The following is a 144,179-nucleotide window of genomic DNA, read 5'->3' on the forward strand; positions in this document are numbered from 1 at the left end:
CCATTGAGGTCGCAACCATCTATTCATGTTTATTAGGTCAAGACATTGACACCTCCCCAAATTCCATCTACAAGTTACTTTCTTCTTCCTCTTCTTTCCTATCTTCATCTTTCTCTTCCCTCCCTATCCATCTCCATCTTTTTCCCTTATCTCCAATCTTCCTCTCTTTCCGTCTTCCTCTCCTCGTCCTTCCCCCACTACATGTGTACTGGAAAACACCTTGCCCTCCTATCACATCGACCACCTTTCTAGCCTCCAAGTATTGGCCCAAATAAGATCAAACCAAGAAAAACATATAAACACTATACTTACAACTACCATTGCGCTACAAAATCATCCCCATTTTTATTTTCATTATATTTCTACTCTCTCTCTCTCTCTCTCTATATATATATATATATATATGTGTGTGTGTGTGTGTGTGTGTGTGTGTGTGTGTGTGTGTGTGATGTTGTGATTATAACATAAAAGTTATTTTGATATAGTTTCATCTCTTTCCCTTAAAGTAGCTTTATTTAGCCGATAGGCTATTAACTGGGTGATTTAGTGCCAACTAATGAAAGGTACATCACCACCTTAGCTCAAACTTCAAATTCAGTGACCCAATTTTGAACCACTGAAATAAATATAGAAAATTGAATGTTCATTACATTTTTTTGGCTTCAACATACTCACTAGACTCAATTGCAAATTTAGGGTGTATGAAATCCATATGATTCATTTTGAATAGAAATTCAAAAATGTTGTTCTAGACACCAGACTAGAAGTATTGAAAAATAATCAGAATGTGTTGAGGCATTGATGGGCTTGGGAAATTGTATTTGAAACCTCTGGCTGAAGATTGGCCTTTTGAAGTACTGAAATCTTTTCAATTGGGGCTGAAATTGAAATTCCAACAACTCTCTTTGAAATTGAAATTGAATTTTCTGACTGAACAAGCACTAAATTTGGATCATTAAGCTGAAAATCAATCCATCAATAATATTTTTCATTATGTCCTTTACCTTCCTCACATTGGTGGTTAATTGAACACAGTGTGATCATTCCAATGCAAATTTCTGCCTCAAATTAACAAAGTAGCTATCAAAAATACAATGTGTCATTAAAAAATCTAAGATTTGCTTGTTGGACATTGCAAGAAATACAATGTGTCATTAAATATTCTAAACTTTGCTTATTGGACCACACAAGCAAAAATGTGTATATAATGAGCATAACATAAGTCAATATATAGTAGGAAATAACATATCAACACCCAAATAGGATATGCTTCTTAAATACCAAAAGTCCAATAAGATATCCTTGCATGTTTCATGCATAGATCATGATCACCATAAGAAAAATTTTCAACGACAAATAGATCCGACCATGAATGAAAAATATTCAATGTTTATACACTCTACTTTTGATTATGAAAAAAATATTAACACATTAAACATATGAATATATTTTTAAAGTTTCTTTCAAATTGAAATGATTACAAAATTATTGTGTATAAATGGATTTGTTGTCTTATATAAATTGGGATTTTTAAAATTTGAATTTCAAAACTTAATTTACTACAAATTAAGGCCTACATTTTAAGGTAAAGAAAAAATGGTTAACTTTTTAGAATTTGTAACTCTTTTTTTAAGATTATAATTTAATAGTAAATCTATGTTAGTAATATTTCATAATAACTTTAAAAAAGTCACAATTGTTTAAATAAAATGTATAGCTATACATATAATTGTTCACACTCTATATAATAGAGTTTAGTTAGTACATATAGTTTTTTAATGGAGAGAAATGTGAAATTAAAATAGAGTCACTCAAAAGCAAACTAATATATTGTAATGAATTCCTAAACTTTATAAATGACATTACGAGAGACAATGTTGATGTACCAAATTAATCTAATGATATTTCTTGTATTGTATATTTGTCATATAAAATTATTATATGAAATGTAAAGTTAACAAGATCAATATTAAAATGCATTAATATACTTTTTAGGTTAAACTAGATTGTATTTTTTATTTATCAAATATCACCTTATTATTTTCGAAAATAGCAATTGAATCAGATTATTCAGATAAGAATGTTAGCGATTGAAATTTATAATTCTTCTAATGTTTTATTATGGGGAAGATCATTTAAAATTTACTAAAACATAGAAAATTATTAAAGGTGAAGAAGTCAAAATCATATCAACGAATGCATACAATGTCTAAGGAGAAGGAGAAGGAGAACAAGGAGGAGGAGGAGAAGAAAGAGGAGGATGAGGAGTAGGAGGAGGAGGAGAAGGAGAAGTAGGAGAAATAGAAGAAAGGGGAGAAAGAAATGAACGAGAACAATGAGAAAAAGAAGGAGAAGATGCAAGATGAGGAGGGGAAGAGGAAGAAGGAGAAGGGGAGTGAGGAGGAGGAGGAGAAGTAGTAGAAGGAGAATGATAAGAAGAGGAGGAGGAGGAGTGACACAAGGAAAAAGATAAGGAGGAAAAAACACACAAAAGGAGAAGTAGAAGGGGGAGGGGGTAGGGACAAGGAGGAGGAGGAGCAAAAGAAGAATGCAAAGAAGTAGGAAAAAAAAGAAAAATGAGCAGAAAGAGGAAGAGGTAGAGGATCATATGAGGATGAGGCGATAAAGAAGGAGAAGACCAAGAAGGAAAAAGACAAGAAAACTAAGAAAAGAAGAAAAATTCAAAGGAGACAACAAAGGAGATTGCAAAGAATAATTAGTGTAACCATTTTACCTATGTAGTAGAGGTACATATACAAGTATAGACAAGGAACAACTCGATAGTCAAGTATTTATTTGCCAAGTTCAAAGGATCATGCTTACAACAAACATCTGGACAAGCATGACTTGCAAATGGATCACTGGATGAGGTAATATAAACTATTTACAATATTGGATCAAAGCTATCAAATGTATCGATGTATGTTGTAACTTAGATAACTACATGGGAGCACCATGGAATGACAAAGACTCCACAAATAGTACCAATAATACCGACATCCTTAGACACTAAAAGACATTTATACTAATTGTAATGGCTTGAGTAATCACCATACACAAATCTCAGGGGATGACTCTCAAGAAAGCAATGATTGAGATTGGCAACACTAAGAGGCAGAGATTAACATTCACAACTTTTTCTAGAGTGAAGATTGCAGGTGGATTATGTCTCTAGAAAACAATTCCTTTGAAAGGTTCACAAAATTGTGAAGCCACTAATATACGATCCTACAAAAAAAATGAGGAAACAAGAATGGAAAAAGTGTCTCTAGAAATGTATGAGGAAGATGTGGAACTTCATTGTTATTATCATGAGTTCAAATGATTCTTTTTAACTATAGATATCTGAAAAATTAGAATATTTCTCTACTTCACTTTAATAAGTATGCAGAGTGTGAACAACCACAACTTATAATGTAAATCAACCACAACTTATAATGTAAATCAACCAAAACCTTGGAGTGATTGGTGCAACTGCTAGTAATTATTTCCCGTCCCCATTTTTTGTTTTCCTAATTGACCTTCCATTTTATCCAGTTAATAATTTATTTATTTCATGAGGGCGCTCTTTCTTCTTCTCTTACCTTTCCTCCGCTGTTTTTCATCTCTAGGGAATAATGAAGTTTCAGTCCAACTCGTTTTCTCCTGCACACCAGAGATATATAGAAAGAGGTCGGGGCAAAAGTGATTGAATGGAGGAATTGGGCGAAAAGTTTGAGAAAATGCTAACCTGCAGTTCAATGGAAGTTGCCGAGGAGGTTTTAAAACCTGTGGCTGTGGTTGATCTGCTTCGTCGATTTCTCTCCGTGCAGGAGAACAGAGCCGAAATTTATGCACGGTTAAAAAGGTGCAACCCTGTTAGCATTTCATCTCTATTGCTACTGTCAACTCTATAACATTGAATTCTATCAGCTCGGTAACAAATTGCTGAATTTTAGGTAACAGCACATTAGATGTGGCTTCGCTGTCCATGTATTTACTTAGGGCAGGGCTTAATGCTCAGTTTGTCAATTTTCAATTGCAATGCGAATGTTTTCTTTTTGGGGTTTTTTCCTTCCTAATCTTATATTGCGATCTTGCAATCCATGTGATCATCTTGCTCTTAGTTTGATGATGAAATGCCTGGTGAACTGAAACGTTGATAAAAATTAAACGCACAATCCTCCGAAAGCTCTTCATCATCTTATATCTTATTTCAGAAACCAGCAGTTCACGCTTTCCTTTGTCATTGGCTAACCGGGGTTTAAATATTTGTCCCAATGTTTTTTTCCCTTCCTGACCGCAATAAACAATTTTACGGACGGAATTACAAACCTTGGTTGAAATTTCTCTTAAAAGGTTATCAAATCCTAGTTGAATATCGACATGTGTTTTTGGAGTTTAAATTCCTTGTAAAAACTTTTTGGCGCTTAAAGCCTACGAAGGTTTGAAATCAGAATTTTATTAGAATTCTTTGTTTAAAAGTCAGGGACTGTGGAAACTTGGACTCGTCTATAAGATGTCTTATATTGGAGGGGAAAGTTTGCAGATTATTTTCCCAACATTGATTCTAACTAAAGCCTGATTGTTAATTCAAAACCACCAGTAGAACTGCAATCACTACCAGCAGCTTGCGCTGCAGACAGTTGTCAATGGCATCATTTGTGAGATGTTCAGTCTTCACGAATCAGAACAGCTGAAAAAATGCTCGAGCCTATATTTTTTTGTGTTTATGTCGATACATCTTGAATGGTCGCTGGCCCAATAACTGATCACAAGATTTACAATGTGCTACAGAACACGTCATGGCAAATTATGGCAATAACACGCTCAGAAAAGTTCATAGACTGACCATTAAGCAGTCTCTGTTAACCATAGAAAAACATTAGCGCCTACTTTTCAGTTGACTACTTTAACCACCGTAGCAGGTTGACCCCTTTAATTATCGTAGCAGGCTGTCCATTATACTTTCTGTAATATTTGTAGCAAGAGGTTTTGAATATTTATGAAGTCCCCAGTTCTAGAGATTATGTATTTTGAAGAGATAATTATGAGTATTCAATAAAGTATGTTTGCTGTATTCATTAGTGGAGAGGCAAAATTGTGTAGCCTTCCTTGATGTTTTCAGTAATCAGTATAATTGGCACTGTTGGATCATTACATTGGTATCAGAGAAGGCAATCTTGCCAGGCTACCTGGAAGACCTTGTGTATGCAACTGAGCCAAAAGGATCAGAGTGCTTTGGAGAGATAAATGAAGAAATGAGAAGATGAATCACCACAATTCGGGTGTGGAGGTGAAGACAAGGGTAAAACGATGTCAGCAGGACAAGAACCGGGACGCCTCCATGCTAATACGGCAGCAAATGGTACAGATGCAAGGAGAAATGGCAGAACCAAAGGAGCATACAACAGATACTCCTTCAAATGTTGCTTAATATGAACAATTCAATTAATTATATCAGATCTGCACAAAATTACACACAAAGGGTAGCAATTTAAATCAGAATGGATATAAAAATTATAACAGAAGGGTTTGTAGGCTTACAAAACCTTATTTCTTGGTAGAGCCGAGTCAACACAAGAAGAGGAAGAAATGAATCCAATAGCAAAGGATGTTAATGTCAATATGGATGTCTATTCAATACTTGATCTGGACATTGGATGTCAAATCCTTTTTTAACAATTTAATAATGTGAGGGGTGGAGAGGGAGACGACCTGTGCTACAATTCAACAATTATCTCTAGCATAGACTAAGTTGACTCTCTTAACTTTTAATGGATTGAACAAGGTGACTACACGGGCTTGGGTCCAAAAACTAGATACATCTTTGACTCCACCTATGATAGAAGATGAAGCTGTCAAGTTTGCTATATTTCACTTGGATGGCACAACATACAAGTGGTGGCATCATGGGCTAATCACACTAGGACACACCACAATGTTGTGATGTATGCTGATTTGATGTAGACGCTTATAATTAGGTTTGATAGGAAGGATCCTAAGAATCACTTATAGGAGTTGACATGCTTGAGGCAATAGGGTTCTCATTGGAGAACTATATAACAGAGTTTCAATGAGTTTCAGTCATGGTACCAAATATTATGGAGAAGGGGCTTATGTTCTTGTTGATCGAGAGACTATTAGGGTCAATTCTATGCTTGGTTAGGGTTTTTGAGCCTACTTCTATGTAGGATGCAATTCTGAGGGCCTTGAATTTTGAGGATATCACAATCAAGAACAAGCCCTACCCTAGGAAGGCATCATCAAGATCACATGCGAGACCTTTTTGCAACAATGTTTTGCTACTAAAGGCACTTCCTTTTAAGCCAAGCAAAATGGAAGAACCTAAGAACGAGCTTTGAAGGAAGAAGTTGTGCCTCACATGTAGAGAGCCATGCGAGCAAGGACATAGATGCTTGGAAAGGGACAAGTACATTACATTGAGATAGCACCTAATGATGATAGTTTTGATTGATAGTGGGGCAGCTCATAATTTCACTGATGAGGGTTTGGTAGCTAAGTTGGGCTTAAGAATCGAAGGTTTTGAAGGGTTTAATATGATAGTAGCTAATGAGCTCACCACTCCATGCAATTGAAGGATTCAATGGAGTTGAGTCTGGGAGGGCATAAAATGAGAAATAACTTCTATGTAACTAACATTGACTCTCACTTGGCGAGTACATAGAATTAATAAAATTTGGAGATGAAATTTAAATCTGATGGGAAGGAAGTAGTTATTCTTGACCTATCCAGTGGATGACCCATGGTTGCTTTTTCCAAAAGTATAGATAGGGCTTTTCCCAAATACCAAGTAGGCTGGGTAGGTGAATGCTTGATTATTGATACAAGTCCATCCAAAGAAGAGAGGTCCCATCCAAAGTGGATAATCATAGGATTCATAGCAAGGTGTATAACGGAATTCCTTGTAGCCTACCATGTGGTAGAGGCTTTGAACATGTGATTGAGGTTTAGGAAGAAGCAAAAATTGTCATCATCACTATTGCCATCTAAGGTCATGAACACATAAAAAAGCCACATTCTTTTTATTTCCATGCATGCAAATGTAGAGTATCACCAGATTCACTCATAAAATCAGATTGTCTTAAATAACTACCAATCTCTGTAAACCTTTTGCCTCAAATACTTTTGGTTGTAACTTACAGATTACTTCCTAGAAATCACCATAAGGAAAGTACTTGTTTATCCAGTTGATACACCTTCCACTTTTCGTGTGCTGCAATGGATAAGCCATTCTCACTATGCCCCACTTAGTTCTAGGAGCAAAAATCTTCCTACAATCTATGCCATCTTTTTGTGCATACCTTTTGGTTACAAATCATGCTTTGTACTTATTTATGAATCCATTTGCCTTTGCTTCACCCTATTAACCCATGTTCTCCCAATGGGTTTTGCTTTTATGTGGGCATTCTAAAAGATTCTAGGTCTTGTTTTTTATGGTGATACAAACCCACTCCTTGTAGCATCTCTTCATTCTGCTATCTTAGTTGCTTCTGCAAAAGTTGATGGTTTACAAAAATTGTTGACCAAGCATAATTTACTTGTTTTATTTACTTTTACAATCTGGTCTAAAAGTCAATATTGTCATGCTGAATTGTTTCTCAACTAGGTTTATTAACGCAATAACTCTAGAAAACAGATTTGATTTACCCATGTCATATAAGAGTAGTACAAAATATCTATTCCCCCTTTGTGTATAAGGACATCTAAAAAATTCAAAAATATCATAATGAATCAAGTGCAAAATCTGATTAGCCATCCAACTTGATTGATGTGGAAACCTTTGATGATTTTGCTTCCCCATTATCCATGCTTTACAAAGTCATTCTCCTTTCCAAATGTTGGTTGTTTGTGTACATACCTTTCATTCACAAGACCACCTTATCAAAATCATGTTTCATTAATGGTCATCCTAGTTAGTCTTCAGTTTATTAGTTAGTTTCTATTTCCGTCTTTAGTTCACGATTGTTTCTTTTAGAAACATCGCCTTTGTAAATCTATATAAGGAGCTTTCATCTCCTTTGTTTAATACAACTATGACAACATTGATTTACCGTCACATGGTATCAGAGCAGGTTGATGGGATTTCATACAATTTGGTAGATTTTTGAGGAAAATTTGAGCCTCTTTTGTTTTGGAAATTTTTCTAGAAATTTGCTTTTCAATTTTTGGAAATAAAAGTCGTTAGAGGTATTTTATGAAACTTTTGTTGTTTGTCTTCGAGGATTTTTGCTAAAAATCACAAGCTTGGCTAAGGGTTTTTGATCTCATGATTTCTTGGTTGCAACAAAAGTCTTTATTTTTTAGGGTTGCATGTACTCGCATGTACTTGCATGTGCTGGTTTACCATGTGAGTCTCGTGTTTTTTGCCATTAAAAAAATTCTGATGGGTTTTTATAAATTTTCCCTCGAAAATTATCTAATTTTGTAATTCACAAAGTTGCGTGGGATCCCTTGGTGGGTTTATAATTTTTTCTTCAAAAATTATTTGTTGGGTTTTACTGTTTTTCCTCAAAAAAGAAGCTTTGTATTGTTTGGTTTTGATTGATTTTTCACCTCAAAAATCGTGTTCGGTTTTCTCAAATTTTCTCCTAAAAAATTGTCTTTTTGCAATTTGTTTTGGGGCACCATGCTTATTTGCAAAGTTTGGAGAGTTTGCCAACTTTTCCCCAAAACTGCACTAGTTGTTCTTAGTGTTTGTTTCTGTCTCCAAGGAAGGACAACTTCATTATACAACATCAGGTTGGAGTTTTGTGATGATTTTTGTGTTATGCTGATTCTGGGAGGGTTAGTGGCAGACTTACTCATCTCAATGCTAGAGTCAGTGGCACCCTCTTGTCTCATTTTGCAGAGCATTCCAAAGAAGGGGGCATTCTTCAGTATTATTTTTTAGATAATTTTTGGCTTGTTCTTCATTTACATTTTGCAGATCTAGGGAGGGTCTTGACAGTAGCAAAATGTTTTGATGAATTTGTGACCAAAAGATAGTAGTAAGACAATGACCATTAAGGGAGGGTATTAGAATATTATAATGTTTTATTAATGGCCATCTTAGTTAGTCTTTAGTTTATTAGGTAGTTTCTATTTTCATTGTTAGTTCACGATTGTTTATTTTCAAAACATCGTCTTTGTAAATCTATATAAGGAGCTTTCATCTTCGTTTTTTGATACAACTACAACAACATCGATTTACCACAACATACCTAACTATGGAAATCCAAATGCCCATACTAGAGATTACATAACTTTTGAAGATCTACATTCATCATTTTTATGACTACTAAATGTTCCTTACATCTTGATATGTTTTTGAAATGCATTTAAACCAATTTATCATCCTCATAATCCTATGTACTCAGTTTTATATCTGTTTTTAACTGAATTTACTTTCATTACACTATTCTTAATCAGAACTGATAGTCTGATTTCATTGTAGTTGCTAAAGACAACAAATTCTTTTTCTTCATAGGATGACATTGTTAAAACTAGAGCTCAGAAAACAATGAAGATAACCAGCAATAAGAAATGAAGGGAAAGACCCAACCACACAACAAAACTTATAATTTTATTGATAATAGAATTCAAGTGTACAATGCCTATTGCCTAATGCGATATAAATAACTTAAGGAGAGACTCTTCACATTCCAATCAAAGGTCTCTCCATATTCCCAAAATGAGACTTTTTATTACAATTTCAATAACAACTCTTTGAGTTTTCATGCCTTAATGCATGTCGAATGACACATGTCATTACATTTAATATTACAATTTAAACATAAGTGTCTTTTTCAGTTGAATGTAGCAAAAACAGTAATAGCGTTCATATTTCTAGAGAGAGATCTCTATTGTAGCTACCATCTTCAACACTCCCTCTTAGCTAGAGAGAGATCTTTAGTTGAACAATCACACAAGACTGCAATCAAAATGTTGATGATAAAATCTCATCCCATATATCCTATAAGATTCATAAAAACCTGTAATAATCAATCATATTCATGGAATCACTCAACATGAGACCCTGTAACAATTACTCATATTCATAGAATCACTTAACATGAAAACCTGTAACAATTACTTATATTCATGGAATCACTCAACATGAAACCCTATAACAATTACTCTATTCATGGAATCACTCAACGTGAAAACCTGTAACAATTACTCATATTAATGGAATCACTCAACATGAAACTCCGTAACAATTACTCATATTCATGGAATCACTCAACATGAAAAGATTTGCAAGACTTGCAGCTAAGTCTTTATTCATGGACCCTCTCAATGTGAACTATCATGGAATCTCTTAACATGACATCCAACTCCCATCACGGAATCTCTCAACGTGATGACATCATGACTCTCTCAACACGATGTTCAGTATCGCATAGTGAAAGAGTTATCATAGCTGATTCTTACAATTTTATTGTTGATTTCACATGAATAGAAATAGACATAAAAAAACAAGACTTAGTTCCATTTAAGCGTCAAATTCCACAAATATTGCAAGCATTAAAAGCATATATGAAAATGAAGGGGATTCCATAAGCATTCCCTCTTAATTATGAAGCCTCCCTCTGAAGAAAAAGCTCCTTATGAACTTCATATCTGAATGAAGTAATGTATTTTTAATTCAATTCAGTAAACCACATATCCATTTCATGATTCTTGTTGCATCCTACAACCAATAGGGATTAAATTGATCTTTCATAAAGAGATATATAGAGATAAAATTCTGAAAATAAACACTATAAAATACTTATATCTTTCACATGGCCTAAGACCATAATCTCTCCATATTTGCCCTTCGATCCTTCGATGATAATCCATCATCAACACTTCTCCTTACCATAACAACTTCTAAATTGTGAAGACCAAACACTGCTAATATCTGATAAAATCAGACTGATGAATTCAAAGACGACACATAAGAATCTTCGATACTGAAGACAAATGACACCTCCCACTGAAAAATTTGAGAGGTAACAAGAAAGGGTCAGAAAAATGCTAAGTGTGACAGAAAGAAAATAATTAACAAGAGCCTTAAACTTATGCCAACAAAATCTCTGAGCTGTGGTAGTATTGGCTTGACTATAAATCTGCACGCCAATACTGATTAAGTCTGAAAAACTTGACACTAAACACAAAAGCCGTTAAGAGAATAAAAAGAAAATCTGCGATATCTTAACACAAAAAAAATAATGCCACACACATCCTACATTATTCTTTAAGCCGTTATGAAGTTACATGATCTCATGAACAATTGCCATGTAAAACATGAGAGCATAAAAAAATGACGAATAGAAAATGAGCTCTGATAGATGACTCAACAATACTCAACAATATTATGCCACCCAAAAAAAATAGAATCTCAATATGACGTACAAGGAAACGATACTGCTCTACACATGTCCAAGAAAAATTCAAAGGAAGCTTCGATGATACCAAGAGATGGAGAATTTTGTCAAGTAAAAAAAAAACGTTATGGTGAAGATCTAACAATAGCTGGTCAGATTAGAAGCAAGGGAAAACTATGTATATATATACACACACACATACACACACACACACATATATATATATATATATATATATATATATGTTTATGTATATATCTATATATACACATAATACACACACACACACACACACACACACACACACATATATATATGTACACACACACACACACATATATATGTACACACACACACACACACACATATATAAACTGCTCAGAAATACACCACCGAAATTGATCATTAAAACACAAGATTTTTTTTCCAACTATACACACACATACTTATGCTGGTTGAATACACACACATATCACACTAGACAAATACCATGATTCTTGAGTATTAGAAGATTTCCATTAAAAAATAATGAAACTATTGACATAGATATCGTACAACCTCTCAATATTATGAAAACTGAATGGTCGATCAACATAAGACTTTCCATGAGATTGGTTGTTGTATATACAAATGTTCTCTCTGAAGATAAAGCAATACCACCATATGAAAATCAACCAATCATCATAAAAATCGAGGAGACGTGATGGGAAATGGTAGATGGAAATACGGATAACACCATAAACGCAAAACATAAAAGAGTGGATCTCATACAACACCAAATAAAAATAAGTTCTTCAAGCATTGTTAGAGAAAAAACAGAACCAGCAAAATCAAGCCAAATAACTATAGATACAAGGAACTCAAAGAGACTATTTATTCCAGTTATGGAACTTGGCTTTGATACCATGTTAGAACTAGAGCTTAAAAAACAATGAAGATAACTAGCAATAAGAAAAAGATAAAACTGAAATGAAGACACCAAAAATATCCTTGGAAAACCCTTCTAGAATGAAGGGAAAAACCCAGCCACACAATAAAACTTATTAGTTTATTGATAATAGAATTCAAGTGTACAATGCCTATTGCTTAATGCGATATAAATAACTTAAGGAGAGACTCTTCATATTCCAACCGAAGGTCTCTCCAAATTCCCAAAATGAGACTCTTTATTGCAAATACTCTAACAACTCTTTGAGTTTCCATGCCTCTGTATGTCGAATTACACGTCATTACATTTAATATTACAATTTAAACATAAGTGTCTTTTTCAGCTGAACGTAACAATAACGGTAATAGCATTCATATTTCTAGAGATAAAGATTTCTATCGTAGCTACCATCTTCATCAGACATCATACATCATGCATAAAATTCTTAGTATGATTAGAAAGTTCTACTTTCATACTTGATTTACCATTAAGATGTGACTCAGAGGTCATGTGACAATTGTTTTAAAGGGACCGTAGGTTGTAGATAAAATGAACTTCTAGTTAGTTGGTTTAGACTTACATCAACAACTTAGTGCTTTCTTTATGAATATTTACACTTAAATGGTTATAGTTTGTAAGAAAGGAAAATATAGAAGATATGTCATTAAAGCTCATAAAATAAAATTTAATGATATATAATTAAATGCAAAGCTTATTCATGTAGTTATTGATGATTTTGTGTTTAAATTCAAAAACATTAAAAAACATTTTAACTCTAACTTATGCTAAACTGTTTGATGATTTTAGAAGGACCAAAAGAGAACTGCATATTACGATAATAGATAGCTTCTATTATTAGCTATTACTATCTAATGGTTATTTGTTTGTAATCTATTGTAAATATTAAAATGTTTCTAATATTTCGTTAGTTGTTAGTTAACTGTTAGCTAGAACAGAATGTTTTTATTCTTTACGATTGTTCCTAAGGAAATATCGTTTATTCATTTGTATATGTTGATCTATTGATCACTGTTAATGATAAGCAAGTATTTTACCAATTGCTTTGTGATATGGTATCAGAGCCAATACTCAAAAAATCTTTGGTTTGTTTGAAAATTTTCGAATGAAAATTTTTCCTTTTTTTTCTTTCTTTTCTGTGTATCCTTTTTAAGGTTGTGATATGGAAAACCCAAATAAGGTTTTTTCTGGGTGTTGTTCTCTTCATTGCTGGTCGTTTTTTTCCTGTCTGGTTTGTGTGTCTACTATTTCGTTTGAGCATGTGGCATTCTGCTCCTCCATTTTTGTGGCCTCATCTCTGCCAACATGTGTCTATATTGATGACATTCTTGGGCCATGATCTGTAATTTTTTGGGCGGTTCTTTTTTTTGATCTTCGACCCTCTTCATGGTCGTTTTTTGCTCTATTACAGGTGCCTAGGTTTTTTACCAACCTCTATTGTTAATTGGCACCCAGTAATTGCAATATTTTCCTGCAAATTCTGCCATTTTTGAAGCTTTTTTCAGCCCAGGCTGTTTGTTCTAAACCCGAAATTTCTGCATTGGGTCAAATTTGTTTTATAGATTCTTGGTGGATTTTTTGAGAGCTCAATTGGGTCATCGTGCGTTTTTCTGGGTGCCTCAATTTTCAAGCCAACGGATTCAAAATCAAATATTATATTCTTTTGGGTTTTTTGAGCTCTATTCTGGGTACCTCTTCATTTTTTCTGGGTCTTCCAAAATTTTGCCTTGAAGTATGCGTCTTCACAAATTTTCACACTTTTCATTGGAAGACGTGCTATGAAATCTTTGACTAATATTCTGCTCGAGGTAAATAAAAAATTCAATGGTCGGAATTATGACACATGGGAGCAACGAATGCTAACAATCTTTAAATATCAGAATACTGTTCAGATTGTTTTGGGTGTTACACAGTGTTTGATTGCAACCGATCCTGATTAGGATAAATGGGATCAGAATAATCAGGAGGCAGTGATGATTCTCAAATTAACAATAGCCGATGATTAGCTCCCCTAGATTCCATTAGACAATACAACTGTCAAGATATGGGAGCATCTCAAGGAACTTCATGAGACTTTAGACAAAAGCATGGCCTTCTTTCTCAAGAACTCTGTTTGGTATTGTCATGGATGAGCGAAAATCGCTTGAGGAACACTTGAATAAAACTCAGGATATCTATGATCAGTTGCTCGCCATTGGTCACAAGATGGAGGAAGAAGACATTGTGGTAATAACCCTCAAAAGTTTACCCAAGTCCTACGAGCATTTCATCGAGACCCTCAACATCACTTCTACTGGTGTTGATTTGAAGTTCACAAATCTTTGCACACTTTTGCTTCAACAAGATTGGTGGAAACAACAGTTCGGTAGCAGTCCCAACTCCACCTCCATAGAGAAAGCCCTTGCTTCTAAATTCTTTCTGAAGGATAAAGGCAAGTCTCATTCACAACAGTCTTCTGAGTAAAAGTCTTCTGCTCCAACATCAGAAGGCTCCAAGAAAAAAAACATTTAATGCAACTACTGCCACAAATATGGTCACATGAAGGTTGAATGTCGAAAATGTTTAGTTGTCCAAGCTAAGCAATCTGGTTTGCAACCCAAAGTGAACAGGGCAGAGCACACTAAGCAGACATAATCTGCCTTTTAGACCTTCATGGCTAAAAGACCTGTAGATCATGTGAACTCTTCTGCTTGATACGTTGAATCAGGTGCTTCTCGTCATTTCAGCTAGTGCAAAGACTGGTTCACTGACTACCAACCTTTCTCAGATTTAGTTAGTTTTGGTGGAGGGAAAGAGTACACTGTTGTCGGCAAAGGCAAAATTCAAATTCAATTTGTTGGGAGGAATCTCATTTTCTTCAATGTGTACTATCCTCCAAGGATGGAACTCAATCTACTCCTAGTTAGTCAGATGCTGCAACACTCTCCACGGTTGGATATCACCTTTAGTTCACATTAGTGCACCATTACTAATAGGGATACTCAGTGTGCTGTTGCAGTTTTCCTTGAGGATCATGGTCTTTTCAGACTTTTTGATTCTTGTGATTCTCAAGACCTAGCTATGGCTGCTCGACAGTCTTCTGTTAGGTCACTTGGTCATCAATAGTATGGGCACTTAAATGTGCATTATCTCTCAGCTTGCTCGATAGAGCTTGTCCTTGGTTCGCTAGAGATTCAAATTTAGCTTGGAGTTTGTGATGCATGTCAGGCTAGGGAACAACATTGCACACCTTTTCCTGTTGGTGATTCATGACACGCTTCTTAGGTACTTCAGCTTGTTCATGCCGATATTTGTGACCCTATGGCTACTCCTTCTGTTTTGGGTCCAAGTACTTTTTGTTGTTTGTTGATGATTTTAGTAGAAAGATGTGAGTGTATTTCTTTAAAAAGAAATCAGATGTGTTTACTATATTTTAGAAGTTTAAAAAGTAATCTATTATTGTTTCTTTAAAAAGAGTCTGGGAAATCTATTATTGCTTTTAGGACAGATAATGGGGGGTAATTTTGTTCAACTCAATTCTCTAGCGTCTGTGGCTTCATGGTTGCTGGTAAAGAACATTAGGTTCTTAGGTTTGTGAAAGCTCTCTATGGATTGAAGCAAGCCCCTAGGGCATATTACTTGAAAATTGATAAGTACCTCAGTGATCAAGGTTTCTCGAGGAGTTCTTCAGACTCAAATTTGTACATCAAGACTACTGACAATGACTTCATCCTTTTGGTCATTTACATGGATGATTTGATCATCACTGGCAGTTCGACATTTTTGATTCACGAAATCAAACAAAGTTTATGCCAATCTTTGATATGACTGATCGTAGGCTCATTTTGATCTTCTGGTATATTCATTTCTCAGTTCAAATATGCCAAGGCTTTGTTAGACAAATTTTGTATTTGGGATTGCAAACCTGCATCCATATTTGGAAAACTCGTCAAAGCCGAAAACTCTCCAAGGCATGTAAATTAAATTCAGGAAAAATTAGGCCAATTTTTGGCCAAAACTTAGGAACTTAAAAAATTGCTCTAATTTAATAAGAAATGCATTTCTTTTGTAAAATTAAATGAGAAGATGCATCCAATGAGCCAATAAATGAGAACAAAAAAGGAACAAGCTTAGTCTAGATATATTTAAACACAAAGTGGGTACAAACCGGCATTCACGTGAGGAATGTTGATGATAGGAAGCAAAATAGTAAATAATTTGTGTAAAACTAAAAGTAAATACATCATTCCAATTACATCTTCCTCTTCTCAGCTCTTGTAAAAACTAAGGGAGAGGTATCACTATAGAGTCTAGTCCTAGAAGTTTGCACTAGGGATGAGTGTGCCTCCTTGCTCGGTATGTCTGACTTAGTCTATGGCTTGTCCTCCATTTTGGATGTAACTTCGCCTCTAGCTTCTCCCGACACTAGCAATGACTACTCATTCAACTCAACATCATCCAGTATGAGATTAAATCAACCCTCTCTTCAACCCGCCTCTCCAAATCATTGATGTCATCCACCTCAAAAACTCTGCTCAAATCAATAGAAATCAGTTTTCAAGTGTTTGGAAGACTTTCTCCCCTCAACAAAACACACGTGAAGAAATGAGAAATGAAATTAATTTGGGTTGTTATTTGCTTTCAAGAGTTGTTATAAAACTATGATTGAGTTTTTAACAATAACTTGCAGAGTTTTTGACAAAAACTTAGGGAGTACTCAACGAGATTTTGCCAAAAATTTGGCGATTTTTTGGCACGAGTAAAAGTTGTAAAAACTTGCCAAGCTATAAAACTTGGCCAGTTTTTGCAACTCGGAGAGTACTCTACCAGTAGTACATCTATGCTTGCATCTACATCCATGGAGAAAGGTCTGAAGTTATCAACCAAGTCTGATTCTCCTCTAGTTGATGATACGACATACATAAAACTAGTAGGCAACCTCATTTATCTCTCTGCTACTAGACTTGAGATCAACCTCATAGTCAACTACATCTCATGTTTTATGACAGCTCATCATCATTGGATGACAATGAAGTGTGTGCTTTATTATGTGGAGGGCACTGCAAATTATGGACTTATTTACTTTTGGAGTTATAATCCTAAACTTAGTGGGTTCACAGATTCAGATTGGATAGGCTTTGTTGACAATAAAAAGTCAACTTCTGGATATGTGTTCAGTTTGGGCGCTGATGCCGTCACATGGACCAGTAAGAAGTAGCTGACAATTTCTCTCTCCTCTATAGAGGTTGGATACAAAGGGAGAGTTAAGGCATGTTGTAAAGATGTCAGGCTTCGTCAGATGCTTGGGGATGTGCAGATGTCACTAGCATAACCAACCACTTTGTTTGTTGATAACGAAGGCATTACCAAGTTAGCACGGAATCTAGTCTTCCATGAATGAACCGAGCATATGGATGTTCACTGTGACTACTTATGATAGCTGGTTGAAGACGAAACAATAGACTTGTAGTATATTCCTACAACAGATTAGAGTGCACACATTCTCACCAAACCTCTTGGTCTAGATAAGTTTGTCAATTTCAGAGCACAACTTGTAGTGGATATACTAACCATTAAGGGAGGGTATTGCGATAATAGATAGCTTCTTTTATTATCTATTATTATTTAATGGTTATCTATTTGTAATCTATTGCAAATAATAAAATGTTTCTAATATTTAGTTAGTCATTAGTTAACTGTTCACTAGAATAAAAAGTTTCTATTCTTTACGATCGTTTCCTAAGGAAACATTGTTTATCCATTTGTATGTATTAATCTATTGATCACTGTTAATAATAAGCAAGTATTTTACCAATTACTTTGTAATAGTGCAAAAAGGGGTTGTGTAACATCCTCTTTTTCGGTCCTTAGCTAACAACTAGCAAATCAATAAAATGTAGTTACTAATTCACATTCATGGAGAGGCATTTGTAGTAGTTATTAAACATGTCCATATGAAAGAGATTAATGATTACATAACTAATGATTGATGGCATAATCAGATAAAACTAAATTGGGAATTTTTAGTATGCAATACCTTGAATTTTCGAAACTGAAATCCATTTAGGAAAACATTTGCAAAACCCTCGGTTAGCCCACATATACCGCTTAGGGTACAATAGTTATGCCATTGTATCTTACTAACCAGTGCCATTTAGGGCAACAAAACCACTATAACAACCTTCTTTTTCCCATTTTAAATTATGATCATTAATTGTAAATAAAAGATACTTCCATATTTATATTCACATGAAGGAAGGTCAATTATAACCATCATCAAGTAAGCCTATCTCATGCATGCAGTTACATTTCATGTTCAATTGAAAAGTCAACTGATTTCTAAGCATTGAAGGAAATAATTGATTAAACAATATTAACAATATCTTCAATTTGAATTTACAATATCATAAAAATAAAATACTCGTTAGTGGAAGATATTTGAATGTAGATCCTATCTTTGTCTTGTTCAAGCATTGGCATTTCGTGAAGAGGAGACGCATTGCCAAGGGCTTACCTCCCAACCGTGGACCCTTAAGTATCCCCACACAATCTCTATCGAGAAAGACCCTCCCTATATTGAGATTTGGCCTGGGACACCACTGTTCAGCCACTGAGCATCTTGGTGTTAGAATGTTACCCCACCGCTCGACTCGACACCATGACCTATTACAATGAACTACCACGAGTTGACTTAGTTACTGAATCTTGAATGTTATTACTTATCATATTTTCCTTTCATTGTAGGATTCTTCCCACTCTTTCCTCCCTTTAGCTCGACCATAAAGGTCATTACTCGGGAGATTCATATTAAATTTTTTGGATTCATGAATACTTATTCCTTTGCCATGCTTCATGCTGTTTTTGGCCTATGGCATCATAGGATATTATAATTTTCTTTCTGTATTGATTTCATTCATAAAGACATTCCATCTCAGAGATATATTGATTATATCCCTGTATGGTACTCCTTCAATCGGATTATATGTATATGCAACACAACATTATTTCCAAACAAAGCATATTGGTGAAACAATAAAGTCACTATGGACATTTATCACATTTGACTCTGTACTTGCAAAAAGATAAAAACAAGAGGTTGAGCTGATAAGAATCGGCATGTACAGGAAAGAAAGGAAAATTAAATGTGATGGAATACATAAAACATGACCTGATCTAACTTGGGCGGTCTATTCTATATGGAATTTGCAATAATGCCGACACCCGAGATCTCAAGGTATTCGATGTGTAACACAACTTCGACTCAATCAACTATACCACTGTCGAGCACTCTTGTATGAGCTCGATTATGAAATGTGGTGGTGTAATATTGAGAGAAATCTGGAATGCTAAAACCATAGTTTGCAAACTCTCCGAGTACTCTTAGAGTTGCTGAGTACTCTCAAGTTTAACTCTCACGTATTTATAGATGTTAAAAAACACAGGTAAAAATGTTGATGTAGGGAAAATATTGGATTATATGCATTTTTCACATCATTTTAGTGCTATAAAACTATACATTTTCTCTATTGAAATGTCAATTACTAATTTAATACATTTTATAAATGCTTTTCTACAAAAAAAAAAAAGTTTCTTGAAGAGATTTTAAATTTTAGTACTTTTTGAGTTGCCGAGTTTTCCTCGAGTATATGCCGAGTTGAAAATGTTGGGCTTGCCGAGTACTCTCCGAGTTCGAGTCTACAAACTATGGCTAGAACAATGAGCAAAAATATGTGTGTACCTCAGTAGTAAGATCAAAGAGTATAAATGAAAGTAAGGCATCGGCCAAGATGAGCACATATCACCTACGATGTGCTTAGTTATGCCAAGACTGAGGTGGCAAGAAACTTTGCAAAGACTTTTAAATTCAAAACTATCAAAAGAATGCTATAGTCCAATGCCATAAGGTGGCAGATACAGATACAGGTGGTCGTTCAAGCAATTAAAAAATGACCATAGACAAGATCGAAAAATATGAAAAAGATAAAGGTGGCAACATCCTCCACACCCATCCCTTAGTATATTAATGCCATTCTTTTATATTCATGCTTGCTTGAGTAACTTAATATGTATATATATGCGCGCGCGCACGCACACACACATCCACATATGTGTGCACGCACACACATCCACATATGTGTGCACGCACACACACATATATGTATGTATGTATGTATATGCCAAATATTGAGATTCACATACACACACATATGTGTTTGTGTGTGTATGTACGTACACATTTTATACCCACACAAGTATGAGTATAGACACAATATTATTATATTAAGACATGATAGAATTCCAAGGTACACTGAGATCATCCACAATATGAAGGTAATCTTTCTTAATTGAGTTTTCTTATAATGTTCTAATTTAACTTGTTAGCTTATGGTTGTCCAAGGTATGCTTTTGCTTGCCTAGCCATTTACTCTTAACCATGGTGGTTTAGGATTCATACCTAGTTGCTCAATGGTAGGTGGTGCCCCCGTGCCCAAATCCTTTCCCGGCAATGCTTCCCCTCCTTCACTATGTTACTGCAATAAGGAAATTTCCCCAAAAATATTATATTCCTCAAATCGTAATTTCTATAACAAGTTATTGTTCATAAACCATCAGAACGGCTATTCCACTTCCTATGAATGAGTAATCGAACCTTCTTTGTTTTTCAAGATAATGATATAATAACATCATAACGATTAACCTTCTTACCATTTTACATGATCATAACTAATTTTACTTGTCAATTGACTTTCCGTGAAACCCAACGGCTATATGAGAAATTTTTAAATTAGGCAAAAATGGGGATGTAACAGGTTGAGAATGAGCAAAGTAACTGGAAAATGAAAGCAAGAATATATTCTGCGAAACCTGAAAGTCTGGAATGGTGCCTCAGAATAAATCCTGTGAATGACCCTAGCTGGCTTATTAAGCAATTAGTCTCTGCTCATTTTTCTGGTGTAACTGTTGCATATATTCAATGGAAATATAAAGTGAAAGAAGAATTCCTGTGCTTGCTTGGCCACACATGCACACGCAAACAGTTTTAGAATTTCACCTCAAAAACAAACTTTTATCCTGTAATGTTCAGGTTTGCGAAAAATAGAACTCATAATGATAAGTATCTACTCATTTACAGAATTATAAAATCTTGAGAACTTCAAAATACTTTCTGCCACTCTTTCTTATTTAAGATTCTCTGATTTAATTCTCTTCTGTTTTGTTTGTTTACATCAGGCATATATGTAGAATTTTGGAATGACATCCACTTTGGGATCAGTTACAATGCGTAAGATGCCACTTGATGCATAGAGGTTTTACCTAAATTGGTGGTGGTTTCCACTTGTTTATTGGTGGTATTACCTAACTCTTTAGTGGTTTCCACTTGACGTTTGACTGTTTTGTCTAAATGTGTACTGGTTTCCATTTTGGGATTTTAACCTTTTGCGACTGCCTAACCTACTAGTGGTTTCCATTTGGTGTATGGCGGTTTTGCCTAAGTAATGGTTTCCACCTCAAGATTTCAACCAAAATTCAAGACCAACTCTCATCGAAATTATTATGGGGCTATAGTAATGATGCAATCTGCATGGTTAGAGAAGTGGATTGAATTAGTCAAGGGGCCCATCATTTTATGTGAGGTAAGCACTACTTAAGTACCAATGGCATTGATTTTAACATTGCATGGAGGCATTGGCTTGGGTCCTTTAAACAGATAGGCCTCAAATTAAATGTAAGGCCCTAAATCCCAAATGCATGGCCTTTATTCCAAGCGTGTAGCGTCATTTCCATAAGCATGAGCCATAATCCTTAAACATGTGGCTCTTAAATTCAAATCTAGGGCCGTAAATTTGATTGTATGGCATCAAATCCCAAGCATATGGCACCTAAATTGCTAATGTACGGGCCTTAATATCTAATGTGTAGCCCTAAGTCTGAGTGTGTGGGCCTTGAATTCAAATGAATGGCCCCAAATTTGGTTGTGTGCTCGCCAATTTAGCAACTATGGGCCTTAATATCTAATGCATGGCCCTAAATCTGCCTCTATATGCCTGAAATTCAAATGCATGGAAATCCTAGTGCGTAGGCCCAAATCTCTAGTTTGTGGACCTAAACCAAACCTATGGGCTGAAATTTGATGACTATGGCTCTAAATTTGAGCATATGGTCTCAAGATCTAAGCGTACGGGCCTTAAAACCAAGGGTTGAATGGCCCCACAATTTAATGATCTAGGCCTCATTTCCAAACGTACGGCTTTATAAATCAAGTGTATGGCTCCTTAATTTAAATGTGTGTGATCGCTTTTGATTGAGAAGTGAACTATTGATGCATACAGGTCTGGATATTTAAACTTATGGCCTTGATTTCTCTCCACAAGCCTCAAACTTAACCATGAAAAGGCTTAAATTTAATAAGTAGTTGCACTCACCTAGGCCTCAAAAGGGGTTCAATCCAAACATAAGGAAAAATTTGAAATTTGAGATCATATAGAGGATCGAAATTAATGGAGGGAGCTCAATCTTAATGCAAAATTATAAATTTTAGTGTGCAAGAAGAGGATGAATTGAACGAGGCAATATGCGAATTAAATTTTGATTATTTGAATTCAATCACATGAAGACAAGCTGGCCTAAAGAGGAAGATCATTTGGAGAGCAAAATTATTTACTTTGGGTGTCGGTCAGCACCCAAACTCACTCAAAATCATTTCTTAGAAACAAATTAGAATGCTGTTGCAGAAAATTCGATCCATAAGGATGATGAAGGAAGAAGATTTTCATCAATTTTCATGGGAAGTAGATATAGAGATAATTGATTGCAGAGATTATTAGTCATAGACTTGTAACAAGCTTAGATCCACCAAGTATTTTGAATAGCATCCTTTTGGTAGTGCTGATACACTAAGATGGTATCAATTTGAGCACATATCGGACCCTTGCAAGCTCATAAAGTTGCAGTTATGTAGTCTACAGTCCTTAGTCTCTCATCACAGCAAGGTGAAATTGTCTTGGAGAGGTTGGCATAATGTTTTATACTATCAATTGACGATGGTGTATGAATTTGCAAGGATTTTCTAAGTAACCAATAGTCTGAAGTCCCTGTCATTTAAGCTCATTACCAGGTTTTTTGAGTTCATACTCACTGCATTATTGAAGCTTATTTAGTTTAGAACTAAGAATTGATGTTACCTTCAGTTGTGTGGCAAGCTCAAGAAGTCAATTGAAAATCAAATACATGGCATTGTATGACATGATAAAAGTGGCAGGAGGTGAGGATGGAAGCTAAGCATGAAGGGGTGAGGTTCGAGTTTGAAATCCAAGCAAGGATGACAAGGTTGTCTCAAGTTAAAGTGTAAGCCTAAGGTGATCACCTAGCGGACAAGGTGTTGTCAAGTCAAAGATTAAGCCAAAGGCATCAAGGTGGGAAACTCATGCAAACTTGAATTTCTTTTGGAAATCCAAGCTCAATCAAAATATCAAAAACTACATGCCACACACGACTTCTACAAGTGCATGGTCAAGTATGAGTTCGGAAGCATGTCTATTAGGAGATTTCAAGATGAGGACATCATGATCATATCAAGGTTTCAAGTTCAAGTGTGTGATTTAAACAAATGCAATGAGAAGATTTTCAAAGGTAGAGAAGACAACATGAGGATAAAACAACTGGTGAATATGAGCTGTCACAATTAAGGGTTTGATAATGTTGAAATATTTTCTCATCATCAAGAGGTATCTATTAAGCCTATAGGATAAACATGTTGAGGTGGCACCTATTTCTTCAACCATTCAAATCATGCCAAGTGTCCATGTAGGGGAGCTCAATAATATCATGTCTAGATTTATTGAACTTACAAAAGGATGAAAAGTCAAAGAAAATTATCTTCTTAAAGAAGACTTGTTGTAAGTCTATGTGACATTTTATCATTGGCCCACTGATTGGCACCTTCTTCGACAAGTTTATACCTAACCTCTTTTCTCATTTGCCCACAAGAGCATTGCAATTTTCTTATTGGCTGAGATGGTGGTGCTCACTTGTAATTGAATGAGCATGTAATATTTGTTAGTGGTAATTTTGAATCCTAATTAGGGCTTTGATGAATTAACCTGGGCCATTGATTTTGGTTCAATCTTGGCCATTCATTCTAATAGAGCTCCCTATATAAAGATTTGCTCTCTTCATTTGTAGAGGAGTTATGTTGGAGAATTGTCGTCAAGATACTACTAAAATTGCTCTCTATTCATTGTTGAGTTTGATGTTGGATATTTGTGATCACTTGGAGTATTGCATGGTTCGTTGCATTTCTCACTTAGAATAAAATTTGTTTTCAAGTATTTAGTGTGAGAATTTTCTACAAGTAGTTTAGATTTGATGTGGACGCCTCTTTGATCGAACTCACTTAGACCAAACCACTAGCTGCTTGCGGATTGTGAGTATGCCTTTAGTGGTCGAATGACATAATCATAAGCTTAACTTCAATTAGTACTTTCTCATTGATTTGCAACTATAGATGGAGGTGATGAAATAGTAGTGATTGGAACATCTTTCAAGCATACCTTAGAAGATTACACCAGGTTAGTGGAGATGATTACAAGACTATATCTAGTAGAGTCTCAAAGATATTCACATGTTCTTACATCCTGGCATAGAACTAGTAGTTTAGAGCTGCAAGTTTAAGTTCATTGCAAGGTGGAAGTCGTAAAATTTTCATGGCACATTGCGAGACCATATCATTTGCAAGTCAAGTTGATGCATCTTAGTGAACTAGTGTAAGTCGCATCGTAAAACCAGCATATCACATCATTATAATTAAGTCCACAATTTGAATGAACCTTAGAGTCATCTCGATGATTTTTTCTTGCAATCTTTAGCATATGTGATGTCTTTGTTTAAGAGAGTTGGAAATTTGATAGTCCACTTTGGAATATTGTTTCTTTGATTCTGCATGTTGTAGTGGCATAAGACACATCAAGAATTCCATACTTCTTAGTTTTACTAAAGACAAAAACAATGCAGACCTTTCAACTTCCATTCTTGCGGACACGTAAACAAATGAAAACTGTTTAATGTACAAACTAAATAGTCTAACAGACCAACCTGTTATATTTTGGATAAATATTTGAAGATGCCACATCCATGCATGAGGGTGGAATTTTGCTGCTAGAGATGAGTCCGTGGGTGGTTTCATGGGGTTCAAGTGATGATCTCATGGGGATCAAGTGATGTCCTTGCCTACTGATTTCAACAATCCAAATGTGGTTAGCACTAAGTTCTTTGGAGCTTGCGGGGCATCCTCCAGAGACTCAACACTTGTTATATCCACAGACAGACATCATTAGTTTATTCAAATAACTGACAGTCGCCTTAGCGTAGAAATGGTAAGAGTTTGCAGAGTTGAAAGATGAATCCCAGAAGATTTGTAAAAGGTATTCCTTTTTCTTGTATATACAGAGCTTCTGGGATATCCCAAGGCAAATCCTTGTCGTTTGATTGCTCTTTATTTGCCTTTTAGCCTGCTTGACTTTTGCTTCATTTCCCTAATTTTGCAACAAACATCATTGAGCACTTCCAAAACAAGCATTTTTCTGTTGGTGATATATTAGGTTTTAGCGAAAGCATTTTTAATTTACTCAATCTTCATGCAGAAATCTATGTTGTAGTTTTGTTTTGCAGCCTGATACTGTGTGGAACACATAGTGGACCTGAAGTATTGTCTGAATAGTCTTCTTGGATTCTAGGTAAACCTATAATATTATCAGGGGAGTGTTCTGATCACTTACTCTTTTTTATTTATAATCTTTGGAAGAGTAACAGGCTGAATTATTAAATGCACCATATGGAGGTCAATGGAGAACTACTCAAAATGTAATAAAATGAATTATCTACTTTGACATTAACTTGTGGCTCGAGTAAAATTGTCTTTGATGTGGGATTTTGGTGTAGAATTTTTTGTAGGGTGTTGAATCTTGATATGTACTTTATCTCCATGTAACAAGATGGATCTTGTTATATTCAATTTGAATGAATACTCCTGATATTTTTTAACCGAATGCTGTAAATGATTTCTTTACTGTTGTTAAATTTGACTTGGTTTTCTAATCCATCTACAAAATTGGAAAGTGGATGCAAGCGAATTATATTGTACAGTGAAGAGTTTTTAATGTCTATGCTCCAACTGATTGCTTAACTTTGGTGGATTTTGCGAAGCTGACTATTAGTAGTGTCTATGCAATGAAAGACAAATCTTATTTTATTCATTTTCTCATGCAGGGGTTTTACCGAATATTTGAGTACAGGGTCTGATCGAGCATACCAGCAACTTTGCAGCGAGATCACGACAGATTTCAATGATTGTTCAAAGCAAGTGAGTTGGTTGATTGATTTTATTTATCGTTTGTGATTTCCACATGTATATTTATACATTATTTCTTTATGCCTAAGTATTTTTAATGTATTGGTCTAATAGCTCCAAAATATTTAATGTGTGCCATGTCTGCCACATAAACATAAGTAGTAGTAAATTAAGCCTCATGTGCACTGCCACTACTCGAACTTTGTATTATATGAATATAATCTCAGTTGGTAGTTTACAAATTGGAAGCATTTAAAATAATTTTTCTCCACTTCAGAGATAACTTTATTTTCGCTGCTAGAATTTAATTTTTAATCTTTGAAATATTTGGTGATACCATCAAATATTATTTCTTGTTAAAGTCTTTTGCTTTCTGGTTCTTCCCTTTTAAAATGATTGCTTTGTGCTTGACTTTAATTTGTGAGCATTATTTTTAGTCTTTACATTTTAAATTTCAATCTTTTTGTAGCATCGTGACTAACAATTTCTTTGTTAAATATATTTTTTCCTCATATAATCTTGGATTCGATATTTTTCATTGCAATGGTTTGTATATTCAAATGCTCAGAGGGATTGATTTTTTTTCAAAAACATTAGTAAAAATCAAGTCATGTAAGTGCAAGTTAGGCACTACTTTCTTTTCTTACGGCAGATTTGATTTTGGAATAGTAGTGGTACCCTTGATTAGTCCCTTGATAGCATTTGATCTAGAAGTATATTTTGATTTCTCTTGCTTTGAGATTATGAAAGAATGTATATTCTTTTCTGAAGGTCACCGTACCTTGGAACTTCACCTCATGAATATTAACTTTCCTTGTTTGAATTTTAGAGTGTGACTTTTTATTTGACTATGTGGGAATGCACTAGCATAATGCCAAACTTCTAGAGGTTATAAAGTTTTCAGATCCAATCCACATGCAGCTATGCTGTAGTTTGTTGGGTTTATTTTTTCCATGGAATAGCTGGCTTGAGAGCTCTCCCATTTCAACATATAAGAGTTTTAAACCTAATAATATTGAAATTGATGTTGTGAAAAAAGCATAAAATCTTGGATGTTTTGTTGATGCAAGTTTTATGACCACTTCAACATGTAGAATTGAATACTTAGCATTTACTATTCCAAATGAAACACCAAATTTCCAACTCTTACTTGAACAAGGAAGCTCATATGCAAAAATAATGTATACAGATTGTGGGATCAAATGGGACAACCCTAAGGTTCCTTCTTTTGGGAGGTTGGTGCCTCCTCCCCTCTCGGTGACGTATTGTTCAACATAGACCAATGGATTTGTGATATGTGCTTAACCGCCTCGCTTGGATCCTTGTCAAGCCTTGGTTAAACATTATGCTAATTCAATAGAGTACCATATCATTTAATTGATGAAGAGGATTTGAAAAAAGTATGATGATGATAGAGTTGATAAGCATTGGTATTCAATGGGTACTTGAATGATTTGGACTATGACAGTATAATTTTGGTTTGATTGTTTTCCAATCATGTTATGTTGTGATTAAGTTCATAACTGGTGAGTTGGTGAAATGACTACAGCATTAATCGAGTGATTATAGTTGTCACCAAGTGTCTGGCAAAGCAAAGTTAAAAATCAGTGTTAACTGAGTAATTCTAGTGTTAACTGAGTGATGTATTGCGCGAGTGAAGTTGCAATGTTCACCGAGTGAAGAACAAAATAAAAGATTAATTTGAGGCCAACAAATGATGAGAATAGAGAATGTTCGAGAAGCATAAATGATAAGGACAAAGTTTGTAATAAGATCTAGGGTTGGAACAATTCAAAGATAATTGTATGGCAAAAATTTGCTATTTTTCAAAATGTGCACAAACTTTGAGGTGAACCAATATTGACCGAATGGCTAGATGCAATGAATCTGAGATCTAAGATTGTAATTAAGTGGCAAATTTCTGGAAGGATCTGTAAGGTAGAAGTTAACTATTTAAGGAGATGAGCGAGACCATTTTGGTTGCTGATTGTTTGCTGATATTGCTGAAAAAGTACAAACTATTGAAGGTGAAAAAGAAGAAGAAAGGAGAACAAGGTGAATTGAGCAGAACAAATGTAGAAAGATCAAGTAGAGGAAGTGCAAGGTGAAAGAGAAAGAGTGTGAATCAGCTAGAAAGATATTAGAAAGAAGAAGACAAAGAAAAGCAGAGATCTGAACAAACAAGGTAGTGCTAAACCAAGTAGATCATTTGACGGTTACTTTCTTACCATTATAGTAGATATAATTTCTTAACCACATGGACTTAATAAGTCTGTGAAATCCTATATGGTAACATTGATTAGTGATGTTTGTAAGTCCTTTAGAGCAGGCCACTCTTTATCAATGACAAGGTGTGATAAGGTGTAGATGATCTTTGTTTAAAATCCTCTAACTGGGTCACACTAGAAATGTGTATATAAACCTTTAACAAGGTTGGCTCCTAACAGAGCTCACTTCAAAAGAGTGATTTTTTTTGGGTTGCCGGTTCCTAGGTGTTTTTTCCCTTTATAGAGTTTCCACGTTAAAATATCTGTATCAAAATGTGTGATTGCTTATGTGTTGCAAGTTGATTTTCATGTTATTTACATATTGCTGCGACTAGGTATAAGCTAAGATAATACTTTGATACTTGGTAAAATAAAGAACAATAAGATAATAGTTTGAAGTAAAAAAATTATAAGTTTGATATGAGATGTTAAATATGGTTACCGAGTTATTGCTGTGAAAGTTTATGAAGTCTGAATTGGTACTGAATTGTTGGAAAGGCTTGTAGGATAACTAGATATAACTGATTCACCGCCCCCCCCCCTCTCAGTTATCTAACATCCTCAGCTGTTCTGGAAAGAACGATATTCAAGATGCATATGCGTGTATGTGGACTATGAATGAAGAGATGTTGATATGCGTTTGGTTAGTAGAACATGTGAGTGTATACTCGTGTGAATCTGCTTGCACATGATATTATTGTCGATGCCATGATTTCATATACTATCATAACAATAGTTATATGCACAAACATATATGTGTAACTAACGGGAATATGAAAGGAAGTCAAGTGTATATGAATGAACACATATATATGATTATCGAGAATGTAAAAGGCTGATTGTACATGCATGTACAAATAGTTGAATTAAAAGAAATGAAAGGAAGTCGGCTGTATATGAATTTAATGTGGTCCAGGATTTATGCTAGCAGGCTGGATATCAGGAGCTCTCTCTCATTGGTTTTGATTTACTCCAATACTATCTATTCTGAACTGTATTAGATTGATTACTATGTTTCTCATATATCTGTATTTCAGTGCTGCATAGTTTTGTATCAGTGAGGCATGCATTTACATCTTTAAATTTTGGAGTGCATTTCAAGATTCATGTGTGAATCTTCGTCAATCAGTGATGAATGTTGAAAGAAACTTTGTTCAAGAGATTTGTAATTACGATTTGTTTCAATAATATTCATAGTTTTTTGTAGGCTGGGTTGTTTCCCTTTGTGAAGAGGGTATTTCCTAGGTTAAATCTTGTCATTATTTGTATTTTTCTTATTCTGGTTCTATTTCTAACATGGTATTAGAGCTAGGTTCCTGATTTCGAACTTGAACCAAAACTTCTCTCCTATTAATAGTCTGTTAGTTCGTTATTTTCAATATGGCACTCGGTCTTAAGGTCGAAGATCATCTGGAGGGAGCCTCAAACTTTGTATCCTGGAAATCTAGGATTTTATTAATTCTTGAAGAAAATGATCTTGACTATGTGCAATTTGAAGTTACAGAGCCAATTGATGATGTAGCAAAGGCATCTTGGAAGAAGAATAAAATCACGGTGAAAAGAATCATCATCGGTTATATGAAAGATCCTCTTGTACTTGGAATCTCTAAGCTGAAATCTGCTAAGGAAATGTTTGACTACCTTCACACCATGTATGAGGTTAATAACACTAGCAGGGCCTTGGCTCTCCACATGCAACTTCTCCATATCAAAATGGGCAGAGGAGAATCCATTATTCCTTCTTTTTGAAAATTTCAGAGTTAAAAGGATCAATTGGATACTATTGGAGAATCTATTAATGGCAAAGAACTTGTCATGTTGGCCATGAATGGTCTTGTACATTCTTGGGAATCATTCATTCAAGGTATTAGTGGTCGAACTGAGCTTCCAAATTTTGATAGACTGAGTTTTGATTATATTGAAGAAGAATGCAAGTTGGAGGCCAAAGGAAATTTTAGAAAATCTCATAATGAGGAGGATCAAGTCCTTGCTACTCATACTTCTAAGAAAAGAGGAAAGAAAAGGATTTTTAGGAGCTTTGATGATAAGAAACCGTCCTCTTCTGATTTTGAAAGGAAAAGAGACATGTCCAAAGTAAAACGTTTCAGATGTAATAAATTTGGTCATCATGCTAGAAAGTGTACTATGAATCTTAATCATCAAGTGGCTGTCTCAGATGTGAAAGATTCATCTTCTTTCAAGGACTCCAACAATTATCCATAAGGATTTCTTTTCATTTCAGCCTTGTCCAGTAATGTTCCAGCAGATTGCAATACTTGGTTGATAGATAGTGGTGCTTTGCGTCACATTTCAGGCTATAAACAACACCTCTCAAATTTGGAAGAAGATTCTCACCTGCAAGTAATTATTGGAGATGTTGCTTCCAACTCTGTTAAAGGGGCTGGTAATACTTTTTTCAAATTAAGCTATGGTATACCTCTTCACCTCAGCAATGTTTTTATTTGTCCTTGGAATCAAGAGGAATTTAAGTTCTATTACAGCTTTAGAGGTTAAAGGTTTTAATGTTGCTTTCATTGATGGAAAAGTGGTAGCCTGGAAGAAAAATTCTGATTTTAGCCTAGCTCAAGTGGTTGGAGTTCACCATGAAAGTCTTTACAAACTTTCAGCGAATCAAGTTCAAGTTTTAAATCATGATGCTCCTGATAATAATTTGTTATGGCATAAAAGGTTTGGACATCTCAACTTCAAATTTCTCTCCATTGTGGATAAGCTGGTTGTAGGTCTTCCTAAACAAAATGCTGCCAATGATGGTATATGCAAAGGATGTGCTTTGCGTAAATTCACTAAGAGTCGTTTTCATTCAAATGAAAGTAGAGCTAAACATCTGTTAGAGTTGATTCATTCTGATTTGTGTAAGCCTATGTCTTCAGCCTCCTTAAGTGGTTTTTGGTATTATGTCACTTTTATTGATGATTTGTCTTGGAAGTCATGGATTCTCTTTCTTAAATCCAAGGAATCTGATGAAGTGTTATCCAAGTTTAAGATGTTTAAAGCTCTTGTTGAAAACATTACAGAGAGGAAAATCAAGACTCCCAGATTTGACAATGGGGGTGAATTTATTTCTTGTGCATTTCAATCCTTTTGTGTTGAAGCAGAAATTAAGAGGGAGTTTTGCGTTCCTTACAATCCTCAATTGAACGGTGTTGTTGGAAGGAAAAAGAGAGTCATAGTTGAGGCTGCTAAAGCCATGCTTCATGATCAAGATTTGTAGATTTTCTTTGGGCTGAAGCCTGCAGAACAACAATATATGCTCAAATAGGAGTCCTCACAAGGTTCTAAATAACATGACTTTGGAAGAAGCCTTTTTTGGTTCTAAACCTAATGTAAGTTATCTTAAAGTCTTTGGTTGTTTAGTTTACATTCATGTTCCTAAAGATAAAAGATCAAAATTAGAACCCTCAGGAAAGAAGGGATCTTTTGTTGGTGATAGTGAATCAACGAAAGCTTATAGGATTTACAGTTTGGGTCAAAAGATGATTGAGCTTAGTAGAGATGTTTCATTTGAAGAAAATCTTGAATGTAGAAGATCTGCTGATCTTCCTCTTGATACCGAATTGGAAGTTCCATCAATTTCTAAAAATCTTGTTAGAAATAGGAAATACAGAGGGGGTGATTTAGTATTTCACAAACTTTTGCCCAACTATGGATATCATTCACAATCTTATAACTTGCATAAATAAGTAAATTGATTAAGCTGAACAGTAAACACAACCATAAAGCAATGCAACACATAACACCATATTTTGTTAACTAGGGAAATCTTGGCCAAGGGAAAACCTCGATGGGAATGGTACCCACAAAAAAATTCACTAATAAAAAATATATTGTGAAAGATATTGACCTTGCTAGGAGTCTGTTACATTCGTATAGTGTCTCAGTCCTTATTAGAAGCCTCAACTTTGTTAGGAGTTGCTATTGTAATTACAAAATGTATGAAGATGAGCCCATTGCCCAAACATGCCATATACAGTGGTATTCTATATACAAAAGGAACAGATACAAAAACCTCTTTACAACTGCTGATATTTTAGTATTTCACAAACTTTTGCCCAACTGTGGATATCATTCAGAATCATATAACTTGCAAATAAATAAACTGATTAAGCTGAACAATAAACACAACCATAAAGCAATGCAACACATAACACCATATTTTGTTAACTAGGGAAACCTTGGCCAAGGGAAAACCTCGATGGGGATGGTACTCGCAAAAAGATTCACTAATCAAAAGTATATTGTGAAAGATATTGGCCTTGTTAGGAGTTTGTTACATTCTTAGCGTCTGAGTCCTTGTTAGAAGTTTCAACCCTGTTAGGAGTCTATTATATTCGTATAGTGTCTAAGTCCTTGTTAGAAGCCTCAATCCTATTAGGAGTTGCTAATGCAATTACAAAATGTATGCAAGATGAGCCCATTGCCCAAACATGCAATATACAATGGTATTCTATATACAAAAGAGATAGATACAAAAACCTCTTTACAACTCTTGATATCTTCAATATTTGATATGATCTTGTAACTCGTTGTGCCAACTTTGCATACTCTACCTTTATACTGCTATAATCATCAGCTTCACATTTCCAAAGTTGTTCTTTATACCATATTATTTCATAATATTTTGTCTTGTCAGCCTTCATGCTTTCACACGTGTCCCAAAATGTAGAATTATACTTTGCCCACTTGGGGTTAATATCTAGTATGTCGTCTCTAATTGGTCAAGTAATTCCTTAACATAAAATATCACATTCCTTAACTTTGTCCTGTTTTGTCTATCCAATATTGCAACTGGTGAAACTGTCATAACTCTGTCTATATTGATCGTACTCCTTCATGCACTTAGGTACGATATTTTGACATACTGTTCTATCACCAGATAATTGAGCACATGCCAATAATGTCTCTGTGAAGCTCGCCAATTAAAACTGTGCCTGTGTTGATAGATAACCTTCACGATACTTAGACAAATTTCTAAGTCTTTTATACCAAAACTTCATCTTCGTGATCTGCTCACTCAATACTGAATATATGTTGCATTAAATGACAACCTCATATCATCCACCCTAGCCAAATTGCCAACAATCTCCCCCTTTGGCATTGATGGCAACATATTGGAAAATTGGCTAAGTCCCAAAAAACAAAAATTGCAAAAAGTGTGAAGTTCTTCACTTGGCCATTACAAACATTCAAAATGTGGATCATTTTCTATTTATACCATCTTTACATCCTTATATCTTCTTTACATGTTACGTATACAATTTTCATACTGCACTCCCCTTTACATATACATACAATTTTCCATATACTCTCTCTCCCCCTTTGACATAAATGACAAAGGTGAGCCAAAAAGCCTATACAAAGAAAAATTGTACTGCTACCTCCCTTTTCTTCATACTGATGGATTATTCAGCAATGCAATGCATTCAGCAAAATTGCTCTTTAAGCTAGTTAGACCTTCATTCCATGTGGCTTTCATTGAATCTGAAACTGTTAAAAGCGCACACAATCCATAAGATGCTAACTCAGTGGCTTGAAAATCTGGGCAGCTGAATTGTTCATAAGATGTCTTCGCTTTCAGACAATCTTCCAGCTGCCTTCGAACTGTATCAATCTTCAAAGATAAATGTTCTCTCAACAAAGAGAACCTTTGCAATGTTTGCTCTTTACTGTTCCCCAGTATCCTCCTCTCATCATAGAGCTTGCTGATCCTTTGTTCCAAGTGGATTACTTGAAGATCTGTCCTCATTAGCTCACTGGTTACTTTCTTCATCTCATCTTCTTTTATTGTAATGTCCCTATTTTAACAGTTGACCAAGTGTGTGTGCGTTAGCCTTGTTCTACATGGTCCCGAGGGCTAACGAAGGGTTTAATGGGATCCTGGAGTGTTTTGGCTTAGTCATTTCCAGTTTGGGCCAAAACGAAGTTGATTTACTTAGTTTCAGGCATACTTACTATTTTTAGTAAGTCGGCAGGACACAGTGCAGGTCAATTTTGGTGATTGGATTTGATACTCCTCGGTGAGAGCTTTCCGATGAGCTATCACTCGCATTATTCGGAGTCCGATTGCTAATACATTTTAATGCCTGAAATTTTATTAAAGTAACGTCTAATTTAATTGTAAAATATTAAAGTGTTACTTTAATATTTATTTTATGGGGATGTGTACCCAAGGGAGACATAAGGGGTATTTTAATATGTGTTTTATATACTACACATCTTTTATCCCACATTGCCCATATGAGTTGAGCGGACCCTTGGAAATAGAATAAAAGGAATCATTTGTGGCTTCATTAGCCAGGTTGAATATGAGAAGAAATTGGTGTGTGAGTTGCAGCTCCGTTCTTGGCATTTGAGGACGTTTATCCTCTCTTGTAACATTCTAGACGTCATTCCCTTGGGGTTTGGCCGTTGGAATTCTTTGTTATCGGCTTCATTATTAGGTAGTTTAGTTGCATTTCCAGCTACAGGCAGATTTGGTATTTTGCTCATATCTTCTTCACTACTTGTTCGACGCTTATGCCGCTTTGAGGGAATGATATTACGAAGGTAGTGGACTGATTGAAGGACAAAGCGCTGTAGCAGCAAGTTCGAAAGCATGGGCTGGATTATTATGTCAATAATGCTGAAGTAATTAGTGAGTTGATAAAGCTGCCATGTATTTGGTTTTATGAATTCTGAAAATAACATTTTATTGGTAGCAATTCATTTCCACTTTGCATATTATTGTAGTTTCTTTCTTGTTTATGTTGTATGATACCAATTCCATGCACAAAACACAACAAACAAATAAGTGTTTGATTTCCGGAGTTATAAGGGGTTTAAAACATTAAACGGAGAAATAAGAGGTTGAATGCAAACTGTTTGACATAATGTCTTTCAGCAATTTGGTTTAGTTTTTTGAGACATTCAGGGGTGCCCATTACAGTGGTATCAAAGCTATAAGTCCTGCCATCCTGTGGAGGTCTTATAGGGAATTTGGAACAGCCGGATAGAGGGAAAAGTGTTTGACGAAATGTCAAACACTAAAATCAGAAATAAATAAAAAACACAAGCTAAGCATTTATGTTTGAGCATGCGACAGGGGCCTTATAATTTCCGCGATACCGGAGCAAGACAAAATAGGATTTCAGATTTGCAAAGCAAACAGTCTAGTACATCCGTACAGGTGAACATTGAATCCAGCCATACAGACACAGAGGAGATATTCTTTGATTAGGACAACAATATGGGTGATCGAGATGACAGGAATACAGTGTTAGGCGGAGGCAAGAATGCCGGTCCAGATCAAGAGGAGGTAATGTTCAGACAATTTCTAGATACATTAGAGCAGGGGCAGCGTATGCAGCAGGAGCAGAATAGGCGAATGGACATGATGTTGCAGCTCATGGCTAGACAGATGGGTGTCAATATTAATCCAGGTGATGCCAACAACAGAAACAATAACAATGAGGGAAACAATAACAATGGGGGAAACAATAACCATGGAGGCCAAGGCAACAACAATGGTCCTGAGAATAACATTAATGGTAATAATGGACACGGCAACAATGGGAATGAGGCTGATAACTTTAGACATGTTGCACGCCCAGCGCGAACTGCGAGCTCGAGACCTCTTCTACCCACTTTCCCATCTAGAGATCCGGTTCAACTAGTAAACGAACCGCAGATTACCGAGTTACAGGATCAGTTCAGGAGGGACTGGGAGGCTAGTGGACCGGAGTTTCAGGTGGATATTTCCCTCAGAGATTATATGGACTTGAGGATGAGACACATGCCTAGAGCAGGAGGTAGGAATCAAAACTTTGAGCTGAGAAAGAAAGTTGGAAAACTTTCTTTACCTTATTATGATGCTTCAGGGAAGATGACTACAGGAGCTTGGGTGCAGAAGGTAGATACATACTTGCAGCTAAATCCTATGCCTGAGGAGGAGGCTATCAAGTATGCAGCTATGCACTTGGATGGCGTTGCACATGAATGGTGGCATCATGGCATGGTGACTTTGGGGCATAATCAGATTACATCCTATGAGGAATTCATCGAAACACTGATTGAGAGATTTGACACTAGGGATCCCGAGTTACATTTTAAGGAGCTAGCACAGTTAAAACAGTCAAGTACTGTGGATGCTTACATTGCCGAGTTTCATCGCTTGTCTGTACTTGTTACCGATATCTCTCCTAGGAGATTGGTGGTGTTATTTTGTGATGGTCTTGCTGATCCATTACGAGGTTGGGTGAAGGGACATGATCCACTCACCTTAGTTGAAGCAACTAAAAAGGCACGAGATTTAGCCCCTTCAGTATACAAAGGAAAAAACCATTCAACAGATTCTTCCTACCGCAAGGACAAAGACAAAAAACCGTTTCAGAAAGAGTATAGCAAACCCAAAGAAGGATCAAAAGGACTAGACAATGAAACCTTGAATGAACTTCGAAAGAAGAAGCTGTGCTTCCATTGTAGAGAGCTTTGGGACTTATCTCATAAATGTTCTCTCAAGGCTAAGGCAAATCAAATGGAGTATTTTTCAACAGAAGATTCAGAGTCAGAGGGGGAGGATCAGCACTCCGATTCAGATGAGGGTAACACTATAGAGGAGAGCAGCATTCCTAAGGATGATAGATCGTTGGCACGCTTGACAGGGGCCCAAAAGGCAATCACATTTAAGGTCAGGGGTACTATCCAGGGGCAGAAAGTGATATCTCTTATTGACACTGGGGCTACACATAACTTCATAGATGCATAGTTGGTAGCCAGGAGAGGGTTACAAACAGAGGAGCATGATGGGTTTAAAGTCATGGTGGCTAATGGTGATAAATTATTATGCACTTAGAAAATATCTAATCTTCACATCAGGTTTGGAGATGGCTACGAGTTGAAGGATGAGTTCTATGTTGTGGACATGGGAGATTATGATGTCATCCTCGGCATGACATGGATGGCTTCACTAGTGGAGTTCACACTCAACCTAGCGAAATTGGAGATGAGATTCCAGCATGAGGGCAGAACTGTGGTACTTAGAGGTCTTTCAGATGGAGGTTGCAGAGTAGTGTCCTTGAGGAGAATGCAGAGACTTTTTCGTCATGATGACATAGAGTGGGCGGCAGAGTGCTACATTATGCCAACTTCACCAGAGCCACAAGAAAAGAGTCATCCACTAGATATCCAGAAGATACTTGATAGACACGCTAAAGTATTTAGCGATATTCCTCATGGGGTTCCTCTTGACAGAGGGATGGAACATGTTATTGAGCTCGAGGAGGGAGCCAAACTAGTTATGATTACTCCCTGTTGTCATCCTAAGAAACACAAGGATGAGATAGAGAAGGCGATTAAGGATTTGTCGGAGATGGGGCATATCAGGCCCAGTAAGAGCCCCTTTGCTTCAGCAGTAGTATTGGTAAAGAAGAAGGATGGGACGATGCGCATGTGCATCGATTACAGGGCACTGAATAAGAAAACAATTAAAAACAGGTATCCCATTCCTAGGATTGATGAGCTTATTGATGAGTTGCATGGGGCATGCTTCTTCACCAAAATTGATTTGCGATCTGGATACCATCAGATCAGGATGAGAGCAAAGGACATTGAGAAAACAGCCTTCCGATGTCACTATGGCCACTTTGAGTTCATGGTTATGCCATTTGGTCTAACCAATGCACCCGCTACATTTCAAAGTTGTATGAACCAGGTATTTAGGAAGCAGCTGAGGAGATTTGTCTTGATCTTCTTTGATGACATCTTGGTCTTCAGTAAGACCTGGGAGGACACTTACATCATCTGGAGGAGGTGTTATCTATTCTGGAGAGAGAGTCGTTGTATGCCAAGGAATCTAAATGTGAGTTTGGCATGACTGAGCTCCTTTACCTTGGGCATATCATTAGTGCAGATGGCGTTCGGGTTGATCCCGAAAAGATTAGAGCTATTGTAGAGTGGCCTACTCTCACAAACCTTACAAAGCTTAAGGGATTCTTTGGTTTATGTGGTTTTTATAGGAGGTTTGTTAAGGGATTCTCACAGATTGCTACACTCTTGACAAATCTTACCAAGAAAGGAGCCTTCGTGTGGACAGGGGCAGCACAAAGGTGTTTTGAGCATTTCAAGCAGGTAATGTCTTCATGTCCAGTTCTAGCTCTACCGGATTTCACGAAGCCTTCTGAGCTTCATTGTGATGCATCAAGTGATGGGATTGGAGCAGTATTGATGCAGGAGAAGCATCCCATTGCATTCTAAAGTAGGAAGCTCCGGGGAGTTGAGAAGAGTTATTCTGTCTATGACCGGGAGATGTTGGCCATAATGCATGCATTGGCCAAATTTCGATCATATTTGGTAGGTGGACGTTTTGTGATCAAGACTGATCACAACAGTATTAAATACTTCATGAGCCAGCGTGATCTTAATGACCGGCAACAAAAATGGGTGACTAAATTGCAGGCTTATGACTTTGACATAGAGTTTGTCAAAGGTAAGAAAAATGTGGTGGCTGATGCCTTATCTCGGAGACCTCACTTATGTGCTTTGGCAGAGATTTCAGGAGATTGGAGAGATCGGATTATAGCAGAGTATGTCGGAGATGCTTGGGCTTTCGGATTGATTTCAGGTACCATACAGGATGATCACTATGAGGTGATGGATTGATCAGAGTTCAGGACAGGGTTTATTTGATTCCGTCATCACATTTGAGAGAGGCGATGCTGAAAGCATTTCATGGTGCATCCACAGCTGGACATCCGGGGGTCTTCAAGACCTATAGGCAGATTCGAGAGCGGTTTTCATGGAAAGGGCTCAAGGATGATGTTCAGAGGTATGTCAGGGAGTGTGTGGTTTGTCAATAGAATAAGGGAGAGCACACATTTCCTGTAGGTTTATTACAACCCTTGCCCATTCCTGATAGGAAATGGGAAAGTATTTCGATGGACTTCATCATTGGTTTACCACGAGTGCAGGGAAGAGATTGCATCTATGTGGTGGTGGACCGCTTGACGAAGTTTGCTCACTTCTTTGCTATTTCGTCCACTTACACAGCAACACAGGTGGCAGATCTTTTCTTTAGAGAGATATTCAGGTTACATGGGCTGCCCAGATTCATTGTCAGCGACCGGGATAGTAAGTTTATGAGTGTTTTTTGGCAAGAGTTGTTTAGGTTGTGTGGTACAGATCTTACACCTAGCACTAGTTATCAGCCACAAATAGATGGGCAAAGAGAGATTGTGAATAAATGGGTGGAAGGATATTTGAGGAACTATGTAACTGCACAACAAAAGGCTTGGATCAGATGGTTGCATATGGGAGAGTATTGTTATAACACCACTTATCATATGTCTATCAAGATGACTCCTTTCATGGCACTCTATGGTTATGAAGCACCTAGCTTCATGGATTTAGTTTTGGGGGACAGTAGAGTGCCCAAAGCCAAAAACTTATTGCAGGATTGTCAGGACATCCTGAAAGTGCTCAAAGAGAATATACAACAGGCCCAGAACCAACATAAATTGTACGCTGATCAGCACCGAATAGAGCGTAGCTTCGAGGTAGGGGATATGGTTTACTTGAGGCTACAACCATATAGACAGTCATCGCTCAAGAAGAGTGGAGCTGGAAAGTTGAAACCTAAATTTTATGGTCCCTACAGGGTGATTCGCAAAGTGGGCAAAGTCGCCTATGAGCTTGAGCTTCCAGAGGGCAATCGAGTGCACAATGTGTTTCATGTGTCTAGGCTTAAGAAAGCCATTGGTCAGAATGTAGTGCCTTCTGCAGATTTACCCCCTTTGGATGAGGAGGGGAAGCTTGTGTTAGTACCCAAGGCTATTCTGGACACCAGAGAGAGGAAGCTTAGAAACAGGATAGTGAAGGAGTATTTGGTCAGATGGAGAGACCTGCCGGAGGAAGATTCTACATGGGAGAGTGAGCAGGTTGGACTGAGATTGCTTGAGGACAAGCAATTTCAAGGGGGGCGGACTGTAATGTCCCCATTTTAGCAGTTGACCAAGTGTGTGTGCATTAGCCTTGTTCTACATGGTCCCGAGGGCTAACGAAGGGTTTAATGGGATCTTGGAGTGTTTTGGCCTAGTCATTTCCAGTTTGGGCCAAAGCGAAGTTGATTTACTCAGTTTCAAACATACTTACTATTTTTAGTAAGTCAGCAGGACACAGTGCAGGTCAATTTTGGTGATTGGATTTGATACTCCTCGGTGAGAGCTTTCCGATGAGCTATCACTTGCATTATTCGGAGTCCGATTGCTAATACATTTTAATGCCTGAAGTTTTATTAAAGTAACGTCTAATTTAATTGTAAAATATTAAAGTGTTACTTTAATATTTATTTTATGGGGATGTGTACCCAAAGGAGACATAAGGGGTATTTTAATATGTGTTTTATATACTACACATCTTTTATCCCACATTGCCCATATGAGTTGAGCGGACCCTTGGAAATAGAATAAAAGGAAGCATTTGTGGCTTCATTAGCTAGGTTGAATATGAGAAGAAATTGGTGTGTGAGTTGCAGCTCCGATCTTGGCATTTGAGGACGTTTATCCTCTCTTGTAACATTCTAGACGTCATTCCCTTGGGGTTTGGCCTTTGGAATTCTTTGTTGTCGGCTTCATTATCAGGTAGTTTAGTTGCATTTCCAGCTACAGGCAGATTTGGTATTTTGCTCATATCTTCTTCACTACTTGTCCGACGCTTATGCCACTTTGAGGGAATGATATTATGAAGGTAGTGGACTGATTGAAGGACAAAGCGTTGTAGCAGCAAGTTCGAAAGCATGGGCTGGAGTATTATGTCAATAATGCTGAAGTAATTAGTGAGTTGATAAATCTGCCATGGATTTGGTTTTATGAATTCTGAAAATAACATTTTATTGGTAGCAATTCATTTCCACTTTGCATATTATTGTAGTTTCTTTCTTGTTTATGTTGTATGATACCAATTCCATGCACAAAACACAACAAACAAATAAATGTTTGATTTCCGGAGTTATAAGGGGTTTAAAACATTAAACGGAGAAATAAGAGGTTGAATGCAAACTGTTGACATAATTCCTTTCAGCAATTTGGTTTAGTTTTTTGGGACATTCAGGGGTGCCCATTACATTTATCTTAATTTGTGCAGTGAAGGTGTTTATGTACTCATGTGCTAGTGCCGCACGTTTCTCATTTTTCCTTCATGTACACATTTCCTCAATTCTTTAATGCAAATATCTAGATTAACCAGGTCATTGTTCATATTCTGGCATACCTTACTGAATAAGTTTGCGTCATGCTTTGCTTGTGCCTTCTTTAACTGTAGCAACTTCAGTCATAGACTTGCAATGACTATCATATTCCTCTAATGCTTTAGTGGCTTTCTTTTGGGGATTTGCTTCATTAATTTGAATATTCATTAAACTTTCCATTTTACCAATCATCTTCTCAAGAATTTCCAAGGTCTCCTTTATCCCTTTGCTTTTCTTTACCATCCTGCTGGTGGCCAATGCAGAAATCTTACTGAGCATTTCCGTTTTGGGATCCTCTGCAGGGGTCTGTGGTGTAGAGCTCATTATGTTTGCAATCAAAGTCTCAAAGGGTGACTTTGAGGAACTTGCTGCTTCTTTGCTCATGTCTCTGACAGGGGTGACTAGCTGCAACCGTAATTTCTGACCATTCTCTTGCTTATTTCCTTCTTCCTCATCTTTCTTCTCTTCTTCCACTTCATCATTTTTCTTTGAGGCTGAGATTAAAGCCCTTAGGAAGTAAAATGAGGCCTTAAAGGAGTTTGTTTCCCTCATCCTTCCTTTCCTCTTCTAGCTCTCCTTTATCTCCTTTATCTTCTTCATTTTTCAGAGCTGGCATACCCTACCAAATTGTCAACAATAGGGCCATAGTTGAAGGGATCTTCTGCTGTATCAATGGTTATACTTGTGTTGTCAACATTTATTGTATCTGTACTAATTATAATTTGAGGGCCTGCTTGTAATATCCCCCCTTGATTTGAACTTTGACTTGTAGAAATTTAACTTAAGGAATATTGTCAAACACTTTGTATGCAAACTCGTAAAGCTGATTTCCTCAATAAATTGCTTTCCAATGAGTAGATTTACGAACAACTATGAAGTGACATTAAATGCATAATACACATCATAACATTTTCACAAACACTTGGCACACATTCAACAATATATGAAAAATCTGGAAACTCTTTCAATCTGCTGATAAAGGGTGATTTTTAAATGTAGATGTGCACTTACAGCTGCCTTAAAGGCTGCAACAACTATTCAGACTTGTATTCAACAATTATTATGCAAAGTATCAAAATTTGACAGAAGAAACCTGGAATTAGTTGCCGTAGTATTTTGCAGATGTAGTCGGCAGCCTTCCAAACTTCTAATCAGCCGGAAAAACAAGTAAACTTGATACCAACACTGTTCACGCCGTACTGTAGCAAAATACTGTTCATGCCGACTGTAGCAAAATATTGTTCATGCAGCACTATAGCAATAACTAACTTCAGATCTGCACCTCAAACCCTTGTAAATTTCTTTATGCGAACGCCCCAAATGAAACCCAGTGTGTTTCTTGAAGTGAAAACACCATTGATCCTCCTCACTGTGTCTTCCAACAGCGAAGAGAATGCTAGCAAAGAGGGATTCCGTCCTCCAAGCCCGATAATCAGATATCCAGCAACGTAACATTAATCTTCATCCAAGCATACAAAAAAAAAAAAGCTCTTCCATTTCTTTTATAGTGTTCTCACAAGAGCTCAATCCTTCGTTTTCTCAATGTGGGATAAAACATAACTCCTTTTATGTACCTTATGTCTCCAATGTGTTATAAAAATAAAGGGAACTCTTTTAATTTAAATATTTCCCACAAACTATAGTCTATGCATTAATAAAGTTAAATATTTAAATTTAACTTTATAAAATGGCTTTATCAATGCATAACAAATCTTATCAATGATAAATAAGTTTTCCTGTCGATTTTAAACAATTACCATCGACATACCACTGTGACTGAATGTCCGGCCATGTCCAAGATGACTTACTATAAATAGTAAGTATGCCCAAAGTTGCCTCAGAACCCCTCAGAAAGACCTGCAACTGAAACTGTCTAGGCCAAATGGCCTCTAAGCCCCTTTAATGTCCTAGTTAGCCTACGGGACTGTGGGGAAATAGGCTAACGACAACATCATGCTATGAATGCTAGAAAGGGGACATTACACTGCTGATGTTGGTGCTTCTGTTGTTCTGCTGCCCTCTGCCTCCTTCATTTTTGTATCCTCTGTGACTGTTGCTATTGGTGAAGGAACTGCTTCATCCTTCTTTTCTGTTGGTACTGGTGCTGTGACATGAGTAGGGGCTGCTCCCCCTAACATTGTGCTTGCTTCTTTATTAGGTTAAGATGAAAACATTATATTGTCTTCTAAAGTCTTCTGCACTTTAGTCATAACCTGTACAATAGCTTGCTTAGTCTCTGTGTTAACTTCTTTGTAGTTGCCTCCCATTATAAGGATATCTCTTGTTTTATTCTGCAACAATGACTCAATGCACTTCATTATCCTCTCAAGATGATCATCACTTTTCTACTTTACATAATTTTCTGATTAACCTCTCTTATAGCCTTGTCCTCTTCTGCTACTCCTCTTCCTATTCACTACTTTCATATAAGTCCTTCGATATTTGATCTTGAATATCTACAGATTTCTTATTAGATAGGATCAGGTGTGTTGCATCCCAAAATTTTGACCTAATTAAAAATAAATTATAGCCGTTGAGATGATTGGTTAAAAACTATTGTTTTCCTTGATCATGTGAAAAGGGTAGTTATAATTAATTTTTGTTTCATATGAACTTGCTTGTTATCAATTATTATGTATAATTGCTTAGTGATGATGGTAGTTAGCCATTACTTGTCATATGTTTGATGATGGTAGTTAGTAGTTGCTTGTTTATTGGATGATGGTATTTAAATATTTTTACAATTATTTGTGTTATATGCTGGTATTGATTTATTATGGGAGAACTTGTTATTATTGTGGAAATGTTGCATGGGTGGTTGCAAAAGTAGACAAAAGGGAGAAAGCATTGCTAAACAGGATCTACGGAATGGGGCATTATTTTAGTCCATTGATCCGATCGATAGTTATGGCCTCTAGCTACCTTGTTAAGGACCTAGTGACTGCATAACAGGGTATATACATTGGACACGTATGAGCTACATACATTGGACATGCATGAGCTACTTGGGCAACATATAAAACATTTATATATTTAAACATAATCAAGATTCGTACCTTTGTTGTTCTATGTTGGCATCTTCATCATATATATATATATATATATATATATATATATATTTATGCACATATGTATAAAGGTATGATGCCACCATGATATTAAATATCCAAGCTTGTCTCTATTAACATATGTATAAATATATACATGCATATATATACATCACAAGGATATGAAGTTAAGATAATCATAATTCTTTGAATTATGCATGTATATAGATATGTGTATTCTAATAGGTATGACCTTGGGACATAATAATAGTATGATGACATCATTTTGAAAATTATATATATATATATATGTATGTATGTATGTATGTATAATTATATATTTCTTCTTTTTAATAAGGAGCCTTTCGATATTTGTTTTTAAATTATAAGTCTCTATGAGAGACGTTGAGTACACTTGGCGCCCCTTTTCTTATTTTTGAATCGGTGAACCAAGAAACCGATGATCTTGTTTTACCTACCATCTTGGGCCGCGGCTTAAGTTTATGTCTTCTTTCTTTGCCAAGAAATATATCTGACAACATTCTTCTTCTATTCAACTTTTTCTTTCTATCTGGCTCCCTCTTTCTATTCATTTTTATTTCTCTAGCTCCCATCACTGGATGTGAAACCGAGGATTGCTGTCATATGGGAACTCTGTATTAGACATCCGCTTTGGCCTTCTACTGTTCAGAACATTGTGAGCCGGCCAGTCGGGACTACCCGATTCATATTATCATTGATCAGGTTATGTAGATACCTTTTCTCTTGTCTTATATATATGTCCGAAAATCGATGCAAGTATTGGTTTAAATATGCCAGTGTTCTTCATCAAAGAATATCTATGATACAAATTGATAAATAATGTTCAACTCAGTATGGCTAAACTTTCTCATTTTATTCAATATCTATGGTGTACTGTTTCGTATCAGAATTAGATTGAATATGCAATGTGTGTCTCTTATAGTTGAACAGTTTGTCCTTTACTTCTGATGATACAAATTTTTGATTAAACAAGATTGAGGTGTGACTTAACGCAAGTAATGAATTATCATTGTTGCATGAGTATCAACAATGAACTGCTAATGGAAGGATTCCATTAATGATCAAACACCAAGGCCTCACCCTGGCTGTGGATGGCCAATGAAAGGGGGTGAAGAGGTGAAAGGGATTCCTGCAAAAAGAAAGAACAAAAATCAGAATTATCATGATAACTTATTTACTTAAAGAACTTTCCAGTAAGCTCATGTTTGTCCAATTCATATACCTTGTTGTCAAGTTGAGTGGTGGTGATCGGGTATCATAAACCCATCAAAAACCTTAGCCAAGGTCGTTAAAGTCATGCGTGCCTTCTATAAATCACATGATGTCGGTGGCGCCAATTAATTAGGCATGCTCGTCTATTACTGAGCAGACATTCTAAACATTGGTATTGCTCAGATGGCTAGACTAATAGTGCCCCAAGTCTAGTCTCGGGGTAGGGAGGGCCTTTCTTGTTAATAGATTGTGTGGGGATTGATAAGGTCCGTGGTTGGGAGGTTAAGCCTAAGCTAATGCCTCTCCTCTTATCCGAAAGCCGAGGCTTGCACAACATTATGAGACCTCTTAGTTAGATCATATATGTTCCTCTTCAATTCTTTACTATGCATTACTTTTTCTTGTAATTATTAAATATCATAGAATTGATGGTAATGATTTAAGTTCTTTTGTAATTACTATAGAAATCAGTTATTTAGTTGGTTGTTATTTTAGTTAATTTCACATGAAATGGAATAAAGATGTTCACTTCAGTACTTTGGTTTGAAGTATTGCTTTCATATCTGCTTTATTTTAGAATATAGTTTTTCTTTTCTAGACTAAAAATTCATTTGTTACAAGGTGTCTAATAAGTCCATTCTCCGAGTGTTATTTGTCAATGTTCTCATACTAGTGATAAAATTAGTTCAACTGTACAAAATTTCCACCATCAATAATCTTACAATTTAGCTTCTCAATCTTAGGCTTCCATTGTTTCCTCCCTTTGCTTGTAGTCTTTGTTTTGCTCTCGTCCTTTTCTTAGGAGTGTCAACCTGCCCTCTCATTTTCTTGCCTTCATAGGTGACCATAACTTTTTGTTTCTTTCTTGGTCTAGTAGCCATTTGCTTAACTCTCTTAGGTCTAGGGGCCTCTACTGGTTATTGCTTATCTTTTGTTAATCTTGCTGATCTCCTTGTGCCTTCAAGAGATTTAACTTCTATTTATACTTCAATTTACTCTTGAATTCGCCTTCAATTGCTTCTTAACTTTTTACACGATCAAATGGTACACATAAATCCAATTTCAGTCCTTAAATCCTTTCAAATTAACTTCTACATTAATTGCACAAGTACGCAGGTGCAAAAAAGATGTTTACATTATCCAGAGAACTTCTTTCTCTTCATGCGATCACATATGAACTCAAAAACTTATGTGCACTTAACCATAGCTTTCTTACATCCATGTCTACCTCATTAATTGCGCAAGTCTCAAGTTTTTGCCTAAGTGTTCAAATAATTTTTTGATGCTAATTCCTTTGGTTTATTATGAAATAAGTTGCTCAAATAGATAGGGGTTGGTTAGGCACTATTACTGACTTCATTTTGTTTTTAGGTGTTACACTTGACTGCCTTTCTACCAAAACTTGTGAACTTGTTGGATTCTTAGCCTTAACAAATGTCTCATTAACATCTTCTACACGTTATTTCACATTTTCTTTTTGACTGTTGTTATTCTCATTCTTTCTGCATTGTTCACATTCCTTCTAAAGTTTGGGTTTCTCATGTTGTTTGGCATTCTTACATTGTTCATCCTACAAAATCTTGTTGAATGTCCCAAATTGTTGCAAATGTGACATGCTAATACATTGTTTCCATATCTAGGTCCTGACTGATTGATTTGTTATCTGCAATCTTGAGCAGTATGTCCAAAGTTGTTGCACTTATAATACATGATACCATTTCTTACAACATTGGTTCCTCCAATAGGTCTACTAGCTACAGGGTTAGTACCTTGATGCATATTATTATTAAATCTAGGTTTCCTACACTCACTAGCTTCATGTTTAAAACTATAACAATTATAACAATAACGAGAAATAGGGTTAGTGTACTTGTGCAGTCCTTTCTGTGACCAACTTCATTTCATGTGTAACATTTTTCAGTAAATTGCTTCCTTACTTCTTTATGTGGTTCAACTTGTTTAGGTACATCTTTAGATTGATTTGACTCAACCTTGTTCAGATCTACTTGCTGTGGTTTAGGCTGTTGGATCACAAGATCTGGTTCCTTAGTAGCTTCAGATTTTGTAGATGATTCTCCTCCAAAGTATCCAAGACCAGTCTTATCATAAGGATGTCTCTGTACCAAAATCTGCTCATCAAGTTTTTCATTGCTTGAATACAACCTTTCAAGATGTTGCTTAGACTGTGTAAGTTCTCCTTTCACAATTGCATTGTACTTCTCAAGTTCTGCATATTATAACTTTGATGATTCAAGTTCAGATGTCACTTTTGCAAGTTTTGATCTCAGATCTGCATTCTTTGATTTTAGATCTGATTCAGTTTCTTTGTCATCATCCTTCAGACTCAACTTCAGATTTGTAATCTCTAGCTCATGCTTCAGGATCTCATTCTCTTTCTTAAGCCTTGAAACTTCATTGCAATCCTTGTTCTGATCTTTAGGCTCTTTCTTGAATTTGATGGTTCTATCTTGTCTTTTAGCTTCTCAATGTAGTCCATTGCATTTTCATACTTGTCCTTCAGAATGTCTCTTTCTTCTGTGTGTACATCAATGTACATCAAGTTGTTTAAGAGCTTCATCCAAGTTCTTCTGTAACTGATCCATATCCATAGAGATTTTACTCAAGTTGTTAGGCCTTCTCTGAGTAATTGGCCTCTAATACCAATTGTTAGAAATAGGAAATATTGAGGGGGGGGGGGGGGGGGGGGGGGGTGAATTATTATTTCACAAACTTTTGCCGAATTATGGATATCATTCACAATCTTATAACTTGCATAAATAAATAAACTGATTAAGCTGAACAATAAACACAAACATAAAACCATGTAACACATAACACCATATTTTGTTAATTAAGGAAACCCTGGCCAAGGGAAAACCCCGGTGGGAATGTCACCCACAAAAAAAAAATCCACTAATCAAAAGTATCTTGTGGAAAATATTTACCTTGTTAGGAGTCCGTTACATCCATTTGTGTCTCAATCCTTGTTAGAGGACCAGGCTTTGTTAGAAGCCTCAACCTTGTTAGGAGTTGTTATTACAATTATAAAACATATGCAAGATGAGCCCACTACCCAAACAGGCAATATACAATGATATTCTGCATACAAAAGGAATAGATATGAAACTCTTTACAACTGCTGATATCTTCAATATCTGATATGATCTTGTAGCTCGTTGTGCCAACTTTGCATACTCTGCCTTTATATTGCTTTAATCATCAAGTTCAAATTACAAAACAATAGCATAGTTATCATAATAACCACACACAACTTCGCATTTCCAAGGCTGTTCTTTATACCATATTATTTCATAATGTTTTGTCCTGCCAGCCTTCATGCTTTCACATGTGTCCCAAATTGTAGAATTATACTTTGCCCACTTAGGGTTAATATCTAGAATGTTGTCCCTAATTGGTTAAGTAATTATTTTGATAAACAAAATAATTTCTTAACTTTGTCCTGTTCTTTTTGTCCAGTACTGCAACTGGTGAAATTGTCACATCTCTTTCCGTATTGATCGTACTTCCTCGCGCACTTAGGTATAATATTTTCACATACTATACTATCACCAGGTATCTGCGCACGTGCCAATAATGTCTCTGTGAAGCTCGCCAATCAAAACTGTGCTTGTGCTAATAGATAACCTTCATGACACATAGACAATTTTCTAAGTCTTTATACCAAAACTTCATCTTCATGATCTGCTCACTCAATACTGAATATATATTGCCATAAATGACAACTTCATATCATTTACCCTAGCCCAATTGCCATCAAATCCTTTCCCTGTTGCTCCTTCTCCCAGCCTCTCTAAGAGAGAAAATTCTCCTACAAGTTACCCTTTTAAAATTCAGCCTGATTCAGCTGCAAATCCTAATGTTCAGTTGAATGCTAAGAAAAGACCCTGTGGACAAGGAACACTGTGCAAGATGCTGAAAATTATTCAGCTCCTAGAGGAACCTTTCGGGAAAGTAAGAGACCTTAAAAACTTGATGGTTATGTTGCATTAATGTGTAATATCATTGACTCTGAACCTTCATGTTTTTTTGGAAAGATGCCATGTTGGGAGAATAAGAGTCTATCATGAAAAATGAGGTTTCGGAAATTGTTTCTTGTCCAAAAGAGAAATTTGTTATTTCTTCTAAGTGGTTATTGTTAGTTTGTTGTGATTGATTAGGAAAGTACTGTACATACTTCATAAATTCTTTGGGGAAATTTTTTTGGGCTATAGCCGATGTTGTGGCCGACATATGGCCGACATGTTGTAACCCTAAAGCGGCATAAAATTACTTGTATAAAAGGCTTTAGGGTTAGGTATTTTCATTAAGTTGTGATGCGAAATTGGTTCTTGCGGCGGTATTGAGCTATAAGGGATTACAAATTGTAATCAAGTTGTAATCACTGGATTGTAATAATATCGGACTTGCTGTTTGGTGGATGTAGCCCAGGGATTGGGTGAACCACGTTAAATCTTGGCGCCTTGTGTTCTTTTTTGTGTGATCTATTATTTTCTGTTACTGGTTATATTTGCATGTAATTGTTATTTTTTGTCTGTGGTTTAATCCTAATAGTTATACAAGATTAAATATACGGCTGATGGGAGTGTGGATAAATACAAAGCTAGATTTGTATTAAGAGTCTTTAATCAAAAGGAAGGAATAGATTATGATGAGGCTTTCACTCCTGTAGCTAGATACACTTCTATTATAACCATCATTGCAATAGTAGCAGTTAAAAGATGGAAGTTACATCAAATGGATGTCAAGACAACCTTCCTTAATAGTGTCATTGATGAAGAAGTTTATGTTGAGCAGCCTGATGGATTCATCATCAATGACAAAGAAACTCATGTATGTAAGCTGAAAAAGGCATTGTATGGCCTTAAACAAGCTCCGTGAGCATTGTATGATCATATTGATGGTTATCTTTTGAGCTTGGGGTTTATGAAGAACGAAGCTGATCCAAATATCTATCTCAAAAGTTACAATGATCTTATGCTGATCTTAGTTCTTTATGTTGATGATCTCTTTATTATTGGTGGTGATGAGCAGATTGTCAAATGTAAGACTTTACTTCTGAATTTGAGATGAAAGATCTTGGTTTAATGCATTACTTTCTTGGATTGGAAATTTGGCAAAAGTCTGATGAGATTATTCTTGGCCAAGGTAAGTATGCTGTAGATATTCTTAAAAGATTTGGTATGGTTGATTGCAAATCAAATGTGACTCCTATGGAGGCAAATTTGAAGAAGCTCCAAGAAGTTGCTGCTGCTTCAGATTTGATAGATTGCACTCCTTATAGGCAACTGATTGGTTCTCTCATGTATCTTGTCAACACAGGGCTTGACATCTGCTATGCACTTAACACTTTGAGTTTGTTTATGTGTGAGCCAATAAAGTTTTATTTCATAGCTGCTAATCACACTCTTAGATATGTTCGGGGCACTCTAAAGTATGGATTGAAGCGTTCTTGCTCTAATGATCTTCAGCTTCATGGGTTTTCTGATTTTGATTGGGCTGGATGCATTCTGAACAGAAAGAGTGCCATTGGTTATTGTTTCAGCCTCTACTATGATTTCTTGGTGCAGCAGGAAGCAAAAATATGTTGCTCAAAGCACAACTGAAGCTGAATATGTTGCAGCTTGTACAACAGATCGAGAGGTTGTATGACTTCATAAGCTTCTCGGAGGATTATTTGGGGAATCTTTGAATTCTACTATAACTTTTTTGTGATAATCAGAGCTGCATAAAAATTTCTATCAATCCTTTTTTCCATGACAAGTTTAAACACATAGAAATCAAATTTCATTACTTGAGAGACATGGTGCGTTGAAAGGTTGTGGAGCTGAAATACATCAGCACAAATGAGCAAACTCCTGATATTCTCACCAAGCCTTTGTCCAAGGTGAAATTTTCTTATTTTAGACAAACTAGGTATGATTAACTTTGAGACTTAAATGGAACCAAGTCTTGTTTTTGTTATGCCTATTTCTATTCTTGTGTGAATAAATAAGGTTGTAAGAATTGACTATGATAACACTTTCACTCTGGTAGTGATCATTATGTGGAGTTAATCCATAATGACATCACGTGGAGAGCATCCATGATGGGAGTGGGATGTCATGTTGAGTTGCTCTATGACAGTTCACCTGGAGAGTATCCGTGATTAAAGGCTTAGCTGAGATTCTTGCAAAGTTTACCATGTTGAGTGATTTCATAATTATTAGTTGTGAATAAACTATTCTATTTATCATGTTGAGTAATTCCATGATTATGAGTAAAGTGCTTCTTGTGTTATCATGTTGAATGCATTCATGATTACGTAGTTGATTTCATATTTGTTAAGAGGGAGTGTTAAATTTTATAGCATCATATGAAATTCTAAATAGTTCTAGTATTTTTCATTCATTATTTCTGAGATATCTACTCATGTATTTGTGATTTCCAGATATTTGAATATTTTATCCTAATAGTTCTATTGGCCTAGAACTCTGTATATGTAACATCATATTCAATCACTCTTAGGCAGGTGTTAGCTTGCTCTTACAAAGTGTTGTATGCTCTTACATTTTGCAGCTACGATTACTAGCTTGGAAGTTTTGGCCTTTACATATAACCGTCACTGCTAAGGAAATGCCTCTGCTAGGTCATCGGTGTTAAGACAAGTCATCACTTGAAATGCTGGCTGAGTTGTGCTCCCGCTGCTGTTGGGTGTCCTCAATGCTCATGTTTTGGAAAGAATGATATTCAAGATGCATATGCACACATGTGGACTATGAATGAAGAGACGACGTTGATGTGCGTTTGGTTAGCGAAACATGTGAGAGTGTATGCTCGCCTGAATTTGCTTGCACATGATATTATTGTCGATGCCATGATCTCATATGCTATCATAACAATAGTTATATGCACTAACGCATATGTGTAACTAATGGGAATATGAAAGGAAGTCAAGTGTATATGCATGAATGTATATGTATGATTATCGGGAATGTAAGAGGCTGAGTGTATATGCATGTACATATAGGTGAGTTAATGTAAATGAAAGGAACTTAGGTGTATATGAATTTAGTGTGGTTCAAGATTTATGCTAGTGGGTTGGATATCAAGAGCTCTCTCTCATTGGTTTTGATTTACTCCAGTACTGTCTATTTTGGGTTGTTTACATTGATTATTATGTTTCTTATATATCTATATTTCAGTGCTGCATAGTTTTGTATCAGTGAGGCATGTATATTTACATTGCTCAATTCTGGAGTCCATCTCAAGATTCATATGTGAATCTTTGGCAATGAGTGATGAATGTTGAGAAACTCTGTTCAAGAGATTTGTAATTACTATTTGTTTCAATAATATTCACAATTTTTTTGGGATGGGTTGTTTCCCTCTCTGAAGGGGGGTTTTCCCAGGATGAATCTTGTCAATCTTCGTATTTTGCTTAACAACATAGCCTACATGATTTTCGTTGGATTTTTGCTATTTTCTTGATGGACCAAAGTTTGTAGCAAAAGCAATCTATTATGAGGAAAGCAAGTCTTGAAGAAATGACATTAAAATGATATGTTGGCATTGCAAAGTGTGAGGCTCAGGACTTGTTTGATATGTTTGATGGGAGGAAAATCATTAGTTGAAAGTGAATGTTAAAGAAGTTGATGCAAATGTTACATTTGAAAGGTCATTTGTCCTACTTTGCAAGTGAGAAACATCGAAAGAGCACAATTGTAACATTTTAAAGTATGAGGCTTTAGCCATGGTTTATTTCTTGTAGATGTTTTGAGAATACTTGTTGGGCACTCCCTTTGTATTCTTCACAAATCATTGAGCACTTAAGTGTCTAGATTTTATTTTAGGAGTTTGATTTTAAGATTGTTGTGTGCCCAAGAAAGTATAATGTTGGGCCAATACATTTTGTCAAAAAATAAGACAAGTGAGAAGAGCACAACTCATTGAGAATGGATTGCTTAACACACTATTTATTCGTATTGATGTAGTGCCAAATAGAATGAAGATATTGTAGCATTTCGACATTAGGTCAAGTACCATCAAAATACACAATTTTGCAATGAAAGTAGTTAGTGGTGCGTGTGATGCCTTGTTAGCTTATTGATGACAATTGTATAAGACGAGTATGGACAAAGTACTACACTTATATCCCAATTAATGAATGTGATGTAATATTTTGGGAGTGAGATAAAGTCAAGTGGAAGACAATTAGTAGGGGTGCATAGTCGCACAGATAGTGCTATAGGTAGGTCTTTGGCGGCCTAATTAGGTGCATGATTTTGTGCAAAGTAGTGATATTAAACCTAATTTCTAGGACGAGATACCATTGACACCAGACATAGCCGTTCGAGAAGTGGGCTATATATTTTGTTGGGTTGATACACCCACTTGCGTATTGCAATGGTTGTGCTATATCATCATTGCAACAAATTATCATACAAGTTGTGTAGAACTAACATTAAGGGATTTAACATAAAAAATAATGACACACTTCATTCTTGAGAATACCATCACTAAGTTTGGTATGCCTTCAACTCTAACCAATGATTAAGGCACACACTTTGACTTACGAGTAGTTCATTTTCATTATGTAAGTTTATGGTACAACATCAAAAAGTCTTTCTTATCATTCCCAAGTCAATGAGACAAACAAGGGAATATGCTAGTTAATGTATGTGATACTGGGCTTAGTGATTGTGACGACTTTGTGCCTTTAATATTGTGGGCGGACTACATTTAAGAGATTGATGGGATATATTCTATTCTAGTTGTGTATGGGAAGGAACCAATGGTTTCCATTGAATTTTTTGTAACTAGTTTGTGGATTACATAGGTTGTTTATTTAACAAAAGTGTCTTTTGCATGCCTTTATAGATGTTTTGAGTCACCTAGAAGAGAAATGCTTACTTGTGTAATGAAGTCAATTAGTGGTGAAAAGCCAATGAAAGATTTGGCATGATTATGTATTATGCACATGGGATATTAGATTGATAATATGGTTTTCACGTATGATAGTCACTACAAGCAAGTTTAAGGTCCATTGGTTGGGACATACATTATTAGCGAAGTCACAACTCATGTCCTAGCTAGATTAGACACTTAGAGGGTGCATGCTTACATGAATGGTTAATGGTAGTTAGCTAATAATCTAAGTTGCTAGTTCAACTCAGGTACAAATACGGGTTGAAGGAACTGGTTGCTTGGTATGGTGAAATTTTGAAATGGGGGTTGAGTTCATTGGGTTTGATAGTACAACAACAATTTTATATATATATATATATATATATATATATATATATATCTATGTATGTATGTATAATAGAAATTAATCTATGTAATACATAATATCACAATAAAATTATAAAAGACAATAAATATATAATATAATAATAAAATAGAAAAAGTAATAATAATATTTATAATATTATAATACCAAAACTTGTTAAAAATAAAATAAAAATCATAATGAAACTATTAAAGGAAGTTCATAATAATAAATAATAAAGAATATATTAGAGATGAATAAGGATGAGGTTGTCACTATAACAAGAGATGCAATGCGTCCAAGTTCCTGCCCAAATGTTTGAACTTTTTGTAGAGGTGGAAGAAGCAGCTGGTTTTAAGAATTATTACAAGAATGGGATTTATACTTGGCAATTTGTTAAAGTCAAGTAGTTAGCCTAAAGATATGAAGTACTTCGTAAAATTACTTGCATGCTAGAATATATGTCTAGACATCCAAGGAGAAACCATTAGACCCTATTGTATAAAGGACGTTAGAAATAATGATATATTTAGTACAGAGTTTTTGTATTCAAGCTCTACTATTATTTGCAGTGGATTTTAGAAAGTACCATCTTGTAGATAATGAAGAATGTGGGAATTCCATTAATTTGAATTGACATCAAAGAAAGAAATAACATGACTAGATCTATTAGAAATAGCATGACTCAAGAAGTTATGCATAGCAAATTGATAAGAGGGAGAGATATAAAGAGAAAATAGGTAGAGATTTAAAATCAGAGAACAAAGGAGAGATATGGTAATTTATTTCATTGAAATAATTATAACTATTATATAATTAAAACCATTTTTTAATTAAGATCAATCATAATATAATTCATTAAAATAGTTTTTGGTATTTTATAATTATTTTACATATTTAAACATAAATAACTTTGAATATATATTGAACTCATTAAAAAACTCTACAATATCAATTTTTGTAATTGTAACATAATTTAAACTCTATTTTATAGAACATAATTCTTTCTTAAATTAATTACATGTATTCTAATTAATGATAATTCTTAATCTAGTCTAATAAAAAATGATATAACTTAACCTACATAATAAGAAATTTAGTAATAAATATAATAATACACATAATTTTAAATCAAATTAAATGACCATGTGAAAAGGTTTCACTTAATATCTAAATAGATAAATGTATTAAATATGTATATTTTTACAACCGAAAAGTATTATACAATTTATAATAAATTTTAATTAAGATCACAACCCTAATATAATTTGATTAAAATATTTTTAGATATTTATTAATTATTAAATATTAAAAAAATAAATCTAATTAGATGAGTGAGGACTTTAAGAGCACAATGGCTTTGTGTGGGCAAGCACAAATGCTTGGCATCGGCTCATTGATACATTTATCTGAATAACCCCCCAAAAATAAACGATTTCGTAATCCTGAACTTCAAATGTACAATTGTGAAGGTGTAGTATCCCTAATCGGATATTTACTAAATTTCTCTTTCAACAATATATTCAGAACTAAAACTTTGTAGATGTATTCGAGCACAATCGAATCCAGTACAAAATCCAATAGATGTTTAATTGGCTTCTTCTTAATTATAATATTCAAACTCAAATTTAAGCAAATGGAATACAATACGATGATTAAACCAGAAGATTCTCTACTAGTTAATAACCAGTTCCTTTTAGAATAATATTCATGATTTCAAGCATATAGAAATGCATTATAGACTCACAATGATAAAACAAGAAAACTTCCATATAACTTCGTAAACATGTTATTGCATTATACAACAGCAACACGATAACCAGCACAAAAACCCAATCTTAAATATAGATTATTGTCATATTGGAATACTAGAGTAAGAACCTATAAGTGCGAATGAAACACTTGAACTGATGTCTCCTGGGACAATGGGTTTGCATCCACTATTTGCCAGCATGAGGGGCTACGTCCTCAAACTAGCTGAAAGCTCAAGCTTTCTGAAAACTCTCACAAGAGAGAAAACTGAATTGAATCACAAATCAAGCATACCTTGGAATGAGCCTCTTCCCCTTTTAATAGACAAACTAAGACTCTTCGACTTCCCTTTGGCTTTTGTCCTATTCCCTTGTGACTCTTCAACTTCCCTCTGACATTTCATCTTATTCCTCCTCGAGCTTTTGCCCTCTTTATAACATTAATTGACATTTTAATAATTTGAGTCTATGCTCTCATAGTCAAATTTAACATTATATAAAATAAGACTCCAATATTTCTAATGTCCCAAAAAGGGTACATTACAAATCTTCCCTCCGTAAAATTGCTTGTCCTCAAACAATCTGTACCGGGATCCCATATGAGTCTATAGGTAGCCCTGTAGTCCAAGTGGAAAACAATTCAGAACACATTGCGAAGCCAAATGTTGCTCTGCAATCTGTCTCTCAACTGGGTCCCTGGATCCCATATAACTCTTTGAAGAAACTTTGCACCTGTAAACTGAACAACTTTGATCATCACTGATACCACTGAAACCAACCTTAAGCTAAGAAGAATTACGACAAGGTCCTCAACAAGCCATAAATACTTATGATCAACACTTGGATCCCAAACCCTGTTGTCGTAACCAGTCGATATGATAAGATAGAAATGTATCAGTGAACTATGCATAACCTAGTAGATGATGACAACCCGACCACGATAGGTGATGTAATAAACAAATCGCTCAAAAACTGAATGTAACATCTTGGGCGCAACAAATACGAAACTGTCATCTTCAATTTGGAGAATCTTCGAGTACATAGGTACTATAGATAAGAATGGAACTGAAAGAGCATTTCCTATGATCAACACATAACTCTCTTCAAAACTACACCAAAAACTATCCAAAGGCTGATATAAATAATCCAACCAACTCCTATATGGTGTGAAATCAAGAACCCAATGTGGACTGATCCTATGATGCACAACCGTAGTCAAATCACCACTTCCATCCCGTGACCCATATTCCTTTCTAGGAATCTTATCAGGATTCCATATCTTGAAATCAGAATCATCTTCATCATGATAATGAAAAGGAGAGTCCTCGTTTATCTCAAAAAGAGGATTATCGGAAATCCAATCAGCATCTACTTCAAACACGGGGTTATCGATAAGCTGAATGTGATCTGAAATTTTGGTACTTGGTCTTTTAAGGCAACTATCCAAAGCATACATCTGCTGAATGCTATCAAGTTCATCAATTACCTCTAGGAAAAATTCTTGCCTCTCTTTATCCTCCTACTCCTGAGAGTGATTCGTGATCCTATTCTGATTTTTTGTTTCCTGAAGGGAGATCCGAACATCATTCAATGCCTCCTGTGTTTCCTTAAGCTCTCTATTGAGCTCCTTAATCTCATGCCTCTCTTTATTCAACCGATCAACGTGTGTTTCAGCAATCTTAAGAATGTTATCCTTGTCAGAAAGCAAATACAAATATTCTGATTTCATAGTTTCAAGGCCTATTTTGATCACTTGCAAATCAGAAACAAGCCATTCTGCTTCCACTTCCTTTTGAACCGTCCTGTAGAGATCCTCAGTCACCTTGTGAGTGCTGTTGTAACATACCAAAGATGCCACAACCATTTATTCATTAACCTTCAGCCAGTTTCTAAATGCATGCATTTCATTATCGTGTTGATATAGCTCATCGTCTTGTAGTGTCATCTTGGATTGTTCCCCTGAATTTCTGTCATGGGCGTAGGAATTATATGGTTCATCACACAAAAATTCCAATCTGTTATTACCTCGTGTGCAACCGTCCTCATTCGCCTGTTTGTCAACACTAATCTCCAATTCACCAATATAAAAACTTGTACCCTGGGTAACATCTTCTACATGGCCATTGGAAGGTTGTAGAACAATGGTAGTTGACTGCTCTTTTTTTTCAAGAACCTCTATTCATTGATCATGATGTTCTAGAAACTCCTCATCCATATTTTTGCCTTGGCCCCTTGCAAGAAGATTTTGAACCAATTCCAAATACTCTCTTTTTGCCCTATCCATCCTATTTTGCTGCTCTAGATGAAAATCCATGTAATCACTGAATGATAAATTATTTTGAATTCGGATAGGAAGTTCTTTATACTCTCTATACATGTCGACTATTTCTGCTCTCATATCGGATTCAGAATGCTGGGCTATTTGCACTTGTGGCTTCATGTTATTTTTCATGATTTAATCTTAGCCTTGTATTTTTCCCTTAGGTAAATTACTTGCTTGTGCAAATGAAAGTTCAAAAGTGCTCACTTATGACACCAAATGTAATCATTGAAGTTATCCGTTGCTTAGGAGATCTTTATTTCCTACACGAGAACCTTTCCAAGATCTTTGGTTTGCAAATCAGATTTTGACATTGCTGGTCAATCCAATTCCCAATGACTATTTTCTGGAAGAAGCAGTTTGAATCAATTGATCAAACATAGTTGTCCTTTCCGCTTCAAATGTATGCCAATGAAGAAGGCACTTATAAATAACATAGGCAGTAATAGGTTTATGATGGCAAAAACCCAAATTTTCAGAAACACACTTCAGAAGAACTTCTTGATTTTCCTGTTGTCTTTCTTCTAGTAATCTAGAGCGTCTAGATTCCATTGGCGTGCGACTGATGTAATGATCTAGCCTTAATATGATCAAAAGAATTAAATTTTGACTTGAGGTATTTTGTCAAGCAATTGGCATGTAACCCTGATATTAAGTTCTACTGCTGCTATAAATGGTTCAACTCCAAATTATATAACCATATGATTACGACATTTGCATACAATGTGACAAGTACAAAAAATATCGATACTGTATTTATATTAGTCTTCAAACATAGTAGGCACAAACATTGCTTTGACTACCTTGGATTATCAAGAAATGAGTACTAAATGAATTAACAAACTTCATTTATGTTTTGAAACACTAACACTTGGTATTATAAAACACAGACTTAAAAATGGAGGAACCTGTATACAACAACTGCTTAGTGAATTGGTGTCCTCCTTAAGATGTACTCCGTCCTGGAACTGTCATTGTTTAATCACACCCCTACCTGCCACTGACTGGAGTGGAGGTATCCGTAAATGGTAATCATTGTGGAGGGAGTATAATCTACCGTCCCATTGTTCTCAGCTTTGACAAGATTTGTTACTACTATGGAAACTAAAATGAATATCGACAAGTCCTAGCTGTAACCCTGTAACAACTCCTCAGACTCCTGCCGTAAACTGTATTATCTTGTTTGATATGGCTTTGCAAGTATGTAGCGTACTACTTTTGCTACACATGTCTTCATGCCTCCTTGTCTATATTGGATTGCGGGCCACTTGTCTCATCCTGACTGCAACGTATCTGTTATACAATTGATTGGGCATATTTCTGTTTCTATGTGCTCCTCCTTCAGTTACACACTTGGTTGTCACATGTACTCACAACTATTGTTACACTTCTGATAGGAGACACTAGTCAAGAAAAAGGGAGTTACATATTCCCTCTCCCAAAGATACGCTAAGAGATATTAAGTGGAAGTTTGAAGCCCCGAAACTCATTCAAAAATTGCCTTCACCCCACGACAAAGGCTCCTATGATAACCTCCCTCCAGAACTGGTGTCGTTTGGCTTCCCTTAGTTCAAACTTGTTCTTCCGCTAATCATGCCTTGTCATAGAATTGTATTTCAAAATTAACACTCTCGGGAATAACTCCAAAACAATTCTGTTTGCTCTGCCTTGATGTTTCACCTCCTTTAGAATTTTCCCAGTCCCTCTTAACAAGAACCATTATTCAGCTTTTTGAAGCGAAGTTCTCGTTCTTGAACGGAGCAAGGTAAGAGTTTCAACTATAACAATACCATATTAAACTTGGTCTCATGAAGACACGAGTCGAAAATCCTAATTAGTTGGGCCAAATAGTATTCCTCCACTGTTGTTGGTGACCAAGATTTCACATAGTAATGTAATCTCCGAATACAGAGTGAAATTTGTTGCTTCTGTCCTATCAGCCCAATTACTCCTGTTATTCCTCTTGATCAACATAACATTCTTACAGAGGCGTTACATCCTACATTCATGTGAAGAGTTTCCCGTGCTCGTTCGCAATCAAGCACTTTTGTGTAGCAATGCACGACAGAAAACTCATCATCACAGGTGTATCTTGGTCTCGAACTTAGGTTCTGCATAAAACACGACAAGTAATTACAACAAATCCCTTGCGGAGGTGAAAGATGTTTTGTCTCAAGAAAACTTCGCCAAGATATTTAGTTGCTGCTTATTCAGAGCAATTCTGTAGACAAGACCAATACATCAATACTGATTCTGGTGTAATCATGTGAGGCAAATGTTCACACCAAAATATTAAGATAATAATGGTCGCTTTAGCTAGTTCATGTGATCACTGCAAGGAAAAAGAATGGCCGTTAGTTTAGTCAGACACATGAAATTGAGGCTATCAACCTCTATTCTCGGCACTCCAATGTTTTCCTCAAAGTATTTTGAAATGCACATGCGTTGCCTCTCAATAGACCTGGCTTTGCAAAGACTTGTGAGAATATAGTATGGATCGTGATAATAATCTGTTGTATCTCAGTATAATTGTTTTGAATGTTACATAACTTATCTTTTTCCCAATGTTTAGAGCATGTATGTATTTGATACAATCACCATTTGTACTATAACCTTTATCACTCGATAAATCTGGTCCCATAGAGGTGCCTAGAATATTTCTAGATCCGCAGTGTAGAATTTGAATTGCTTCCTCAAACGATCACTACTGATGCAAATATAAAGCCCAAGACTACATATGCTCCCTAGTACTGTTCCTTCTGAATCAAACTTAGATATGCAAATTTGACCCTTCATAAATTTGTCTTTGTTATAATTTCACAGGCTAGCAGGAAAACTTGCTTTGATACCACTGTAGTATCCCTAATTGGATATTTACTAAATTTCTCTTTCAACAATATATTTAGAACTAAAACTTTGTAGATGTATTCCAGCACAATCGAATCCAATACAAAATCCAACAGATGTTTAACCGGCTTCTTAATTATAATATTCAAACTCAGATTTAGGCAAATGGAATACAATACGATGATTAAACCAAAAGATTCTCCATAAGTTAATAACCAGTTCCTTTCAGAATAATATTCAGGATTTCAAGCATATAGAAATGTATTACAAACCCACAATGATAAAACCAGAAGACTTCCATACAACTCCGTAAACACGTTACTGCATTATACAACAGCAACACAATAACCAGCACAAAAACCCAATCTTAAATATAGAGGAACAGTCAGATTGGAATACTAGAGTAAGAACCTGTAAGCGCGAATGAAACACCTGAACTGATGTCTCCTGGGACAATAGGTTTGCGTCCACTGTCTGCCAGCACAAGGGGCTATATTCTCAAATTAGCTGAAAGCTAAAGCTTTCTGAAAACTCTAACAAGAGAGAAAACTGAACGGAATCACAAATCAAGCATACCCAGGAATGAGCCTCTTCCCCGTTTAATACACAAACTAAGACTCTTCGTCTCCCCTCTGGCTCTCATCCTATTTCCTTGTGACTCTTCAACTTCCCTCTGGCATTTCGTCTTATTCCTCCTCGATCTTTTGCCCTTCTTATAACATTAATTGACCTTTTAATAATTTGAGTCTACGCTCTCAGTTAAATTTAACATTATATAAGATAAGACTCCAATATTTCTAATGTCCCAAAAAGGGTACATTATAGAAGGGGAATGTTTGAATGGTGGCCTTAGGTGCTGTATATTTAAGTGGACTGAATGTCCAAATTTCAAACAAAGTGAAGCCAAGACTATTATACTTTATTTCATCAAGGTAGCTGATCCGAGACCATAGGATAGTTTTTGGGTGTTTTTATAACCTTGTCCGTCTTCTATGATAATTTCAAATCTCCTTTACTCTAATTATCAATTAATGGATTAAATATCAAACTTCAGAATTTTTTGTAATGGAGCAGTTTATGGTAGGCAACAAATATTTAGTTTCACAAACCGGAACTATATTAATTAAAGATGGTTATAATGGTTCTCTTGATTAGATTGTGCATTCAGTAGAGATTGAGGTGGAATGTATTGTTTATTGAATTGGTTAAACTTTTGTTATTATTCTTAATTGAAATATTGAAAATTGTGATTATTAGATTGTAAGCGGTCAATTTTCTTATTGGATTGTGAAATTTTCCCTTAATTCCTTTCCAATTACATACTTTAGAATCAAATTTTCTGGCCAATCAGAAATAAGCATGGAATTAATTTTTAAAAGATTTTTAATGTTTGTGGGCTTTTGATGCATCTCCGAAATGGGTTGGGTATCTGTTTTCTTAGATAGCTAGAGGACACATATGGTTGCATGTGTTAATTATGATACTGAGATGCAGTGGCAAGTGTCTTCCGCAGGCCCATTATAGACAGATGGTTTTAGGCCCCTCTTGAACTATCATTGTTTGGCTATCATTTTTATTTTTGTTCATTTGGTTGCTCATTTCTTTGTTTTCACTGTAAACGGTCTTGGATTAGATTCTTCCTCTGCTGGAATGCTTAAATGTTTTTGAGTCAAAATGCAAAGACTTGGTATAATCATTTGATACAAGCAAGCGATTAGAGAGCATTATGAATTCATTTAGAGTTGTTGGATTTCTATTGACCTTGGATACAAAGGGTCTTCGGATCACCTGAAGGCACAATGAGCTTTCTTGCTTGACGTCGGGTGTTCAGGTGAAAGGCCATGTTGAAACCAGTTATTGACGAGTTTAGAGTTAAAGAAGTTCAAATAGCATATAATGCATTAAGCTGTTTATTTTAGGTTTCTAAAAAAGGAAGAGTTAGATCAGAATTAGAAGAGTTTAAGTTTATTGTTCTATAGTGAGATTTTCTAATATTGAATTGTAATTATGGAGTTTCTATGGATTTTGCAATATTATAGAAAATAACAGAGCTTGTTGAGAGAAAAGACCACTTCCTCCAATGCTCACTTTGCAGAATCCAATCCTCACAACCTTAATGCCCGCACACTGAGCCTCCGCGCAAGCACACTGATATGTGATTCGATTAGTCCTACACACTGGATCTACCCTGAAACAGTTGCACGCCTCATTTTTTTCACTTTTTCTGAATTGGGTGAGGTGATAACAGTGTTGTCATTTTCAATTGCCAAGACAGTTGTTAAAATGTAGAAAGAAAAAAAGATTACAACTAGGCAGGTATGCAGAAAATTGCCCATGGTTATTAAACTGTATTCTGTGATTGCAAGTATTCATTGTTTGAGATCAATTCATTGGGCTTCGCTAATATTAGTAATCTTTCAAATGTTGTTGTATTTGTCTCCGAGTTGTCCTTCCCCTATTTTAGTCTGTGATTTCTGCTACCTGTGTTGTTATATTTTACAGGTAGTTTCAGTTGATTGGTAGCTAGAGAGCAGGGCCATGGATAATACAACCATTAAATTTTAATAATCACTATTGTTCTGTCGAATTTCAGGCAGTAAAAGAAGTCATGAATTTGGTTAGAATGTTAATGTATTGGCTTTATATCCTGCTTTGCTGCCTAGAACAACATAAATTGAGATTCTGCACCATTTATCCCACTGCAGTAATGAATGCACCCTTTGCTCAAAACAAATTTATAAATTTCAAACCCCTTAGCTCACAACAATTGATTCTATTTTTTTCATATGATGAAATGTAACAGATAGTGTGGGGAAGATTCCAGGCACCAGGACAAACGCTTAGGCTCCAATTTCACTTTTGAGGTCTGTGTTGATGGACATTTCATTCTATTTGATCATTTGGTTGGGGCACCGACTTAGACTACCAATACCAGCTCAATATGGGTGTTTTGGCTGCTTGTTTCCATGACAATGACAATTTCAATTGAACTAATAATGAAGACAGGATAGTGTGGGGAAGATTCCATGCACCAGGACAAATGCTTGCGATGGGTCAAAATCTAAGTGCTGCTTCTGCAGGCATCTGGTGACTACTGGATGCTTCTGGAAAACTCGAAGGATTTTAGAGATTTTATAGGCTGAATGTTTAAAGGATACAAAATTTATTATTTTATTTAGAATAAAAGTAATTAAATTTGATTTTTCTGCCTACCATTTCCCCTCTCAACCAATGAAATGACAGATAAATAGTTTTGGTTAAATCAAATAAATATATTTATATTTCAGAACTATAGAAAACTTGGAGAGTTAAAAAAAATTTCTTAATGCTGATTGGACAGTTATAAAAGATAAATGGCATCAAACCGATGCATAAGTATCCTACCCATGGGCAGGAACTAGTAAAGATGATTATCGATAAGAGTGACAACCTCTTCACAGATAAAGATGATAAACTTTTTTATATGGAACCCCATAAATCTAAATGTTTTTATAATAAATAATGTGACTTTGTGTGGAATTTACATTGAGAAATGGAAACTGAAATTGTGTTGGCTCGACTTGAGAGTAGACAATCTATGGAATTTTTAGAAACAAAGTTGAAATAGAATGAAATATTGCTAGGGTTAATTGCAACAGCACATAAAAGCAGTGAAATTCGTTCCGGGTTCAACCTAGGTTCACTTGGGACGAACCAAATGTTGATTTTTTACAATTAGATTATTTAAATTATTACTTATGTAAATATCCTTGCAATATATTTTCACTTTATATTATACAAAGAACCTTTGACACCTTTAATAATACTTAATTCTCCTGCCACCATAATATACTAGACTTTATATATATTGAGCCCGATATGAATTTCTTTACACGATGGTGGCAATTGTTATATGTCCCATGAATTCGGGCTACTTGTTCGAATATATATACCACCCACGGTGAGTGGACATGACCCTACATGAAAAATTGCACCCAAACATCACAACGACCTATGATAGTTTGGAAGGATAGACGGTGTGACCAAACAATGAGGAATATGAAAGAAGACACTCAACTACTTGTCAGCAAGGATATTAACTCCTGACGCAACCAATAGGATATCCTGACATCACGAGAAGAACAAGTCCTGATTTGCACGAGCCATAAGACGGGTACATGCTCGATTACCTAGGGGATAATCAATGGGCATGTCTAATGTATGATAATTATAAGAAGGTAAACATATAAGTAAGGAACCCTTGAATTATAATAATAGGAAATATATACATATAGATACCATAGAGAATTATATATATATATATATATATTAACACCACATTCATTTTTCTGGCACCCAATCCATACCCATGACCGAACTGGACCTGGATCTAAACCAGGTTGAAACCAGACCAGGACCAGGAGTCTGGACCAGTGAACCAGACAACACAACTAATAATAATACATGGATGGTCAATGGTAGTTAGCTGGTAAGGTAATTATGGCCTTTAGATTGTATAAGGAGCTCCTTTTCAATAGTTCTAGTTTTGTGAAATATCCCAAATCAGATATTTACTCAATTTCCTTTTCAACAGTATATTTGGGACTGAACATTGCTGATGTCTTACAAACACAATCGAAACCCGTAGAAATTCCAACAGATATTTATCCAGCTTCTTCTTGAATATAGTATTTAGAAAACTCGAACATAGGCAGATATAATACGATACAATAATAAAACCAGAAGATTCCCCACAAGATAATAATCCGTTCTTGTCAAAATAATATTCAGGAATTCAAGCATATAAAATGCGTTACAAACCAACAACATAAAACCAGTAAACTCTCGTAAAACTCCTTAAAATAATGTTATTGCATCATACAACAACAATACAATAACCGGCTTCCAAAATCCAATCCTAAATACAGCTTCACAGTCAGATTGGAAAACTTAAGAAAAAAACCTATAAGCACATGCGAGACACTTGATGTGACGTCTCCGAGGACGATGGGTTTGCATCCACCGTCTACCGGCACGAGGGGCTACGTCCTCATACTAGCTGAAAGCTGAAGTTTTTCGATTACTTTCCCAAGAGAGAACTGAAATCTGAATAAGAATCCAAGCGTGCCCAGATGAAAGAGTCTCTTCTCTTTTTATACCCACAGCTGTGACTCTTCGACTTCCCTCTTGGCTTTTCGTCTTATCTCCCTTGTCCTTTTTGGCCCGTTTATAATTTAAATTGACCTTTTATATTTCGAGTCCCCGCTTTCCAAGTCAATTTTAATATTATACATAATATGCCTTCAATATTTCGAATGTTCCAAAAAGGGGACATTACAAATCTCCCCTCTTTAAAATTGATTGTCCTTAAGCAATCAGTACCAAGATCCCATACGAGTCTACAGGTAGCCCTGTAGCCCAATCTAAAAACACATCTAACCATATTGTGAAGCAAGGTGTCGAACTGCAATCCATCCATCAACTAGATCCTTGGGTCCCATGTTAAGCCAATTAATGTCACTGCACCTGAGGTCTGTAAAACTCTGAATGTCATCATATCCAATCTCAAACTAAGTATAACTGTGACCCAACTCTCAACAAGCCATTGATACAAACGGCCAACACTTGGATCTCAAACATTGATGGCATAACTAGCGAATATGATGAGATAAAAATGTATTAAGAAGTAATATATATCCCCATAGGCGGTGATGACCTATCCTAAATAGATGATGTAGGAGACGAGCTGCCCAAAAGCTGAAATTAACACCAAGGGCGCATAAAAGATAATATTGCCATCATCACTCTGAAGAGTCCTTACATACAAAGGGATCATGAGAAAGAACAAAGCTGAAAAAGCATCCCCTATGATCAACACATAACTCTCCTCAATCCTCCTCCAGGACCTATTTAACTGCTGAAATAAGAAATTCATCCAACTTATACATAAGTTAGAATTCAGAACCACGTAAAGGCTGTATGAAAGAGGAGCAATAGTAGTCACTTCACCACAACAATCTTGTGACCAAGGTTTGCTGTTAAAAACTATAGCTTGATCTGAATCTTTGAAGTCAAGGTCATCCTCTTCCTGGAAATCAAGAGGAACTCTCTCCTCTACCTCAAAAAGTGGATAATCAGAAATCCAACCAACATTAACCTCAAACAACGGGTTGTCTATAAGCTGAATGTGATTTGAATTTTTGGAACTTGGTCGCTTGGGGCAACTATCCAAATCATACGTCTTTTGAATGCTATCAAGTTCATCAATTACCTCTAGGAAAAATTCTCGTCTCTTTATGTCCTCATGTTCCCTAAAATGGTTTGTGCTTTGAATCTGATTTTCTGCTTCCTGAAGGGAAGACTGAGTATCAACCAATGCCTCACCAACATACTTAAGCTCCTTGTTGAGCTCCATAATCTCATTCCGTTCTTTATTCAATTGGTTGTTCAAGGATCCAACAACCTTAAGAGTAATCCTTGTCAGAAAGCAAACATAAGTAATCAGATTTCATAGTTTCAAGAGTTGTTTTGATCACTTGCAAATCAGCAACAAGTCAATCTCCTTCCACTCCCTTTTGAGCCTTCTTGTAGAGATCTTCAATCTTTTCGTGAGTGTTGTCATAACGTACCAATGAGGCCACAACCATGTCTTCATTAACCTTCAGCTGATTCTTTAAGGTATGCATTTCATTGTTGTCATGTTGACGTGGTTCATCGTCTTGCAGTGTTGTCTCAGTTTGTTTTTCCAATTTCATGCCTATTACAATAATAGATAAGACATCTATTATTAGTTAATGGTTGTCTTGTAAATATCTTTAGCTTTAGTTTGCTTTCGTTTTTTGCTTTCTTTGGAATAGAATGTTTCCATTCTTTACGATCGTTTCCTAAGGAAACATCGTCTCATTCTTTTGTATAAATTGACCTTTTGGTCTCTGTTATTAACAAGCAAGTATTTACCAATTACCTCGTAATATGGTATCAGAGCCAATACTTGAATTTTTTTGAAAAAATTATAATTTCATTCGAAATTATTTGCTAAATTTTTTTGAAATAATTCCTAAGGTTTTTCTCAGACAAGCCCGTCTAGGGTTTCTGATTTTTGAGAAATTCATCCGTGCAGCTAGGTTTCTTTTTTGGAGTTTTTTCCTACATCCGCCACCGTTTGGAGGTCACACTCTGTGTCTAGCGTCGTCTCAGCTTGAAGTCACGATCTAGGAAACAGATCTGTCTTTTTTTTTTCACAAAAATCAACATTTCTTTCTGCAAATCCGACCTCCCTAGCTGCCGACCGTTTTTTTCGAAATCCTAATTTTTGGGGTCGAAATTTTTTTTTGTTTGGAGATTCTTGGTGGGTTTTTCGAGAGCTCAACTGGGTTGTCGTCCGTTTTTTCTAGGTGCCTCGATTTTCGAGCCAGCGGATTCAAAAAATGACAGCAAATTCCTTTTGGGTTTTTCGAGCTCTCTTCTGGGTCATTCTCTGATTCTTCTGGGTCTTCCGTATTTTTGCCTCGAAGAACGTGCCTTCACAGATTTTCACAGTTTTTCATTGAAAAACGTGCCATGGCATCTCTGACAAATATTCTGCTCGAGCATAATTCCAAATTCAATGGTCGCAATTATGGAACATGGAAGCAGCGCATCATCGCAATCTTCGAATATCGAAACACCGATCAACTTGTTTTGGGTGTTAAGCAGTGTCCGACTTCTCCGGGTCCTGATCAAGATACATGGGATCTGAACAATCGAGAGGCAGTAATGCTTCTCAAACTATCCGTAGCTGATGACCAGCTTTCTCAGATTCCATCCGGCAAGACAGCGGCCGAAATTTGGACACATCTCAAAGGTCTTCATGAGACTTGCGACAAGAGCAGAGCCTTCTTTCTGAAAAACACTCTGTTTTCTATTGTCATGGATGAGCGCACTTCGCTCCAGGCACACTTGAATTGGATTCAGGAAATCCGTGATCAGTTACTTGCCATCAGTCGCAAGATGGAGGAAGAGGATATTGTGGTAATCACTCTTCGGAGTTTACCAAATTCCTATGAGCATTTTATCGAGACTCTCAACATCACATCTACTAGTGTTGATCTAAAGTTCACTGATCTCTACACCCTGCTGCTTTAGCAAGATCGGTGGAAACAACAGTTTGGTAGCAGCTCCAGTTCCACCTCCACTGAGCAAGCCTTTGCTGCGAAATCCTTTCAGAAGGATAAGGGCAAGTTTCAGCAACCATCTTAGCAGAAGTCTTCTGCTCCAACATCCGATGGTACCAAAAAGAAGAACATTCAATGCAACTACTGCCACAAGTATGGTCACATGAAGGTTGCATGTCAGAAACACTTAGCTGCCCAGTCTAAGCAATCAGGTTCGCAACCCAAAGCAAACAGTGCAGAGCACACTGAGCAGGCAGAATCTGCCTTTTACGCCTTCATGGCTAAAAGACCCGCAGATCATGTGCAGTCATCTGCCTGGTACATTGATTCAGGTGCCTCTCGACATTTCACTCACCGCAGAGACTGGTTTACTGACTACCAGCCTTATTCAGATTCTGTTATCTTTGGTGGTGGAGAAGAGTACACGGTTGTTGGTAAAGGCAATATTCAAATTCAGTCTGTTGGGAGGAAGCTCATATTCCTTGATGTGTACTACGTTCCAGGGATGGAACTAAATCTACTTTCGGTCAGTCAGTTGCTGCGACATTCTCCACACTTGGTAGTCACCTTCAATTCACATCAGTGCACCATCACTGATCGGGCGACTAAGTCTACTGTTGCAGTTGGTCTTGAGGATCATGGTCTTTTCAGACTTACTGATTCTAGTAATTCTCAGGACTTAGCTATGTCTGCTCGGCGATCTTCCATCAGCACACTTTGGCATTAGCGATATGGGCATTTAAATGTGCATTATCTCTCACAACTTGCTCAGGATGAGCTTGTTCTTGGTTTGCCAAAGATTCAAACCCAACACCTTGGAGTTTGTGACGCATGTCAGGCTGGGAAGCAACATCGCACACCTTTCCCCAGTGGCGATTCTTGGCGAGCTTCTCAAGTACTTCAGCTTGTTCATGCTGATATCTGCGGCCCTATGGCCACTCCTTCTGTTCTTGGTTACAGGTATTTTCTGCTGTTTATAGATGATTTCAGTAGAAAAATGTGGGTGTATTTCCTTAAAAAGAAATCCGATGCATTTACTGTATTTCAGAAGTTTAAACCCTTAGTTGAAAAAGAGTCTGGGAAATCTATTATTACTCTTAGATCAGACAATGGGTGGGAATTTTGTTCTAATGTTTTCTCCAGCTTCTTGGATACACATGGCATCCAACACTAGTTCACCACACCCCACACGCCACAACAGAACAGTGTAGTTGAACGTCGGAACAGGACAATCACCGAGATGGCTCGTTCCATGCTCGAACACAGACATGTTCCGAAGCGTTTTTGGGCAGAAGCAGTTAACACTGCAGTTTATCTGTTGAACTGGTCACCCACAGTGGTGGTCAAAGGTAAAACTCCGGAAGAGGCCTGGTCAGGTCGCAAGCCCAAAATCAGTCACCTGAAGGTTTTTGGCTCTCTTGCTTTTGTTTGGATCCCTGATGCTTCACGCACCAAGTTGGATGCCAAGAGTCAGAAACTGATGCTTGCTGGATATAGCAGTCTTCACAAAGCCTACTGACTTATTGACGTTGAGACATCTCGTCTCATATACAGCTGCGATGTAGTCTTTGATGAGCAGCGAGGACCATTCATGCCTGTTTCTCTTGTTCCTGATCCAGCAGACCAGCCTATGCAGGTTCATGATTTGGGAGTTCGGCTTCCATTAGGTCCACCTGATGGGAGGGCTCTAGTAGCTCCTACAGCTCCAGTCCTGCCAGTGGTACTTGTACAGACACCTCCGGCTTCTCTTCCAGGATCACCTCGTTTTGAAGATGCTTCACCTGAGTTTGATCCAGATTCTTCTGATGAGGATCCTGCTGATCAAGCATCTCCTAGTACTACTGTTGGTCATTCTCCTCTCCGGCCTAAGTGGTGGGCTAAGACACTTGCTGATCTTCATGATGACGAGCTCATTGATGGGAGAACTGCTCGAAAAAAGAGCAAAACTACTGATTCTCTTAACTTTGCTCTTATGGCCAACATTCACAGTGTGTTTGAACCTCAAACATATTCCGAGGCTAAAGGAATTTCAGAGTGGGAACAGGCCATGCAATCTGAACACCAGAGCCTGCTAAAGAACAACACTTGGGTCCTTTCTGATCTTCCCCCAGGGAAGAAACCCATTAGCTGCAAATGGGTCTACAAAATCAAATACAAATCAGATGGTACTTTGGATAAGTACAAAGCTCGTTTAGTGGCAAAGGGCTTTTCTCAGCGTCAGGGCATTGATTATGAGGAGACCTTTGCTCCTACTGCAAAGATGAGCACCATCAGATTAGTCCTAGCCATGGTAGCACAGTTTGGCTGGAAGGTCCATCAGATGGACGTAAAGAGTGCTTTCCTGAATGGTGATCTCCATGAAGAGGTCTACATGACGCAGCCTCCTGGTTTCAAGGTTGCTAGTAAAGACCATCAGGTTCTCAGATTGGTAAAAGCTCTCTATGGTTTGAAGCAAGCCCCTCGGGCATGGTACATCAAGATTGATACGTACCTCAGTGATCAAGGCTTCAAGAGGAGTTCTTCAGACTCAAATTTGTACATCAAGACTACTGACAGTGACATCATCCTTCTGGTTATCCATGTGGATGATCTGATCATCACTAGCAGTTCGGCATCTTTGATTCAGGGAATCAAACAACACTTATGCCAGTCTTTTGATATGACTGACCTTGGGCTCATGCATTATTGCTTAGGTGTTGAAGTTTGGCAACAGTCTTCTGGTATATTCATCTCTCAGTCCAAATATGCCAGGGCCTTGTTAGACAAATTCCGAATGTAGGATTGCAAACCTGCATCTACACCTATGGAGAAAGGTCTCAAGTTATCAGCCAAGTCTGATTCTCCTTCCGTTGATGATACTACGTATAGGCAACTAGTAGGCAGCTTCATCTACCTATCTGCTACTAGGCCTGATATCAGCTTCGCAGTCAGCTATATTTCACGCTTTATGACAGCTCTTAAGGCTGATCATTGGATGGCAGCAAAGCGTGTGCTTCGTTATGTGAAGGGCACTTCTGATTATGGACTTCTGTATTCTCGGAGTTCTAATCCTAAACTCAGTGGGTTCACAGATTCAGATTGGGCAGGCTCTGTTGATGATAAAAAGTCAACATCTGGATATGTGTTCAGTTTGGGATCCGGTGCAGTCACATGGACCAGCAAGAAGCAGCAGGCAGTTTCTCTCTCTTCTACAGAGGCTGAATACAGAGGGACTGTTAAGGCAGGATGTGAAGCTGTCTAGCTTCGTCGGATGCTTGGGGACATGCAGATGTCATCAGCAGGACCGACTACTCTGTTTGTTGATAACGAAGGCGTTATCAAGTTAGCACGGAATCCAGTCTTCCATGAACGAACCAAGCATGTGGATGTTCATTGTCATTACATACGACAGCTGGTTGAAGACGGGACTATAGATCTGCAGTATGTTCCTACCACAGATCAGACTGCAGACATTCTCACCAAGCCTCTTGGTTCTGATAAGTTTGTCAAATTCCGAGGACAGCTTGGTGTGTTAGATAGATTAACCATTAAGGGAGGGTATTACAATAATAGATAAGACGTCTATTATTAGTTAATGGTTATCTTGTAAATATCTTTAGCTTTAGTTTGCTTTCGTTTTTTGCTTTCTCTGCAATAGAATGTTTCTATTCTTTACGATCGTTTCCTAAGGAAACATCGTCTCATTCTTTTATATAAATTGACCTTTCGGTCTCTGTTATTAACAAGCAAGTATTTACCAATTACCTCGTAATAATGCCATGGATATTAGAAATATATGGTTCATCACCTTCTCAAAATCATAGGTATTCTCTTGTTCTCTTGATTTGTATGCAAAGGCCAAAGTTTTGCTATGTTATCATTTGCATATAAGGGCTCATCATACAAGGACCCCGACCTGCTATTATTTCGTGTGCAACCTATCTCATCAATAAGCCTATCAAAGCTAACCTCCAATTCTCCCATGAAGAAACTCACACCCTATGTAACAACTTTTGTGTGATCACGAGAAGGCTGCAAACCAATGGTGGTTGTCTGTTCTTTTTCAAGATCCTCTATTAAATGATTTTGGCTTGCTGGAAATTCTTTATACAAATTTTTGCACTGGTCTTTTTCAAGGGGATCCTGAATCAATTCAAAGTACTTTCTTTTTGCCACATCTGTCTTATTTTGTTGCTCTAGATGAAGCTCCAAGTAATCGCTGAATGGTAAATCATTCTGAACTTGAGTAGGAAGTTTTTGATACTCTTTATAAATGTTGAGTATTTCTGTTCTTATATCTGCTGATTGGGGCACCCATGGTCGAAAATATTCAACTCTTTCTTTAGGATTGCTACAACTCATGAAGGGTTGCCTATTGATTTCTCTTGTTTTAGGCTGTGTAGAGATAACAAAAGAGGTTGCCACTACAACAGAATCATGCTTCTCGAGTGTTCCATCTGCACCTTCATTATGTTGATGATTCAACATGCTTCTTGAAATGGGTAATATCTCAATCACGTTCCTTAGATGTGTTTCTCCAACTATATCAAGCACCTCTAATAGAAAGCTGCAGTTCAAACACCAATAATCAAATACTCGAATTCTTCACAGTAGGACCGCAATTGCTATCAAAAGATGCCTGTGGATAGTATTTATTATAGTGTGGGACTATTGAGGCCTTAGGAAGTTCATACCAATAGTCAGTCCCCACATTATCTTTTGCACTTTTGTCACCCCCACCATTCAATGATGAATATTTAATAGTATAAGAATCTATCCCACCTTCAGCTGGGTAATGTATACATAAATGTGGGAATTTGTGACTGAAACCAAGCTGTTTAGCTGTTTGAAGGCAACAAGGATCACATTGTAGATATAAACTGTTGTCGCTTAACAATGATATCTTCAAACTCAACTCTCACAAATTGCAACTTCGAGAGAATAAATATCTCATTGAGCAATATTCAGCTCTTCTATAACTATCTAAAACTTTTTTGTTGACTTCCAAGTCTTTACCAATCTGCAATCAATATCAGTAACTTCTGCCCCACCGGGTACGTAATACTGAATGTGTTGATGATAAAACCAATGCCACCCAAAACAACATAGCTCATGTACATGTATGTGATAAATGTACTCAAATTAATATATTTGCTCTCCAAATGCATACAATAACTACAAGAGCATAATATATTTGTTTTTGTAGTTATTGTCTTCACCATCCAGGAACACAATTGACATTTCAGGTGTTGTCACATTCTTGTGAATGGACATATCTAATCACAACATAATTTAGAAGTCTCTTATATTAAAACTAGCATGTATTGTCGTCCACGTGTCATCTTCTGAAAAGCTTAATCACTTGGAACATTAGGATTGGGAGGAATGCCTCCTGGGAAGTCTTTTGTAGCCAAATTTTTCCCAATTGCGCTTCCGTCTGTTATAACAACCGATCGAAGTTCATAGTTTGAAAATTGCAATCCTTCCCACAGTATTCCAATGTGTGTTAGAAATCCATCGTGTGAGACTATTGCAATTTCCTTCTCCTTTCGTGCCAGTATCTAGTTAAGAAACGCTTTCCCACTAATTAAAAATTCTTCTATTTTTTCTTTAACATCTAGCTTCCACAAAACATCTTCATCTATTTCTACCATAGAAAAATCAATGGCAGGGAAGAGATTCAGGTACTCGCTGATACTTTTCCTCTTCCAATATTCTGCATGAACTTCATTCACGGGAATGTTAATTGCAACCTAATAAAATATTTGTCACCTTCTATAATCCTGTGAACAACTGGACACTCGATATAACAATTCCCTCAGTGGTTACACTTATAGGTTATAGGCACGTGGATTACCAAAACTATCCAAACTCGGCGACCTCCACGCTGATATGTAACACACTAACAATATAAGGTATCGCCTGGGTGGCGTATTTGAAGAGTCACCAATTCCACACTGAAGAGTCGGGAGTGTTGATATTGCCATGTATACCTATTTGCATTACTTGTCCTCTGCAAATTCTATAATGGGAAAGGTGTTACAATAGTGTCGTTTGGAATACCTGCCACGTATCTCCTTATGAGCTTCAAAGTATATTTTTTTAAAAATACGGCTTCGACAGTTTTCTCGTCACAACCTTCGCCAAAATACTCAAACGGCGGCCACAAATACATTGAAACACTTCTGATTATTTCCGATAATGTGGAAGAAAGAAAAACTAACTAACAGAGGTGTTGTTCGTGTAATTTGCTTAAATCTAGAATTTATTGTTTGTGCCTGTTGGAACAAAATACTCAACCTGACAACATTAATAAGTCTTTACGCCAAATCCAAATATACGTTACACCAACTTTTGCTCACTTGTAATGGTTTCTTTGCTTCTTTATTCTAGCACTCGCATATACCGGAAATGGCTAGGTGTGAATGTCAAGTACTCGGAAGCACACCAAGTGTAATAAAGCGACTTTATTTTCTTGACTCAAGATGTTGATTGATCTTCTCAATTTGATTTGATCAGTGCAACTTAAAAAGGAATTGCACGGTAGAACAATCTCCACCTTCGACCAATGTTAGAAGCCCGACATAGGAAATACCAATTTACCATCACTCCATTCACAAAGAATTATCAAAACATTAATAGTAGACTATTGGGGATGCTTGCCAAGAAACAAAGAAATATCCTTCATTAACCGATAGAATCCAAGTGAGTTGAAAGCTTTGCACAAAATCCTCCTTAAAAGCTTCACGTACTGCAGAGTACTATATTGGTAATATTTGGAACAGTGTGTAGGTCATTAAAGAATAATGTTTTGGAGCCCACCACAGAATAATTGACAGTGTGAATATTTGACTTCCTCGACCTTGGCTTCTACTCACAAATTGTGCCCTAGAATGTACTTAGGGCTTAGTATTGCTCCATTTTATGTTAGAATATTAAGAGTTTATAACATACTTTCAGACTATCCAAAATTTCTCCAGTCAGAATAATGCTTGCAGGGGCAAAGACTTCAAAGCTGAAAAATAGGTCTTGCTTGTCAAACCCAGATAAGGCTAAGAGAACTGTAAAACCTTTGTGTTTTTACTTTGAAACTCAGAGGGAACCAAACTTGTTCTGATAAGCCTTTCAGAAAATCTACCTCTGCTAAAACTTTGGTATGCAAATCTGATCCTTCAGGATGGCAGCATACATGGCTCTGTTATAATTTCACAGGCTGGTAGGAAGATCAGCTTTGATACCACTGAAATATCCCAAACCGGATATTTACTCAATTTCCTTTTCAACAGTATATTCGGGACTGAACATTGCTGATGTATTACGAACACAATTGAAACCCATAGAAATTCCAACAGATATTTATCCAGCTTCTTCTTGAATATAGTATTCAAAAAGCTCGAACATAGGCAGATATAATACGATACAATAATAAAACTAGAAGATTCTCCACAAGATAATAATCCGTTCTTGTCAAAATAATATTCAGGAATTCAAGCATATAAAATGCGTTACAAACCAACAGCATAAAACCAGTAAACTCTCATAAAGCTCTTTAAAATAATGTTATTGCATTATACAACAACAATACAATAACTAGCTTTTAAAATCCAATCCTAAATACAGCTTCATAGTCAGATAGGAAAACTTATTAAAAGAACCTATAAGCACATGTGAGACACCTGATTTGATGTCTCCGAGGACAATGGGTTTGTGTCCACTGTTTGCCGGCATGAGGGGCTACGTCCTCATACTAGCTGAAAGCTGAAGCTTTCCGATTACTCTCCCAAGAGAGAACTGAAATCTGAATAGTAAATCCAGGCATGCCCAAATGAAAAGAGTCTCTTCTCTTTTTATCCCACAGCTGTGACTCTTAGACTTCCCTCCTAGTCTTTCGTCTTATCTCCCTTGTCCTTTATGGCCTGTTTATAATAGTAAATTGACTTTTTATATTTCGAGTCCACACTCTCCAAGTCAATTTTAATATTATACATAATATGCCTTCAATATTTCCGATGTCCCAAAAAGGGGATATTACATTTTGCAATCTCCTATTTTGAACATTGAAGACTATGGTGCTTATGGAGATGCAAACAAAATTATCAGTGTACATTTGTGTTAGGAGTTAAGTTGACATCAACCTTTTAAATCGAATGTATTTAATTATTTCTAATGTTGTTTATAAATCGTTAATAAGGGATGAGGTATTCACCGCATTCAGTAAATATTCTTTTTTAACCATCAGAGTTTTGCTGTTATAGTAATTAAGTTTGACTGGTACAGTAACTCCAATACTTCCTACAATCCCTTGTGTTCCTGTCCCCTCCTCTGGTTACCTCCCTCATATCTTAAATAGTTGCCAATTCTCCAAATGTTTACTATGCGTTCACACATTCCACACGCAGACATTTATACACACATACATGCATGCATGTGTATTAGTCCGTACATGCATGCATTCATATACAGCTATACTGTGTGCATGCTCGAATATCTACATGATTGCTTGCATGCATGCATGTACACATATATGGTTACTATGCATGCATGCATACATACATAAATGTTTACTAGACATGCATACATAAATAAATACCAACATACATGATACACACATATACATATAATCATAATTTGCACAAGATGTATAAAGTGAAATACAGAACAGAGCTGACAAATCAAATTTGATTTTTCAATGTCACTTGTCAAGCATTAATGATAAATGAAAATAGTAGAGCAGACGGAGTCTATATGCAAACAGATTCTAAACTATCTGTAAAGAATATAATTCTTATATTTTCACTTTTGTTTTCTTGATTTTTACTCAGGTAATTGAAATGGAATCAATACTGGGGAGCTCTGATTGCTGTCGAGAAGACCTTGCTAACTTGTTGAAGACAGTTCAATCCCATGAGAAACAGAAGCTACACATGGTAGAGGGTTTCCCATTTTTGTACTTGCATTTTTTATATGAAATTGTGTTTTCTTGAATTCTATTTTATTCTTATGTCCATTCTTAACAAAGATGTTATTCCCATGGGTGATTTCTAACTATGTTCATTGTTACCTTAAAACTGAGAAGACTGCTACTATCCAAGTTTTGAAGAAGGCTGGTCGCCCATCAGAGCGTCTTGTCACACATGAGCGATGCCAATTCAAGGACAGGCCTTATCAGCATCAATGCATACATGTTCATGAATTAACAGAAGCAACTGGACTTGAGGATGCAGAAGCAGATGCTGAATATGATGCTGCATTAAATGAAGCCATCAAAGCTGTACAGGAAGCAGTAACATGTATTAATGAGCACGTGGAAGAGATTAGATATGAGATAGAAGAGTTAGACTCTAGGGAATGATCAGAAAAGTAATGATTTTTGCAGATAGACTTCGTGAAGCAGACTAATCAGATATTGTTTGAACCAAATTTTGTACAATACATAAGAGGAACTGCTATATGCGAACATTTTCTTAAGCTTGAAAGAAAACTTATTCTATACGTTTGTAAATAATGATCTTTCTCAGGTCAAAGGAAGGGTGTGTAATTCCTGCCAATTTATTATTTTGCAGTAATGTTCACCCATCAACCTGGAGTAGAAGGTACAGAAATATAAAGAACTACTGGCTATTAAAAGGTGATGTAAATCATTTGGAACTTAAGTATGAATTGACTATACCAACTTTAAGGTAAGTTGAAGGATCTCAAAGAAAGATTACATGTTGTATCATTCTATGTATGAATCAAGAATCTTATTTTCATGGGGGTTGTGATTGGGTACAGTGGTATGCCCTTCAATTAAAGTAACTACTCGATATATTTACCGCAGATACCTGAGGTTAGGGGGAAGAACTCTTAACAACCAGCATGTTGGGGCTGTTTGAGTTGGGAGAGCACCCCACATAAAGAACAATGTGTTGGCTATAAACTTGTTTTTAGTTAGGGACCCTGGACCCTTAAATCTTGAGAATGAAAATATCAGTCTAAGATCCAGTGCCCCCCAAACCCACCTGATTCAAAAAGCTGCTTATGACATTTGTAGATGATCATTTTAATCCACTGAGTTGATTTCTGAAGTGTTATAGTGAACCTTTATCATCTCACTCGAGAATTGAGCCCACCATACATTAATATCATCAGTATGCCCCCCATCATACCTTAAAGACTGCTTCCTTGATAGGGGATTACTGGGAGAAATGAGAGAGTAAGTCTTCTTTAACACAACACAAACTGAATGTAGAGTTAGTAGAAAGTGAATTTTAAGTTGGCAATGGCTATTGCTCATGAAATGGTTCTTGCTCAGGGCTTGGGCTCTTTGGTGTTGATGCCACTGCCCTTGGGGTCTGTAATGCTGGTTCCTGAGGTTTTGAGGGCAGCTCTTCAGTGATGCTTCTGCACTAGTTTTCATTGAGCATTCTTTTGGTGGACTTGCTCTTGGGTAATTTGGTGCTGTGGGTGTTGAGGTCCTCTCAAAGCCTCTTTCTGTTGTTGATGGACGGAGCTTTGCCTGTGTTGCCAGATCTACTACTGCTCTTCTTTTTAAGGGGACATCTTGTCTTCTGGCTGGTGTCAATACCTCCATGTTGTTTGCGGCCATGATATGGAGGGATAATATGGATTTCTACCAACATTGGGGATTGGCGTGTAGATTTGGTGGTTTTTGGCCTTATCTGCCAGATCTTTATCGATGAGTGGACTCTTCGAAGTCTTTAGTTGCTGGTAACGTTGAGTTTTCCCCCCGTGGTAAGGGATTTTTATTGCTTCTTTTATTTTCTCCCAGTAATTGTATTTTGGTGTTGAGCAAATTGTGGGCTTGAGGTGTTCACTCTATCTTGGTCAAATCATGGTCCCTCTTACTGAACCACTCAATGTGCATTGACTGGTAGTGAGTCTTTGCAATCTGCCCCTTGATTTTTGGTAGAGCTCTCATTTTGAGGCCATTTGCAACTCTATCAGCCGCTTCTTAAAGATTAATGTTATCACTTCCTCCATGGGTCTTTCTACTTTTGCACACTTTGATCAATACTAACATCTCCATACCTGTTCCTGGGGATGTGGCTCTCACAGTTGAGAATAGGCCATGGAATCAGTCGCTGGATTATGAGTCTCCCCTTTTGATGTTATCAATGCTTCTTTTATGATCACTTGGCCACATATTGTTCTCTTACGTATTGTAAAGGTGTTGACACTTGGTGGAAGGACACTAATGGTAATCACCTTATTGTCTCGACTTTTGATTCTTTCTTTAATGACTGTTCATGTGGTGATGATGATTACTCTCATGTAGATGTTTCTCTTCCTATTGTTGGTATGGCCTCCTCTAGCCCCATGGATCCTACTCCACCTCTTGTTGTTGGTGTGGTTCCCTTTCGCCGTGTAGCCCCTTCATTTTTTTGCTCCTGTTTTGCTTCAACTTTTGGATGATGTGCTAACCTTGTCAACATTGTGCTCCATGTGTTGATAATCTCAGTTGGGGGATTCCCCCACTTCCCCCACCCCCGTGATGGTGTTCCTAATGATAGTACTTCGGGTATTGTTGTTTGTTGGTGAAGGAAAACAATTTTACTAATTTTGGTGTGGGTTACTAATTTTGCCGCTTTAACGTAAGTGGTTTGTATCAGCTTTTTGCTGACTGGTATTTTCTTGACTAGTTGTGTCCTATTTGGCATGTCTTTGTATAGTGTCAACACCTTTCTATTGCTACTCTTATTATTTAAAAAACACCACATAAATTGGGGATTAACATTTTTTACACATGCAATGCCTAAAATTTGAAGTTGAAAATATATGTAATTTTTTTAATATATAAATGTATATATTGGCACTTAGCAAGCTTGACTTCTAACAAAACACTTAAATTTTTTCCTATGTAATAATTTTTCTTTCTAAATTCGTCTTAAGAGTTGAGTAATAATATTATGAACACTTAATTTCAAATATAAATAATTGACGAAACATTCAAAGCCACTTAGATGCAATAAATGTTGAATACCTCTTTATGAAAAAATTATCACAAGTAAACATAATTTCCTAATCATCTTAAATCTTGTTATAATAACTATGACTTTTAATTTTTCTTTTTCTTTTATCCAATCCATAACAAGAGACACAATGTGTCAAAGTTCTTGCCTAAAGTTGATATTGTTTTAAGAGGTGTAAAATTATAAAAGTTTGAGAAAAAAATGAAACAATATACAAAGAAAGTGCATACAAATTTTTTACATAACACGATAAAGGGGGCCACACATTTGATCACTTAGAGGGGAAGATAAGTAATGGAATTGCTACATCGTTTCATCTCCAACTCAGTATGAAATATATGCTTGCTCATTAAGGAGAGGGATGAAAGAAAGAAAGACATAAAGAAAAGAACCGACTGCACGTTTAAGATATCACTTGAGTTCGGTCGAGTTAGCCGATGTATTACATGAATAAATAAAATAATTGTTAAAATATTTATGTATTGTATGCTATAAATAAATATACAAATATTAAAAGTTAAATTTTGTTTAAAGTACAAAAATAAAATAATAATTGAAATAAATTAAAAAGATAAAAACACAAAGGTTAGAGATGTATGATTTTAAATTTATGATTACAAAATTAAGCATTTATGTTCATTAATATTCTAATATTAATTTTGATAATAATATAAAATATGATATTATTTTCATGTTATGAATTTTATATAATATAACCTAATATAATACTATTATCTACTTTTATTTGGACATGTCACAAGACATTCAAAAATATAGTTATATTAAATAAAATAACACAAGGGCAAAGAACATTGTCATTAATGCACAATAAATGTGCAACTTTTATGTCCAAAACAAGATTTTTATTAAAAAAATTATCTTTTTGTGGGAGAGAATTATTTTTTAAGCTTACCAAAATTAGGGTTGACCAATCAAGTTGAGGAAAAATAGGATTTATATAATCAAGTAAAATAAAAAATAATTATGAAGAATCGGTAGGGAAAATGGAACAGGAACAGACCTGTTTGAAACTTGCACGCTCTAATGGTAGAAACAAGGAGGAGAAAGTGCTTCAAGAAGAGGATTTGTTGGAGATACAAATGCCTAAAGAAGTGGAGGAAGATGCAAACATGTGGGAGAAGTTTGCAGTTATTGGGAGATTCATTGGCGAAAGGGTTTCGCGGGAACAAACCAGGAATTGGGTTTCTAGAAATTGGTGCAAAGCAGCCATCATTAAATTCATGCCTAAGAATTTCTTTATTGTGATTTTCCAGAACAAAGAGTTTAGAAATTCAATTCTATCTGGTCAAATTTGGTATTTCGGACTATCACCTCTTTACATCCAACAGTGGCAATCGCTTTTCAATCCACTCTCGTTGGGTATTTACCAAAATCCCATTTGGATTCGCTTGTACAATTTGCCTCTCGAATTTTGGGGAGATTCCACACTGGAACGCATTGGCCGTTCGTTAGGAACATTGTTGGAAATTGATGAGTCAATTGTTAATAATGATTTTTACTTATATGCACGAATCAAACTTGTGACAATACAGAAAATTCCTACAATTATTAAACTAGTCTCAGGGGATTCTTGCTGGAAACAATCCATCGAAGTGGAGTATCAACAATTGGTTTGTATGAAATGTGGCTTAAAGAATCACTCCACAAATAGTTGCAGGATCTATGTTAAACCAACCAAAGTGGGGAGGAAAAAGGAGAATCTAACAGTTACAAAAATTGTTTCCAGAAATGAGAAAAAATTGATGGACAAGCAATCCTCTCTGTAGACCATAATTGAGGAAAGATCGAAGGACAAGCCATCCTCTCCACAGACCAAGACGAATAGATCAACGGGAGAATGCTCATCAGCTAGACGAGAACTTGTGAGGGCAAAAAAAAAAAGTATGGAGATCATCCCATTAAATTAATGCAGATCGGATTCAGACGTTGATTATGATAGATGCTTAGTCGAAGATTTCATGATTGACGAATTGGATAACATTGAACCCAGGTGTTTCAGTCAATCGGTGAATATTCTTTTGGGAAAAAGCCAAAGGAGGTAGAGGTAGAAGATCAAACAAATAGTTAAGGGAGGAGAGAGCTAAGGAGAAGGGTATAGTCAGTGTCCTAGAATTTATGTAGAAAGCCAAGGGAGGAGGTTCCTCCCTTGGTGAGAAATGAAGATCTCCTCTTGGAATGTCAGGGGTCTGGCCACCCTTGACAAAAAGCGCTTGTTTTTTAGAGTGCTTCAGAGGCTGGATAGTGATATCAGTCTTATTTAGGAAACGAAACTCAATTTGGATAGAGCTCTTAGCTTAATCCATTCTTGCAAAATTTGGGAAGGGTACTTTCAGGAAGCCAAAGGGGCCTCAGGTGGCATTGGATTTTTGTGGAAATCTTCTTGCATTAAAATGTCCCAATTGGAAAAACATGATAATTGGCTGCTAGGTAAGGTGGAATGTCTTCAAGAAGATATCTCCTTTGTAATCTTCAACATCTATGGTCCCATAAAAATTGAAGACAAATATGTTGTGTGAAAAGAGCTCTCCTTAAAAATTGTTGGTCTGGGATCATTCAATTTCATTCTGGCAGGGGATTTCAATGCAACTTTGGCATTAGAAGAAAAGGCTGGGGGAAGTAAGAAAAAATCAAAGACTATGGATGACTTCAGGGATTCTGTTAATGATGATAAGCTGATTGATGTGTTGACTTCAAATGGCTTTTTTACTTGGTCGAATCAGAGAGCTAATTTTACCATAATTTCTTAAAGACTTGACAAATTTTTGATTAACTCAGGTTGGTTTGAATCGGATTTTAGGGTGGAATTGCTCATTATTCCAATGTCATTATCTAATCACTATCCAATTCAACTTAGTTTATCTTCCTCTTTAATGAAGTCCAGAAGCTATTTCATATTTCAAAATATGTGGTGGAGAGATGATACTTTTCTTCAAAATCTTGCTGATTGGTGGAAAATTAGTGATCATTTTAAAGGAACACCTAGTTTTGTTATGGTAAGCAGATTGAAGGAGATTAAAAAATAGATTAAGACATGGAACAAATTTTCCTTCAAGAATATTTTTATAGAAAATCTTAGAGTTGAACAGTAATTGGAAGAGTTGAACTCTATGGTGTTAGCCTCGGGGATGTCTAATGTAGAATTTGAAAAATAAAAAGCATTAAAGGAGGAGCTTGCGAAATTACTCCTTAGGGAAGAAATTTATTGGAGGGACAAGTCCATAGAAACATGGATTCAAGTAGGTGATTGTAATTCTAAATTCTTTCATGCTTTTGTGAAAGCCAAAAGGGCTCAAAATAGTATCAGTCGTGTTCAAGATGGTTTAGGTATGTGGCATGATAATAAGGATTCTATTGAAGAAGCGGCTATCTCCCACTTTCAAAACATTTTGGGTTCCTCTATTGAATCACAATCATCTATGGATTCTTCAATATTAGATGTCATTCCTAGTATTATATTAGAGGAGGACAATGCAATACTTATGAAGCCATTCTCTCTACAAGAAATCAAGAAGGCAGTTTTTGACAATCCTGCATTTAAGGCTACAGGCTTGGATGGATTTTCAGCTGAGTTTTTTCAAAAATGTTGGGCTTTCATGGGTGAAGACATTCTTAAGGTGGTGGAATCCTTTCGGATTAAGGGTCAATTTGTGAAAGAATTAAATAAAACAATCATTGCTCTTATTCCAAAGAAAAGTGCTATGAATTCCATGGATGATTTCCGACCGATTGCTCTTTGCAACACTCTGTACAAAATTGTTGCAAAGGCAATGGTTAATAGACTAAAACTTAGTCTTGGTAGAATTGTATCGGAAGAGCAGCATGGTTTTGTTTCGGGCAGAGAAATCTCAAACATCATTTTGGTAGGGGAAACTATTCATAGCATGAATAGTAGCAGGTTGCCTGGTATGATTATCAAGCTAGACGTTAGTAAAGCATATGATAGAGTTCGCCAACCTTTTCTATTGGAGCTTTTAAAAAGGTTTCGTTTTTGCCTTGAATGGATTAGATGCATTCATTTTTGTTTATCTACAATTCATTTCTCAATTTTCATTAATGGGGCCATATCTGGTTTCTTCCAAGCAACTAATGGTTTAAGGCAAGGTGATCCCCTGTCTCCATTTTTATTTGTAATGATGGTGGAATCATTGGGCCGTCTTATTAAACAAAATAATAGGATTGGATATTGGAGAGGAGTGTCTGTATCTAATTGTTTAGATCCAGTCATGCACTCACAATTTGTGAATGATGCAATTTTATTTGGTGAAACTTCTATTCGGGAAGCCAAATGCATTAGGTCAGTGTTGTCTGAGTATGAAGTTGATATGGGACAAGTTATGAATGCTCAAAAATCGCGAGTTTTCTTTACACACACTAGCAAGAAATTGTAAGGCACAATTATTCAGATTTTGAGATATGAGGAAGGCACATTCCCAATTCAATATCTGGGAGTCCCTTGTTCGCGGGAAATAGGATCAACAAAATATGGACAGGGATTTTTGATAAGATTCACAACAAAATCTCTTCATGGAAAAATTGGTGGCTTTCACAAGCAGGGAAAATTACCATGATCAAATCTGTGCTATATGCTATTCCCATTTACTATTTATCAGTTTATCAAGTTTCAAAGAAATATGCTTCCTCTATTGAAGGACTGCTCAAAATTTTTTTATGGGAAGGAGCTAATACAAAGAAGAGGATACATCTCATTAATTGGGATACTGCATGCTTACCCATAGGTGATGGTGGAGCCAACTTACGAAGCATAATTAAGCAAAACATTGCTTTGGGCGCCAAGATGGTTTGGAAAATGTATCATAACTTGGGAAAACCTTGGTGTAAACTAATGAATGCCAAATATTCGGATTCCAGAGATCCTGATAGAATTTTGACAGTTGCAAACTCTCCTTTAGGATCAACTTTTTGGAAGTTTCTTTGAGAATGTAGGTTTGTAATAACCGAGCACCTTACTTGGCAGATAGGCAATGGAAGGAAAGCTTTATTTTGGAGGGATTCTTGGTGTGGGGAAGTCCCCTTGGATTGTTTGTTGCAAGATAAGGATTGGGTTGATAATATGGAAGCAAAATATGGAAGATGCGTGGCAGATTATATGGAACTAGATGGCTCCTCTACGAACGTCAAGTGGAAGCCTATGGGGGTGTTAAGCTCACTCAACAATATTCACCTAAGGGAATTATTATCAAGCATAATTGTTTTGAGATCCAATGAGGAGGATCATTTGATATGGTGTGCTGCAAAGACGAGTGCATACAAAGTAAATTTGGGTTACGAGCTCCTTAGAGGCAGACACAATAGTTCATATTGGCCTATGAAACTATGTTGGGGAAGATGGATTTTGCCAAAAGCAGGTGCTTTTTTATGGATAGCTTTGCATGGTCGAATTTTAATAGGGGAGAGATTGAAGTCTATCGGTTTTGCTGGGCTGAATTGGTGTATTTTGTGTAAGGATGATGTGGAATTAGTGGATCATCTTTTGCTTTGGTGCCCTTTCGCAAAAGAATGTTGGGATTGGCTTTTATCCAAATTACAATGGCAGGGAGTCAGGAATGGGAATTTCAGGGATTTCATATTTTCATGGCCATTAAACGGCTTGCAGTCTAAGTGGGGTATCTTTTGGTTAATTTACCCATCCATGATTTCTTGGCACATTTGGAAAGAGAGAAACCGATGGATATTTAAAGATAAAATTTTGATGGTCGAGCAGCTCCTAGTGAAAATCCAGTCAGCTATAGAAGAAGTCATTAATTACAGAATAGTTGGATTGAAATATAAATATTTATGTAAGTGGGATTCATAGATGGAAAGATCTTGGAATGTCAGGCATAGAGCGGATCACTGTTTGAAAGGCACAAAGGCTGAAAGACTAGAAACAAGATGGCAGGCTCCTCCACTCGGTTGGGTCAAATTAAATTTTGACGGTGCAAGAAGTAACCCAAGTGTTAGTGGTATTGGGGCAGTGATAAAAAATGATAAGGGTGAATTACTGGGAGGAATTGTCAAATATCTGGGTACTTCTAATAATATGGCTGAGATACCTATGCTAGAAGCTGGATTGAATTGGTGTGTATCTAACAATTAGCTAAAAGTAGTAATCGAGGGAGACTCGCAGGTGATCATAAATGGAATAGCTAATTCTTCGCTACAAAATTGGAAGTTGTCTGGTTGGATCCCCAAGATAAATTCACACTTACAAAGGTTGTTAGACTACAAAATTTAGCACATTTTTAGGGAGGGGAATCGTGTGGCAGACAAACTGGCAAATCTAGGCATTGGTTGTGATTCTTTTCTGAGTTTTGATAAGACCTCATCTATCCCAAAAGATTTGTATGATCTAATTTGTGTGGAAGCTGACAGAACGAGGATTCAATGATCTTTTTTGCCGGCGTGGCCAAGATTTAGGTGTTTGTGCGTGGGAGATAACAGAGTATGATTTGCTCTGTTCCAGCTTTGTGTGATAAGAAGTGCAGTGCTAGGAGATTTGACGGGGCAAAAAATTAGGGTGTTATGACTATATAATGTTTCACATTGATAATACCGACACTCAAACATTTTCCCAGAGGAGAAGCATGGCAACTATGTTGGTATTCGCTGCAAATGCAATCATGAGGTGGTGTTCAGGGAAACTTGGAATGAACAACTGCAACACATATTTCCTAAAGTATGAGGGAGAGGGCGTCCATCATTTTGATTGTAGGGGCTGATTTTTGGTCGGACTCCCATGTTCATGATCTTTTTTTGCCTATCATGCAAGTTATTGGTCAGCCTGCCTTTGTAAATGGTATGGTTTGAAGAATGATAGCGGATGAGCTGTTTGAATAGATAACTGCGGTATTAGATCTGATGGATGCTAGTGTTTTGGGGGGGTTGCTGAAGGCTTTATTTGTTCCAGAAGATGAAAAACAGAAAAAGAGTATGAAGAAAGCTTGGAAGATTTTCAAGAAATGTGTTGCTGAGGAAAATGACTTGGGGAATTTTTTGCCATTTTGTAATGAGAATGAGGGTATTTTCTCTGTGGATGTAGTAGCTAGGCTAGCCTCTATTGGTGAGGGGATTGGATACCTCTTTCACTGAAAGCTCTAGTTTGTTTTGTTTTGGAGGCTCCAACATAAAAACTTTTGTATTTATCTCTTTGGTTTTAATATAATGGGTATTGCCCCTTAGGCAAAGCTTACCTTAAACAAAAATAAAAAATAAAAATAAAAATTATAAACTACACTGGTTGCATTATTTCTTTGATATGATTGGTTAATTTAATTGTAAAATTGGACTAAATGATTGCAATAGTATTTCCCTTGACAGGAACTAAACCTTTCAATTTAATAAGTGTAAATGAATTTTAAAACTTATCATTAACATCATGGGAATAACAATATCATGTGGCCATCCATACCACTAAAATAAGTGTCCCTTAATCTGAAAGCTTATCATGTGGCCATAAGTGTTCCTTAATCTAAAATATTTTATTTCTAATATATCAATTATTAGTAAAATTATCAATTTTCTAATTGTGTAAAAACCATTATATTTAATTCTCTATTTCATCAAAATATTATTGTAGTGTTAGATGAAAGAAAGTGTTAGATTAACAGTAATATTAAAATTTGAAATTTATTTGTTCTAAGAGATGTGGAATAATTGATTTATAATTTTCAGAGTATTTCATAAGAAGAATCTTCAAGCTATTTTTAAGAACTATTACATTATAAAATATTAAATTACCATGGCTTCATAAAAGATAGAATAAAACAAAACATAATGGATAAATATATGGATTGTTAGTTATTGAACAAATAATTCTTTATTCTATTTTAGCGAAACCAAATCATTTATTGAAATAGGAAATTCTCTATCATTACTTCGTAGTTGGTTTTGGAGGATACAATAAATTTAAAAATAAAAAATTAAAATGACATTGTAAATATGTAATAATTCTAATTTCATTTTTGAATATTTATTATTATATAATAAAGTAAAGTTACATTCTAATTGAATCATATTATGAAATGGAAACGTTTCTATCATATCATTGAATTATTTAGAAGATAGAACATAATATCTTTAACTGTCTTAATTCATCATTGTAATATAAAATTTAAATCTCATAACTCTTTTTTTTTTCTTCTTCTTCTTCCTCTTTTTTTTTTGCAAGAAGTTGTCTAAATTTCTCTTTTTTTGAACTATTAATTACTATTAGGGATGTGATGGCATAATCGAGTTTATATTGCATGAGCATTTAAAGCTAGGTCTTATTTTTATAATTGAAACACTTGGAGCAATAAATATTGGAGTGTTTTCCCAAGCACATTTTGGGATGATATAGCTGGTGAGATCCAAAAAAGAAGAGTCCAACTCTTATGTGTGTTGTAGAATGAAACCCTTTGTCATCATTTTCTACTTATTATCCATTAAATAATTCAAAGATTGAAGAAGACGGTAGAGGATGAGCTGTGCAGTATGAATGGAAATCATAACAAGATGGATCTATGCCAAAATTGAGTTATTATTGTCATACCCAAAATATGATGAATGACTATCTAAACAAGAGTTGTACACAAAACTAGAGTTCCTACCATCGGCAATATTGAGCAAGAGTAGTTTAAGGCATGTTTAAAGTCTTCTCAATGGTGAATGATTTGATCCACATCAAGCATTATCTTATTCAAAATATGATTAACTTTGACACAAGCCACACACTATCATGGAAAATGACAGAGTTAAGTCCAAACATGCTTTAGAATATATATGGACATTGATATTGACTCTAATATTGAATGATGAAATAACAAGTAGTACCCCACTGCAAGTATTTGGAATGATAAACATTATTGAATCATGTAAAAAATATTCTTGAAACCAACATTATAAAAAATGAGCTAGATTACATTGCTATGTATGTTGTCACTAAAAACCCTATGCAACCCCACTTCAATATTTAATGGCAATATTCTAATTTTGCCTTGAAACTAACATTATTAAAAATAAGCTACAATTAGCTACTATTCATCCTATCACAAAAATATATTCAACCCCACATCAACATTTAGTGAAAATATTTCTAGGTTTTATCACTAATACAAATTTTTTCGCCATTGCTGGTGACACCATATGAAGAGGATTAACAATCCCATGCATGGGACCCTACTCTATAGCCCCAAATTGGAAGACATAAGATAATATGAAGAAATAACATGGGAAAATATTATTAACAAATGATATATATATTCTAAAGAAATAACATAGGGAAAATATTACTAACCAATGACGATATTTTGAGTCAAGCACAAGACTTGTCATTAATGACTTAGTCACAATTTTGTTATTCTTAGAAAACTTATTTGAGTAGAGCATCTGTAGAGATGGAAGCAGTAGCTTGTCAAGGGTAGGATCTGTCAGACTTTGAAGCCTATCACTGGATGTGCCACATGTTGTCTTAGTTATTGTATAGGCACCTTGCAAATTCATTATAAGAGAATACGCAACATGGCAAAAAACTTGAAAATAAGTTAATTTGACATCTTTTCATTCATTATACATTACTATATGGTTATTCATAATGTTGGAAATATAGATGAAAGGGATCCTTGTCACAAAATTCATAGTACTTCATGTCATGCATAGTTAATCTACTCATCTTTCTATTAGCTTCAAAAATCTTTGACTTTTATATAATCATAATTAAAATTCCGTATGGGTGAAGTGAATTCAAATTTCTATATTATGGAAAAAATGTATAGAGCTGATGCTTTTTAGAATTTTTATGTAATGATTATTGATAGTGAAACTGATGTTGTAGGAATATTTATCACATCAAACAATGCAACCATATCTTTTTGAGTGAGGGAAAGATTTTCACAATTTTTATTTGTATAATGTCTCATTGTTATTGTAATTTTATTTTTTATATTTGTTTAATCACAACATAAATTATATATATTAAGTCAATAAATGGAAACTTTACTGAAATGAATATTGATTGAAAGAGATGAGCTTAGGGGGAAAACAAAAAGAGGTTGATACTTACGACTTTTGTGTTTAAAAATTTGTAACATGGAGACCAGAATATACCATAAACACATAAATTACCAGAAAGCACTCCGAAGTCTATAGGTCAAAACGAATACCAGCCACAATAATGCAAACATTAGCCAACGTCTTAAACACCTAGATTAAGGAGGCAATGCTTGGTATTGCGCAATACTTCCTCCAACATCGGCAATGTCTAGTCAACCCATGATGCATTTACCATCATGGTCATGAATGATTATTTGTAGATTGTATTTTCAATGTACATATGATTGAACCTATTTGTTTCTATTAGCATGGAGTGAAAAAGCCACATGAGATAAAGTTGCAACTTCAAAAGAATACAAAATGTCATTATTTAAAAGTGATGTAATTCTAATAAACATAAAAACAAAAATATTTTAATGAGATAGGAATTCACACTTATTCATGCATTTAAATGAAATTAATTGTAAAGCTTCCATTTAAACTATGACTCCTTTATGTAATAATAATAGGTTTTATTTTTATTTGTTAGGAGAGAGAGTAACGTCTCAAACACATGTATAGTATGTTGATACTTGGGAGAACACAAAGTATTTTTAGTCAAAGTCTATAAAGAATATCAATAAAATCAGATATAGTATTAATCATTATCAACTATACAACATTAAAATCAAATATAGTATTAATCATTATCAACTATACAATTTTTTCCATAAAGAAACCTATCCATGATTGAATATTATTGACTAAAATGGATTCCCAGTAGACAATAAGAAGATAAAGTAACTTGCCCTTTCAAATGTGGGACTTCCAGCTCCATGGCTTGACTTTGTTTTAATTCTTTCAATGATGCAATTGATTTGGGGGTTGTTTTCCACACTCTTGTGCATATAACGTACTGTATGGTGTACAATTGTTGATTAACACATATTTTAGTGGAGACGACCAATTTATTTAATAGAAGGGAAAACCTTTGAGCATTTGATAGACTTCAAATTGTTTTAGCAAATGGTCCACAAATAATTGGCTTTGTCACACTTAGCTTTCTAGAAATAGGTTTAGTTTAATATCAATATCTCAAGTAAAATACAATTTGTATCAAATCCAATTAATAATGGCCTAAGTGTTACTTCTATTTATGGAAATCAATCAATCAAAGATATTAATCATAAAAAATGTGGAAATTAATCAAACAAAAATGAACAAATATGAAAAGAGTCATACTATCTTGAGAAGAATTCATTCTATGTAGCGTAAAGAAGTAAAAGTTCCCTGTATAATTAAGCAATGAAGAATTGCATAGTTACAACATAATCTAGTCCAAACAAGTTCCTACAAAATTTATTAGAGTTCTAAAATGATTCAACAAATACTGCCCTATGCATATAGATTTTGCATAAACATGCATTGTTCTATAGTGGATCAAAGACATTAACAATTGTCTAATCCTCTTCTGATTGTGGAATGGGATCTAAAACATCCCTTTGCCTCACTATTGTTAGAATAAAGTTGATCAAACTCTAAACCAAAGATCACAATTTTTTAGTAAAAAATCTTAATTTGTAAAACATCCTACATGAAAATAACTTGGGTGGTTGCATTATTTGTTAATTTTTTTGAATGAGTAGAAAAGTCGTTACAACTCTCACATCCACACTTTTGTCCAACAATTCTAAAGTATATTATCGAATTTAATTTCCATTGACAAAAAGTAGTTTTTCCTGTAAACAATTATATAATTTGTGAAGCTTTGAAGGCTATAATGAACACTATTAGATGATCCATCATGGGTTTAGAGGATATGAAAATATATTCCTTAATAGTGGGCATTGAAGTCTCTTGTGGGGTGATGGTTTTTCTCATGGAGAAGGGAAATCTAAGGGTGGAAGCCTCGTGCCTCTTGATTTTGCCTTGTAATGCTTGGGAAGTTCTATTTTGTGCCTCATTGAGTTCTTTCTTGACAAGTGCACTTAAAATAAAGATTTCTTATTTTATTCTGTTCACCCCCTATTCTTAATCTTTAAAGCATTTTGAGTTTTCTTATGCAAGGAAAAGAGGTCCAAGATGAGCTTAAATCTATTAGCTCAAGTGCTTCTAATGTCTTTCTGTGGGTGAATTCACAAAGAATAGATGTCTGCTCTTATACATGGGCACTCATTATGAATATTGATGAGTGTAGAATCAAAAGCACCAAATTCAAATGATTTTATTTTTGGTTAGTAAGATCATGTTGACAGGACCCTAACTAGCAATTGTATACTTTAAAAGAGAAGAAATGTATGCCTCAAGTATGGACACTTTGAAAATAGTTGAAATGGATACGATAGATTCCACTTCCTCAAAATCCTAAACCACTTTAGGATAGTTTCAAATGTATATAAACTTTGAAACTTAACTTTTGATCAAATATCAAGATTTATATAAACTTTAAAACTCAACTACATATATAAAGATTTGATCAATTATCATCTGGTATTACTAATTTTCTAGACAAAGTATGTTGTAGTTGTTGAACCCTTGGTATTTGGTCTTTGATTGTTGTCTTTGATGTCAATAATGAGCATATGATATGGCTAACACAATGAGCATATGGTATGGCTAACATCATGTAATTATCTTATTTGATGTCCTTCAATATTGTTCAAAACATATTCAAGACAAATACTTAAGTGTTATACAATTAACACTTAATGTTCACATTGTTTTTGAAAACGGATATAAAAAAATAGTTTTGGTCTATTAGAAAATCAACAAGCTTTTTTATTAGATAGATCCCAATTATCATACCTTTGTGGAAAGATCTTAGAGTTAGCTAAAGTGGGTCTTTGTTAGTTTTTGCATAACACGTGTGGAAAGAGAAAATGTCTATTTATCAAAAATAGGTACCAAATTGTTATGACAGTTTTGGTAGTTTTGAGCAGTTTTGGTCTAATGGAAGTTTGGGGTATGTAACTGCTGCCAAAATTTTGACTTTCTTGGTTTATAAGTAGAGGATACATTCCTCTAAAACATCCAACAGGTGGTTTTGATAGAAGTTGTAAAATTGGTGTGGAATTCCTTGTAGACCAAACAGTTTGCAGGCAAATTTTTAATAGCAAAGAAGAGGGTAATGCTTTATGTTTCTATTTTCATATTTGTGATTTGATTTTTATTGAAGAAGTTTATCAGAGGTAGAAGAAGGGTTATATATTGCTACTTCATTCATTCATATTAGTATTTGATCAGATCTTTTAATGGAAAAAGAAAATATATTTGGATATTGGATGTTTTGAGGAGAATAGAAGTATATCTTGCATTGTGTTTTCAACAAGAAGTTGAAACTAGTGATTCATGATTTGTGTTGTAATAGAGATGATCCTCTGATTTTATATCTCACTTGTTCATTTTTGAAGTTGGTGCTTCACGTGTAGGAGATTGGTCTTCCTTGAAATTGGTGTTTCTAAAATAAGGTGTTGGTGCTTCTCAGAGTTGTAGCTCTAAAAGATTTGCCCAAGAGGCCAATAAAGTTTCAGATTTAAAGTGGTTTTTTACCCTAAGGGGTTTTCCACGTTAAAATATTGTGTCACTTTGTTATTCATTAACTATCTTGGTCATGTGTTAAAATTTGTAATTGTTTCAAGTTTTAAAAAGTATTTTGAACCATTGATTCACCCCCCCTCTCAGTGGTGTTTGTATTCCAACAGTAGTAGTAAGAAAAACATGGAATATGAATTCTCCAATTATAAGTCTAATTTCAAAAGCCCTGGGCAAAATTGATGGTTTCTAGGGCTAGATGAATATTGAAATTAAAAAGAAATGAAATGGTTAGTGAAGATCATACAACAAATTTGCTCCCAATACTGAGGGGAAGTTTAGTGTCACAACCCATTCTTTTCCTTAACCTGAATAAAGTGGAAAATTCAGTGACACGTAGATTTTGTAGGCAGTTGATTAATGGATAAATTTATTTCTTTTATTAGTGACATAATCAGTTAGAAATAAACTATTAATTCATTTTGATTGAATAAGGGAAACAGTTTTGTTCCACGTGAGAATCAGGTCCATTATTGGGATTGGGGTTTCCTTATGGTTGTAAATCCTGAAAGGGGGACAAGTGTGGATCTCGGGAGATTGGGGAAAAGGGGTGTGGCTGCATTCTTAGACAAATTTGGAAGTTGGAGGAAGTAGAGGCGACTAGAAGAATTGGGAGGAACTGAAGAAATGGGTTGAATTCCAGGTTCGTCTTTTAATATTTCTTTGTTGCTGAATCTCACCTTGTCATAGATATGTATAAATTTAATATATCAAATTGTTGCTCGCATATTTGTATTGTTGGAAAACTCTGAGTAATTGTCGTAGTCGTTAAGTGTTATACTTGATAGACTAGTAGCTGTTGTAATGAAAATCCAGATGGTTAAAATAGAACATGTGCTAGGAATCATCCATGATATAAAACAGAAACTAGACCTTCTATGAAATTTTCTTTCTCTTGAAGACCATACTGAATACAAGAGTAGTTCAGACAGCCAGTTGTTTTAAATAACAACTTTAATCTTGGGAAAAGAAACAGCCAGTGCATAGTAAAAAGATTCTTCCTTTTCTGGTAATGGGTCAATTTGGTGATAAGATAAGAACGAATGTAAAAATAATAATATAAAACTTATTTTGGAGTCGATAAATCTATAGGGGAGTTGATAAGTTTGACTGCTGATTAAGTATTGACAGTGAACCGATGTCTTAAAATTAATAAGTGATTGTTCAAAACTATGTTATTGGGATCCATTCTTGATAACGACTCCTTCATATTTTTTTAAGGATTAATGTGCCGTATAGTTTTTGAGAGAAACCATAGTTTAAGAATTTAGGTAGCTTAGGAAGTTAGAATAGATGGTTGCTAGGTAGCTTCTGAGAATATACTATCTTTTGTATGGCTTTAGTTTAAGAATTACTTGCTGTTATACAACTATATATACATGACCCATCATACTATTATAAACCAAATAGTCATTACCCACTGAAATGATAACTCTAGAAGAATACACAATGACTATGCAAATTGTGATAAACTAAATGATAGAACTTAGTAGAAATCATCCACACTTGACTAAGAATTCTAATTACTGCAGAATTAGATAAATCCAGTTATAATGTGGTAAATGTATTCTTCTATCTTGGTAAAATCAATAATATTACTCTGTAAGTAGTTAACTTGTGTGCTCACATTTTTGGTATTGACACTGATAACAATTATGAGCATTGCTACATTAATTTCTTTTCCTTAATGAGTAGTTCAGGAACTTCAATATAGAAATGAACATGGTTGAATGTATGCATTGGGATTCATTATTTGTTCTGCAAACATGTTCTCATTTGCGCCTATGTGGCGATAGCGCTTTGGAATTTGTTCAAATATGAAATCTATATTCATGAAAGGAAATGTTATGAGGGATGTAGTTAGATTCAACCCTGATTGGGTAATGTTAGGTTAAATGTAGATAAGTCTCTTCTCTGAGTTATACTATTACCATCATTTCATGATGGTTGTCCTGAAGACTCTTTCATAGCTGGATGTAATGTGGCTTAAAGGGAGGATTAGAGATGGATGCATTATATTTTTGTTTCTTTCCATCTGCCAGTTCTGATAGTACATAACATTTTGTTTCTTCTTTTAGTTAATGGCCAAACTATTTATAGATGTCGTATTTTTGTTGGGATGGAATGAAACTTAACAAGACCTTGAAACTTAGTTGAATATAAATCTAGAAGAACTAAGATATATATACAGATTTTAGTTCAATTCAGCCATATATGGCTTACAATCCTGATCATGGAATCTAAACCACCCGTACTATGAGCCCTTTTGTATTGATTTTGAGAAATCTAATATCAACACATGAAATTTATGCTGCATTGTGTTGAGTACATTCTCCGAGTTAAAAGGTTTTGCCGAATGTAGATGAGTACATACTCTGAGTATATTACATTTTTATTACACGTTATTGTATTGAGTGCATTTAGTTACCTTATGATTGGGTTTATAAGGTTTTTCTGAATGTATATGAGTACATTCTCTGAGTTATATTACACTTTTATTACATGTTACTGCATTGGGTGCATTTAGCTATCGTATGATTAGGTGTAATGTGGCTGTAAATGGGAGGGTTAGAGATGGTTATAGTATGATTTGTTTCTCTCTACCTGCTAGTATTGTTAGAATGGATTCAATATGTTTTGTTTCTTCTATCACCTAATTCTGGCTCTTAATGTGATTGCCGAAGCCATTTTATTTTACTACATGTGTAGATATGATTTTTTATGTTGCATTGCATATGAGTATATATGCTTTCATTTATTTCATTGCATACAAGTAGATATGTTGTGGTTACATTCTCCGCCACATTCTGTGATTAGGCTTATTAGACATATGTAGAAAGTTGTATGTTTCACAGCTGCACTGGTTCCGTCTGATCCTCTGGTTTTGAGTTGTTAGGTTTTTGTGCTAAGGTTAGGGCATTCTTCATGTCAGGAAGGACCCTATGGGAGCTAAACACTCCGTGGTTGGTGTGATAAAAGTCTCTGGGTCACACTCCCATCCCAGATAGTAGATGGACAATATATGATGACTGTGGAGGCTGAGGCTTGTAGATGGACATATTTTTTGAGACAACTTGTTGACAACTCTTCATGTGATGCAATGTATAGAAATCATCTCATACGATGTTTTGATGTAATTATCATTTTGTTGGGATATAATTATGTGCTGATGCATCCATTTGTATAATGTACAATCAAATATATGGATTCAGTGTCATGTCACAGATGTATGGTGTGTGAGTCAACATTGCTAAATTGTCACTCTAATTGCTTAATTAATAAGTAATAATGCTTATTTTAATTTTGGTTAATGACACTTGGATAACTATTTGTTAATCTTGATTATGGTTTAGTTGAAAGTTTGGATAGTCAATTAGGGTTCCATCTTTCAATTCCACATTTCTCGTACTTTTGATGATGTGGCTTTGCTTGGTAGGACATGGTACTTACATTTAGTGCCATATATTTCATCTCTTCAATAATCCCTTTGGTTGTTAAGTTTGTGTTCCATACTAGAAGTGACTGTACACCCTAGATCAAATGCAAATACCATTATAATGTTTTTCTTCTTCTATGCATTCTATTTTTTATGGCAAACTAGAATTTTCCAATTTGAAATTGTAAATTCTTGAGCCACCTTTTGTCTTGTTTCATACATTGTAAGATGCAAGAGTCAATTCTATGGATAACTATCAATATTAGATAAATCATGCATTGTTTACTGAATTAGTCAAAAGAAGAATAGTTTTATTTCTGACAATATTTTTGAGTATCATAAAAATCACTTGTTCATTTATCATTATTCTTCCTTTCTTCTTCTATCACTTCTTAAGTTAGTTTATTCTTCTTGAATTAAAAGTTCTTCCTTTCTTCTTCTATCACTTCTTAAGTTAGTTTCTTTCTCTTGAATTAAAATTTGGTTATGGTTTGATTGCAATCTATACACAGTGAATATAATTTATTTCACTAAGGAAATCTGAATGTAGTTTACTCTTTGCAAGTACAAATTGTAAGAAAAAAAATAGACTTATGTAAGTATACATGGTTATGAATTCAGAGAGGTTAGGGAAGACATTTAGAAAAAGTAAGAATGGTCCTCCTTTAAGGGGTATGAAAAAACTCAGTTCAATTGTTCGCTTGATATCTTAGTTAATTGCAACAATTCCACTAGATGAAATAGAGGAGGAAGAAAAGGTGACACCATTGAAACCCTCAATAGTGCAAGCATAAAAGGAGGAGATGAGTGAGCTTTTGTACAATGTGGATGAATATTGCTTGTAATAAATGTTATGTGAGAATGATAGGAGACACTTTCTTTTGTTGGACTAAAATTTAGTCGCAAGCTTAACATCATGCAAAGCTAGCGGCTCCCACATGTCCCATGTACATGACATGTGGAAGAATTGATAAGCCATGTGGACCGTTTATGAATTCTACATGTAAATTACATATTTTTTCATCAAATTTGTGAATAGGAAAAAAAAGACCATCGGCAATGTTAGCTCTATTCAATAAGAAAAAAGTAGAATTAAGGAAAAAAATATGTTTGTCGAACTAATTATAGGTAGACCATAGAATATAAACACTACCATAGTTTTCAATAAAACAATTAATTACGAATAGGTGACTTGAAAACTTTAGTCTCCTACCTTAACGACAGAGACTACCAATTAAGAAATAGAACCTACTTTAAAACATGAGCCAATAAGAAAATTGATATATCCTAGACCATGGTAGATTGTGCAAGGAAAAATACAGTGGCTCTTGCATCACATCAATCTCTTTCGTGCTTGATATTATTGTCTATTAACTACCTATTTTTTGTATTGACTCTTGAAAATGTAAAACTCATTGTTATAGAACTCATTTTTTTTGGGTTCAAACTATAGATTTGAAACTTATCACTCATCTCACTCTTAATAGGAAATGTCATGCTCTTTAGATATAAAACTCTATAAATTTAGGATCAATCTCTTTGTTCTTTTATTATCTAATTGCAATAGGATTTTTATTCTTTTAAATAATGGTTCACATGTAGGTTCATCTGGTTTCTAAAACTATTTTTCCCTAATGCACCTGAAACAATAGCATAGTGAACAAAATACCTTAATAAGGGCGGATTGTAGGAAAGAAATTGATGTAGGAGCATCCTAGGTGTAAGAGCAATCTTGCATCACCCAAAAATATTTTCTTTTCAGTCTTTTCTATTTTAATAAGGACTAGTAGACATAGGGTTTCTCTTTATGGGAACTTGCTATTTTTAGTAAGTTTGTCATACGAGCTCGAAATGTTCTCATTTTCTACATGAAGGTTCATTTTAGAGTTATAAGCCCACCAAAAAAATCTCATTTCTCTAGCTTAAGTATCAGAGAAGTTATTGTGAATTTTTGGTGGAAAATTTAGGAGAAAAATCTCAAGGCTCATCGTTGGAGGTCTTAGAGTGCATGAATGAGGTCCAAAAACTCGATGGAAGGGCACTTGCATAGTTCAAAGCCTGTAGATCAGGAGCTGGCATTTTTGAAAAGTGGTTATAATAGCCAATCATAGCAACGGTTTGAGAGTTATGAACTTCCAAAGTTGGGCTACCTGAAATTTCTAAAATAAATGTCAAAGACGTATTTGGTCAACTCTATATGTATTGTTTGGGTCTGTCAGCCCTAGGTATTAAGTTTCAATATCTAGAACCTTCCCGAGCGACATAAATTTACCTATTTAAGAAAGCCCTAAACATTCTCTAGGACAACTCTTGGTGGTAGTTTACAACTTAGTCCTATAGATTAATGTAATGAAGGCACCCATGTCAGTTAGCATATTGTACTTGTGAATTCTATAATTTTGCATTTGTGGTGAAAATAAGAAGTCCATATTTTATTTTCGCATTTGCTATTGTTTTCTTTGTTTCTGTTATGTGTTTATGGTATTAAGGGGAGTACCCTTCATCAAGTGGTATCAGAGCTAGAGTTCTTGAGTGTGTGGACATATCACTGACTATGAGGAAATTTACACTAGGACCGTGGTTTGGGCTGAGTGTGTAGACAGATCGTCGATTGTGAGGCAATTTGCACTAGGGTTTTAGCGAAAGTGCAAAAATGCCTCCATGAAGAGAGCATGGTGGAAGAGCTATAGGTGTTACACCTTAGGGTTTTAAAACCCTCCAAAGACAAATGCAAGAATTGGAAGAACAAATGCACAGAGGAATAAATCTTCTTGTAAGAGATGAAAGCGAGGATGAGGATGAAGTAGAAGAAAATGCTGAAGCAGAGGTAGTTCTAAACCCAAAGGAAGATAGGATTTTTAAGGCCATATCAAAGATTGGAAAAAGACCTAAGTTTGAGGTTCCCACATTTTTGGGAAATCTTAACCCAGAGGAGTTGATCGATTAGATCAATGAATTAGACGAGTACTTTAAGTATTAAGATATTGAGGATCCTGATAGGGTCAAGTTTGCGAAGGTGAAACTGAAGGGACATGCAAAGATCTGGTAGCAGGAGGTTTAGTTGGAGCAAAATAGAAAGGGAAAGGATAAAATCACCAGATGGGATCAGATGATAGCTAAACTGAAGTGACAATTCAATCCCATGGATTATGAGCTTGATCTGTTGAAAAAAATGCAAGGGTTGAAGCAAGCAGGAAAATTAGTTCAAGAGTATACCGAAGAGTTCTATTGAGTTATCATTAGAACTAGCCATGCAGAAGCTGATAAGGAGAAAGTGGCTCGTTATCTTAATGGGTTAAGGCCAAGTATTCAAGACGAGCTGAGTTTGGTTTGAATGAATAGTATTGAGGAGGCATACTAGTTTTCGTTAAGAGTTGAGGAGAAGCTAAGAAACTTGTTTTACAACAAGAATAGTGGAAGAGGTCACGATGAAAGATTTGACAGGTGATCTTATGGTGGCCATAATGATGATCAGAAGAACAAGGATGAGGCTATAAGTAGCAGTCAGAACCAGAGAGGAAATAATTCCAACCATTTCCATGATCAAAACAATAGAAATCAGAGAGGAAGAGGCAGAGGACAAGGATTTGGAAGAGGATGCTTTTGTGGGAAATGTTTCCACTATGGAGAAGAAGAGCATAGAGCATTTGAATGTTCATAGTGCTAAGGAAGGAAATATCAAAGAATAGAAGGCTAAGCCAGAGTTGCACATGTTGATGAAGATGCTGAAAGAGGAGAAATCCTAGTTAGCATGAGAGTCCTGTTGAGTGCAGAGAATGAACTTGATCAAAGAAGGAGCTTGTTTCACACAAGGTGCAGATGTGAAGATAAGTGTTGTGATGTGATCACTGATGGTGGAAGTACTGACAATTTGGTGTTAGAAATGATGGTCACAAAGTTGAAGCTGAAGAGATAGAAACACCTGTGTCCATATTGTTTTGCTTGGGTGCAAGATGACCACAAGGTCATGGTCAATGAGCAGTGCTTAGTGAAGTTCAAGATTGGAAGCTAGGAGGATGAGGTACTATGTGATATCATACTTATGGACATATTTCATATGTTGCTAGATAGGCCATGGCAATTTGACAAGCATGTTGTACATGATGGACGAGCAAATATGTATACTTTGACCAAGGATGGAGTGAAGCATAAGTTGAAGCCATTGAAGGATAAAGAAGAAAAGGTATGTAGTGCTGACATAATGTGTTTTGTTGATGGAAAAGAGTTTCTCAAAGGTATGAAGCATGAGCATATGTGTTTTTTTATAATTCTAAAAGACAGTAAAGAAGTAGAGGAGGTACCTGCAGAAGTTGCAGATATGTTGGGATAGTTTTTTGATATTGTATCAGAAAATGTACTTGATGGATTGATCTCAATGAGGAAGATCAATCACCAGATGGATTTGGTTCTAGAAGTTAGTTTTCCAAACAAGGCAGTGCATAGAATGACACCAACAGAAGGTGAAGAGTTGAACAGACAAGTTCATGAGTTGTTGCAGAAGGGGTTGATTCGAGAGGGTCCAAGTTCATGTGTTGTACCAACCATATTAGCACCAAAGAAGAATTAAGAATAGAGGATGTGCACGAATTATCGCACTATCAACAAGATTACAATCAAGTACAGATTTCCATTGCCAAGGATGGATGATATTATGGACATTTTGAATGGAGCTAAGTATTTCATAAAGATAGATATGAAGAGTGGGTACCATCAGATTTGTACCAAAAAAGGTGATGAGTGGAAGACTGCTTTCAAGACAAAAGAAGGACTGTATGAGTGGTTAGTCATGCCTTTTGGGCTAACCAATGCACCGAACACTTTCATGAGGCTCATGAATGAAGTACTAAAGGAGTTTTTGGGTAAGTTTGTCATTGTTTACCTAGATGATCTTTTGATCTTTAGTAAGACACTAGAGGAGCATTTGATTCATATTTGCAAGGTGTTTGATAATTTGAGGGAAGAAAAATTGCTAATAAACCCAAAGAAGGAGTTGATGTACCTGTGATTTGTAGTCTCAGTAGAAGGTCTAAAAATGGACCCAGAGAAAGTGAAGGCTATCCTTGAATGACCTACTCCAAAGAGCACGACAAAGGTAAGATCTTTTCATGGACTAGCTAGTTTTTATAGAAAGTTCATAAGAGGTTTTAGTAGTATTTATGGACCCCTGACTGAAACAATGAGAGGGGATAGGAAAGAATTTAAGTGGACTATAGGAGCAGATAAGAGTTTTAATCTATTGAAATAGAAAGTTACTAAGCAACCCGTTTTAGCATTTCTAGATTTTAACAAGGTGCTTCAAGTAGACTGTAATGCTAGTGGTATTGCAATAGGAGCTATTTTGACCGAAGAAGGTAGACCTGTTGCTTATTTTAGTGAGAAGTTGAATGATACAAAAATAAAATATTTCTATTTGTGATCAATAATTTTATGCTATAGTTAAGGCATTGAAGAAGTGGAGACACTATCTTCTTCCTAAGGAGTTTGTTTTGTATATTGATCACCAAGCTTTGTAATATTTAAATAGTCAAGGAAAATTAAACCAAAGGAATTTATAGTGGGTTGAGTTTTTTAGAGTTACACATTTGTTTTGAAACACAGGAGTGGGAACTCTAACAAAGTTGGAGATGCTTAGTAGGAGATAACTTTTGCTAATAGAAATGTAGATAGAGGTGTTTGGGTTCAAGGAACTCATTACTTTGTATCTAGATGATTCTAATTTTGGCGAAGCATGGAAAGCTTGTATAGAACTTGTTACACTTGACAAAACAAAGTGGTTGGATTTCATGATCTAGGATATTATGTGGTTCAAAGGAAGCCATTTGTGCATTCCCAAAAGTTCAATGAGAGAGAATCTCATCAAGGAGAACCATAGTGGAGGATTGACTAGATATTTTGGCAGAGATAGAACCATAACTTTGATTGTTGAGAATTATTACTGGTCACAGTTGCAAGAACATGTGAAGAAGTTTGTACAGAGTTGCAGAGTATGTTGGATGGTGAAAGGTGTGAAGAAAAATATAGGATTGTATCAGCCATTACCTGTACTAGAGAAGCCATGGGAGGATGTCAACATGGATTTTGTTCTCGAATTACCAAGGACACAACATGGGCATGATTCCATTTTTTTGGTTGTTGAGGGGTTTTCAAAGATGACACATTTTATTCCTAGCAAGAAGATTAGTGATGCTGTTCATGTAGTAGAGTTTTTTTTTAGAGAAGTGGTTAGACAACATGGTCTACCAAAGAGTATAGTTTCAGATTGAGATACAAAATTTGTTGAGTATTAATGGCATACATTATGGAAGAAGTTGAAGACAGATTTGAAGTTTAGTTCATCGCATCATCCATAGATTGATGAACAAACAAAATTGGTGAATAGGAGTTTGGAAATTTGCTGAGATGTTTGGTTGGAGACAAGCCAAAAGGATGGGATATGATTTTTCCGTAGGTAGAATTTGCATATAATAATTATATCAATAGGAGTACTGGTAAATCAACATTCAAGATTGTATATGGGAGTAGTTTAAAAAATGCTTTTGAATTGCGATAGTTGGATAGAGATAAGTAGTGCTAAGGAAGAAGAATTTGTTGAACATTTGAAGAACATCCATGAGGAGGTAAGGAAGCACATTATGAAGATGATTACACAGTATTACACTCAAACATATGTAAAAAGGAGGTATAAGGAATTTTAGATTGGAGATGAAGTCATGGTTCATTTGAGAAATGAGCATTTTCCAGTGGGTACATATAATAAGCTAAAGATTAAGATGTTTGGATCGTGCAAGATAGTGAAAAGGCATGGTTCTGGAAATTCTTATGAAGCGGAATTTCCTATTGAAGCGAATATTTTCTAGTATTTAATATTTCAAATTTGATAGAGTATTATGAAGGAGGTGATGGATACAAAGTTGCAGAAGCGCAATGGATTATTCCAACAGCTAGTTCAACTACAAAGGAGATTGAGGAGATACTGGACAATTGTGTTGGAAAAAGTACAAGGAACATAACTTATGAGAAATACTTGGTCAAATGGAAAGGGAGGCTAGTAGAGGATTCATCATGGCTAGTAAGGGAGGAGGTTAATTGTCTTGGGTTTCCTCTAAACACAAGAGACATGATAGAGTCACTTCTCAAATTAGCCCAGGTGTCTGATGCAGGAGCATCCTGGGTGTAAGAGCAATCTTGCATTACCCAAAAATATTTTCATTTTAGTCTTTTATATTTTAATAAAGACTAGTAGACACGAGGGTTGCTATTTATGGGAACTTGCTATTTTCAGTAAGTTTGTCATACAAGTTTGAAATGCTCTCATTTTCTACATGAAGGTTCATTTTGGAGTTACAAGTCTACCATAAAAATCTCATTTCTCCACCTTAAGTATCAGAGAAGTTATTGTAGATTTTTAGTGGAAAATTTAGGAGAAAATCTTTAGGCTCATTGCTGGAGGCCTTATAGTACCTATATGAGGTCCAAAAACTCGACAGAAGGGTGCTTGTGTAGTGTCGAGCTTATAGACTAGGCACCGACATTTTTGAAAAGTGTTTATAACAGCCAATCAAAGAAACATTTCGAGACTTATGGCCATCCAAAGTTGGGCTACCCAAAATTTGTAAAATAAATGTGAAAGATGTATATGGCCAACTCTATATGTATTGTTACAGTCTGTTAGCCCTAGGTATTAAGTTTCAATGTCTAGAACCTTCTTGAGTGACATAAAATTTCCTATTTAAGAAGGCCCAAATATTTTCTAGGACAACTTTGGGTGGTATTTCGCAGCTTAGTCTTGTAGATTACTGTAATGAAGGTGCCCATGTGGGTTAACATATTGTACTTGTGAATTCTGTAACTGCACATTTGTGGTGAAAATAAGAAGTCCATATTTTGTTCTCACATTTTCTATTGTTTTCTTTGTTTCTATTATGTGTTTATGGTATTAAGGGGAGCACCCTTCATCAGAAATCATGGCACGCCTTACCTTAACTACCTCAAATATGTTTTCTAGTTTATTATCTACTTTATGTGCAGGAAGATGAGATACAAGCATGCCAAACAAGTTTTGATAAGTATATAATATCTCTTTCTTGTACATATGGAAATTGTTGGAAATATATGATAGGCTAAGTTACTAAGAGGGGAGGGTTGAATCAATAAATTTTAAAACTTAATCTATATTTACCAAATAATCCTTCATGAATATTCTGATCTATTTGCATGCATGAAAAATTGAAAGCATTAAAACATTCATAACACTTTGACACATAATATGGTGACCTAGAAGCCTTCCAAATAGAGAGTAAAATTGGGGTGGGGATGATACCCACAAGCTTTAGTACTGCAGTATAAAGTTGGCCTGTTAAGGCTTACATTGATCACTTCTGATGATTTGCCCTGTTTGGAGCAATAAGGACTGCTAGGTCCAGCTTGCAAAAGGATTTACAAACATACAATGAAGTATGCACTTGGTAAAGAGATTTAAATTTTTTTTGTTAAGTCTACCTTGTGAAAGAATTTAACTATTCCACCTATTAGGATGAACCAATGGCTTGATCTCTGATCTGCAACTTGATTTACTGAATGAGATTCCTTTGAGTATAATGATCACCTTGTTGTGATAGATAAATCTTTGCTACTCCTTATACTACTGTATCCTTTTACTTCACACTTTTGTACTTTTATACTTTGAAGATACCTCTTTTGAATGTGATTCAATAAATTAAATATATACTAATCCAATTTAAAAATCAACAAATTTGGCTACAATACAAGTTTCACCAAAATAGACAAAGTCGATGCAACTACAGGTACTTAGGTTCTGAAGAAAAGCTTGGTGAGGTTCTGATACTCAAAAACCATTGTCAACACCTAGCATCATCATGTGATCGATAGACATCATCATGTGATTGATAGACATAGAATCTCTACTCATACTAATCACTTCCAAGTAGTCTGAACTCAGTCTATACTGGTGACTTAGTGAACACTATGAAACTCGACATATAAACTAAATCACTTGGTTCACATAGCATAGATTAGTCAATACTACCACTACGAGCTTAGTATAAACTGGATCACTTGGTTGACACTATGTAGCTTGGTCAACACTGGATTCACATCGCAGAAACTATGAACTTGGTAACTACTGTAGAACTCAGTTTGCATTGAGAAAATTGGTAAACACTATAAAGCTTAGTTTACACTGATAATCACTAACTTGGTAGTATCTTCTCAGTGCAAACTGAATGATGTTCCTGGTACTCAGTAGCAATTGTAGAACTTGGTAGAGCTTAAATTACTTGGTTAACACTGTTAACTATATAATAAGCTTGGTAATTGCTGGCTGTCTGAATAAGTGTGTGTGTCACTAATAAAAAGACTTGATTGAAATGTCAACAATCTCCCCCTTTTTCATCAGTGAGAAAAACACTTATCAATCAAAATTGAGTTCTCAAAAAGTTTAGAATCATTATTTTAGTTTGCATCTTATGTCTTCAACTCGGTAACATAATATGTTTTTGAGATTTTTCAAAAGTGCTTTTGTAAGAGATGTTTATTTGAATGTCTGTACATGTACAATATTATGATTCTCCCCCATACATATATATTTGAAATTGATTACATGTTATATACATTTTCTCATCTTCTTCCGCTTTCTTATATTACATCTTTTCCCCTTTATGTTATATACATATTTTCCCCCTTTTTGACATAAATGCCAAATGTGTATGCTACATGGTTATTCCAAAATGTGACAAGAAATCAAAATGTACCTTTAGAATTAGTGATCTACATCACATAATCCTAACCTTAAGTCATCTGCTACCATGTTTATTTGATTGGCATCCTAGTTTTCTTGCAACATCTTGCTTGCATGCAATGCAATTTGAACTTTTGTTGATAATTCTATCATGTGATCAACAACAGAGAAGTTGTTATCATGAATAAGAGTTTTGGCATGCTCAATATATTTTTTCAATGCATCCATGTTTGGGAGAATCATGCCTTGTATGTCTACAAGTGTAGCCCTTATCCTAACTTCTTCCCTTAGTAGTTCTGCCTACATATCAGTTAAAAATCCGATCTTTGTATAGTGAGAAGAATGTATCTTAAGTCAAGTGACAACTGATGTGCACTTTGTTGAGATAATGGGTGTTGCACACATTGCATAATATTGTTATTTTATAATCTTATTAGGTAATGTTGCATCTAGATGGACGTGCAACATGTAAAGATTCCCATGGAATATTCTTGATGAGTTGTATTGTAACATTATGAAAATATTTCATGTAATTATTTAATATTGGGGAAAAAGAATTAAATGCCCAATATTAAATGTGGGGTCAGTGGGTTAGGTAGCACATGGTTTTAGCACATGGTTTTATGTAATACCACTTAGTGGTTTTGTGGGACTTGCTACTATATAAGCAGCCACAAGGGTAGTTGTTGTATAGAAAGAGAAAGAGTGACAAGGAGAAGACAAAAGGCAAGAGTCGAGCAGGACAAGGCTTGACAGGTTAGCCAATGGAGCATTTGTGAAGGTTGAAAGCATGGCATGGGATGTGTGGATTCATGCTTGTTCACATAGTTTGCTCGGTTGTGGCTATGGCCATGAAGGCTTCCATGGTTGTATGAAAATGGTATTTTTTGTTGAATAATACATGATGATGGATGCTTTTGGAGGCTGGATTTTTTCCCTCAATGAGGGTTTCCCAGGGTATATCTTGTGTCACATTTTGTGGGTATGTTGTCTATTCTCTTTCATGTGGATTTTAATTTCGTGTTTATTTCAGATCTATTATGGGTTATGTGGAAACGGTTATATTCTTTATTGCCAAGTTTCCTTACAAGTGGTATCAGAGCTATGGTTTTATTATTTGTAACCCTAGATTGAATCCATGGGAATGCATGAGAGGATAAAAGAACGGGCAAGATATATGAATGATTTATTGCAGATCTGAGGCTTTTGGATTTGCTGTTATGATGGGATGTTAAAATATTTGGGCATGTGAAATTGTTGGACAAAAATATTTTTTCGGATGTTTCATTTAAATAAGGGTTTTGGGGGGTCGCATGTAGAAATGACCTCTTGGGTAAAAACAGACCTCACCACTGGATCCGGGTCAACATTTTCATAAAATTTGATATATAATATGCCCTAGTTTGACCATGTTTAGAGGAAATGAAAGAGTTTTTTGGTTTCAGCTCATGATGGCCGTCAAATTTAATCCCGTCGGAATTTTCGTCACTTAAAAAAAAATTAAAAATGAAAAATCGTACTGAAAATGGTAAAAAGGCTGTCTTAGTAAAATGGCCATAACTTTCTCTCAGAATATCAGATTTCAGAGTTCTTATAGGCGTTGGAAAGCTAATTCAGAGCACTACAATATGGTGTAGGTTTGTTTTTATGATTTTGAGATTTTGTCAAGTTTTAAGAGCCCTAAAGTCAGATGTTATTTATTTTGAGCACGGATTAGGGCATAACTTGGGCATACGGAGTCGGATTTTGGACTTCGAGTAGTCAACGGAAAGCTCTTGGAGAGCTCTACACATTGGTTTAGATTTGGTGTAGGTTTGGCATGATTTATTTGGTGATATATTGATCTAAACAGTTTATTAATATATTTTGACTATGGTAACATTGTGAGTTTATGGCATTGGAGATTTAAGATTTGATGTCATTGTATACTCAGTTCATATTTCAAATTGGTCTCATGATGATATGGTTATCAATGTTTGGTTTGGATATGCATGATGACTTGTTGGGTCTACAAGATGTGCAGTGTTGTAAGCGGTCTATACTTACAGGTTGCATTTATGGCTTAGTTATGGGTTGTCTTTGCCCATTGATCTTTCATTATTGATGCATATTCAGATTGGTGGCTTGAATTTGGGTTGTCTATGCCCTAAGTCACATGATTTACTATTTTCTTCATGTAGAAGGGATGAGATGTTGTTACCAGGGATAGTCATGGTGGAGGATTGTGGTTGACTATTTTATGCTGACAAGTTGGACATATTGAGAGCCAGATGCTCGGTTCATGGATGTGATCATGGTGCCATGGATTTTGGCATGACATGATTGGTTATACAGGTACATCCTTCATGTTCATTAGCTTGGATTTTCTGATTTGGTTATAGTGGTATATCTTCTTGGTTGAGGATCATGGTTATTTGGTTTTCTTTTGAGGAGCTCATGATGTGCACTTTGATAGTTTGATGCCTTGGTTGATTCTCATGGTTAGAGGATGAGTTTTCATCATTATGTCATGGATAGCTTGGATACACAGTTTAGTGGGAGCTTGTGACAGTGATGGGGTGACAGTGCAGGATTAGTTCCTAGTTTGGTTTATATCTTCTTGGTTTGGAGAGGATGGATTTTATGATGCCATAGGTGACTTGGTACCACAGTTGAGTGAGAGTTGTTGGCATTGATATATTTATTGAGTGTTTGCAGATGTTGGAGGTTTGTCTTAGATCCTGTTGCTGCAGAAGCATCTTTAACATTTGCATGGTGCACTTTTTATCTTCATGATGTTTGAAGATGGTTAGATCTTGAGGACTCATGGAGTTCTTGGTTATCTTCATGGTGTATGGAGATGGTTCTTCATGGTATGTGGAGATGGTTTTCTTCATGGTGTGTGGAGATGGTTGCATCTTGAGGACTCACAGGGTTCTTGGTAAAGGTGTGGTTTATGCTTTTATTTAGCATGTTATCCTTGGTATGAGGATGGTTTCATTATTATGTCATGGTATACTCTTGATACGCATTTAGAGTTGTGACATGTTATGGTGTGTGCATGTAAAGCATGTTATCTCTTTAGTTGAGATGGTAAGATCATGTTCTCATGTTTATGTTCCTGAGGCCATGGTTGGAACTTTGACATTGATCTTGGTTTTAGTTTCTTGGTATTGAGTACACTAATCATAAGCTGGATACTTCATGATATTGCTATGTTGCATTTGGAGTTGGCATGGATTGATTGGTTACAGGTGCTCATGGATACTTAGAGACGGTGGTGACGCTGATTTCTCTTGGATTAGAGAAGTATTTGTTGGGATGGTTTGTGGTTTCAACAGGAAGTCCAATGGGCAGTCACCTGATATGGACTTGAGAGGAGATTGTTTTTAGATGAGTCTTGGTTGGAGACTTGGGTATCTTGATGAGCATTCTCATTCCCCACTCTTGGTCTACTCGACAGTTTGCTACTTGAGAGGTATAGCCCATTGTTTCTCTCAGTTGCATTATATTTATGCTTGTCTTTCATAGATATGGATCTTGAGCTATGGTACATGAGTTAGTTCTGGAGGGTTCATTTGAGAGATGGTTTAGCATTGGTTATCTCCATGTGCATATGTTGTTATGCTGGTTGAGTTTGGGAGATGGTTTTATATTGGGCATTTTCTTTGGATTAGGAATGGTTATTCCTTGGTTTAGGAATGGTTTATTGAGTTTGATCTTCTTGTGAGAGGCTTACATCCATGATGAGTTATATGGTATGGTTTGGGTGTTGTTGAGGCTTCTTGTTGGGGTTTTATGGAGGAGATCATACTTGCACAGTTTACATCTAGAGGTGTGTGTAGAAGGACATGATACAGGTTATGATTTGCATGGTTTCTTTGATCTTGGTTATCTTCTTGGATGTTCAGTTTTGCTTACATTGGATTTGAGATTGGTTAGAGATTGTGATCACTGGTTTGTGCTCATGTTTTTCATGCGAGAGATGACATGGTTATTCCTTTATCTCTTCCCTCTGTTGGTTGTGGAGAACTTGGGAGAGCATTGGAGACTTGTTATGAGAGTTGTTCTTGCAGATTATCAGTTGATGTATTGTGGATGTCCTTGATACTACATGGATTCACTTCTTTGAGATGCGTTGAGTGGATTGGTTATAGATTTGACATTATCTTTTGCAGTGGGAGCTTCTTGGTATATATGTGGTAGGTATTGCTCTTGAGGCTTGTGATTGCAGGTTGCAGATTGGATATGTCGGTGATATGAGATTCACTTGTTATACCTTTTGGAGGTATGGATAGTTGGATGGGTTTGGCACTTTTCTGTGGGTGCTATTTCAGCTATGGATATTTTGACAACTACAGATACATGTGATTACCTTTGGATCAGGTTATTTGTGCTGGGAGGGATTGTTCCCTTGTTCATTTATGTGGCTACGGATTGACCCTATGCAATGTATACAACAAGTGGGAGATTGTTGAGATAATGGGTGTTGCACACATTGCATAATATTGTTATTTTATAATCTTATTATGTAATGTTGCATCTAGATGGACGTGCAACATGTAAAGATTCCCATGGAATATTCTTGATGAGTTGTATTGTAACATTATGAAAATATTTTATGTAATTATTTAATATTGGGGAAAAAGAATTAAATGCCCAATATTAAATGTGGGGTCAGTGGGTTAGGTAGCACATGATTTTAGCACATGGTTTTATGTAATACCACTTAGTGGTTTTGTGGGACTTGCTACTATATAAGCAGCCACAAGGGTAGTTGTTGTATAGAAAGAGAAAGAGTGACAAGGAGAAGACAAAAGGCAAGAGTCGAGCAGGACAAGGCTTGACAGGTTAGCCAAGGGAGCATTTGTGAAGGTTGAAAGCATGGCATGGGATGTGTGGATTCATGCTTGTTCACATAGTTTGCTCGGTTGTGGCTATGGCCATGAAGGCTTCCATGGTTGTATGACAATGGTATTTTTTGTTGAATAATACATGATGATGGATGCTTTTGGAGGCTGGGTTTTTTCCCTCAATGAGGGTTTCCCAGGGTATATCTTGTGTCACATTTTGTGGGTATGTTGTCTATTCTCTTTCATGTGGATTTTAATTTCGTGTTTATTTCAGATCTATTATGGGTTATGTGGAAACGGTTATATTCTTTATTGCCAAGTTTCCTTACACACTTGCCTTCAGATCTTCATCAATCTTGGAGATTTTATCTTTAATTTTCTATGTGAAGATGGATGTATCACAGAGCTTATCGAATAGAGAAGTCACATTGTTGGCAGAGGTTTCCAGTAAACTAAGAATAGTAGAGAAGTCTACTTGGTATATGGAAATCTTTTGTGCTACTAGCTCCAATATTTTATTTTCAAATTTATTTTCTGCTCTCTGCAAAAATTTCTCTTGTCCATTCAAATATTCATTGAATTTCTAGACCACTTCTGCTAGCTGTGCCAAAATAAGTTGAGAAGTGTCAACCTCAGTGCTGAGTGCCTCTGCAAGTATGTTCTTTGCATCTTCAAACACTTCAAATTCTCTATTCTATTCCTTTCTTCTCCAAGACTTTGTTGCTTAGCTTTCTTCTATAGAAGTTCTCATATTATATGCATTTGATTAGGATTGAGATTAGAGATATCCCAATTCGGGATAACTATATCCTCATCAAGATCAATGTCTTCTTCCTTTTCTTTGCCTTTGCTAGAAACTTTTGTACTCAATTGAGACTTTCTCTAAATTATCCTAGTACTTATTATTTGCATACTTGGAATAGAAAAAAATGGTGGAAATAGTAGGACTGGTAGTAAAAGTAGATATGACACTTATTAAATAAATAACTTGATGCTGAGTGACCAAAATTGATGGAGGAATCACTGACTACTCAGTAGAAGAAGTACTTGTCACTTCAGTCAATGAAGTACTAAGCTAAATTGGTGAAAAGATTGGTTGAGTGCTTTTATTTGCAATGTTTGACACAACCAACTTGACAGTAGCTTTCTATGAGCTAGATGGCTTTGAAGCTTTGCTTGGAGAGTGAGGAAGTGAGGCTATACTTGCTGCTGCAATCTTCTCAGGGTCAGTCTCCTCAATGCTTTGAATCTCAAGAAGATTCTCCTTAGTAGCTTTGTGTTCTTGTTCCTCATCATCTTTATCCTCATCATTGGTTTCTTCATCATCATTTTTGTCTTCTTCTTCCTTTTCATCTTCATCATCATCATCCTTGTCACTGACATGAACCACAAAATCACTTTTCTTATAAAGATTGTAGATGTTCTGTTGGAATATTCAAATTGGAAGAGTACTTTTGAGAGGGGGGGGTGAATCAAAAGTAACCAATTTTTATCCTTTAAAACCCTTATTAACACATAACTGAAAGCAATGTACATGTATGTAAACATATAAGCAAACATGAAATGAAAGCACATAACAAAAAGATTTGGTAACCAAAAAAACCTCTAGGAATAGGAAGGTAAAACTAGGGTGGGGATGACACCCAAAAAAATCACTGCAACAATCAATGTTCAACCACTTTTAATGGTCTTCCCTGTGAAAGGCCTAGCCTATTAAAGGCTTTACACTATGTCAATAGTGACTTGGTTAGAGGATTTACAAACACTTACATGAAGTGTCACCCTGTTAAAGGATTTAGAATAGGTTGTTAAACCTACCTAATAAATAGGATTTTCAAGACCTTCTCCAAAGGTTCTCCTACCTAGCTGTTAAGCTAACTTATCAATATAGGATTTCAATATCTAATACAATTGTGAGAGAGTATCAGAACATTTGACCTAATTGAATGCAATCTCAAATTGCTAGGTTCAGGTACTAGATCTGCTCTTCTCATTCTGATCCTTGTTTGGTCTGATCTCTGTATGTGTTCCTTGTTCCTTGTGCTGTTGTGACCAACTGTATATGAAATTTTTGCTATATTCCTCTAAGTCTTTCCTTCTTCTCACTAAAATTTTTCTATAGTATTCCCATATAATATTTTCATCCACACATGCAATGGGGGTTTTGACCTCCTTTTAAAGAATGCAAAGACTTAGGGTTAGGTATGGATCTACAATCCACATTGAATCTCAAATTCCTACTCAAATCCTTGGATTTTCTTCCTTGGTTGCATGCCTTCTCCAATTTTTTGATTGTTTGCATGTAGATTGCATAGGGAATGTAAAGGATTCGTCCTTATCCTTTTTCTCCTTTGAAATCTCTCTAAGTCGGCTCCAAAAATGGTTTACATCTTAGTTTGTGAAAGAACAAACTCTTATGCTAATCCTAAGTTACTTGATACTCATTACATTACTGATGCTCAGCATGAACTAATTCCTAGATTGGTCGGCATCTATTACTTTCCTAGTTTGCTCGACACCTATTAAACACTGTATTGCTCAGCACCTGTTAAATACCGTAATGCTCAACACATGTATTTTTTGTATTGCTTGGCATCTAAACATTTCTTGGATCACTCGACACATACTACATTCTGACTTTCTCGACACCAACTGTGGCTCGACACCTATTGAAATTTTGGCTCGACATACATTGTGTACTTAGTATATATAGTGAAAATGGTTAAGTGTGTTGACACTCAATTGTCAAGACTATTCTTTTGACCAACAATCTCCCCCTTTGACATGAATGTCAAAAACACTTAACTAGGCATTCATGCAAAATTTCAAAAATATTGTGAATAATATACCTTATGACTCCTCCTGAGTTGATTATGCCTTGTCCAATCTTGAAACTAAAATTCTGTTGCTTAAGTGCCTGATCCTCTTTGTTGTTTGTCCTATTTCTACATTCTAAGCTTATATGTTGTATCTAATCTATGTGAAGTTTGAAATTTTGCATCTCCCCCTTTCTCCTTATTACTTGACTCCCCCTTTTTGCTATTTACAAACTTTCTGCTCCATTTTCAAAATGAAAGAATGTAATAAAAAATGATTCAAAATTTTGGTATTCTCCCATAGTATCTGCATATATACATATCTCCCCTTATACATATATCTCCTCCTTACTTTATCTCCCCCTTTTTGACACTGATGTCAAAGGGTTCTATGGAGTAATACCAAGCTTAGCCAAAAATGTGCTATTTACCTCCAGGAGTATTTTTAGAGCTGCATCCTAATTTGCTAGTGCAATGTCCAATGACTTATGTTGGATGGAAATCTCTACTGCTAGATGTACAAGCCCATCTAAGGTAGAAAGATTTGAATCTTTCTTGAGGACTCTTTCTATATACATTTGCTCCTTATGGAGTACCTCCAAGTGAGGGGTTATAGAGGACTAAATTTGCATCAACTTAGCTTTTGTATTTGCCTCCTTTGCTATTAATATAGCTAATTCTCTTTGTGTGTGCAACATTTGAGAAAAATGCTTCTCACTCTAAGCTAGATTAGATGGGAGTTGCATACTAGAAATATTTAGATTTCTCTCCAAACTGAGTATCCTCTGGCTAGTCTCCTGTGTGAAGTTGGAAAAATCACACGACTTGTTGTACAGGGAGAATATATTTCCAAGTACAATCTTTACTCTATCCAATTTCTTAGCTAGCTCAACTTGGGAGAGTGCTATATCACCAGATATTTTCTCATTTACCTTTCCTTGGAACTTCCTTTTTGACCATTCCATTAATTTTGCATTTGTATCTTGGTCTTCATTTGTCACCTGGTCAACTATGTCAGATAGTTGCTCTACTATTGGCCTTGACTCATTGGGTGTCTGCAAGCTAAAGGCATCCATACAGATGTCTTTTATCTCATTTAGTGCTTTCCTATATTTACATTATTTTCTCAATACCTCTTGTCTTCTTCTTCTATCCAGTGCACTCTATATTTCATTAATCTTCTCCTTAGTGAGAGCGCTAGATTCATAGTAAGGTATTGTGATTTCCTCATCAAGCTCAGGAATTCAATACAGAAGTTTCCTAGCTACTTTTGTTGAGCTCGCGCCTGATGTTCTAACTTGCAATGCTAGCATTTCAGTGCTCGACTTTTGAAAAGTTTGAGTGGGAGGAACTATTTTTTGGAAATTCAACCAAAGTTTGTATTGCAAATTCCTCCTCTTCTCTTGTCTCTTCCTTCTCTTCAGCTTGTTTCTCCTTTTCACTATCAATGGCTGGGTGAGTGCTTGCTAGCTATTCTATTTTTCTTGTGTCTATCCCTACTATTGCACTTGGCACTTGAAGTGCATCTGTTATTATTTCTGGTGGAGATGGGAGGTGGAAGCAATAAGAGTCCAGTAGTTTGAGCGGTTAAAGTTGGTTCTTGTGTTTGCACCTTGACTTCTTTAGATTTTACTACTAACTTTTGCATATTGGGCTTGAACATAATCTAGTTGCTTGTGTTGATTGGTCAAGGATTTTTTCTAGATCCTCCATAGTTAATGGATTTATGTTTTGACAAGAGATGTCAATAACATTGTTTATTTTTATAATCTTTGCAGGTGTGATGGTGGCATGGGGAGGGCTAGGAGGTGGTAGTTGTGTGTCTTGCAGACTTTGCTCTTACTATTCATCTGTACCCTTTTCTTCCTCTTTCTCCTATTTATTCTCCTCTTCATTTTTCTTTTCTTTTTCAACTTTCTTCTCTTCCTCAACCTTCTTCTCCTCTTCCTTCTTATCTTCCTCCTTCTTCCCTATTTCTTTCATTTCCTTTTTCTTGGCACTTGCTTCTGCCTTGTATTCCTCATCAAATACATCATCAATTTTATTGTATATTATTTTCCACAATCTTGTGGATTTGCTAACTACATCTTCATTTTTATTTTGCAAAATACAAAATGCTCTATACTTAGGAGTAAATCTACTATTGTGCCTTTTGAGTGCATTAGTTATTTGACCCTTAGTCAAATCAGGCAAAAATCTAGCTAAAGTGGACTCCCTTATTTCCTTTTCCATTTGTAAGAAAAAATGCCATTTATCTTCAATGATTTTGTACAGCTCCTTGGGCATTGAGCCATCTAGCTCTAGAGGTGTATGCTTGTACTCGGCCATCATAGCATACACAGATTCATCTATTTTATTTTGCTCTTCCTTAGTGAGCTTATTAAAATCTAAATTTTGTAAATCTTTCAAGTCATCATTTCTAATCTTTGTACACAATTTATCAATTGAAGATTGAGGTGGATGACTTACCACTTTGAACTAACTATTATCTTCTGACTCTGTCTTTTCTTCGTCTGAGTTAGGTTGAGCCACATATTTTCTTCTCTTCCTTGGCTCCTCATCAGTCTCCTTGGTAGTTTTCTTCCTCTTTTCTACCTCTTCTTTGGCCTTTTGTGTTGTAGCTCTGGTGGTGGCTCTGGTAGTAGGCTTCTTTTGTGCAGGTTTTGCCACTTTCTTTTCTTTGGGTTGAGGAGTAGGTGGAGTTTTACCCTTCCTCTTGGTGACTTTAGTTTTGATAAGTGCTTCCTTGGCTTCTTTTTCCTCTGCACCTTTCGCCTTGTCCTCACCTAGACCTTGTATTAGTTGTAGAGGCTCATCTTCTTCATTTTCATTGTCATCCTCTTCTTCATCTGCTTCCTCTTCGTCTGCTGTGCCTGCTTCTTCAACTCCAAATATTTTCTTGATCTTCTTGATCAATTTGTCCTTATTTTTCACTGTTGTGGTTGTCTTAAGGTCTGTCACCACCCTTGATTTGACAATGTCATAGGTTCTAAAATGTTTTGCATCCTTGTCAATTTCCTTTGCAAGTAGAGCTATTATTGCTGCTGAGGCTTGATCAATATCAAGTTCATAGCCCAATGGCCTAAGCCATCTTACTCTAGGTATGACTACTTGTATATAAGTGTAATCAATGTCCACTAAAAAGAAAATATCCTTTACATGCTACTTAACTAGTGACTAGTATCCTCATTCTCTGTTTCATGGACTTCTTGAAGTCCTCAAAATAGCTAGTCATTTGGGCATCAAAATTCTCACCCATTTGCTCAATGAATCCATTTATTTGCTCAACAATGGTCTTATTTTGATTCCATTTCACCTTGCCTACTAAATATAATTCTTTCATAATAAAAAAAAATATACAAACCAAAACTGAGCCAAATTTGCATTGAGCTCCCTTTGAGTTCCTTATAGCTCCCAGATTCTCATTGATCTGCTATAACATGAGCTTTGCAAGATCATATGTATGATCTTTCTTTACCAATTTATAGGCAACATCTACTGCAATACATGGTGCACTGTTTATTCTGCTTGATTGGTAGAATTTGTGGGATATGACTCTCACAACAAAATCTAGTAGGGGTTCTATGATGGTATCTATTGTCATTCCCCTATTATTCCATTTTGGACCTGTATTCTTCTCTATGGCTTCCTTTTTGTCACTTCTTAGGGTCTTTGGCCGATCTATGGTTGGAATACCAGTAACCCTATGGATAGTTTTCTTTGTAAACTTCACTGGCCCTGTCTCTAACAAAAAAGCTCCATTGTGGATTCTGTTCAACACTATGCGTATCCATTCCATTGTGAAAATAATACAGAAAACTAGGGCTTTGGTCAGACCCTTCTTCTCAACTATGTAGAATTCTTCTTTAAGCTTTCCATTATCACATAGTTTATCAAATGCATTAAAAATCTCCAAATCTCCTATGGCTCCAACTTTGCAGTTATAACACCTTCAAATGTCTTGAACCATAACAAATTTATCAGTTATTATGGATAGGGCACCAATAGGATCATTCTTATAAGTGACTTTAGGAATGGGCCTAAACTCTGGCTATTTGACTTCATTACTGACTAGTTGAATTTCATGACTTTCCTTCTCCTTAGTGGTTTTTGACCCAGATGCCATTGTTTATCGAACTAGGATTTAAAATTAAATAAACCTTCAAGTTCTGCATAGCTCGACACTTGAATGAAATACCTGTGAATCAATGAAATTGAGTTGAATTACTGTTGGAATTGCTGCAAATTATTATTTGATCACTGTAGAATTGCCTCTTTTCTCTGCTTGACTTCGATTTGTGTTCAAATGATTAAAAAATGAATGATTTTTAACTTTATTAGGTTAAAAAACCTAGCATTTATTGCATTTGTGATTACAGATGTACACTCGGCTTCCACTAAAGTTCATCTACTCGACAGCTACTAACATCTCTTACTTGGCATCCACTAGTCTGTTCAACTCAGCATATACTAGAGTTTCACTCATCAACCAAAGGTAGCTCGACATCATCTTCTAACTTTTAACTAGGCATCTTTTCTCATGCATATTTCTTCTTTGTAGTACTTCTATGTTTTCTTGGGCTGATGTATGATACATCTTTTATATGTATCAGCCCCATGTATCTATCTTGTACTTAATTGGATGAGGTGTGATCACTTGACCTCTTGGGTGAAGTGATCTCTCCATTTGATGTGCTGCATTCACCTTTCTTCTTCCATGTCTTATTCATTTGTCCTCTTTTTTGATCAACATCAATCTTCTCTTTTCCTTTATTGACTTTAGTTTTTGATGCTGTGGACTTTGTAGGACAGTTTTTGCTGATATGACCAATCTTCAAGCAACTAAAACATGTAGTTTGGTTTAGCCACCTGCTGTAACTTCCCTTGAAATGTGACCTTATGCAATTTTTAGGAATGTGTCCATACTCTTAACAATTGTAGTGATGCACATGATTGATTCCTCTTGTAAGCAGATTAGGTGTCCCCATAGGCTTTGATCTGCATTCAAATGATCTATCTCCATACTTTTTGTAGTTGTAGTAGTGACCCTCAAATCTTGGTGTCTTCATGGTCTTGGTTCTGTAGTCTTGTATTGAATGTCCTTGCTTCTTGCTCTTGTGACAAAAAATTGCATTTGTAGGCTTATCATATTGATGACTATTCTTGCTTCTACACACATTAGAAGTATGTCCCTTTTTACCACAAAAATGACAAGTAGGTTTAGTGTTCTTACCTTTGTTACTTCTTTCTTTTGTAACCTTGGATGATCCTCCTTGTTCAGTGCTGATGTAGCCAAGTCCTGAAGTATCATTACTAGCCCTTGGTGATTTTAGCAATTGCTCAAAGTACTTGATGGCCTCATTAGGTTTGTTGTAACTTTCTACTATTTCCTTTTCTCTCTTCAATTCATTCTACAATTGTTCATTCTGCATCTTCAAGGTGGAAATCTCAATGTCCTTCATGTTTAGCTCATGATGAACATTCATCATCTAGCTTAAGGTGTCCAACCCCATGTTTGAGATCTTTTAAAATTTAATTGTCTTCTCTTCTAGCCTATTGGTGAGATTTCTCTTGTCATCTTCTATCATGGCCTTGTCTTCAATAGATCTTTTATTTTGTTTAGTCACTTCACAAAGCATTATGGCTTGTGATTCTTATTCAAGCTTGAGTAATATGATTTCTTCAGCTTGTGCTCTATTTTTCTCCATTAATTCTACTATTGCTGCATCAAATTCCTTGGAATCTCCATTGGAAAACACTTGTGTGGTGTCAATCTCCTTGTAGTGTATGCCATTTTTAGCTATGACTATCTCCTTCCTTATTTTCAAGGATTTTCTTAGTTCTTTCCTGGCTTCCTCTACTTTGTGTAGAGCTAGTTGTACATCAATCACTTGATTGTCAACGATCTTTCCAAGTTTGAAGACTTCCATGTTCTGACCTTTTTCTCCAAGTTGTTGGGCTTTTCCTTGTGAGAACTAGTTCTCTAATACCAATTTTTGCAATATTCAAATGGGAAGAGTACTTTTGAGAGGGGGGGGGGGGGGGTGTGAATCAGAAGTAACCAATTTTTATCCTTTTAAACCCTTATTGAAAGCAATGTACATGTATGTAAACATATAAGAAAATATGAAATGAAAGCACATAACACAAAGATTTGGTAACCTAGAAACCCTCTGAGAATAAGAAGGTAAAACTAGGCTGGGGATGACACCCACAAAAATCATTGCAACAATCAATGTTCAACCACTTCTAATGGTCTGCCCTTTGAAAGGCCTGCCCTATTAAAGGCTTTACACTGTGTCAATAGTGACCTGGTTAGAGGATTTACAAACACTTATATGAAGTGTCACCCTGTTAAAGGATTTACAATAGGTTGTTAAACCCACCTAATACATAGGATTTTGAAGACCTTCTCCAAAGGTTCTCCTACCTAGCTGTTAAGCTAACCTATCAATATAGGATTTTAGAATCTAATACAATTGTGAGAGAGTATTAGAGAATTTTACCTAATTGAATGCAATCTCAAATTGCTGGGTTTAGGTATTAGATCTACTCTTCTCATTCTGATCCTTGCTTGATCTGATATTTGTATGTGTTCCTTGTTCCTTGTGCTGTTTTGACCAACTAGATATGAAATTACTGCTATGTTCCTCTAAGTATTTGCTTCTTCTCACTGAAATTTTGGTATAGTGTTCCCATACACTATTTTTATCCACACATACAATGGGGTTTTCAACTTCCTTTTAAAGAATGTGAAGACTTAGGGTTAGGTATGGATCTACGATCCACATTGAATCTCAAATTCCCACTCAAATCCTTGGATTTTCTTCATTGGTTGCATGCCTTTTCCATTTTTTTAATTGGTTGCATGCAGATTGCACAGGCCTTCAAAATCTCTCTAAGTTGGCTCCAAAAATGGTTTACATCTTAGTTTAGGAAAGCACAAAATCTTATTCTAATCCTGAGTTACTCAGCTCTCATTACATTATTGATGCTCATCATGAACTGATTCTTTGATTGCTTGACATCTATTACTTTCTTGGTTTGCTTGGCAGCTGTTAAACACTATATTGCTCAGCACATGTATGTTCTATATTGCTCGACATCTAAACATTTCTTGGATCACTCGGCACATGAACATTTCCTAGATCACTTGACACATACTACATTCTGACTTGCTTGACACCAATTGTGGCTTGACACATATTGAAATTATGGCTTGGCATACATTGTGTACTCAACATATATACTAAAAATGGTTAAGTGTGTTGACACTCAATTGTCAAGACTATTCTTTTGACCAACATGTTCTTCCATGTGTTAGTGGCATTCCTTACCACATGTTCAATTTCATTGATCAATATTAGACAAGTGTTAAACTTCAAAGTAAGTTTCTCTTCATTTTTCTTGATGGATTCTCTCACTTCTTTATCTCTTAAGCTTGACATGAGTTTCCTTAGGGTCTGCTCATATATGTATGATGCAGTTTCCTTTACATGTTCCCATCTTGGCTTGATTTTCTCCATCAATTCATTGGGAATTTGTTGTACAAGTTGATCTAGTGAATATTTCCATTTACCTATTTTAGACATAACCATGTCTTCAACTTTCTTCTTCTCTTTAGCAGTTCTGGTTCCATACATCAATGATTTAAAATTAGCCATGCTAGCTCCAGAATCAATTTCTTTTAGTTTTTCTTGGAATGTGGGTGGAGATCATTTGAAAATCACATCTCCTCCTTCACCAATTTTCTTTCTAGATGCCCTCGTTGTAAACACTAAAATAGATGACTTGGAAGGTTTGGTTATAATAACCTTACCTTTCTTCTTGACTAGCTCTTCTTCTTTTGATTTTTCTTCATCTTTTGCATCATCTTCTTCTATGTCATTTCATTTACCTTCTATCAACATGAGAGTAGAGCTAGTTTGTTTCAATTTGGCTGTCCTCTTCTTACCTTTGTTGACAACCTGAGGAAGTTTTATCTCTAATTTAATTTAGGCTTTGACTTCCTCATATTTTTAAAAATATGTAGCCTTAGAATAAATAGGTTCATTTACCAATACTTCAATAATATCTCTGGTGTCATCAATATTAACCTCATAACCTAGAGGCTTGACCCATACAATTCTTGGTTTGACTATTTGTAAATACACTTTGTCACAATCTACCATAAACAAATATCATCCTTGTAGTCTTCTACAAATTTCTTTGGCATCCTGAATTTTTTTTTCATCTTGTCCTTGAATACATCAAAATAGTTGTCTATGATATTGACATAAATTTCTCCCATTTCTGCTATATACTTATTGATTTGATAAAGAATAGGTATATCTTTTCTCCATACGATTGTACCTTTTGATGGGAAAAACTTTTACACAAAGAAAAATAAGTAGGTTAAGTGTGAACCAAACTTACAAGGGTTATTCTTTGATGTCCTGATGCTTTCCATATTTTTGTTGAACTAGTTCAACATCAACTCGGCAAGGTCAAATGACATGTTATTCTTGACCACTTTGAAAGTGAGATCCACCGCTTTACATGATACACTATTAAGTTGATTGAAGCTATATATATTGTGTGAAATTATATGAATTCAAAAATTCATCTCAATATCAATAACACAAATAATCTTCATACCCCTTCCATCCCATTCGGCAAAGGTTTTCTTCTCCAATTCCACCTGACTTAGGGTCTTGGTGGTTTTTTCCTTTGTCAGCATTGGAAGCCCTGTGATTCGATGAATCATTTTCTTTGTTATCAAAATAGGCTATTCCAACCATAACTATCCATTGTGCACACGACTGAGGATAAACCTTATCCACTGAATCTAAAAATCTTAGGGCATGTGTGGAATGTGGGTCAAACCATTTGCTTCCAAGTGTTGATGTTCCAATTTTAACACACCATTCACACATAGTTTCTCCAAAGTTTCATCCATTTCTAGGGTTCCTATATCTTGGATAGAATATCAAAAATGCAAGAAAATATCATTTATTAGAAGTACCTTGGATGGAATTTAAGATTGTGCTTTGGTGGGATCAATGGTTTCTGCAATAGCCAGACTAAGCTTGAAATATGGTGCCTTCTATTTGACGACTCAAACCAACATTTCAGACCCTTTCTTTGTCTTGCTGCTGGAAGATGCCTTTTCTCATTAGGGTTTGAGAAATCATGAAAACTTCAACAAAAATTCACACAGATCGCTCAAATGCTCAAAAATAGCTCTTGGAAATTCATAGTGACAAATGACTTCAATTTCACTCTTTTTAACAAATTTCATCTTTTAATCACTATAAATGCTTGGTACATTCACTTGGTTGATGAAAAAATGTCTTCCACTTAGCTTGTATGAATTGCTCGATAGGATCATTCATGACTCGGTATCCACATAACAACTTAGTTACTTTGACCTTGCTCGGCAGGGTCTTGCAAGTTGACCTCATTTAGTAATGTCCAAAATTCCTTTAGACACTCAGTGATCTCTTTGCATCTTGAATGTTGATATGGATCTTTTTTTTTTCTAACTGGAATTGATGTAGGATGTCTACTTCAACATCTTAGTTCCAATTATCCTTGTGGGAGATCAAGTAGAAGTGCTTGAGTCACCCAATTCTTGAGTGACATTTGCTTCATTGCTTGGACTTACATTCTTAGAAGATTTCAAAATCCATTGCTATCTCATTTTTTTTTTGATGTTATCATCCTTGGATTTCTTTTCATCTTTAATTCTTCCAGTGTTCATATAGTTCTTGGCAAGATGACCAAGTTTAGTACAAATGAAACATCTTCTAGTGGTGTCTCTTGTCCTCATGTGATGTTTTACATAGTTTATTCCAATGTGTCCAAATTATCCATAGTAATGATCTACACCATGTGTTGTAGTCCCAAAAAAATATAGCTTTTACAATCTATTCTACTAGATTCAATAAGTTAGTTTTGCATTCAGAGGATTTGTGTCCATGCTTCTTGCATTTGTGACATTTACCCTCAAATTTAGGTTTCTCTTTGCATTCATTAGCTCTATGACCATGCTGATTGAAATTGTAGCACTTTCCATTTAATTTAGCTTTACCATTGCTCCAACATTTTTATTATGTATGACCTAACTTACCATAGTGACTGTAAGTAGGTCTTTGATTCTTTTGAGCTCCTTGCTTGGATGATTCACCTTCTTTTGTATATCCAATTCTTTCTTTTCCTGTTTGTCTGTATTGCATTTGCTCATTCAATTGATCCATGTCTGCTTGAGATTTCATCATCCTCTCATTGGATTGTCTTTCAATGTTTAGGTCATTTTGTAATCTTTCATTCTCTAATCTTAAATTCATGATTTCTTCATTTACATTAGTAAGTGATGGGGACACAACCCAGGCACAAAATGGACACAACAGGAAAAGGGAAATTGTATTAATTGTGAAAATAAGCTAGTACATTCAGTACAGAGAAAATAGACTTCAAAACATGCCCTAAGGGCTTACAATAACATAAATCTGGAGATAATTTCTCCTTTCAGTACCTCCTCTCAAACTCCACTCCGAACTGCCTTTTACAATGCCATAAATGTCCTTAAATAGACCTCGGAGGGTTAAGGACTAGGAATACATTCTAGAAAGTGCTAGTAGGCATCCACTAACCAAGTAGAAGGCTCCAAAAGCCGCGTTAGAAGTTGGTGCAAATCTAGAAGAATCCAAAAATGGTAACTGAACTTTCGAGAGGCATAACTTTTGAACTGTAGCTTCGATTGACGAATCATTTACATTTTTGAAAAGCTCTCGAAGTGCTCTATAGCCCTATGGACCAGCTTCACTTGTCCCCCATTTTTTGGCCCTTTTTGAGGTCATTTAATGCCCCTAACTTGACTTTGAAGCATTCTTAGGAGGTCTCCAAAACCCAAAAAATTGTGATAACTTTCAAACCGTGGGGCCTTTTGACCTGATTCTTTTTCTAGAATGCTCTAAATTACAATTACATTCATCTGGCCAATTTACACCTCCTAGTTCACCAAAATGATGGCTCAATTACATACTCCTATTTTTTTGGCATTTACACATATCCCAAGGTGTTCAAATACTCCATCCTTGAACACTGATAGTGGAATTGTGAGAGTTGGAACCTTTATTTGACCCAAATGGGTATCCAAAAATGAAAACACATGAAACATAAACTAAGTCTAAGTACATTTTTTTGGGTGACACAGGATTGCCCTTATACCTTTGGATGCTCCTGCATCAGACACCTAGGGTAGATTGAAAAGTGACTCTGTCACTTTATGAATGGTAGAGGATATCCCAAATGGGAAACCTCAGCTGCTGAAATCCAAGTTGAGTCTTCGATCGACCATCCTTTCCACTTGACCAAGTACTCTTCATACTGCCTGTTTCTAGTACTTCTACCCACACGATGATCTAGAATGTTTTCTATCTCCTCTTTCTTAGAAGCAGGAATTGGACATTGCTTTAACACCAACTCCTCATCTGCACCATCATCATGATACTCTGTTAAGTCTGCAATGTTGAAAATAGGAGAAATGTGAACACCATCTGGTAGCTCCACCTCGTATGCATTTCCTGAGTCATGTTTGTTTAGAATTTTACAGGGGCCAAATTTCTTCATTTTCAGCTTGTTGTAAGTACCAGCTGGAAATCTTTCTTTTCGTAAGTGCACCATGACTAGATCCCCTACTTGGAATTCCTTATGTCTTCTCCTTTGATCAGCCCTAGCTTTATACTCTTGATTCATCTTGGTAATGTGTGCTTGAACCTCCTCATGTAGACGCTTGATATGTTCAAAAAATTCTTTAGCTTCAACACTTGTCCTTTCTCCTTGCTCTATCTTCCTCAATTCTGGCACAGTCCTTGGGCTACTTCCATATACAAATTGGAATGGTGATTTTCTAGTACTCCTATTTATAGAGTTATTGTAAGCAAAATCTGCTTGTGGTAGAATCAAATCCCATCCCTTGGGCTTATCCCGAACTAAACATCTCAACAAATTGCCCAGACTTCTGTTTACCACTTCTGTTTGGCTGTCAGTCTGTGGGTGATGCGTGGAACTAAATTTCAAGTCTGTTCTCAACTTCTTCCACAATGTCCTCTAGAAATACCCCACAAATTTAGTATCTCTGTCAGAAACTATACTCCTTGGAACACCATGTAGTCTTACCACCTCTCTGAAAAACAAGTCTGCAATATGGACAACATCATGAGTCTTGTGGCATGGAATGAAATGTGCCATTTTGGAGAACCTATCAACCACCACAAATACTGAGTCATTACCACATTGTGTCCTTGGAAATCCAAGAAAAAAATCCATACTTATGTCCTCCCATGGCCTTGATGGAATAGAAAATGCTAATATAGTCCAGTATTGTGACTAAATCCCTTGGCAACTTGACAAACCTGAAAAATTTGTACAAACTTCTTCACATCCTGTGAAATTTGAGGCCAAAAATAATGTTCTCTAAGAATGGAAATGGTCTTATCTTGACCAAAATGTCTTGCCATCCCTCCACTGTATTTCTCCTTAATCATATTTTCCCTCATGGAACTCCTTGGAATGCACAATTGACTACCCTTGAACAACATGCCATCCTGAATCAAATAGTCTAACCACTTGGTTCTATCTACAACAATAGGCTCTTTACAAGCTTTCCATGCTTCAGCAAAATTAGGATCCTTAGGGTACAAATTCTTGAGTTCATCAAACCTGACTACTTCAACCTGCATTACTGTAAGCAACAACTGTCTCCTACTTAGTGCATCTGCAACCCTATTAGATTTTCCACTTCTATGCTCGAACACAAATGTATAGCTCTTCAAGAACTCTACCCACTTCATATGCCTCTGATTCAATTTACCTTGGCTATTTAGGTACTGTAATGCCTAATGATCAGTATACAAAACAAATTCCTCTGGCAACAAATAATGCCTCCATTTCTTTAAGGCCTGAACTATTGCATAGAACTCTTGATCATAAACAGAATACTTCTTCTTTGTATCATTCAATTTTTCACTAAAATATGCAATAGGCTTACCTTCTTGGCTTAATCAGCCCCATTAGCACTACCACTAGCATCACAATCCACCTGGAACACCTTTCTAAAATCTGGAAGTGCCAACACAGGTTGTTCTGTCACCTTCTTTTTCAGCAATTCAAAACTTCTTGCAGTTGTTGCAGTCCATTTGAACTCTTTTCTAGCCCCTCTTATTGTGTTAGTTAGGGGTGCACATATGCCACTAAAATTCTTAATAAACTTCCTGTAAAAATTAACCAGACCATGAAATGATCTTACCTCAGTAGAAGACCTTGGAATAGGCCATTCCAAGATGGCTTTTACCTTCTCTGGATCCATTTTGAGACCTTCAGGTGATATAACAAACCCCAAATAGACTAACTCCCTTTTTGCAAAGATACACTTCTTCAAATTAATTAACAGTTTCTCTTCCCTTAACCTTTCAAGGATGGTACGAAGATGGTCTATCAAATTACCATGGTCTACCAAATTACCATGGTCTACCCAACAATAGATGGCAAACATCCATCGAAATAACATCACAGAGAACTTCATCATGGTAACTCCCAATTTTGAATTTCACTAAACATTGTTTCACTTACCAGGATCTTATGATCATCTTTTACCCAAGCAATTTGATAGGGATGGGGATGTTTCTCCCTCTTGAGCTTCAACTTAGAGACCATCTCCTCTGACACCAAGTTGTCAGTGCTACCACCATCAATGATCACATCACAACATTTTTCCTCACATTTGCACCTGGTACAAAACAAAATCCTCCTTTGTCCTAGTTCAATCTCACCACTTAATAAGACCCTTTCATTTACCAAGGTCTCTCCTCTTTCTGCATCCTTTGAATGTAATGACTGTGCATCCTCATCCACATGAGCAACCCTAGCTTGACCCTCAGCTCTCCTATCTGTCCTTCCTTATCGTTAAGGGCATTCAAAGGCACGATGACCTGCTTCATTGCAATGGAAATAGGTACCACAGAAGCCTCCTCTTCCTTGTCCATGTCCTCTACCTCTTCCTCTTTGATTTCCAAAGTCTTGATCACGGGAGCGGTTGAAACCCTCATTTCTCTGGTTCTTGCTAGTACCCACATCTTCATTTTTCTTTTGGGTTTCATTTTGACCTCCAGATGAGCTACTGCTTCCCCTTCCTCCTTGACCATGCCCTCTTTATCTCCCTTGAAACCTCTTATTCAAATTCTCTTCAACTCGTAGGGAAAATTGGTATGTATCTTCAACATTGGTCCATTTTACCAGACTTAATTCCTCCTTGATGCTAGGTCGCAACCCACTGATATAACGAGCAACCTTCTCCTTATTTTCTTCTGCATGCCCTGCTCTAATCAAAAGTTGATAAAACTCCTCTGTATATTCTTGGACTGATCTTCCTGCTTGCTTTAGCCCATGCATCTTCTTAAACAAATCAAGCTCACAGTCCACAAGAATGAACTGCTTCTTCAATTTGTCCACCATGCGATCTCACCTTGTGATCTTCTCCTTTCCTCTTCTATTTCTTTCCAATTGAACCTCTTGCCACTAGATTTTGGCATGGCCTTTCAGTTTGGCCTTTGCAAACTTAACCCTATCTGGGTCCCTGATATCCTCATACTCAAAGTATTCTTCCAATTCATTGATCCAGTCAATCAACTCATCTGGTTTCAGATTTCCTGAAAATACACCCACATCAATTGTAGGTCTTTTCCAAAAATTAGTAATGGTCCTAAAAAGCCTTTCCTCTGCCTGATTCAAAACTTCCCCATCAAATTCCCCTTCTGGTCCAATTTCTTCTTCTTCATTATCATCCTCACTGTCGTTACCTGTGGCAACATTTGTTCCTCTATGGAGCTCCTCCTGCAATGCTTGTACCTACCTTTGGAGGGCTCTAACCTCCTCAGGATTAACAACTCTGACCCTTCCACCACACTCTCTTCGTGGAGGCATCTTCTTAACTCAAACCCACAACCACACAATCCTGGTGCAAACTGCCTCACAGTTGGTGCTTTGTCTACACACTCAGGAAAACTAGCTCTGATACCACTTGATGGGGACACAACCCACGCACAGAATGGACACAACAGGAAAAGGAAAATTGTATTAACTATGAAAATAAGCTAGTAAATTAAGTAAAGAGAAAATAGACTTCAAAACATACCCTAAGGGCTTACAATAACATAAATTCCGAGATAATTTCTCCTTTCAGAACCTCCTCTCAAACTCCACTCCAAACTGCCTTTTACAATGCCAGAAATGTCCTTAAATAGACCCCAAAGAGTTAAGGACTAGGAATACATTCTAGAAAGTGCTAGTAGGCATCCACCAACCAAGTAGAAGGCTCCAAAAGTCGCATTAGAAGTTGGTGCAAATCTAGAAGAATCCAAAAATGGTAATCGAACTTTTGGGAGGCATAACTTTTGAACCGTAGTCCGATTGACGAACTGTTTACATTTCTAGAAAGCTCTCAAAGTGCTCTATAGCCTTATGGACCAGCTTTGCTCGTCCCCCATTTTTTGGCCCTTTTTGAGGTCATTTAATGCCCCTAACCTGACTTTGAAGCATTCTTAGGAGGTCTCCAAAACCCAAAAAACTGTGATAACTTTCAAACCGTGGGGCCTTTTGACCTGATTCTTTTTCTGGAATGCTCTAAATTACAATTACATTCATCTAGCCAAATTAAACCTCCTAGTTCACCAAAATGATGGCTCAATTACATACTCTTATTTTTTTTACATTTACACATATCCCAAGGTGTTCAAATACTCTATCCTTGAACACTGATAGTGGAACTATGAGAGTTGGAACCTTTATTTGACCCAAATGGGTATCTAGAAATGAAAACAAATGAAACAGAAACTAAGTCTAAGTACATTTTTTTGGGTGACACAAGATTGCCCTTATACCTCTGGATGCTCCTGCATCAGTAAGCCGATCAATGAAGTCTGCCTATTGAAGGGATATATGCTGAATTTTATTATTCTTTCCTTCTAACTCTTATTTTATCTTTTTTTTCTCTTCCATGACTTCACACAGTCGTATTGACTAAATTTATTTCTCTCTTTTTAGCTTTCTTATTTCTTCTTGAAGTATACCATTCTTTTCTAATAGTTCTCTGATTGCCTCATTAGCTTCATCTGAATTACTTTTTGAATGGATGTCTTCAATTCTTTCTTCAATTTAGAGTTGGTCATTCATCTATAATGGAAGAAGTTTTCTTCTTTTCAAAGATTGAGAGAGTTGTTCCTTTGCTTTCTTAAGTTTCCCAATAGCCAACTCCAAATCTATCTTTTCATTATCAATAGCCTTATCAAGTCTAAATACCTCCATCGCCTTTGATCTTTGCTCAAGCTGTTAATATTTTTTCTTGAGAACCACAAAGCACTGATACCAATTTTTGGAAATATATGATAGACTAAGTTACTAAGAGTGGAGAGGTGAATTAGTAACTTTTAAAACTTAATATTTATTTACCAAATAATCCTTCATTAATACTCTGATCTAATTGCATGCATGAAAAATTGAAAGCATTAAAATATTCATAATACTTTGACACACAATATTGTGCCCCATAAACCTTTCAAATAGAAAATAAAACTAGGGTGGGGATGATACCCACAAGCTTTAGTACTACAATATAAATTTGGCCTATTAAGGCTTACAATGACCACTTCTAATGATCTTCCCTATTATGAGCAATAAGGACTATTAGGTCCACCTTGCAAAATGATTTACAAACATACAATGAAGTATGTACTCGGTAAAGAGATTTACAAACATATGATGAAGTATGCACTTGATAAAGAGATTTACAAAATACTGTTAAGTCTACCTTGTGAAAGGATTTAATTGTTCTAACTGTTAGGATAAACTAGTGGCTTGATCTTTGATCTACAACTTGATTTGCTAAATGAGATTCCTTTGAGTGTAACAATCACCTTACTATGATAGATAAATATTTGCTACTCCTTATACTATTGTAGCCTTTTACTTTGCACTTTTGTACTTTTATACTTTGATGATACCTATTTTGGATGTGATTCAATACATTACATATATACTAATCCAATTTACAAATCAACAAAGTCAGCTACAATACAAGTTTCACCAAAATACACAAAGTTGGCCCAATTGTAGGTACTTAGGTTCTGAAGATAAAATTGGTGAGGTTTTGATACTTGACAACCATTGTCAATGCTCAACATCGTCATGCATTGGTAGACATAGAATCTTGACTCATACTAATCACTTCCAAGTAGTTTGAACTTAGTCGACACTAGTGACTTGGTGAACACTGTGAAACTTGACATATAAACTGAATCAATTGGTTCAAACTGCATAGCTTAGTCAATACTATCACAATGAGCTTAGTATAAATTGAATTGCTTTGTTGACACTACATAGCTCGGTCGACATTGGATTCACATCGCTGAAACTACAAAATTGATAACCACTATAGAGCTTAGTTTGCACTAAGAAACTCGATAAACACTATAAAGCTTGGTTTACACTGATAATCATCAACTTGGTAGTATCTACTTGATGCAAACTGAATGATGTTCCTGGTACTCGATAGCAACTGTAGAACTCAATAGAGCCTAGATTACCTGTTTAACACTGTTAATTGTACACTAAGCTCGATAACTATTGGCTGTTTGAATAAGTGTGTGTGTGTGTGTGTGTGTGTGTGTGTGACTAATAAACAAACTTGACTAAAATGTCAATAAGAAATATATTTAATATTTTTGTGTTCATATTGTATTTAAAGGGTATTCCCAAAAGGCTTAGCCAAATATATACTTATCTTTTCTCAAAGTTCAATAAATGGCATATGGAAGTGACACTAATATAAGCTTACATTATGTCCTTAGCCTACAAGATATACCTACTCAACCAACACTATAGTGTCAAGGTAGAACATAATTTTACTTTTTAGTGAGTCTTATCATTTCAACTATCTTTATTATGGATTAATAAGAGGCATTATGGGAATATATGCACAACAACTATTTATGGAGTATTAATAAACCAATTTCCTTATGTGATATGGTTTACAAAGTCACTACTAAGTTGATTATCGAGAGAATTAAAAAGTGGCTCCCCATTATTATCTCAAAGGAACAAGGTGGTTTTGTTGCTAGTAGAATATTTTTTGGATGGGGTGGTTATTACTACTGAGGCTATTCACTCTATGGCTAGTTCAAGGGAGTAATCTATGTTTGTTAAGATGGATATGGTTCAGGCCCATGATAGAGTTAAATGGAGTTTCCTGAGGAATATTCTTCTTACCTTTGGCTTTAGCTCTGATAGGGTGAGTTGGACTATGAGTTGTATTACTTATGCCTCTTCTTTTGTTCTTCTTAATGGTCAACCTTCCCAGCTATTTGATGCCTTTAGAGGTCTCTGCCAACATGATCTTCTCTCTCCCTATTTTTTCATCATTATGGCTGAGGGCTTAGGAAAATTCATTAAATATCAGGTGTCTCAGAACTCTATTCAGGGGTGGTAGTGGGGTAATGGTTTACCCACTCTTTCTCACCTTCAATTTGTTGATGATTATGCTCTTGCAGGTCTTACTAGGATCAAGGAAGCTGAAGCCTTTCGACATACTTTGGATATTTATTTGGAAGATTTAGGCCAAATAGTTAATTAGTACAAATCTTACATTTACTTTTTTAACACTCCTAATTGTATTCAGTAGAGGATTGCTGATATTTTTTAGTTTTAGATTGGGTTGCTTCCTTTGAATTATCTTGGCATCCCTATTTTTGTTTCTACACAGCCACTACTCTTCTGGAAAAATTTGATTATTAAGATTTAGGAAAGGTAAATCATTGGACTCATAGATGGCTTTCTACTACTGCTTAGGTTACTCTTCTTCAATCTATTATCCAAGCTCTTCCTACTTATAGAAGCATGGTTCAAGATTCTCTTGTTTACTTTCTCAAGGATTTTGATGCTTTTTCTCAAAAATTCCTTTGGAGTGGTAATTTGGATAGCTCTAAATGGAGTTTTATTAGTTGGGAGACTATTTACAGGCCTAAAAAGGAGGGTTGTCTTGGTCTTCAATCAACTCTCTTGAGTAGTCAAGCATTGGCTGCTAAGCTTTATTGGTGATGGTGATCTGGACAACATCAACTTTGAGCTCATATTATCACCCATAAATATTTTAGTGGTGTTGATCTTTTCTTTATTTCTGCACTTCCTCTTGAAGGTCGTGGCTCTATGGTATGACATACTCTGAAGACTAGTGCTTTGTTAGTCAAGAGGGGTCTTTTCTAGATATGTATAGGAGGCTTTGAGGCTTTGTTTTGGTCTGATGATTGGGATGGATTCCCCTCCATACTATCCATGTACCCTCATCTTTAGAATCTCTATGATTCTTTTCATGCTGTTGGATGGGATAACGTGGCTTATTTTAAGAATCCTTATCAAATAGGACAAGAATTCTTCTTTTTGGCCTCCTGGAGGCACAAAGGTGGATCGTTAGGAGCTTTCTCAGATTTTTTCCTCCAGGGGGTTTTTCTCTCTACTAGGGTCAGATGTTTTGGCTTGGGGAGGTACCTTTCCTAGTAAATATTATGTCTCTGTTTGGTATTAGGAGATAACTAGATAATTGTATGGGGATGCTGAGGTCCCTTGGTAGAGGCAAGTTTGGAGTTCTTGGGGTTACTCTTATAGGCATGCTTCCTCTTTGCCTAAGTTCTAGGCCCACTTGGGTAGTGCTCCCTCCAAGTCTTCTCCTCTCCATTTTTCTTGGATTATTGGCCCATTGTTCATTCTTTGGCATATCTAGCTAGAGAGGAATTGTCGAATCTTCCAAGATGTTTGAATTGGTATTATGTATCTTTGTTGGAAGATATCACATCCTCTTTAGGAAACTATTCAAGTGAAGTGTGCACTAGATGGGGGTATGGATCTGGTTGATTTTGCTATATGAAATTGCCTCAATTTTCATCTTTAGGATGGAGTTACATCTCAATGGTATCAAAGAGTGCCCAAAAAACCTTGGCAATAGGGGAAAGGATGAGTGAATTAGAAAGGGCATTGGACTCCTCCTCATCATGGAATTCTAAAAATTAACACTGATGGTTCTTCTTGGGAGAATCTAGGCCCTACTGGTATTGGGGGAGTGACTTGTTACAATTCTAGTGAAGTTAAATTATTTTTCTTAGTGCATTAGGGTTACCATACTAACAATCTCATGGAGGCTTAGGCCATTTTATATGCTATGGAACAATGTTATTTGCATGGATGGTACAAGATTATCTGTGAGTCTCACTCCCAATTGATGGTGAACTTGCTTACTTCGTAGGAGCTTGAGGATATTTTTTGGCAGCTAGCTAATCTTGTTAATCAGACTCTTCTCTTTTGTACCTCTCTTGAGTTCATTAGGTTTGCTTACATTCCTCATGAATGGAAAAAGGTTGCTGATAGTTTGGCCAAATGGGCTCCTATTCATGCTCAACGATGGAATATTATGGATAGGGGGTAGCTTTCCCTTGATCTGTTACAAGAATTTGATGAAGTTGTTGCTCAGAACAAAGCTCCTTGTTGTCATCCTTTCTGTCTTAATAAAAATTACCCCTCTTTTTCTAGAGTATTTATAATAATACTATTATGCTTGTAGCATACCATTAAACTAACTAATCTTAATCATATCTCATGCAAGATGGATGGTTATTTTCACTTATAAAGATGGATATTATGTGTTTCCAAATAACAGTAATTGTCATGGAATTAATTGTAGATGTAAAATGCATATATATAGTAACCTCATAAGTTTTTTGCATATAGTGTGCACCATTGGTAAAGCTAAGACATTGCGTTAAATCATTTTAGTAGATTTTCACCTAGGCTAATGTATAGATGAGATTGTTGCAACCTTTGAATGTGTATTAACTGCATCTAATTTGCTTAATTATGTTGGTAATCTGATTGAAAAGATCATTATTGAAGAAGAGAGACTGTTGCAAAGAGGGAGATTATTGTTAAAGAATATTTTCAATCATTTTTTTGTCACTGATGTCAAACCTACTATTTTCTGGAACGACAATTGCTTATAAGATCCAAGTACTATCGATTAGTTGATTGATGAAGAGGATTTAATCAACAAGATGTAACAAAAGCACCTAAGGGAAAGGTTGAGCTATGGTTTTTTAATGAAGTACAAGGATCAATTAAGATAATGATAAAATGATGCATTGATAGTATACTTGAAGATACAGATTTGGCCACACTTAGAAACTCTAGATGGATAAGTTGTAACAAAGCTATATGCAAAGCTTGACTAAGTTCATTAATGGGTGCCGAGCAAGCTAGTTCATGCCGAGTAGATTTTCAGTTAGTGCCAAGCAAATGAAAAATCTAGTATGTACCGAGTGATACAAAAGGTGCCGAGCAAAGTAATAGGTGCTGAGCATCAGTAAAATGTAGTTGGTGCTGAGTAACACAGTATGTGCTGAGCACCAAAATTTCAATAGTACCAAGCTGTTGCATTATTTGAAAAGTCAAAGATTCACCAGATTTGAGCCAAAAATTTTGTTACCTTGAATTTTGTGAACTATATAGAGGATAAGGATGATGATCTAGTGGCACAAAATTTTAGATAGACCATTTTTTGGCGAATTTAGGAGGATTCTTCATGATGTTTCTAGAAGGAACAAGATATTGGTTAGATTCATTGAATCCTACCTAATCCATTTGAACTAAAATTAAAAGCATGAAGATTCAAGAGGGAAAAGTATTCCAAACTTCTATTTAAGGAGTCATAGGCCAAGAAGCAAGAGTTACTGGGTTGAAGTTGTTGAAGGGTGTCAAGGAGAAGACATCGAGGAGGAAGGAATAGAGTACATAGACTTTGCTTTGATAAGTGGCCATATAGGAGATTACACTAATACATCAAGCATGGACACTCAAGAAGACAAAGCTTGAAAGGAGGACAAGTTGTCATAGCTGTAGAGACTGAAAGCCAGACAATGTTGTGAGTTGAGCAGAGATATGAAATCTGCAATTTAAGTTGTGAGTTATTTAAGGTCAAAAGACCTTGTTGTTACTCTCTAACAGTTGTATCAGTTAGGGTAAAATCCTATTGACTTAGTTTGGTTTAATAGCCATTTGTAAATCTTTTAATAGGGTGGAATTCCAAGTGAATGTTATAAAGTTCTTTAACTAGGTCCACTTCTAACAAGGTGATTAAATCCTTTAACCAGGTCACATTTAATAGTGTGTTTTAGCCTTTAATAGGGCATGCCTTTCATAGGGCATCACTTCAAAAGAGTGAGAATTGAGAAGCATGTTACTGGTGGTTTTTCCCAAATTGGGTTTCCACATAAATCACTATTTTATGCGTTGATTCTTCATTTTTTATTCTTGTATGTTGATTTTTAGTAACTTGCTAAGTAGGAAAGTTTAAGCTTGGATGCATGAACAGTTTAATGGGCTCACTTCACTTGGTGAAAAAGTTTTATTAGGACATTTGGACCTTGAATAAATAATTCACCCCCCCCTCAGTTATTCTAAAGCATTTCTAACAAATTATTCACAACGAATAGAAAGTAAGAGTATGGTTACACAATACTGAGACAAAAGATATCCAAAAATTTATCAAAAGTCAAGTTTTTTTTTTTCAAATCTCTAAAAACACAATAATTTTTTCATAATTTTTTTACTATTTTTGATTACAAAACATGTAGATCATGAAGTAAAAATGGTGAAAATTTCACAAAAATCCATTGTGTTTTTGATTTTTTGAATTTTGGTTAAAAGTGCATTTTGTCTGGAGGATAGCACATCCAAAGATAAGAAGGGTCACCACTAGCTTGTCCCTATTCATTTATGGTCCTCTCCTGCCCACCTTGATCTCATGCATGCTTAATGACAATCCATGAGGGAATGAAGGAAGGATATATTTTTCATTTGTCTTCAACTGCATGATGGGAAATGAGTGATGAGGGTTCTAAATACTTGAAAAAATTGTTAATCAAATTTTGTTGTGTTTAAGTAAATTCACATTTTTTTGTATATTGATTCATAGGTTTTTTTGGTCAACTATCATTGCTACTTTTAATATGAAACAAATTCTTTACATTTTTCTTTTATTTCTAGATCTACTTAGGGCTCTAACATATTGTTCATCTTATGGAGTGATTATTGACACACTATAAGATTATCGACACACTATTATTAGAGTGAATTTTTATATGCCTAAGGATTCTTGATATAATTTTTTTCTAAGAGTTGTATGGTAAAAGAATACAAGTTACATTATTTCATCAATAATTGTTAATAGAGAACTCATTTCTTAAATTTTACATATGCTAATAGAAGTAATAAAAATTTATTATTATAAGGTAATATTTCCATTCAAACATATTAAAAACTTTCTCCATTTTCATTACAAATATTCTTAACGGTCCAATAGAAAGAGAAATTATAATGAAGGCTTGGTTTTAAACCTATATTACACATTCTTTTACAATGACTATTTCTCATTACAATGAAACATTAAGATCCTTTATTCAAAATACTCATACAAATATAGGAGTATGGAATTCACAAAATCATAAGAACAATACTTTCACCTTTATCACAAGATAACACTCTATATAGAATAAATTAAAATAAAATCTTGTAAGATACTATTTAAGATTTGTATGAAAACAAGCTCTCTTCTATTATACAAAAAAATATAAATAGAGTATATTGAAACTTCTTTTAAGCTATTTCCTCAAACATCATAAGGGATTGAATGTTAATTTTTTTATAGAAAAATTTACACAAACAAGGCTTGCTCTCCTCCCATCTAAATGACATCATGAGACCTCAAAGGTCCTAACCAACCCTTGAGCAAGTAAGATATGGTGTACCATTATGATTAATGGTGAGAGATCAATTTTTCCATATCATATTAACCCATGTCATAGAAATCTCTCTAACATTCTCTTTAAACAAAAACTACCTTGATGAACCATACATAAATAAGAAACTAATGCCCAAACAAAGCATATTGAGGGAGAAAAGAATTATCTCTATGAGTATTATCTTGACCTCCAAATCAATATGAAAGATCCTCCTCTATTCTCCTCTAACTATAGCATCTTCTTCCACAATCTCAAAGATTCTTCAAACGGAGAAGTGGGCAATGGCCTTATCTTCAATCTTACTAAGATATATAGGAATCTTAATCCTAAAACACTCTCCCCAAGGCTCTATCTTGTTACTTTAAAAAAAGTGACATTTTGAAGGGTCATATCAAGTCCTAAGGACAACATCAGATGTTGTAAAGGTCCCCAACCCCAATGAATTTACCCTAGGGACCTATTTTGCACAATAGTCCATAAAATTAACCAAACAATACCATTAAATGATCCATACAAAAATTCATATGAGTTTCAACCCAAGCCAAGGGTTTCCAATCCTAAACCCTATCTAAATGAAAGTTTTTACACTCTCAAAAAAAAAAACTTAGAATCTTAGCTTGATAAATATATTTTCCCATTCACATTTATAGAAAATATATCACTTTTCCAACTTTTACTTGAGGTATTTGATTATGTATTGTTGTCTTCCTTCACCATATTACCTGCATTACAAAACTACAAAAACTGATTATATCATCATATTATAATTCATAATAGTTGTTGTCTAATTTCTAATGTTGAGAGTTATTCATTTTCCAATCCTACACAATCTTAGATCAAAATTTCATATACACATACATGATCATTGGTTGATATTTGTCAACAAAAACATATAAGAAAATCGTACATTACATATAGCTTATAATCAAAGAAGACACATACATGTAAATATAAGAAATTATCAAATGAAATAGTCTCACCGCCAATATACAACCATCTTAAAATAATTAATATAATTCATACTCAAAAACCATGCTTGCATGAGTATTTAATTATGTGGAGTCTTACAACACATTTATCAAACACTGACCACATAGAATACCAACCAACTTCATGCCAAACAATATTTAAAGTTTGATGAAGAGAAATTAATATGTATCGTATGCTATTATTATTATTATTTAACCTTTCTTCTTGTAGAACCTTAAAGTAGAAAAAAATTCTACCTATAGATTTCTTTTTCTTATAATAGGGGTTAATTTTTTTTTTTTCTCTTTAAAGCATATGTAGACTATGGAGTATTACTAGAAATCAACACATGCATGCCTTGAAAGACTCATGGAAATGCATTCCACAATAAAGAAAACAAGTATTGTAATATATAAAGAAAATGAGTACTATACTTTTATTGGATATTGTTTGATCTAGATGAAACCAGGCATAATGAGTAGGAACTTGAAAGGGTAAATGAAATACTAGGAAGTGAACTTGTTGCAACTAATAAATTTAGAGAAAAACTCAAATCTAATTTAGTAAAGCTATATGCATGGTTTGAGAGTCAAAGACTCAAAGGAGATACTTAAGGACTTGGTTATGAGAAAGGAAAAAGTCCCAAATCTAGGGAGGAGAAAAAAATTAGACTTAGGAACCTAAGAATACACCTGTAAGACACACTAATGGATAGAGATTCACTAGAAGATCCTTTACTTGTAAGAAAGTTAGTCATAGGGAAAATTAATGCAGAAGAAAGCCTAATGTACCATCCTTTTCTAGTTATTTTTTAGTTGTGTAAATTAAGGAAAAACATCAAGTGAATACAGAGTCAAAGTGAACAAGCTTGTGAACATAGGAAACATTACATGCTACAAATGAAATATTTTTGGTCATATAGAGAAGTAATGAAGACTAAGGAAATACCAAGTGAATAAAACACATGAAAATTCAAATATGATATGTTTCAAGTGCAATAATTCTAGTCATATAGCTCGAAATTGTAGATGCAATAATGTTGAAGTGGAGATGAAAGGTTTGGTTGAAAGAAAAAATGTGAAGAATGAAAATAAGGGTAAAATAATTGATGTCGAGGGAGTTAGGAAGGAAATGTATGTCATGGGTCAAAAAAGAATAGACCGATTCTATAGAGAAGATCACACTAGTATTTAGTGTGAAAAATTCTTTATCAAACTATTTGGGTCATGGATCTAAGAGGAAATTCTTAAAGAAAAATTATACCATACTCCTAGATTAGTAGGATTGACAAAAGTGATCAATGCTATGAGGAGTAGAGTTCAAATTGGATTTTATTGTAACATCATTATTGGATTGGATAGAAATATTGAGGATTAGAGACAAAATTTATATCTCTAGAAATATGAAGCATTTTGTGCTAAGGTTTAGCTACATTTATTGTAATTAAATTTTGAACCTTAAAAAAGAATAGAACTTTCTATGATATTATTTGGCATCATTCTATCTTGAAAATAATCTTAACATTAGATTGAAGGATACATGAGTATAGATTATATGTTTTTTAGAGATCAAAATTACAAACCCTAACCATCATCAAATAGAGGTATTTATCATTTCACCTCTTGATAAATTTAATTAAGAACAATGGATAATAAATTTCTAAATATTGGATGAATCAGAATGGATTAGGATAGTTCTGAGAAGAATGCATGATTAGTTCTTTTCACTTAACAAGTTGTATAAAATCAGTAAGGAAGTTCTAGAAGCAAGTACTAGTTTTAGTGCAAATGGAGAGGTGTCAAAATTGAGGACTACTAAGAAGGATTTGGTAAGAAGACTTACTAATATGCAATGGGATAAGATATCTTGAATAAATGTTGTTAACACAAGAACATTTTATATTTATAATCCTCCATTTTGAAATAAAAAATAAAGCCCAAACATCCTAAAATATCATGGGATCAAATAGATTCAATCCCATGCTACACTCTCCCAATTTAATTAAGGCATCATGAGGTTTGCCGCTTCCATAACCTGGTCCAAACTTCCCATAAAAAAAAAAAAAGCTTATAAACTACCCCATAATAAAGATAAGATGCAACACTCGAGTTGTTTTGAAGAATATATATGATTATTTGTTACAAATCATCATCGTCCATGGAGAAATATTTCCAAC

The 144,179-nt window shown here is 35.7% G+C and overlaps 1 protein-coding gene and 1 long non-coding RNA gene across 2 annotated transcripts; both read left to right on the forward strand.

Moving 5' to 3' along the window:
- The first annotated feature begins 3,441 nt into the window (after positions 1–3,441).
- On the forward strand, positions 3,442–80,477 carry LOC149535466 (DNA repair REX1-B protein). The gene is made up of 4 exons (XM_089804917.1): positions 3,442–3,847; positions 26,545–26,638; positions 79,548–79,652; positions 79,802–80,477. The coding sequence occupies exons 1-4, from the start codon at positions 3,693–3,695 to the stop codon at positions 80,075–80,077; spliced, it is 630 nt and encodes a 209-aa protein (XP_089661043.1). The 5' UTR covers positions 3,442–3,692; the 3' UTR covers positions 80,078–80,477.
- A 16,280-nt stretch (positions 80,478–96,757) lies between these two features.
- LOC149535467 (uncharacterized) lies at positions 96,758–99,628 on the forward strand. Its single transcript, XR_016357924.1, has 2 exons — positions 96,758–96,960; positions 99,250–99,628. It is a non-coding gene; the product is annotated as an uncharacterized LOC149535467 (long non-coding RNA).
- The last annotated feature ends 44,551 nt before the right edge of the window (positions 99,629–144,179 follow it).

Source organism: Cupressus sempervirens, chromosome 10, assembly GCF_028749045.1.
Source record: "Cupressus sempervirens isolate cs-2001-9-10 chromosome 10, ASM2874904v1, whole genome shotgun sequence".
Classification (NCBI taxonomy): Eukaryota; Viridiplantae; Streptophyta; class Pinopsida; order Cupressales; family Cupressaceae; genus Cupressus; species Cupressus sempervirens.

Coding starts and splice junctions, on each gene's coding strand:
- LOC149535466 (XM_089804917.1), top strand. CDS start 3,693: ATGGAGGAATTGGGCGAAAAGTTTGAGAAAATGCTAACCTGCAGTTCA. Junction 26,639..79,547: donor TCAATGATTGTTCAAAGCAA/GTGAGTTGGTTG, acceptor ATTTTTACTCAG/GTAATTGAAATGGAATCAAT. Junction 79,653..79,801: donor AGAAACAGAAGCTACACATG/GTAGAGGGTTTC, acceptor AAAACTGAGAAG/ACTGCTACTATCCAAGTTTT.